At 44.1% G+C, this 144,179-nt stretch overlaps 1 protein-coding gene across 1 annotated transcript; it reads right to left on the minus strand.

Moving 5' to 3' along the window:
• Positions 1-15,836: 15,836 nt before the first annotated feature.
• Positions 15,837-113,526, minus strand: TNFRSF11B (TNF receptor superfamily member 11b). Its single transcript, XM_069621544.1, has 5 exons — positions 113,072-113,526; positions 62,557-62,926; positions 34,059-34,256; positions 27,449-27,673; positions 15,837-18,726 (listed from the first exon to the last, which is right to left on the minus strand). The coding sequence occupies exons 1-5, from the start codon at positions 113,099-113,101 to the stop codon at positions 18,347-18,349; spliced, it is 1,203 nt and encodes a 400-aa protein (XP_069477645.1). The 5' UTR covers positions 113,102-113,526; the 3' UTR covers positions 15,837-18,346.
• Positions 113,527-144,179: the final 30,653 nt, after the last annotated feature.

The raw sequence follows: 144,179 nt of genomic DNA on the forward strand, positions 1-144,179 counted from the left end.
AGCAAGGAGAAACAAAGAGACTGTGGGAAAGTCTGACGGTAGAATCAAGAGCCAGCAGACCCTGTAGAAGTTTGAATTGTGAGGACTTCCTATAGGAGATTTCCAAGGGAACCATGTTTACTAGACACAGGCTGGATATTGATAGAATAGGCGTTTGGATGATTTTGTTTTCCAGGATTTGTAAACATTTCTTTTGTAAACATAGGGCTAGCCACGAGGCTGAAGGATTTGGTAAGAGTAGGTTGAACCTTACTGTTGGTCATCAGCTGTGGACTTTGTTTGATAGAATTAGGTGTACTGATGGAACGGAGACTTGTTAAAATTAAGTTTGAGAGATTTATGTGTATTGAAATGATCATCCCATCATGGAATCTCTCATTTTGATGGACGATCTGGGTGAAAAGACTCCATCAAACCAATGTGATATGATATGATATGGCATTTATAACGTGCCTATAAACAAGTGTTTCAAGGCACGACGAGGCAAGGGAGGGGGAACAGAGGGAAGACAGATACAGCGATCTTACTAGGCCAGGTGACATTGAGATTGCGCAAGTGCTTGGGAGGGGGGAAGGGGAAAAGTGCGGGGGGAAAGGAGGAGGGGGCAGGGAAGTACATATGAAAACTAGTTAAAATAAATAAGATAGTAAATAAAAAGTGCGGCAAGCTGGTGGCAAGTGCAAGGGTAAGTGCAGACTTCAGGTGTCAAGTGCTGGTAGGGGCTGTAGGGATACAGAAACAGTTCCTGAGTGCAATGGTTGCCAGGGAGGCAGTGCAGGTGTGCAACTGGCAGGGAGGGGACTTGGGCCCGAGATCAGAGGGTAGCCAGGTAACCAGTGCAGTTTCAGTTTCGGACAGGAAATCAGCAGGGGAGAGGAGGAGAGAAAGCAGAAGCAAAGAGGAAGGTGTTGCGGTGCTTCCGGAACCAGAGATGGTTCTCTTCAAGTTTCAGGGAGGCAGAGAGGCTGTTCCAGAGGGAGGCCCAGCAGAAGAAAGAGATCTACCACCAACTTGTTGCTTGGAGAAGCGACTGTCCCAGAGAGAGTTGGAGGCGGATAAGTGAAGAGCTCGAGAAGGAAGATATGCAGGAAGAGAGACTTGAAGGTATTGAGGCCCCAGGCCCCAGAAGGCCTTGTGGACAATGCAGAGGGTTTTGAACTTAATCATCGCCTCCACCAGGAGCCAGTGCAGAGATTTCAGTCCTGGAGAGGTACAATCCCTGGGCTTGAGGCCAAGGACAAGTCTTGCAGTCCTGTTTTGGATGAATTGCAAAGGGCAGAGAGTAGAGGCAGGCAGAGTTAGAAAGAGGCTGTTGCAGTAGTCCAGCCCAGAGAGAACCAGAGCTCTGGACACAGTGAGCTTCTGAGGGAAGGAGAGGAAAGGAAGAATGCCTCTGAGGAGGTGCAACTGGTAGTGTGACTTCTTAGAGACGTCAGAGATGTGAGGAGAGAAGGAGAATGTGGAATTGAAGGTGACCCAAGGTTTTAGCCTCACAGGTGGGAGCAGGAAGAGGGGCAAGAGAGGCTGGCCAGAGAGTGACAGGAGAGGAGGGAGAAGGTGTGCCGATGAGGAGAATCTCGGTCTTACTGGCATTAAGGCAGAGATCATTGGTGGAACACTACTCCTGGATAGCAGACTGACAGTCAGAGATGACAGAAGGAGAAGAGGTGGCAGAGGGGATCCTGAAAATGAGTTGAGTGTTATCCGCATAGCACTGAAAGTTGGGGCAGATAGCGGAAATTCAGTGAGCAAGAAGTGCCAGGTATTGGTTGAACAGCCAGGGAGCGAGGTTAGACCCCTGTGGAACACCACAAGTAGAGATAGAGATAGAGGAAAGGAATGATCCAAGTTGGACCCGGGAGGGTCGATCAGAGAGCAAAGAAGTCAGCCAAGCCAGGGCCTGATCAGTGATACCCAGGTTATCACAGGGACGGTTGAGCAGGATGGCGTGCTTGACCGTGTCAAAGGCACAAGAGAGATCAAGTAAGATGAGTACTCAGGGGGTGTTGGAATCAAGGTTGGAGAGCAGGTCTTCACAGATGTTCAGGAAAGCAGTTTCCATGCTTCTGGCAGCTCTGAAGCCAGACTGATGCTTATGGAGACAACCAACAGATTCAGTGTGAAGATTAATCTGGGAGATGGCCAGTTTATCCAGGATAAACAACAGCATATTGGGTACCCATATGACTGTGAACCATTATCCTTCTTTCAATTATAGGATGAACATAGTTTGCGAATATACGTTTTTGGAAATTTGGTACCTAAGATAAATTTTGCTGGGAACTCCAGTATATATTGTCAGTTCCAACTGGTCTGCCTTAATTAGTTTTGTAAAGAGTGAATGTAGCCAACTGGTCAACAGTAGATGCTTCGAAAAAAACACAATTGGGCATTAAGATCAAAAAAAGGCTGGGTCTTTATCTGTTTTGTCTATTGAAAATAAAACCTTACCCACCCCATGGAATTAGTGGCTTCTCCTGAGGTTAAGACATTTTAGAAGAGGAAGATGATTCTGAGGATAAAAATATGAGACAATTTCTTCTCAAAATAATGATGAAAAACCATTGGAACCAGGGATCATATTGACAGGAAGTTGTTTAATCTCCTAGAGTACTACTTCTGCCGCGTTATGGAATTGAACAGTGGACATACCATCAGCGATAGAGAGGCTTAGTGGACCAGATTGTTGGGTAGCAAATAACAACCTCTACCTACCCCTCAGGCCAAGCCACCTCCATCACTGCCATCCACCTTCTTGGTCATCCGACCCATGAAACACGTGTCAGTTGAGGCTTTCGCCGCCACCTGCTCAACCTTTCCACCCACTTTGGCTGACTCTCACCCTGACACAGCCCTCTCCACACTCCACTCATCTATATCTGATACTCTTGATATCTTTGCCCCCGTCATGAGAATCTGCCTGAAGCCCAAAGCCAAGTGCAACTCCTAGTATGACTCAGACTTTGTCACCCTAAAATGCAAGTGCAGGGTGGCCGAGAGGAAGTGGTGTGCTTCATGTTCATCCTTTGACAAACTGGCATGCCGCTTGCTTCAAAGGCAATACCGGCTCTCCGTCCTCACCAAGAAGAGAGCTCATATCCAAGCCCGCATCTCTGCGGCATCTAACAACTTGGCTGAACTCTTTAAAATCTGCAAGGAATTGGCCAATCCTGCCACAGTTTCTATCTCTTCTGTCCCTTCCCAGGCCCTCTGCATAGCACTGGCCTCTCACTTCATTTAAAAAACTCAGGATATCCTGTCCTCACTCTCCTTCTATCGCCTCCCCCCCTCTATTCCCTGCTCTTTCTCTGGCCCTTCTGCAGCCACCCCTCCTGCCTTCTTCTCTGCCATTCCCCTCTTCTCTGCAGACAAGGTTTCTAGACAAGTCTGATCTATGAAAGTCTCATCAAAACAGGTTCACCCCTGTTCCTCCAAAACTATCAAGGACCACATTGACTCCCTGGCTCCTGGCTCCTGCCCTGGCTGACTTCTGTAATCACTCCTTTGCCACCAGAGTCTTCCCATCCTCCCTGAAGCACTCCCTTGTGCACCCTCTTCTTAAGAAACCCTCTGACGACCTCTCCTGCCCGGCTAACTATCGCCCAATCTCCATCACTCCCTTCCTGGGCAAGCTCCTGGAGAAACTGCCCATCTCCCAGCTTAATCTCCACACCAAATCTGTTTTTCGTCTTCATGACCATCAGTCTGGCTTCAGAGCTGCCAGAAGCACAGAAACTGCTCTCCTGAACATCCGTGAAGACCTGCTCTCCAACCTTGACTCTAACACCCCATGCGTCCTCATCTTGCTTGATCTCTCTTCTGCCTTCGACCCTGTCAACCATGCCATCCTGCTCAACCGTCTCCGTGATAACATGCGTACCACTGGGCAGGCTCTGGCATGGCTGACTTCTTTCCTCGCTGACTGAACCTCCCAGGTCCTACTTGGGTCCTTCCTCTCTGATATCTTTTTCTCTAACTGTGGTGTCCCCCAGGGGTCTAACCTCTCTCCCTGGCTGTTCAACCAATACCTGGCAATCCTTGCCCGGGGCATTGCCGCTCTCTGCCCCAATTTTCAGGGCTATGTGGATGATACCCAGCTCATGTTCAGGCTACCCTCGGCCTCCTCCTCTCCCTCCCTCATCTCTGACTGGCTGGCTGCCATCCAGGAGTGGTGTGCCGCCAATGACCTCTGCCTTAATGCCAGTAAGACTGAGATTCTACTCATCGGCACACCCGCCCCTCCTTCCCTGCTGCTCTCTGGCCCGCCTCTCTTGGCCCTCTTCCTGCTCTCACCTGCAAGGCTAAAAACCTTGGGGTCATCTTTGACTCCACACTCGCCTTCTCTCCTCACATCTCTGACGTCTATAAGTCACACTACCAGCTGCACCTCCTCAGAGGTATTCTTCCATTCCTCTCCTTCACCCAGAAGCTCACTGTCTCTAGAGCCCTGGTTCTCTCTAGGCTGGACTATTGTAACAGCCTCTTTCTAAATCTGCCTGCCTCTACCCTACACCCTCTGCAACTTATCCAGAACAGGACTGCAAGTCTTGTCCTTGGCCTCAAGCCCAGGGATCGTATGTCTCCAGGACTGAAATCTCTGCACTTGCTCCCAGTGGCTGCGAGGATTAAGTTCAAAACCTTCTGCATTGTCCACAAGGCCTTCTGGGGCCTGGGGCAGCAATACCTTCAACTCTCTCTTCCTAAATATCTTCCTTCTCGAGCTCTTCGCTCATCAGCCTCCAACTCCCTCAGGGTCAATCGCTTCTCCAAGCAACGAGTTGGTGGTAGATCTCTCTCTTTGGCAGGGGCCTCCCTCTGGAAAAGCCTCCCTAAAACTCGAGGAGTACCATCTCCAGTTCCGGAAGCACCTCAAAACCTTCCTCTTTGCTTCTGCCTTCTCTCCCCCTCTCCCCTGCTGAATTCCTGGCCAATACTGCACTGGTTACCGGTTCATAGACATAATTTCGAATACAAAATATTCGAAAGTCAAAAAGTCGAGAAAAAAACGTCGAAAAAAAAATGTCGAATTTTTTTTTAATGACGTTTTTTTTTCGAAATGGGGGGGTTGGGGGGGTTCCCCCCCCAACCCCCCTTTTTTTATTTTTACCTATTTTTTTCACAGAAACTAGAGCCCAAAAAAAATATCGAAAAAAAAAACAATTCGACATTTTTTTTTTCGACATTTTTGATTCGACTTTTTTGACTTTCGAAATTATGTTTTCGAAATTATGACTGGACACCCTGGTTACCTGGCCAGCCTTCTGATCTCGGGCCCAGGCCCCGCCAGTTGCACACCTGCACTGCCTCCATCGCAACCCCTGAACCTGGGGACTGTTTTCTGTATCCCTTACAGTCCCCCCACAAGCATTTATGTCTGCACTTACCTTGCACTTGCCACCTTTCTGGCTGTTTTCCTATCTTATTTATTCGATTATCCCATGAACTGCACTTTCCCCTCTCCCTTCCCCCTCGCACTTTTCCCTTTCCCCCTTCCCATGCACTTGCATGATCTGAATGACACCTGGCCTAGTAAAATTGTTGTCTGTCTTCCCTTGTTCTCCCTCCCTTGCCTCGTCGCGCCTTGAAACACTTGTGTATAGGCGCATTATACATGTCATATCATATCATATCATATAAAAGACTGGAAGTAATTTGTAATGATTTCAATTGAACTTCCCTCAAATAATGCTAAACCCCCTTGCCATCTTTCAACTTGGTAATTGGGTTTCGAGAGTTATGTTTCTTCAGTTTTTTACAGTAAGCTAAAAGGTGATTTGCATTTTAGCAGCACATGTACCATGACTCTGAGAAACTGTATGAATGTCTCCAGCCTATAGGTTTTCTAATTGTCCCTTAGCAGAACTCAGAGGTCTGTACATTCTATATAAAGTTGTGGCCTAAAATTGAGCTTCTAAGTCTTGAATTTTAATCTCAAGAGTCAAATGAGTTACCTTTACTCAGTTTCTGGTGGACGCTAAGCTTATGATAACACCATCCAGACCACTGTCATTCTCAGCTCCCAGGTAAGTGCCTAAATCAGATCAGGAGAGATGTCAGGAAAATATTGAGACAAGACTGAAGATTTATCTGTTTGAGGGAGAATGAAATTATCCTGTGTAGGTGTGGGGGAGGCCAGAGGACGTCCTCAGTACTAGAGAAATCAGAGAAAGGCCTGAGAGGGTTCTGCACTCAATAATGATAGATTCCATTTGTTGTGGTGGCGATCTGGAAATTAGAAAGTAATTAAGCCTACGATAACTCTTGTGTACAAAAGAGTAATAACAATAGTCCTTTGTTCATGGATTTATTTAGTACCATACAGTAACTAAGTCTTCATCAGTTAGTGCTCCCATAATTGCCAGAGATGTATTGGACAACATTGATGTTGGTTTAATCATAATCCACTTTGTGATCAAACACTACTTTGAAACCACCAACTAAACCTGCACGGTGAAATAGTGCAATCTTCAAAAACACGCCATTGTAAAATGCATCTGTACCATCCTTTAACCTATAGATTGAAACACATTTTTAATCTGAAATAAATTGCCCTCTCAAAAATCTACCTTGCAGATCTTTGCATTTTGCACCAAATGAGAGTTCTAATTTCTTTCTAATTAGAATTCTAATCAGCCTTTCGTCTGAGGTTGGAATGTATTTTTGGAGAGTATGCTTCTGATCACAGGCTGTGGGAGTCCTTACGCAGGAGGTGAGTCCCCTGAAGGAGAGCAGTGTCTGCACTCAGCTCTTCCTGTGTAGCAAGGATTCCTCTTCTCTTTGGAAATTCAGGCCTTGAACAATAAAGGATTAGGTTCATCTTCAATGAGAAAAGTTGTGTTTCAACTGAACACAAACACATGGAAGTAACGTAAGGAAGCTGTACTACTGGGGTGCACTCAGCCTGCTAAATGTGGGCAGCAAACAAACCCCAGTGAGGCTGCCCGATCCAGTCAAAGAAAAGGGCAAAAAGAAGCTTGAGGTAGCCCCGTTTTGTACCAATTGAAAAACTGACTAGAAAAAATCAAATGTCTTTCTCCATTTCCTTCATTGATAACCCCCAAAGTAATATGAACATATAGCTTACTAATTAGGATATATATATATATATATATATATATATATACATATATACACACACACTGAGGCACACTGGTGGACTATTAGGGATCATTTAATCCCAATGAGCCTAAATAATGCTCAGGCCTCCAGTAGGGACTGACTCCAGGTTTGACTGGAGCAACACTTCCTTAAGAGAATTGGTATTGGGAACCTGGACCTAGGAATTGCTCTAAAGATGAGAGAATGGGAACACTGACAAATGTAGTCAAAGATCCACTGCAGATTAGTCTCTATGATACACGTGCTGCTATCCACAGAGGGTCAGTGATGTCTTCTTTTTAGTCTCTCTGACTTCTATTTTCTTTGCATGACCAGTCTGTTGAGATGAATATTAGGAGGGCCCTTCTTCCATGTCTTGGCCATTTATTTATTTATTTCTTTCATTTTTTGTTAAGCGCTGCATGCCCATAGGACTCAGGGTGCACAGAAAAAAAAGGACAGAAGACAGAAACGAGAAACATACATTCAAGAGCAGGAGGGAGTTCAATGAGTTAGCCAATTATTTGACAGAACAGTTGCGTTTTAATTGCTTTCTTAAAGCCTGTCAAGGAGTTCATGGTTCTTATTGTGAGCGGAATTACATTGCATTCTCTGGGTTCCCGAACTGGGAAGCTGCAACCACCAAATTTGGTCAGCTTGAATCAGGGCTGCTTGAATTTATGGTAATCACTGGAGCGAAGGGGGTGAGCAGGGTGGTCAGGGAGCAGCTGTTTTGTCAGGTTAGTGGGGTGATGGAGGACTAGCATTTATAAGCCAATGATAGGATCTTAAGTGAAATCCTATGCGCAACGGATAGCAAGTGCAGCGCCTTTCTGCAGTCAGAAATGTGATCCCGTTTGCATAAGCCGAAAACTGCACGGACTGTGCTGTTCTGGATGAGCTGAAGGGATTGTATGTTAGACTTAGTGGTCCCAGACAAGAGGCTATTTCAGTAATCGAGCCTCAAATTCACATTAGCTGAGGCAAGTGTGGATCTATTTTCAATGGAGATGTACGCCCTGATTTGCTTCAGAAGTTTGATCACGTACTCACATGATGCTCGAATGTGGGAAACATGGGCTTTCATGTTCAAGTCTGCGGCCAGGTAGATACCAAGTGTTTTGACACTGGTAGATACTAGAATCTGACTATCAGCGATATTAAAGCTTTTGTAGCTAGCCTTGTGTTTGTTCAGTCGTTGGCCAGTGGCCACAATGAGGAGCTCTGTCTTGCTGTCATTAAGAGTAAGTGAGTTGGAAAAAATCCAGGACTGAATTGCTGAGTACACTACATTGAGAGCTTCAGATTCCTGTGTGGAGTTCCCTGATAGTTCAAAGATAACCTGGGTGTCATCAGCATAGTTGGTATACAAGACCAGGTGGTCAAGCAGGTCACAAAGCAGTCTTATGTAGTGAGGGAGAGATACAGGAGCCCTGTGGAACTCAGGCATTAATAGTATCGGGACAAGATTGAGCATACTCTACTGCCACTCTTGCGACCTAAGGGCCGAGAAATTATGCTATCCAGTCTGATGCCCTTTGAGAACAGCCCACCATGACCTTCAACCTGTCGACAAGAATGGAATGGTCGACAAGGTCAAAGGCCACTGAAAGGGCTAGAAGCATCAGTAGGGTTGGCTGGCCTTTGTCCACAGTACTTGCCATAGTGGGGTTTAAATCTAAAAGAGTTGTCCCGTATTGTGCCCGAAAACTGGACTGATACATGCCCAGAATGTTACTTTGCTCCAAGAAGTCCTGAAACTGGAGATAAGCTACTTTGTCCAGAATCTTCAACAAAAAAGGGGCATTCATAGTGGGCTGGTAGTTCTTCGCTAAGGAGGGATCGAGTGAGATGACAATGGTGGATTTGGGTTTTGTAATGCTATTAATGAGAGCCAAAAACTGCTCCTCAAATAAGGGCATGTCCTTCGGAGGTCTATAAACAATCAGAATCACAACAGAAGTGTCAGAGATAGTTTTTATTTTAGCAAGCAGGCTCTCCCTGCATTTTGTACCAGGGTGCATAACTATATGATCAGTGCGATCAGTCCGTAGGATGTTAAGTTTCTTAGGGGCAGAGATTGAGGCTGCCATATTGGTCATGTCATTCAGCCAAGTCTCTGTTGTACCCATTACATCAATATCAGTGCTGTTGAGGTAGTCCTCTAACTTGAACCCCATGTTTAACAAGGAAACTAGTGCTCAGAAGAGCCAACTTGAGAAGGGATGTGGTGGGTCAAAGGGGAGACACTGGGAGGGCTGGCTCTGGGTTCCTCGCCACAGTAATTTTGGTGGCAATGCAAGGTGATATCTGAGAAAGCTGTGGTATATCAATCACTGCCGAGGATGCCTGTGAAGGTGACCGAATATTTGAATGATAGTCATCAGCATTAAACCGATGCTTATTCGAGTTAACCGCGAGAGCAACGTGTGTGGGTTTGTGTGGGTTCATAATGCCATAATGCTTTCTCGCTTGTTATAGAAGCAATCAGCTTTATGGGGATTGTGAATGCGCGAGACACAGAGTGAGTCGAACAGGTCATTAAGATGAGTCATGGAGGGCAGAAGTAGTGTCAAAACAGAAACAACAAAAACAACAGAAGAGTAGTGGAGAACTCCTATACCTTGCCAAGCTGTAAGATACTGGCCCCTCACTCCCGGACACAAACCGGCACAAACCGGCACCTACTCGTAATTGCCGATGCTGACGCGCCGCCAGGTTAAGAACCCTAGGGAATGCTGGGAAATTAAGTTCTTGTGGACTACTGCACAGTCTACTTACTCAAAGAAAATGATATTAGTGCAAATAAATCTAGATATATTCACAGGCAGTTAATAAAATCAAATCTAGATGGTATCACAGAAGTTTACAAAATCAATCTAGTGTTTGTCCCAGCAAATTTGTTTTGGTTGTTCTAGCAAGGAAATGCAAACTTTTCTGCCAAAATCAGTTTCACAAATAATGGCGAGATGTCACGAGTATGCACGCAGAACACACACACAGACAAAACAGTAAGTCAGGTGTGACTCGGATCTGGTAGTAATGCAGCAAAAGAACAAAATGAAGGAGCAATACTTCTTTCATGCAATAACAAGCACTCATGCGTCAGACAAGCACGCACCCGCTAGGAGGGCAGCACGCAGGGTCCTATAGGCAGGCACAAACCGGCACCTACTTAAACGTGCCAGCACTGACATGCCACAGAGGGTCTTAAGAACCCTAGCGAATGCTGGCAAATGAAGTTCCTGAGGACTAATGCACAGTCTACTTACAGCGTAACTAAGTGCGCGTTGAGTGAAAACACTTGCTGTAATCTTAAAGGATAGATTGCAACTCAGAGAAAATTATATTAGAGCAAATAAATCTAGATAGATTCACAGGCATTTAATACAATAAAATCCAGGTGGTGTCACAGACGTTTTACAAAATCAAATCTAGAGTTTTTCACAGAAAATTTGTTTTGGTTGTTCTAGCAAGAAAATGCAAATCAGGTCTGACTCGGATCAAGCAGTAAGGCAGCAAAAGAACAATATTAAGGAGGAATACTTATTTCATGCAATAACAAGCACACACACGTCAGACAAGCAAGTACCAGGCTTACTAGAATACTCAAGAGTTTCTCTGCAGATTGTAAACATTTGATAAAGATGATCTTGTGTGGGTACCCCCAATATTTCTGCATTTCTTTCTACTGAAATCATGTGATCACAAGCCACATTCAATGTTGTTTCAAATGTGGGAGCTTGATCTTGGGAGAGGTGAATTTGGGATCCACGAAATTCAATGGTATCTTGGGGACGTACTTTCTCTAGAATGTGCTCTTTAACTCAAAAATATTGAAGCCTTGTTAGAATGTTGTATGTGGAAGTCGGAAGAAGTGGGTGAGTACAGTCAATGGTCGATGGCAAGGTCTGAAGTGTCATTTGGAACCAACATTTCTTTCAAAAGAGCCTGAAGATATTCCTCCAGGTTTGCACCGGCCATGTGTGCCTCAAATGCACAGAGTATTCCTTCTGTATCATTAGTCATAATCTTCAAGTATCCTTTGATATTCTACAAGTTGTCTGGCCCTTTGTTACAGTTGGAAAGGATGTTTGTAAGCCTTGCAAAGACACCCTCACCTCTCTTTTCTTTATCAATATGAGTTTTTTTTTATTAAAGCCTGCATGGGACCTGCTCAAGTCCTGCTTGCATGTGTCAATATCCGGCTTAATGGCTCTATAGACATCATGTAGCACATAGGCAATGTCACATTTTGTTGCTGGGGTATAGTGCGTCAGAACCCCTAACACATCAGAGGGCGGTTAGGGGATTCATTCAGAAACCAAATTGGTGGTGAGATGTTCCTTGATGTACCCCTTCCCCCCGCCTCCCGAGGGTTTTATGGAGGCAGATCTTGATTCACTATCTTTTACTTTTGGAAGACCCATCGTGGTAATGGTTGGTAAAGAAAATAGGGAAGTGTGCCTTTCCTTCTCCTGCAGTCACTTTTCCCTACATTCACTGCAACACTTTGGTTCTCCATTCCTATAATTCTCCTGTCTTTCACTTTTCCTATCATTCACTTAGCCATTACAGGGGGAGACCCCTTGCACCCTGTTCTTGTCTCCCCTATATTCCCCCCTCTCCCCCTGAATACAACCTTAACCACATATAATGCCAGCCTCCACAATGTGAAGGTACAGACAAAGTAAAGGCCTGGAGAAGTAAATGCATAACTAAGTAAATATCTGACAAAGTGAATGTAGATGAGGTAAGTGCAGAAAAAGTTTTTTGGATAAAGTAAAGGGGGGATACTCAATTGTACTATCTTTATTTTCTAGACTGGGTAGGTTATTGCCCCAAAGACCAGACCTGGGAGTAGCCGATGGGATCCACACTGTGCGATTAGTTAACAGTTCCTTTGTAGACATCCAAAAAAACTCGGACTGGGGTCATTTTCGTAGGGGTGTATTGTTACACAAGCTTTTAGATATCAAAATCGGTGAAAACAACACAACACAAAGAATTAAACTTAAAAGGCAGAACATTATAAACAGACAACATTTCCCAAGATCCCTCACGTTCTCATTTTATCTTGTGAGACTTCAGAGGCGACAGACATCTTGGACCAACTCTATAAATCGCCACACCTGAACTTGTAAAGATGCTTGGCGTCTTGTTTTCTTTAGCACTTGCCTGCATGAGCACTCAACAGCACTCCAGAATTCTCCTGATCTGCAGCTTTTCAGCACCTCTCCACCAGTGCATTTTCAAAGACATTTGAAGGAGCTGAAAGATAAGTCTTTTCCAGAGAGGCTTATAGAAAAGAGTGGTTGAAATAACATCAGGAATTGAAAGGAGGATGAGGTGAAAGAAGACGCAGATCATGGGGCGGAAAGCAGAGAGCATTCTGGGATAGGAGGAGGAGGTGACTGGAGGTGAACACCACAAGGAGATGGTATTAAGACCGTAGATGTTTGTGGTGGATGAAGTTATAGCGCAAGAGGGAAATAACCTACTAAGCAAGACAAAGACGTCATGAGAGTATATGTTTGGCCCAAGCTGTGGGTAAGAGTGAGATCCTGACCCAAAGAAGTTAAGCCTGTGGTGGGATGAATGAGCCTGTGGGCTGCTAGTGGGGAGATTGACCAGTGTACAGTGTAGGAAGACAGAGGGGATAAAAAGGGCAAGGGTCAGGACTGTAATACACAGTGGTGACTGAGGTGTTCTTACAGCCCAAGGGTTGGGTGCTGAAGCAGCGAGATCCAGAGAAGACCAAACAAAAAGGGTATGAGAATCATTTAAAACTAGAACTGGCAGCTAAAGGAAACAAGAGCCCAAGGCTCCCAAACAAGAATGGTGCATCCCAGGAAGAGACAGATCTGACCAGAACAGAGATGAAAGGTGTGGTAAACCCTAATGCCTGAATTGAGTCATAGTGAGAAAAAAACACTAAATGGGAGACTTGACTGCATTTTGGCCGTCCGAAAATTACATACGGACTAAAATTTCCAACAAATCCCCATTCGGTGGCATTACAGTGAACAAGGGCATCGGGGGCTGTGGGGATTTCCCCCACACACTTCTTCCCTGTAATGTCAGCGGAGGTTGCAGGAGTGTCCCCCGCACCCGTTGTAATAAAGTTTCAAAAAACTAAAACAAAAAAAAGTAAAGAGGACCCTGCTTCGCAAGTTCCCATCCATGCATCAACACAAGTGAAGGGAGCTGGTGTTGCAAAGGGAAGCAGGAGACGGCGGCACACAAGAAGGTGTGCCGCCTACAGGTAAGTAAGGGGGTGGGGCAAGGATGTTGTGCTTAATGTCCAGGGGAGAAAAAACCAGTAAATGAACTTTTGTTTTTTTCTTCTTCTGACATTTCAGATTCGACTAATTCACAGTAATCCAGATCCACTTGCACCCAGCTGCAAAGGTAAAGTGGCTGGAGGGATGCTTAAGTCACCCCTGCTTCAGTACCCAGAGTGCTGCATCTACTATCTTAGCTTATTCTGTGTTCTTTCCTTAGGTCTGGGCTTTGTGTAGTGTTTTTCTAGTTAGTTGTTATTATACATGGTGTATTTAATTAAAGAATTCATATTTTTATAAAACCTTGATTGGACATTCCTTTATTTTGGACTGGTATACTTCACTGTTTGGGTTACTGCCTGTTTTACCTTTATGATTGCGTTGGCTATTGGTTTGTAGAAGTATGAGGGCTGAGCAGGCATTTTAGCCTCTACTCATCATTATACTCCTGCAGGGCAGAAGTCAATTTGTTGTACTCTTATTGTACTCTTTTAAAATGCCCCTATTAGGAAGGGAAAGTGGAAAATAGCACCTGTGAGGAGTTCCGCCTGCTTTGTATAAAATTAAATGGAGTTCAGCCTGCTTTGTATAAAATTAAATGACATTTTGGAACATTATAATTACCCTAGATCTTCATATTGGACAAATATGTCTGTGATATAAGATTTGTATGCTTTAATCACTGAATTAGTGAAGTACACTGGGTTTGGAGTTCAAGTAATATTTTATCACACTACCCCGGCATTAAAAAGTGTGTAACATTGAAGAATAGTTACTGATTGGCATAGCCTCACGTTTTGGTTGTGAGGATTAAATAGCTCCAAATCAGTCACTCCATTAGGGTCCAAAATCCATCTGGAGCAAAACAAAAATAAAACTGAACAAAGCAGAGCTACGATTTGCTGTATTGCTTGCTGCTGTATAACCGATGTACTTTGTAGCCTGTGTCTTCAACAGTTTAGAGAAAATACCTTGTCACATATAACATATAGTTAGATTTTCCTACAATGTTTTTATTCAAAACAGCTGTGAACTGTTCTCTGTACCCACACACCGCCCCACCTAGGCTCATCACCAGCGCAATTCTTCTCCATTCCCACCTTTTCCTAGACACCTACCATACCCAGGAAGCGCCATGAATCAGCTTCTGATGACAAGTGTGCCTGTGTACAAATCATCAATAAACTGAAGACCCACCTCTTCAAGGAGTCTCTCCTCTCAACACCTATGCTATCTCATTGCCCCCTCGCCACCTGACTCCTGACTCGCTGGCTGCTCCTCTCTTCCTTGTACCCCTCCTCTGTGCCACTCTGTATGCTACCCACCCTCCCCTGCTGTGTATCTGTTCTGTTGTGATCTCTGAAAAGCTGTCCGTTGTGCATCTGTAAGGGTGCATTCCTCTGTAGAGTGCTCTGTTGCTTCTCGAAGCTAGGTCTGTGCTCAATAAATACAATAATAATAATAATAATAATAATAATAATAATAAATACAAAATATTCGTTCATTACCTGTGTACATACATTTGCGATTGCATTCACGTCAAACCTACCTTGAGCACATGGAATCACGGTGAGTACAGAGCACAAGGATGTCTGGAAGATGCGGTTTAGGTTACATTGGGCGGCATTATAAGTTTGCTGGCCCGGGAACTCCGGTAAGCTTTCCGGTACCATAGTTCACAGACCGGCAAACTATGAGTTGTGCTCACGGGTGCCTTTCAGAGCGGCGCCCGCGAGCACTGCATGTCGGATGCAGATGCACTGGCACCATTATAACCGATGCTGGTGCATCCGACCCCCCCTTTCCATGCGGCCCTATGGGGCCGAATGGGAATGGGGAGCATCTTTTTTCCCCTGCCCGCGAATGGGCAAATACCGCGTCCGTCGGGGCCGGAATGCCCCGGTAATTGCCCATTTGCGGCGCCATACATTTTCGGAAGTTTATAATTATAATGAGGCCCATTGTGCTGTTCACAATTATGCCTTAGACACAGGCTGTTCAACAACCAATGGCACTTCAGAATGACGGCGCTCTGCATTCCACGCATGGCTGCAGTGAGCTGCTTCAAGTCTTGTTTATGGGATCTGCACTGAATCTTGACTTTGAGCCTTCACAGACACCGGGAACCCTGACCCCCTCATTAAATCACTGCAAGCAAAGGAGACTCATTAGGGGAAGGGAAAACAAAGTCCTGGTGAATAAACATAACTGATAACTCCAAAGAAATGACACAGTATTTATTTTCGTGAAACGTTTAAGCAGGGGAGTTGCTAGATCTGGAAAAGATCCGGGGCTAAGCTGATGTCACAACTGTTGGGACTGGGGGCTAGCTAGTCTTTTGGCTGTAGCTCCTGAGATTCTTTCCGGGGCTACAACGAAAAGATCAGGGGCTATAGCCATCTTAGCCCCCCCCCTAGCAACGCCCCTGCGTTTAAGACAAATAATAATCCAGAATACCGTTCAAATAATTTATTCTCTATTTCTCAAATTGTAATTCCTTCAGGAAAATAAAACAATTCCTACTGAACAATATATAAATGAAACAATACATATAAAAATACAACCAGAGCACACATCTAGGAACAGAAGTAGCTTATGCAATTACAACATCAGTGCGTAGGCAACACTATTTAAATATTGGAAGCAACATATGTATATATAAATATATATAATATTATTTTTAACACACCTTTACAATGACCCTTTTCATTTTCAGTCACTCCAAGATTGTGCCATAAATAGTGACTTTTATGGCAAGTGATATGTACAATCGTTTGAAACAAGAAAAGTTGCAACAATAATTGATTGATTTCCTTCAAGCCATCAGGCACGAGTCTGAATATATTGATATAAAAGTAAATTGCCTTTGTCCAGAATAGGCCATCTAGCTTAAATTGTTTCTGAATGTGCCGGCGTTTGGGTTTCTGCCATGTCAACCCCTTAAGTGCCAGGCTATTATGCAATTCTATGCAGCAAGGACGAGCAAACTGTCCTTGGCACTTAGGACTCAGAACCCATTTTATGATCCAAACATTGCATCTGTGTGTATTTGTTCTCAAGGGCAATAAGGTCTAAATTGTAGCATCACTTGCAGGGGCAGAGCGTGACTCTATTTTGGGGGGACCAGGGTGTTGGATGACAGTTTTGAAAGTTGGTTGTGACTGGGGTTATGAATCCATTGGCCTATTGAGTCTCTTCCTTGGAGCTCAGGAGGCCAGGAGGCTGGCCCTTTCGATGCATCGTTCACCCCAATTCAATATCATATTTAGTTCCAGCAAGAGATGCAAATTATTGCAGGCGTGGGCTATCTAAAAGCGATTGCGAGTAGTTGTCTTTCTTAAGGGGTATATTAATATGGCTTTTGTCCTCTGCCATTGTACTCTTGCTGTTTCTGCTCCCTAAACATAAACACTCAGCTCTCCCAGGTGAGAAATCTGACATGCCCTTGCGTAAGCGCCCTTTTCCTATCACCATCCCTGGTCTTAGTGTTGAAGCAGAGTGCTGCCTTCCGCCTGCAACCTCCTCAAAGTGCTAGGGCTCAAACCCTCCCAAGCCAGGGTCTGGCATTGCCCCTGATCACTTGGCACATCCTTACAGTGTCTACAAGTGCGTTCTGTCACGCTACCTCTTTTCACAGCCGGTAGCTTCCATTCTTTAACTGATCGTCCCGAATGGCCAAGTGTAGAATTGTCATTAAGACTGTAAAAAGACTTACTCAGCATCACTACTGTGCAGTGTTTCATACATAGGGCCTCATTACGACCCAGGCGGTATGGGGTTAACTGCGCCGGTAGAGCTGCCGGCGCCGTTAACCCCATACTACCTCATTACGAGGTCCACTCGCGGGACCAGCTCTGGACGCCTGGTTTTACCAGACGTCCTTAGCGGCTCCCGCGAGCGGCCCAGCATGCTAACTACGGGCCCATCGTTAATGGGCCCGTTGTTACATCCCCAATCCCATTGGGAATGGGGAGGATGCTACCGGGTCCGGGTTCCCTGCACGGAGAGGAAATCCAGCAGGAAATGCACTCTGTAGATTTTCTGACTCTGTGATTGGATTTATAACGTGTCCCGCTGCATCAGTAATCTGATGCCTGCCCAGAGGCTGAACTCATACTCCACCATAAAGAAGCGTGCATAATCGATATGAATTCATTTTCATGCTGATGAAGTTTTTTTTTTCATCGCAGCCTCAATCAATGAACTCTGCTTACTGGTCTCTGCAGATATGGCGTTGGATAACCCGCATGGAGTGGATTTAGACAAAATACGGATTTCTATTCCTAAAACCGCTCCATTCATCGACTGCGGTGGAGTGAACACTGGCCACGGAGAAGCTTGCAGCAAAGAAAGTTCGGCTGATCTCTCGAGCAGGGTCAGGATGACCCTGATAGAAAATGGGGAAGGCAATATGCATGCCATCACCCCTAGCTCCTCCACCTTAGCTTTCTATTACATGAGAAACATAAGTATAGGCAATCTTTGTAACATACATGTGAAGGCTAAGCTTGAGAGTGTCATTGGAAATGTCAAATATTAGCCCTCATGCCCTTCAAACATACCAATTTTTCATATATTTCGGGATGCAATCATTTGGAATGGGCCATATTATTAGCAACTGATATGTGCTTGGCATATACATTGTTTTAACCCTTTCCTCTGTTCACGTATTTAAATTTGAATGTGCAATCTGGGCAAGAGTAATCATGTGAGGTTGAAATTGCCTTATTGTTTGATTATAGCACTGTATGTTAATTATGGTACGGTCACTACACGCAAACACACACACACACACACACACACACGCTTTAATAAATAATCAAGCACATCTTGGCAAAACAAATATTCTCATAACATGTTGTTCCTTTCAGGCTGGACAGATGTGTAGAGTACACTCTTCCCTTTAATGCCAGTGCCTCCATCACATACTAACACACATCGTCACTCCTACACTCACAACTTGTTCATGTTAAGCATCTGTTTTTCAATGATTGCATCTGATTGCCGACAATCTCCAAAAATAACTTCTGGTAAAGTCTGTACATCTGGATACCATTGAGGAATTTCACCAATTTTTTAAGTCTCTGTGCCAATTCTTTTGGAAGGTGCTTGAGTTTTAGGCTTCTTAGGGCCTGGACTGTATCAGCATTTCCATTGTGTATCCTCCACAAGCTGAGAAGCTTTAGGATTTGCATCGAAGAAGGGCAGATGTCCACAATGTTTTCGACAATATCTTGTCTTAATTTCTTCCCCGGTAAGGCGTACTTTAGCCTCATGAGATGATCAAGTGTGAGATTCAGGAGTCCAATGTGATTTATCACAGCGTTTTCACAAATATCTATATCTGCATTAAGAAAGAAGACACAAGATGGGAAATATCCATCAGCATTTGAAGATGTTTAACATAAGAAAATGTGTCAGTACATTAAGTCAGGAGATAGACTAAGTGATTGCTTAACTGAAAACAATTTGAGAATACATAAATCCATTTATGATGCACTGTGCAGGCAAGAAAATATCACACATTTAGACTGAAAGGATGTTGGACAAGCAGTACACTGCTAAATATCGCATGACAGCAAAGGTGCGAGATGTCCATGCTCAGATGGGATAGCAAGACATTCCACATGTTCTTGCAGATGGCAGAATTAAATTAAAATTGAAACCAGAAAATAATCTTGCAATTAATGTTTGCAGATGCAATGAATCCCTGAAACAGGACACACACCTCTTAAAATAGCTGTGCCCATCCCTCTTGCTTGGATCCACTCACCAGTGTGGCTCCTGCTGTCTTGATCCCTTTTCTCTATGTTTCACATTCCTCCCATGCCTTCCTAGACGTTGGAAAAGTGCTACCCCCGGTCCCTGACACATTCCTTGAATTCACTTTACCCTCTGTACCCCTCTGCAAATGCCCCTCTGTTAGCATTGCTACCTACTCAACCTCTATTTCTTGCACAATTGATAGGATTTTCTCCCTCTAAAGTATTTAACCGCACCCTAAAAAAAGTATGTTGAGAACTGTATGGTTTTTGCCGTTAGCTTTAACAAACAGAGTCCCATCTCAGAGCCATGACACATACTTGCCATTGTACATTGTACTTGTCATAATGTACATGGGCCAAGCTCAGCTGCCTCTCCCACATCCATGCCCACAAGAAATTCTTTCACTCTATAAAACAGGTCTACCATTCACTCCCTTTCCTGATATCCTCTGCAAGAGGCTGCTACCCATCAGTCACTTTCCTCACTTCCCCCTTCCTCTCTTTTTGTAAGAAGTTATCCATCTTATTTTCTGACAAGACTGATGCTATCTGTCAAAACATTGTCACCCCCTTTACTTCTCTCACCCTTCCTCTGACCTTTTCTACCAATGTCCTTCTCCTCCAAAACACTTCCCTGTCCTCTCCATGCTAAGCATCACAAAATACCAGGGCTCCCCATTGTCTCGTGTCCGGTGTCCCTCTAACTTCAAATGACAACTAGGCTACTACTCTCCTTCTTCATATCCTCAATATCTCACCAAACTTTAGATTCATCACTCCCCCACCTACGCAAGCTATTTTCACTTTTCTCTACAAAATATATTGTTACATTTTGGTACACCAAGAAGCACAGCCCTAGCACCAGCCTTCATTTTCGTGTTAAACTCCTGGCGTGTGGTCAACTCCCGGCTTCTCTTCTTTGAGATGTGTAATGTGCTTGATGAGTTCCAAGCATGGGTCCCATCTCCAAGTGGCATGGAATAGCTGATCTCCTCTGTTCTACCAGACATATGCCTGCTCTTGGAAAGGCTACAGAATGCTGCGTCTTGCATCCTCTAGATACTCTGTAAATCTAGCCGCATCTCCCCAACGCTTGTATTCCTCCATTTTGATACCACAGAAATCACATGTATGTTTTTCTCTGCATCATCCACTACCCTCTTGCCTCAAATTCAATTTGTGTTCCAATACCAGGCCACTTTCCTCATCATTCCACACAACTACAAGGATAAGACTGTCTGTAGTGCTTTCTCTGTTTAAGCTGGCTGCCTCTGGAACCCTCTTCCCCAGGCCCTAAGGAACATTGAAAGCCAAACTGTCCAGGAATCCCTTGATAAGGTTTGGCTCTACTCTGTCATCTGTCCGCCATCTGTCTATCCTCCTGCGGTCTAGTGCCAATTCACAGAGAACACTGTTCTGGTGTATGGCGACTGATATATGTAAATGTTCAAAATGAAAAGAAACACCAGACATGTACCCTTCAGTCATGGAGTCATGCACATCTGGAATATTATCATAAAGACTAAGAGCATTAACATTCTTACCATCTAAGATATAAACTTTTGTTTATTGCTCGGCTGCCTTATTACAGTCTGATGTTTTCAGTCATATGACTGATTTTTGACACTTGGGGGGTGTAACAAAATGAAAAATGCCCCGCAGCTGTACAGGGATGAGCAGGGCTTCCAAGCTCTTGCTCGCAATGCAGCACTACCAGAGCAGCAGGTATCTCAATCATAAAGGTAAACCATTCCCAGCATTAATGCAATACCTCCTTCCCCTCTTCTAGGTAGCACTGGAAGAGGGGAGGCTATACTCTTGAAGAGGGTGTAAACGACCATGGAAGTATCGGAAACAACAGTAGTACGTTAAGTACCTACATTAACGAAATATCCAACCAAGGATCTATAGAAATGAGAATTTTGTTCAATTGAAAGGACAGATAAGCGAACAATCCACCGCTGTATTGGGATACACAGAGATTTTAAAAATAGTGAGAAGTTAGCAGAAAAGGACACTTTGGGTATTGACAAACCGAGGTCTGCAGATAAGTAGGTTTGAAGAACAGTCAAACAAGTTCAAGAATATGCTGTTAAGGTATTAAATAGGGTTTTAATTTTTACTAGGCCCATAGAACATGGCCATGGACGGAACTACAGATATATACCGTTTTGTCTTCTTCCAGGTTCTTGTCAGTGTCCTGATGGGTTTCTGGGAGCTTTCTGGTGTGTCAAGTTAGGTTTAAATTGGCTTGACAGGATTCAACACAGTGAAACAGTTCTACAAGCGGCAATGGTTTGTGGCTGAAAGAAGCTTGGGACGGGCAGGTGATGTTAATTCTGTGTAGCTGGACGGTGTTCTCAATGCGGAGAAAGCAGAGCAGAGATGTTTGGCTCGTCAAAGCTCAAAGACACTTGAAGCAGCTTGAAGTTGCAAAAGTGTCAAAGGCAGCACCATTGGTTCTTTGCATTGGCTCAAAGGCATTTGGAGTACTTTCAGCAGCTGGAATGGTACCCAACAGTGAAGAGAGAAATAAAAGCAGTTTAGGGTGCTTTAAGGCCATTCACCAGGCCCCTTCGGAAAGGTAACTCCATCTCCTGCCCTTCCCAGCTAGGATGTTTGTCAGGGACATTAGCAAGGATGCCATTTCCGCAGTCAGGGTCCTGGGTACTAGTGTCAAGCTGCAGTCAGGATTTCCCCCAGTAAGTCACTTGAAATGTTCCCCTAGAGCAGTCATAGAGAGGGTCTACCCCTCCTTGGAAATCTTTGTCTTCCCTCAATGGATGGGAACTTTGGGCAGCCTTTACCCCAAGAAGACTCCAGTGAAATCTTCTTCAAGCTGGTTAAAAGATAATTCTGGAAGATGGTTCTCCCAGATGATGCACCAAGAGGAGTCTCAAAGATGATTTCATTAGGACAGGAGTCTCACCAACCTATGTAGTGACTTTACCACAGCAGAATCATCCATTTCAAGCCTTCTGTAAGGTTCAAATCTCTTCTGTTGTAACAAGGGTTATTGTTTTTGATGTCGGCTCCCAGAATGTCTTGTCTTCAGAACGTTCCTTAGGAAGGAAGTGGGGGCTGAGCACAAACAAAATAACAGGCCTTGTCTACTATGTGGAGGTTATCTCCCAACTACGTTGTTGTCAAGATTCATGGTCCTTACTGCAGGAGAGCACCAGGGTGCCTCTGGCAGTAATTGGAACTTTGATGTAAACTACGAGACTGCTGACACCAAAGGAACTATAATTCACAGAATCCCAAGCGCTGCTCCGATCATCACGCACAGAGGAAAGATGGACCATGGAATTGAAGGGTGGACAAATCTACAGCCACGTGCTGTGTTCTCATTGCAGGAAGCCTTCAAGCTTTTTCCATGTATCCAACTCAGTCTTCTTCGCCGTGACTGACCTTGGGTCTTCGCTGCACCTGCTGCACGCTTTAAACTAGGATTTGTTTAATCAGTATTACCTGGTGTGCTTCAACCACAGATTCTCGTTGCAACCCACTCCTTGGATTACCCTTTGGTTGGTTGTTTGGGTACCTTGTGCATCTGTATACCAAACTAGAATGTTTCTTGTGTTTCTTGGACCTGCTCTTTGGATATTCCTTGAAGAGTTCTGAAGTGGTGACTATGTTTCTGCGTGTTCTAGCACTTTGTATACTTTTCTGTGTCTCCCTGGATTTTGTTCTTGGGCCTGGCTACCCATTTTATTGCCTTCTGCTCCTTGCATTCCAGGCGTTCCTCCATCTCTGTGTTGCTCTGGCATAGGTACTCTTTATACCTGGCATGGAACCCCATATGTTTCCTGATTATTGCAACCTATCTTTACTGTATAACCTCAGAGAACAAGGTAAGGAAACAGAAGGGAGGATATGCTCTTGCAATTACTGTACTGAAACCAGTTCCTCTTTATCCTTCCCAGCTGGGAGAGAGCCTGATGGAATTCTTCCTGCCTTTTAAGCTTAGCCTGTCTATAGGGTGTCTTTTTTAGTCTCCCTAGGCACAGTTGTGAGGAAAGACAATACCCCTTTGTAGGTCTCTCTTGCTCAAAGCTAACAACTGTCCATCTACTTATCTCCGGCCTGCCTCAGATCAAAAGGACTTTGGTAATTATCTCCCTGACGTGAATTCCTCATTGTGTTGCAGAGGCCGCTTTGAAGATTTCAGCTCCCACTGTGTGCCTAGTTGGGGTATGGCCTGTGCTCCTAGGAGAAGTGGCAAAGCTTCCTAGCAGAGAACAAAGAGTGTCCTGGGCAAGACCCACCATATGTTGCGGTTGAAACTTCCAGGCCAGACTCAATATACAAATGGACCTGTAGCTGGCCCAGTGGAAGCCAAGTGGAAATAATAAATGGCATCATATTGGGTTTTAGCAGTCTTAGCTGGACCTACTCATCTATCTCTATATCAAACATCGATAGAGCTTTATATTTATCTTCAATCAAAACTCTGCCATCAGGCAAGTTGTGCAGTTAAAGGTATTTTGAACATGAGTTTCAGTACTTTTAAATGCAGCTAATGGATGCTGCAATGCATTTGGTTCCATCAGGCTGTTTTAGGAAGGCGCATGTTACTCGGTAGCTGCCACATTCTCAAATCACATTGAATCTGCTGGTGTGTCAGTAGACAGGGCCCTCTAAAGTACACCTGTGAACTTTACTTTTCAGCACACAGCATTCTGAAAGTGAGGCCTATTTAGCAGAGCTCACTTTCTGAGAGAGGAAACCATCTGCATAGCAAAAATCAAACATGTCATGGGATCAGACCCTTGCAGATGGCATTCTATCACAACATTCTTTCCTTCCAAGTGGTCTATTTTTCTTCACTGGTAGGATGAAGTGTTATCAACATCTTCGCTGCGATGGATTCAGTGGTGTTTTCAGTCATTTTACTTGGGTATTTAAACTTGTTTGTGTATGTTTGTGGGGGTAGTGGGAAGGCTAGCACCACTGATGTCTCTTTCACTATTTTGTACACATTCTTTCTGAGAAAGGAGAACCTTAGTTCTTTATCATTTGTATTGATGCGAGTGATCTTCTATTTTCAGACATTACTTTTTCTGCATCAGCTCTTTTCCAATTACTCAATGGCTTGTAATACAATCGGGTCACGCTATTACATGACCTAGAATGTCTTGCTCCGTCAGATACATATAGGAATTGCTCATTACCCTCAGCACAAAGCAATTGAGTGACGGTGATCATTTTAAAAAACTGTGCTTACCAATCACATGCATGTTATCCTTGCAAAGCTATCCCATTGCAAAGCGACTGATTGTGGCAGCTCCTTTCAGACTCAAAAACGCGGCGGGTAAATCCGTCCCTATAACCGCAGCAGGCCTTTGGAACAACCTCCCTGGCCAGATAAAGATGGAAGCCAACTACCAACGCTTTCGCAAACAACTGAAAACCCACATCTTCAAGTAACATACAAAACACAACCTGGCCAGTTAAATATGCAGCTCTAATGTCTTGTGCTACGTGTATTTTGTTTGTCATCTGTCTTTCGTGTTCTTGTCTCTGCGCCCTGAAACTTGAGAGCTACCGGCGCAATACAAATAAATAAAATAAAATAAAGAAAATCCCAGAGTGATTTTGGGAGTATGCACAGGTGGGCAAATACAGAAGAGCCAGTCCATGACAGGCCAATGTGCTTTTTATGACTGCAGGCCACTATGAAGTATGGAAGGCCCAGGTGGAGCCCAGATAAACCATGAGTCGGGACTGGAGGAGGGTGACACTCTAAAGAGGTTGTTTGGAGGTAGAATGGCTGTTGGGGGTAGAAGGAGGCATGGAGGGTGTATAGGAAAGCGGAGGCAGCAGGGTTAGTTTCTGGGCTCTATTAACAAACAGGGATGCCATAAAGGTGAGATCTAATTCATCAGAGAGGGCGGAGGGGATCTCATCTAAAGATGGGAAAGCATAGAATAGCTAGAGTTATGCATACCATTAAAGAGCTTGCAATGGACTAACATTTCTGACCAATGTGCGCATAACCGAGGCACACATAGGAGAGAAAGGAAGCCCTAAGGGGGGCTCAGAGAAGCTATTGCTTGGCATAATAGACAGGGTAGCAGGAGAGACCAGAACCAGACAAAGTAAACTATGTTTGTGGACAAAAAAGGCAGCTGCAGAGCCAAGTGAGAACGTTATATACATTTGGGGGAAGGAAAATGGTGTGATGCGTTCAGGTAGGTAGCACTTCATTTGTAGTGTTGGGGTTGGCATAATCTAAGGTATCTAAAATTGCCCATGGCACCTGTGGCAGAATTGGGATAGTGTGAAAACTATAATTTGTAATACAATGAGCCAGTGGAAAGCGAGAGAAGTATTCTTCACTCTTATTCCATGGAGAATTTTTCTTTGTTTATCTAGATGCACCAGTAAGTTCACTGAAAACAGCAACATTTCATATTTCCATAAGGATGGAACACATTGTTATTTCAACATCAGAAGCTTCAATTCTGGAGAAGAGGTGCAAGATGCAGATCCAAGATGGCAGTCTAAAATTGTAGTCAGCTTGTTCTATACTGATTTGAAGGTCGCAATCTAAGTATCTCTTGTGCAATTATACTTCATGTACGCCACCATTCCAAGATGGCTACCACCTATGCCTTTTCAGTTTTATTCCAATGGAACACTTGATGAATTCCATGCAACTGGCACTACAACAACACCCACTGGAACAATGAGTACTGACGGACTCGGTCTCAGCTTTGATCGTAGCATCCCCCGAGTGTGTCTTTGGTTAGGGTACATGTGTCATACCTTCCGCCACTCATGGATTTAATCTGAATGTCAGATCAGTAGCCACTTCACTTACCAGGAAGGAGTACAGTGAATAATCAGCAAATGGTACAGCTCATGCTTCTGTGAAATCCCGAGATCAGAAAGAACGGCAGTGCACAGTCTTCACTGATGAACTTGTGGAGCCATGCTATACTTCACTGACCACTACAAAAAGCCTCAAGAGGAGCCCAAATGTTAGCAAAGGTGACTATTCAGGAGTTAGGGCAGGCTCGCAAGTCTTCTATACCCCTAAACTTTTTCTACAATCCACGGTAAAAACAACAGTCGGGTAAGGCCTGGGTAAGGATCCAGAAATGTAATGTTTCTTGAATGCTATCCAGCCATTGTGGTACTTGGCTGGATCTCATTTGTGCTCTATAAATAAGCAACATCAATCAACATCAGGAGGGAGAGAGGCACAACACAAGTGAAATCTCATAACTGGGTTAGTGAGATGATGAGCGGATGCCCGTGCTGTCCAGGAGGTTTAAGATCTGTGAGGTTATCCAATGAGGGAAATATAGCTTTATTTTCAGAGAAACACAGAATGGTGGTGAACCACAAAGGAGTGGCTACACAACTTTCATTTCTGTCCATTGCGTTAGTGTATTGGGTGTCTGTCACTGATGTACTGCACCCGAGGCATGATCAGAGCTGTCCCACGAGGCGCCATTTTGGGCTGTAAAATCAATGCAATGTTTCCTTAGGTCAGTGATAACTACTCAAATCCGCACCTTATTCAGAAAATATATTAAATGTCTTCAGGAGTTTTCTGTACTAATTTCCTGACTCAAACACACCAAACCTTTCTATGAGAGCATTAATGTAAAGGAGTGTAACATATTTTGAGATAAACATTGTTAAATTAAACAGAAATCACTTATACGCCAGCCAAATTAATATAGAGGACAGATGGGTGCTGCATGTCCTGTTCTTGCCCTTACTATAATTTTGGTTTTTAGACAAGTACCTACATTCTTTTTATTTTCTCCTGCATATTCTGATGCATTCGGATATCACTTTTGGTATGACAATGCATTGGTTGTAATGTAAAAGTCAACGCTTTTACTGTAGGAAAGTGGTGTGTTAATTTGGATGTTGCCTGACACCATGAAAAAAGATACTCACAGAGCATGAGGGCCTGATTTAAAAACATGTTTTAACGTAGGAAAGTCCTATTGAAAACATGTTTGTAGATCAGGTCCTGAGTGTCTTATTAATAGGAATCTTCCTTGGAAATTGTATTGCCCTTTATTGAATGCCGGGAAATGCTGTTTGCTGTTTCGCGTCTGCTTCTGAAATCAGAAGGCTCTTAATGCAGTCACTATCATTCGCTTTTGACTGCATTCAGAGCTTTCTGATTGGCTCAGAGAAGGTCAATAATGTCTTCCACCTGCTTATAGTACCTCATATTACAATCTCTGTAAAAAAAAAGGTAATTAATACAGTTTCACAAGATACATGTTCCTCTGTTCTTTTGTAGCAGAAATGTTAATATTTTCAACATACCTTTAATGATTTTCCGAACTACATTTTGACCTTTGTTTTGGGATTTCCATAATTTCAGCAGCTGGAACATGCGCTCGTGAGAGTCATAGCGCTTATTAATGACTTCTATAGTTTCTGTGTGCATCTTCATGCCAGGCAAGGTCTGCATTAATATGCTCAGCCAGTTAGGAGACAGGTCAGTGGGAACAGCAAACCGGAACAATGCTTCCTCACACAGGGTTATATCTGTGAAGAAAACCCAAAAAACAGGACAATGAAGCTTGCCTGTAGGGGTCTGTGGGCTTTCCCTGGACCCATTGCCAGGCAAGACAAAACTTCATGTGCATCACATCCCAGTCAACTAAACCTTTATATGCAATGAGAAAACACACTCCAGAGCTCCCTTTTAGCAACAATCTCTAAACAAGCACAGTGCTAGACTGGCCCAGCCCACAGGGAACTTTGGAGACATCCCAGTGGGCCTTCACACCATTGGTCTCTTTGCGTGTGAGAATTATCCCAGTTCTGTTCTCCTCTTACCCTCAGTCCCAGTTGCCCCATCCCCTTCCTTCCATTTATCTGCTTACCCCACATCCATTTTAAGTAAAGAATCTGTCATACAGCTTCCACAATGCTATTCCTCACTTCTAATAAATGTAAATGTATCATGTTGTTTTTTGTAAATCCCTGCAAGGCCCACTCATCTTTTCATCCTTACGAGGTCGATAAATGAGTACCAATTTCGACATGTATGTAAATACGTCCTATGTAAAGCACTTTAGATTAAAGCGCTATTAAAAAATAATAATTTTTACTTTTCAATCTTTATATAGGAACAAATGTGCTTTAAAATACACTAGTTGTGAACATTCTCGCTAAATTCTTTTAGGCGGAGGACCACCCAAGTCCTACTTAAAGGGGTTTGGCTTGCCCGACATTCTCTCGTACGTTGTAATATGCGACCCCTATAAAAAACGTTTCATAGGTCAGTTTTGGTTCCCAGTTCATCCCTGAACATGCACCCCCAAATAATAGGGAGGATAAATGGCAAAGAGAAACGAAAAAAACAGACACTAAGGATAACGGTCTTGAAAAGAAAAGCGTATCTGCCTTTACATTGCTTTTCAATCTTTATTCAGAAGGCTTTTTTTACTTGATGATGTATGGCCAGTTGTGATATAATTGTTTTCCTGAATTAATATTATGTCTGTACAGAAAGATGGTACATCACGTGTCAAATGTGTAATTTGTGTGGATGAAGCAATGATCAGCAGAACATGAAACAAGCATCAGAGTCATTAAGCCTGTGAGCATAAAATAATTTGTTGTACTTGATTGTGTGACATTAAAAGCTCAAATCTGGAATTCATCTGTAAACGGGTGCTTAGAATGCAAGAGCGGGACATGTCCATCCAATGCAAGGGTGGGGCACTTCGATCCAATGCAAGGGTGGGGCATGTCCGTCCAATGCAAGGGCGGGGCACGTCGGTCCAATGCAAAGGTGGGGCATGTCGGTCCAATGCAAGGGCGGGGCATGTCCATCCAATGCAAGGGCGGGGCATGTCCATCCAATGCAAGGGTGGGCATGTCGATCCAATGCAAGGGCGAGGCGATGCATGTCGATCCAATGCAAAGGTGGGGCATGTCCATCCAATGCAAAGGTGGGGCATGTCCATCCAATGCAAGGGTGGGGCACGTCAATCCAATCCAAGGGCGGGGAATGTTGATCCAATGCAAGGGCGGGGCATGTCGATCCAATGCAAGGGCGGGGCATGTCGATCCAATGCAAGGGTGGGGCATGTCCATCCAATGCAAGGGTGGGGCATGTCCATCCAATGCAAGGGCGGGGCATGTCGATCCAATGCAAGGGCGGGCATGTCGATCCAATGCGAGGGCGGGTATGTCGATCCAATGCAAGGGCGGGGCATGTCGATCCGCTGAATAATGAAACCGAGTCTGGTTTCCGGAATGACCAACCCATATGCAAGTGATCTTCATTAAAACTCATTGCATGTGCATGAGTCTTATACAAACTGTGTACATTGTTGATAGTGGGAAACCGAGCTCACTTTTAGCATTCGCTGGGTCAGTGAGGTTAGACCTCGTTATACGATGCTCACCATCGTATGTATCAAAGCCAGCGGAGAACAGGGAAAACCAGATGCCGCCAGGCATCGTCTACAGTCCATCGGCTGTTGAGGAATGTATAGAGGAATCTAGCACGTTCTATAAGCCAAGCATGTGGGATCATGCATGCATGCATGGAGAATTGATTGGGAATTGCAACGGCAGAGAAACTGAAGGGAGCATTGTTCGGATTCTAGTGGTATTTCATCAGCGCTTGCATTAGAACGGGTGTTTGATGTAATGATTCACTGCAGCAGTGGCATTCAAACTTTTTATGCTTGGCTCCCCCCCTTGAGTACAAATATTGCTGCCGGGCCCCCCTAGATGGCATTTCTGCTTATTTTTTCTATTAAAATCAGTCACCATACTCCCTTTTGGAAGAGCTTTGCGCCACCCCTGGACACCCTTCAGGCCCCCCCAGGGGGGGCAGCGCCACAGTTTGAAGAGCAGTGCCCTACAGTTAGGGATTAACATGTGTCGTCATTTATAGTCATTGATGCAATCTTCATCATAAATGTGTGAAATGCATAAAATCTTCTACATGTGCAAGCATCACATAATGCTCATTAATAATGCATCAACCTTCTAGGAAAGATTTTCCACTTGCCTTATCTATCCTATCACCTGCACTCCAGTACACGACTATCTTCAAATTTATGAAGATAATGGATAACTAACATTATTCAAGAGGCATTATATGAGAATGCAATAATGACGGTGGGCGGGGGTAATATAATTAAGCTATTTAAAGTATTCTTTTGAAAAAAGGCAAATGAATGATGACCGCAACGCCCACCTATTTGCATTGGCTACATTTCCTATGACAAGCCACTCACTAAAGGAATACAAAATGGGAAGAGTGTGGGCGCTATTAACGGGGGCACAGAGTGAAACCCCCCTAATGCAAACATTTTAATAGAGTTGTTATAGTTGTCCTCTGGTTCATGAACCTCCCCTAATTCGTTTCATATTTGGAATGCAGGATTTTGATACATTTGGGGGAATAAAGCATTTTTTAAGGTTTTAAATGTGGCATATATAAAACAAGTCAATTATTCTGCTTTCTGCCATTTGTGATTACTATACATTGCCATGATACATCACAATGTTAAATGTACAGGGGATTGGGTCGGTCAACTTTGCCCATGGCGGCCATCGGGAGCAGACGCGCTGGGAACACAAGTGTTCCCAGCGCGTCCGCTCCTGACAAAAAAAGCAGCAGAAGGTAAGTGGGGAAGAAAAAAAAAATAAAACGTGTCTGCGTCCCCGCTGGGGGACGATGGAAGCCTCCAGCCGTGGGGAGGCACGGAGCGGGGATGGCCCGCTCCGAGTCTCCACACTGCTGGAGCCTGCTATCGTTCCCCAGCGGGGACGCAGGAGCAAAAAGGTAAGTGGGGTGGGAGGGAGGGAAGGGAAAAAAAATAAAATAAAAGAAAAAGCTTACCCGAGTCCCCGGCGGGGGGCGAAGGCAGCCTCTCAGCCGCGGGGAGGCTCGGAGTGGGGATGGCCCCGCTTCGAGCCTCCTCATTGGCTGATAGGCTGTCAGGCCCCCCGCCGGGGACAAGGCTGCTGGAATCTCGGCCGAGAATCGAACGATTCTCAGCCGGGTAATGACCCGGCGAGAGCCAATCAGAATGCTTGTTGAATTCTGATTGTCTCTCGCCGGGTACTAATGCTGAATAAATGTCGGGCACCCAGGTTCACAGCGGGCCTCTGCAGATAGTCAAGGTTATCCGTCACTATTACACCATGCCTAGATGTCTAATACATGTCCAAACATAAAGACCTACCAATCTGCAGGATCCCAGAAGGGGTACAACGCTGGTTTCAATTTCCGGATAGCTTCATTCCAAACTGGCATGAGGACACTCCATTTTTTAAAAGACACTGCGCCGGTGATCCCCTGTACCCTCACTTTGCCCTTTTCTTGGTTCCATTAACAAATGCAATCGCCCACCTTGAAGAGTTCTGCACACTATTGCCCCAATACATAGGCCCACCACACCAAGGACCAAAGCAGATTCCATGCCACAACTCGCACATTGAGGAAAGCTGGTCACATGAGGCAGCGTCAAGAAAAGATATTTTATTGTATAGCTCGCAGGGATAGGTGGCTGTCTCATTGGTCAGACACCCATTTGTAGCACAAACTCCAGAGCCATGCTAAACTTCTTTGTAGCCGTATTAGGAGTTTTCTAAAGCGGGAAGAAAGAGAAAAACATTAACTGGGATGGAAGGAGTGTAAGAAGGCTGGTACATGAAAAGGATCCACTGCTGAGATGGAGCGGACGAAATGCAGCTCCGAAGACAACAAAAGTGAAGCCTAACTTAGTATGGAGGGGTCTGTTACCAGCAAGCACTCCTTTCAGCACGCTTATCAGACTTCTGCAAAGCAGAAATCATGCTCTGATAATGATACAAAGGTGGCTTTCTCTATCACCTATTGAAGTAGGATGGTCAGGCCAACTCTGTAAAAGTCCAGATCAAAGATTTACCAAAGATGGACGGCAAGGCTTCCACGTGGCAGCTCTCCGGATGCACACAAGTGGAAGATAGACACGTGCACAGGGGGTGTCGTGCATGGCATCCTGTCAATCACCCTCAAATCCTTTCCCAAACACATTGCTTTGGTAGCCAGTTTTCGTTGTTTGCAAACCTTTTGTTTTGTAGTCGGGGACACGGGGGCTCATTGTGGCATTTTGAGGGATTTGCAGGTATGTTTTTCAATTAAGTGTGGCTCATTGAGTGCAATTGATCATGGTGCTTGCAATATGGCAAACGTTCTTCTGGTGCAGATGTGAATTCTTTCAGTGCATTTTTGAACCAGGGCGATGTTTCTCCTACTGCTAATTTGGAACAGCATTAGCACTTGACCAAACATTACCCTGCAGCACTGCTTTTAGTTTTGAACCATTTTCAAAGTGATTTAAACCTTACTCTGCCTGACTTCAACAAAAACACATTTTATACATGGTGAAATTGTGCTGTGCCATGCAAATTTCGTTTTGCACACGATATAAGGCATTCACCAAAAAGGGTAGGCCCAAGGTCTGGCTAATACATTTGCATGCATGTGTTGATGCAAAAATCAATGGACACAAATATGGCCCACCAATATCCTTCCCTGCTTCTGCTTTGACCAGTTGCAGGATAAGGTGTAAGCCACACAGGCAATCTATTCTTTCTCTGTGCGGAATGCTAGAGCCCGTGCGAAATACTTATGCAAAATATGACTGTTTGTATATGTGTATGCATTTCTACCCATTTGTTAGGGATGCTATGTTATGCTATGTGGTAGTTTTGTAAAGAGGAACAATCACGCGACGGTATCTGAGCTCTGTTAGAGAAGTGGGCTGTGAACTAGGATCGATAGTACATTGGACAACTAACAGGTCGTCAAGACATGAGCCACGCAGGAGTAGGGGGAGAGAGGTCTGCGGACAGCTTTCCTATCAATTAAAGAAGATGCCATCCCTCCTTTCTTGTCCATGAGCCAGGGTGATTCCCTTTGTACTTGGCCTTGTGCAGCGTCTTGTGTCTGGAAATCCCTGTAGGGAGCCAGGCAGGTGTCTTATCTGTGTTCATTGCCGGTGAATAGACAGTGTTCTTCAATTTTGAATCACATGTGATAGGACGGTGTTTGGAATTATTTCACCCTGCACCCTGCTAGTAGATTCTAAATTAAAAAGAAAGGTCTTCATTTTCTTCCGGAAGAACAGCACATTAGAGTCTCTTCACGGATCAGGAGCGAGAGTGTTCCAGACTCTGAGTGCCTAAACTAAGAAGCAGCATCGACTAATCATTCCTTCCTGTATCAAGGCGCTGTCAGCTTTCTATCCAATCTTGATCTTAAGCATGAAGGGGGTTTGTGGTAGAGTATTGGAAGCTTTCGAAAACCAGGCACCTACTTCTATAAAGTATCCGGTTCTTCGCTGTCAGCCATGCTAGTGAGCGTACGGCTGAGGTGATATGGTCATGTTTCCTGTATTTGGGCACAGTCTTCAAGAGGACATACCTTTGAAGAGCCATCCTCTAGAATGGACTTCCTGAACTCATGTGGATGGAGGAACGGACGCATGTGTACATCATTAGTACCGGGTGCAAGCCTGATGCTTCGTTATTCAGGGAGGATTGCCTAAGCAACACCCAAGCCCGATTGGTAAATATAGAACCTATGAGATGCTTGGTCTAGTGACACACTGTTATGCCCATGATCTGAATCACTTTATGCAAACAGACTCTCACCTGGATCAGACTCACAATGTCTTTCAACAAAAGAATTTGATACAAGAAATTCTGCTGAGGGTTACATTGGGTTGTCCAATTCCAGGCCTCGAGGGCCAGTTGCATGTTGAATTTTCTGGACACCCCTCCTTAATATTCATGAGATTAATTTGCATACATTTGTGCTCATGAATATTAATGAGGGATATCCAGAAAATCTGTCGGGTTTCCGGCCCTCGAGGCCTGGAGTTGGACAACCCCAACACTTTTCATACCATACCTATATCACATTTTGAGGACGAATGCTCGGCAGCATTGTGCTGGCATATGCTGTCGTGTGTTGAGTTTCCTTTAAAAACAATTGTGAGGCCCAACTTTCCGCAGTCTGTGTGCCTCTGGCATGTTTCCGTAGCTGAAGATGCATGTGAGAAGAATCCATGGGGGCAACGCTCACAAACAGTGTCACGCTCTGGAGTGCCTACAAAAGAGTGCAAAAGGGGATTCAGTTAAGATCTTTTAACAAAAAAGAGAAAAACGGAAGTCTCTGCAAACCATACAAATACAATTATCACAGTATATATGTTCTTTACAGCTTTGATTTACATTTTTTAACTTACATTTTGTAAAACTGCTCATACTGGATAAGTGCAGGGAGTACAAGAATCCACATGCAAACATACCAGGCCTGGCATGACAGGGCTGTGACCCAGCTAACTGCATATTCAACAATACTATGTAGCTATAACTTCACCCCCACCCTCTCTGCCAGGTGCCTAAACTAAGCCCTTTGAAAGGGAAATGCTTAAAAAAAAAAGTCCCAGGGGTGACTGGGGTTTCGTGCATCAGACAATGGGAACATACATATGTATCCTCAGGGCAAACAAATCCTACTGATTTAAGATGATCTAAACAGCCTAGTTCAGTGCCTAATAGAATGAATGTGCATGTGCGGCAAAGGCAGCCAAAGGTCAATGCTGCTTGATCCGACCCCAACACGTTATTCCAATGATGCCCACGGGGATCCCATCCTGAGGGGCTTCAGAAACCCTGCACTACTCTGCTAATTTTCAGTTTCATAATATGGTCTGGTAGTCTTCCAGTGCTCTTCAAGTTGCTTTGTTGCTTAGTGTTCACTAACAGAACATATGGCTTGCGAGACCATTACTGTCCTCGCCTCCCCTAATGGGTACACCTGCCATGGCGCATAAGCATGAGGCCATGTTAGTTTAAGCCACGAGCTGCTCTCCAACACATGTGTCCGCACACCCACATGTTGAGGAATGCGTTCCCCAACTAAATGAAGGGACTATTCTGTATGTCAAAACAGACCTCAGTTGGAGGAAACCTGCTGCATTGTTTTGTGTGCCATCAGGTCCTTCTACCTGCAGTCTTTTGTTATCTCTATGTCGTTCTTTTGTTGCGCATGTACACTAGATGCCTTTTAAATGGCTTAAGAACAGGAGAAGGATGAAGGGGCTTAGGGACCACCAGGTGATTCTGGGGGAGGAAAGGATAGGGGTCACCCACTTAGTGGTTGGGGTGCTTCCTATTCAAGGAGCGTGGTTTCGCGTAATGGAGCCTGCTAAGTAGGTGAGGTAGGGCTTGTGCAAACAAGCCATGGAGTCTACAGCAACCTGGTGGCTGTTCCTGTGGCTGTGTGGCAGCGCCATGGTTGCTCACCTGACTGATATTATCGACTCTTGGACAAGTGTATTTCCTTTATGCACTGCCCTAAGTGCCGCCTTGTCAATCGGGCCATCCCTATGCGATAGGATGCTTTATTATTCTAATACTTCTGTGATGGATGCCAAGCAAAAACTGCATAGGATGGGAAATTGCATCATGCTGGACATCTTGGCATCTAGACATGCCCAGGCAATATCAGCAACCAAGTCATGTTTATGTTGCATGAGACATAGGTTCACCCCTTTCCCTGGGTCACACTGAGTAGGTGGCTGGTCATTCCCCTGGAGAGGAGGCCACGTGTGTGAGAGGAGCTGTCCAGGCTGTGATGGTCTCTCCATTCTTGGGAATTTGGTTCCTGAGAAGGAAGAGCGTGTCCTGATTAATTTGCATGTATCTGCCTCCTGGAATGCCAGCCTGGGGGGTCCCCAGGAAGGCTACTTTGGTTGCTGCTCGCCCAAGGTGAGCTTACTTGCGTGTCGGGCGATCTTCTGATTGTATTGGTTCATGGGTAGCCTGGGTGGCCAAATTGTATATGTTTGATTAGGCCCTGCCCCTTCCTCTGTAATTTGGGGAATTGCAGGGATTCATTGACACGAATTGTAAGTTAGGCTGAGGAGTACTGGGCTCCTCGCAGCATGCCAGGAATGCAGGAATGCTGCCCACTGCCAAGGAACCATGGCTTGGGATGCCTAGTCATATTTTAGTCTTACATAAAAAATAAAAAAAGTAAAGTCATATCAGTTACACAAAAAAAGCATTAGAGCGATTTTCTGAGACCAATTTATAACTTACTATGTCAAATAGAAGTTATTACTTGAAGAATGTTTGATCAAAGGCAAGTTTCACATTGGCTGAAGACAGTTGGTGCATTCTGGGAGTGTTAGGATTTTGGGTCATGCTTCCTGGTAAATATATGGTGCAACTTGGAGCATATATTTTCGAGCAATCACGATTCGAAATCCGTGCCGTCTCACAATGTCATAGAAATCGATCTCAAAGTTAAGAGTGGGGGAAGGGTGTTGCCTCTTTGTGTCCTAATGAACGGCACCATTGACTTCATGGGAAGCATGGACCTGCAAACAAATCAGGTAATTGAGCACCTTGTGGGATTACTGCGAGATCTTAGCACCGGGTCGATCTAATGCAATGCAATGGTTTAAAGCCGGCACAGCCAATATAGAGTAAATGCGTTTATGCTGCTGCTGCGGCCAACACAACTATCCTTAGCATGAGTGCACAATGAGGACGCTCCACAACAACATGCACGAGGACACTGTACATTTCTGTGCTAAAGTAATGCAGGAAAATCTATCTACAATGCATGCGTATTATGTTGCGAGGCCAGAGTTAATCATTCCTTGGCAAATACTTGCGCTAAGGGCACTCTTTCGGCTGGCTTTGTATTGCATCGGATTCAGCGCTCTGCCTAACACCACCCCTGCTTTTCATCGTTGAGCCCTGCTGAACAAAAATAATTTCTGTGGAAAACAAACACTTTCTACCTAGTTTGTAAGAAACACTATGCATTCACACTGTTACAGGGCTATTACCCTTTAAGACTAGACTTCCCATTTGCACGTCAGTAGAACACGTGACGAAGGAAGTAGGAGGAGGGTGCAGGAAGGAGGCAGTATCCTGTTGTATCGAGAATAAAGACGACGTATTGATGATAAGCTGGTGTGCGTCCTTTATTATATGCCGCCAAGGTAACACCACAAGGAAAACGGGAGGACCACGCCCAGGGCTACGCTTCTCCTTGTGTGCTCGCCACTGAAAGGCCGTAACACGAAGGAAGGATCGCACGTGCCGTTCCCTGAGCAACACTGCAGCCTAACAACTGTAAGGGCTGGCAGAACACCAGTCCATAGGACTCCTCCCGTGACAGGGCAGTAAACCATCACAGACGACTACCAGGTGGGTGAATGAGCATGCCCACATTGCAGTGACTCAAGTCACAACCCATATTGCTGTGGCTCAGAACACTGGAACACGGGCCATATAAAAGCCACCCAAAGCACATGTGGCAGGTGACAACCACCCCAAAATACACCCCTCTCGTCCTGAGAAGGAGAGCACAAAGCATTATAGGGACACCCAGACACCAGGTGTTGCGTAGACCACCAAGAAGCGCCCATCACCCACGCAACCTTGAGTCCTCCCCTGATCAAGCAGGCCAGGCCCCGCCACCTCCAACACTGCCGTCAAGGTCCACGGCCAAAGCATGCCGCATACCTTCACCATTGTCGATGAACCCGCAGGCCGACAAAGGGCCCTGGTGGGTGGAATTACTTGAGGATTTCAATAACTTCATAGCAGCTGCAGGTAAGAGACATCCCCACGACTACGCAACACGTTCCTCAATACTGGCGGCACTGAAATTAAAACATTAATCAAAACCATCCTGGCAGCAGAACACCCTGATTTTGCCTCACTAATCACGGCCTTCAACAAGAGACTAGTAATAAAACCTAACAGGGACTATGAGAGGTATATGTTCAACCATGGCACTCAACGAATTAACAAAACCGTTGATGAGTTCATTACTAGACTACAAATTAAAGGGGCGCATTGCCAGTTCCATGCATTCTCCCTAGATGAGGCCATCCGCCTGAGAGTCATAGAGGGATGCCTCTCACCAACACTGAAGAAACAGCTTCTCAAGAAACCCCTTACCATTGAAGAAGTTAGTGAAATGGCCAGAATCCTCGAAAGGGTAGACAGGCAGGCAACGCAGATGACCAGCGCCACGACGCCCAAGCTAGACCGAGGAGAGATGATAGCGGAAATCCACACAAACACCACAAGAGGAGGGGAGAGAGCCACAGGACCCACCTACACGTCAAAGCTACAGATGCAACGTCAGTGCTACCAGTGTGGGATGGCCATTCCCCATGCAGGTTCTTGCCCTGCACTCACACAAAAGTGTGGAAATTATGGAAGGGAATGACACTTCCAATCTGTCTGTAGAGAGGGCAGACCTTTCCCTACACTACGGACACCCTCAACGTCACAATACAGATCATATTAAAAAACACCACAAAACCAACCTTATCAGGTACGCCCATATCAGCAAGGGACAAAAAGATACGTGAGGGTTGTGGAAGAGCTTATACCGGAAGATGAACCTCAAGAATATCAGTCAGTTGAACCCACGAATCCGTGACAAATATGACAGACCACCAACACCACATCCAAGCCACCATACCATGAACAATTCAGTCAAGAATACGAATGCGAGCAATATGACTTGTACTCATAAGATGAGTTTGTGAATCTCATCATGGACGACAGCGAATCACGTGAGGCACCACGAATACCAGTAGACATTTGCACAAACAATTTTGCTTCCTCATTGACTCAGGGGCCACAGTGAATATCATGAGGGAGAAGGAGTTTCGCCAAATCCAAAACAAACCAACCTTAATGCAAACGTCATCCAGAATCTTTCAATGGGGCACTAACGTACCTGTGCACAGTGTTGGATTGTTCAAGTGACGGCTCATTCATGGAGACAAGTCGACAACGACATTCATTCACGTAATACGGAGCCCAACCAAAGGCTGATGCCTATTGAGTTAGAAGACTGCCTCATGCTTAGGTCTAATCAACATCCAAATGCAGGAAGGTGACTCCATCTGCTTAACTGCACCTGCACCAGACACACAGGGATGCTTCTGCAACATAGAACTTAAACCACCATCAACCCCGGCCATCACAATGGACGACATCCTGAAAGAATTTCCACTACTGTGCCATGGCAAGATGAAGGGTCCGCCGGTCAAACTGCACATTGACTCGTCAGTCTGCCTGTCCCACAACACCCACGCAGGGCAGGCTTCCACCTCCAGGAGGCGGTGTCCAATGAACTCAATCAACTCCTAAAGGATGACATCATCAAGCCGGCCACTGGCCCCACACCCTGGGTCTCACCACTTATCATCGTCCCCAAGGAAGATGGTCACCTGAGACTATGTGTGGACATGAGGGTAGCCAACACGGCAATCCAAAGGGAACGGTATCTGGGTCCAAGGATAGAAGACATGATTGTCCAACTCAATAAAGCTGTAAACTTTTCGAAACGCGACCTCAACCAAGGCTACCATCAAATGGTCCTCCATCCTGACTTGAGAGTGATCACCACGTTTGCATCCCATGACGGCCTCTTCCGATACAAACGACTGAATTTCAGAATTTCATCAGCGGCTGAAATTTTCCACGAAGCCATTAGACAGGTTATCAGACCTGTGAAAGGGACACTCAATTATAGCAATGACACTCTTGTATTCGGAAAGAGGACTATGAAAAAGCCTTCTGTGCCGCCTGTGCTGCTGTTCAAGATGCAGGACTGACCTTCAATCTAGAAAAATGCAGATTTAGCAAGTCCAGACTCAAATTCTTCAGCCATATATTCTCAGCTGATGGAATGACCCCTGACCTGGACAAAGTTCCCACCATTTTCAATCTGCACGAACCCAGCCAAGTAGCTGATGTGAGGTTGTTCCTAGGGATGGCAGGATATTACGCTAGATACGTTCCCCATTTTGCACCATCACGGAACCACTGAGGCGCCTGCTACAGAAGGAAGACCCATTTGTATGGTCTGGCGAATGTCAAGGAGCTTTTGACACAATGAAGCACATGTTGGCTGAAGCCTGGAAGCTTGCCTATTTCGACCCGGACTGGCTCACCAAGATTGTTGTAGATGCCAGCCCAGTGGGTTTAGCGGCCATCCTAGCACAAACCAGTGGCCTGGACGCCAACCCACGACACATAGTAGCCTACACCAGCAGAGCACTAGCACCCCCTGAATCTGCGTACTCCCAGGCAGAGAAGGAAAGCTTGGCAGCTGTCTGGGCCTGCAAACTTTTCGACAATTACGTAATCGGATAAAGGTTCACCCTCATTAGAGACCACCAGCCTCTGCTGTCCCTCTTCGGGAACCCCAGAACCAAAATGCCCCCAAGAATTGAGTGCTTGGGCATTCGCCTACAGGAATACGACTTTGAGATCATCCACCGCCTGGGTTGTGAAAACAACCCGGTGGACTATCTGTCAAGACACCCAGCCGGAAAACCGATTCCCAGACCTAGTGACACTGACCACATCAACTACGTGTCGGCCAATGCTCTGCCTCCAGCCATCACGATTGAATCCATAGCCTCGGACTCTGTGGTGGATCCCTCCACGGCACTAGCCATAAGCTTAACAGAAAACCAATGGAAAGACGTCCACCGTACAATACTAAGACACCCGGGTGCAGGCAAAGATGAACTCGAAAGATTAGCCAAGGTGCATACACAATTGTCTGACCAAGACAAGTCGATCCTGCTAAGAGGATGCAGATTAGTCCTTCCTGCGACTCTCCATTCAGAAGTCATAAAGGCTGCCCATGAGGGTCACAGAGGCTCTGAGAATACCAAAAGACAGCTCAGATCCCATGTCCGGTTCCGGTTCTTGGATGACATGGTCAACCGGTGGGTTAAAAACTGTGTAGCATGTCAATGTACTGCCAGAGCTCAGACTCCAACTCCACTCAGCCTGAACAAGATGCCAGAACAGCCCTGGGAGCGAGTCGCGGTAGACTTCTACGGGCCTCTTGGAACGAGTGAATACTTGCTACTCTTCATCGATGAACACTCCAGATTCCCCATTGTAAACAAGGCAAAATCCATAGCATTCGCACATGTAGCTGCCATCTATGATGAAGTCATCAGTGAATGGGGGATCCCAGACACTATTAAATCTGACAACGGTCCACCATTTAGTGGACATGAATTTGAAGTATTCGCAAGACACATGGGGTTCAATCACCAAAAGATCATGCCACGCTGGCCCCAAGCTAACGGGATGGCCAAGAAGTTCATGTCCTCAATCAAGAAGACGCTGCAAAGGGCACGTATAGATGGCTCGGATCCACATCAAGCGCTTTGTCAGATGTTGAGAGACTAGATGTTGAGAGACTACCGCAACACGCCTCATGAGGTCACCAACAGAACCCCAGCAGAGCTCCTGATGAACTACCATGTTTGCACCCGAATAGTCAGAAACCCAGCAACCCAACCAGAACCAGATTGAGAGGTCATCAGAAGGGACGCTGAATGCAAGGAAAAGACCAGAGCTGAGACGGCCAAAGGAGTTCCACATAGGAGATGAAGTGTGGGTCCAACAAACCATGAACAAGAAAACCGACTCACAGTTTACCCCTAAGCCTCTCCAAGTGACGACCGTCAAAGGGACAATGATAACAGCAGCCAATAATACAAACGAGGTAACCAGGAATAGTTCCCTGTTCAAGCTTGTTTGTTTGTTTGTTTATTTATTTGGTAATGCGCACCAAACCCTTGGGTAGCCGGGTGCAGCAGTACACACAAATTCTTATAGCTTAGTTACAGTACTTAGCAAAAATATGTACAACAGGTACATGAATGCATAAGGATAGAGAGCATGGCCTTGCGGTTCAAGGAAACACTAGCAAGTATATCTATATATATACATAAACAGCCATGCACATATACAACAACATATATCTATATTACATATGTATATATAAAATTATAAATAACCATGCATGCGCAATTGCCTAGAATACAGAGTGATTCAACAGGTGCAAAGGTCGGATAATGGCCAGGAATGGTAGGATGGTCTAAATCAGGTTATGTGTCAGTGGTGCGCAACCATTTGAGTGCCTTGTGTCTACATTTAAGGTATGGTTGTTCTAGTCTGAGGTCAAGTGGTAGCTTGTTCCAGCATTGCGCAGTTTTAACGGGGAAGCTAGTTCCTCCCGCTGTTGCCCGTTTGACCCTAGGGAACTCCAACATGAACGTGTTAGCAGATTGCGTAGGGCGGGTGGCTGTTCTCCTGGTAATTTTTTCCATTAAGTAAGGAGGTGCTAGGTTGTTCAGGCATTTGGAATTGAGAGGAGCTGTTTTAAGGAGGATTTTATCTGTTATTTTCAGCCAGTTAACCTCTTTCTTGAATTTGGTAATGTGCTCTCTGTAGGGGATATCCAGTGCTGCTCTTAGGGCATTATTCTGCAGTCTTTGAATGCTATCGGTGATATATTTGTTGGATCCTGAGTACAAGGCATTGCAATAATCTAATCTCGACATGAAAAGAGCATTGGCTAGTGTGATACAGCTAGCATTAGAGAGGTGCGGTCTGGATGCTCAGATTAGTTTGCACGTGTAGGTTATAAAGGGGCAAGGGAGTTGACTTGCTTTTTAAGTGTGAGGGAGGAGTCCAAGTAGAATCCTAGAGTTTTAACCACGGACATCACCTTGATATGGTTGTTATCAATATTGAAGGCTGCGTAGTTGGGACTAAGTTTTTGGATGTCGGCTTCAGAGCCTAGGATTAGTATCTCCGTTTTATTGTCATTCAGGCAGAGGCCATGGGATGCCATTCATGCCTGAATGAGGGTGTAGATCTTGTTCACCAAGGCTGAGTCCGCCTCAAAGTTGCCGGAAAGGGGTATCATCTGCATAGTTAGTGTAAGTGACACCCAGTCTGTCCAACTTGTCAACCAGAGGCTTGGTGAAGATATTGTACATGGTGGGTGAGACACAGGATCCCTGTGGGACACCGCAAATTATTTTGATGGGGTCAGCGGAGGCAGAGGTGGAGAAGACTCTCATCATGCGATTAGCCATAAAGGATTGGACCCAGGCTATGGCATCTCCGGTGAAGTTGGCGGCAGATCGGAGGTGTTTGCATAAGACTACATGATCCACCAGATCGAAGGCTGCCGACAAATCCAGTAGGAGAAGCAAAGCTGTTTTTCCTTTATCCTTTAGCTCATCAATTTGCGTCTCAAGGTCTAGCAAAGCTGTTTCCGTGCCATGGAGGGAGCGGAAGCCAGATTGCCATGAGCCAAGTAGGTGGTTGGTTTCCAGGTAATCCTGGATTTGTATGTAGTCAGCTCTATCTAGGATTTTAAGTAGAAATGGCATGGTGGTGATCAGTCTGTAGTTGGTGGGGATGGTAGAGTCCAAGGTTTGTTTTTTAAGTAATGGGAGGACCCAAGATTCTTTGAGATTGGCAGGTACCGTGTTTGATTTAAAGGAGGAGTTTATAAGCTTGGAGATAAAGGGGGCTAGATCCCTAGTCGCGTCCTTTATTATTTGTGCTGGGCACATGTCGCCCTTGCAGTTTGAGGGTTTAAGGCAGAGTATTATTTTTTCTGTGTCAATTATGGAGATAGTCTTGATCTAAAGGGTGGAGTTGTCCTAGTCTCCTGGGGTTGAGATGTTTGTTGATTAGAAGGTGGCATTGTGGCCTTTTTTGTTGCAATTTTGCATCGGAGAGAGAAGGTTTTGTTTGAAAGAGCATTTTGTATGTTGGTACACCATGCTTTGTCTTTAGGCGCATTGTCAGTTGGTTGGATAGGGGATTCTAATTTGCGGAGGATGGAGAATAATTTGTTGGTATTAGAATTAGCTTTCGCAATCCTATCATTGAAGGTGTTCTTTTTAGTTTTGGTTATTTATTTTTGGTATAGTTTGGCAAATTCGGTTAGTTTTTTTTTGTTATTTTCAGAGGGGGAGTGACGCCAAATAGATTGAAGCTTTCTTTTTTGTAATCTTAGAGATTTGAGTTGTGGAGTGAAACATGCATTCAAGTGTGCTTCCTGTTTAGCTTTGCGCAGTTTGGCAGGTGCTATCGTGTCCAGTGCCTTGGTCATAGCATTATTGAAGGTATTTACTAGGATGTCAAGGTTATTATTTTCCAATCCAGAGATAGCAGGAAGGAGGAGAGGGAGAAGTTTTTCAGCAGTAATATCCTTCTTGCTTCTGGCCGGGAGAGGAGGTGCCATGTTGTTGGTCTTAGGGCTGAGAAGATCTAGTGTGGCGGAGAAGGTTATTAAGTAATGATCTGTCCATGGTTGTGGGACAATGTCAGTGATGTTAATGTTACAGTTTAGCTCAGATACCCAGTCGAGGGTCCTGCCTTTAATGTGGGTTGGGGAGAGGACTTTTTGAGTAAGACCGTGGTCTTTTAGCAAAGCTGCAATTGATTCAGCATGTTTGTTGTCAGTATCATTAAAGCCTAGATTAAAATCTCCCATCAGTAGAGTTTGCGAGTGGTCTTTTGTATTGTTGGCTATGAGACTAGTTAAGGCGTCTTCAAATGGGCCTACTGGCCCAGGGGGTCTATATATCAGGTGGATAGATAGAGTACGGTTGTTGGAAAGGGGCAATTTGGCTGTGAGTATTTCACAGGATGAGTAGGGAGCTGATGTGGCAAGTCTAATAGGAAGGGTCGTTTTGAAGATGATGGCTAGGCCACCACCTCTGGCATTCGGTCGGTCTGCTCTTAGGATTTGGTAGCTGTCAGGCACCGCTAGCATTAGGGTCGACCTTGCTGCCTCATGTAGCCAAGTCTCGGTTATGGTCAGTAGATCTAGGTTGTCATTATTTAGGATGTCTGCAATTTCAGTAGCATGGGCTACCATTGATCTAGAATTGATGAGGGACCCTATTAGCGTTAAAGTACTGTTGGGTTTGGCTGTTAGGGTGGTTTTATGTGAGAAGGTATTTTGGATGTATGAATCTTGGTCGGGTTTCGAGCGCAGGTATAGGTAGTCTGCGTAGATGTCACAGGAGAGTTTTTAGGTTGGGTAATGGTACGTCTATTAGCATTGTTGGGGAGGTTTCTTTTAGGTTCTTTGATGCTGGGCAGTCTAGACCTAAGTCTCAAGTTTCTATCCTTCGGAGGGCTTGTATTAATAGCAAGGGCCATAATAGTCTGGATAACAAGGCTAAGGAGCAAGGTCTGAGTTAATTTGATAGGGCAGGCAAGGGACATTTTTAGGCTATGGTAGGAGCATATTATGCACTAACATCGAAATATTGTTTCCGTTATGGATGGCAGGGGTATAATTCTGTTCTATACCTAGGGGTGCTGTGTATTAGTATCTGAAGTCAATTTTCATGCACAGGGCCAGAAACACACACTAGCAATTGCATATGTTATGTGCTAACATCAAGTACAGTTATGGTATAAAATGCAGAGAGAATTCTAAGATACTAAACCTGGATGTACTAACATCTAGATTCGATTTTAATGAGGGAAGCCACAAACACTTATGACTAGAATATGCTATGTGCTAAGTTCTAGTACAGTTGTAGTGCAGAATGCAGAGAAAAACATTCTAAGATACTAAACCTGGATATGCTAACATCTAGATTTGATTTTAGTGAGGGAAGCCAGAAACACTTATCACTATAATATGCTATGTGCTAACTTCTAGTACAGTTGTAGTGTAGAATGCAAAGAAAATTCTAACATACTAAACCTGGATATGCTAACATCTAGATTTGATTTTAGTGAGGGAAGCCAGAAACACGTATGACTAGAATATGCTATGTGCTAACTTCTAGTACATTTGTAGTGTAGAATGCAAAGAAAATTCTAACATACTAAACCTGGATATGCTAACATCTAGATTTGATTTTAGTGAGGGAAGCCAGAAACACTTATGACTATAATATGCTATGTGCTAACTTCTAGTACAGTTGTAGTGTAGAATGCAAAGAAAATTCTAACATACTAAACATGGATATGCTAACATCTAGATTCGATTTTAGTGCAGAGGTCCTGAGACCCTCGAGACTAAATTATGTTATGTGCTAGCATCTGGGTGCAGGGACCATTTAAAAGAGACAGAGTGACTTATAATACTGTATTCAGGGGGTGCTCTATGCTGAAATACAGGTACAGTTCTGATACAGGGGCCACAGATACTCTCATGCTATACCTGCATTGTGCTAACACCAGAGTAATGTTACAGTCTAGGAGGCAGGGAACACTCTTAGGTTATAACAGGGACATGCTGAATGCTTGTATCCATCTACAGTTTTAGTGTAGGCAGCACTAGTGAGGCAGTCAACTGCTGTAACTTTGAGTATCATCAGCATGCAAATAAATGACATTTTAGTTGTACATGTAAGGTATAGCGCATTAGGCAAAGTGCTGACAGGTATATGCATAGGAGGGCATGCTAATGCAAGGGGCCCGATTGTTTGCTACGTTGTGCTAATTAGCCACACTCTCTTAGAGAGTAACAGTTAAAAAGTACCTTGTGGTGAGTTCCGGCGAGCAGAGTAACCGGCTGACGGCTGGGAAGGCATGGACAGGCTGGGACAGGTAAGAGGCCTTAGTGCAAGCCTTGTTGCTGGAGGCTGGCTACGCCTACCGGCTTAGGGATTGGCTGGATAAGAAGGCAAATGGGCCAATCAGGCAGATCAGCAGCCTGGGGATGCCTATGCATGGAAGTAGGCAAGCTACGTAGGTCAGGGGGCCATCTTGGAATGGCGGACGCGGCTTCGCGTTGAATGCAGTGAATTCAGGGTATCAAAAGTAATGCTGAAGAGTGAGCGTTATGGCAGCTGTTGGGGATTTCTGTCAGCAGGATGGTCAGTGCGCATTAAAGTAGCGCTCGTAAATTTGATACTGCAAAGTTTCAGTGCAGGTGAAGGGGAGCCCAGGGGCCTACCTCAATAGTGTGGGGAGAAGCTCCTGCTTCTCTCCCACGCGGCGGTGTACTACTCCAGCAGTCTTCAGGGGCTCCTGCTCCCTCGGTGCCTGATGGTGCTTGCCAACAGAGGAGAGGATGAGATACTTCCGCCTCCCGATCCGGACCCTGATTGGGACAATGCCCAAGACGAGGAGTGGGTCCCCCTTGAACCCGAGGTTCTACATCAGTTGGACCCACCTGGCAATACTGATGGCGGCTCAACTCAAGAGCTACAAGGACGCCCATACAGAATCATCAAGAGGCCACCAAGACTAGTTGAAGATGTTAAACCCAAGTTGTTGAGTTCCCATGTTTAATCACTCTCAAGGACATTTGTCTGGGGGTGTTGTTACAGGGCTATGCCCCTTTAAGACTAGACTTCCCCTTTGCACGTCAGTAGAGGACGTGACGAAGGAAGTAGGAGGAGGGTGCAGGAAGGAGGCAGTAGTATCCTGTTGTATCGAGCATAAAGAAGACGTATTGATGATAAGGTGGTGTGCGCCCTTTATTATACATAGCCCCCGGGCTAACACACACTGAGCTAAATAAAGTTGTGTGTACATGATATGATAGGTTATTTATAACGTGCTTAATGCCCAGGAGTTTCTAAGCGCGGACCAGGGGATCGAATATGTGCTGCTCTGTGCCGTCTTGCTTCCAAGGCGAGCATGTGGTCCCTGAGCTGTCCTCCCGAGACATATAAAAATACTGAAGGAATGTATAGCCTTTTTCACAGTAACAGGATTTTCACACTATATACGTTTTTTGTTTATTTTTACCATCACCAAATAGATTAGGTTGTGTGGCCAGGAGTTACATTTTGCAACGTGGGCTAAAGTGTGCCATTACACAGTGTAAGGTCACCCGCAGAGAGCATACACAGAGCTGTGCATGCTCTTTCAGCATCAGCCATGCACCAGCCACAATTTGGGACTCTTCATCGGGAAAACCCTGACTTAGCTTTCCTGGCCTGGGTGTGTTTCCCACACCTGTGGGTCAGACCATTATGGTCCGTGAAACTCTCTTATGCCTCTTGAAAAGGCAAGCAGGTGGACATGCAAAATGCACGCAACCCAACAGGGGGCATAAATGAAGTTCCTCGATCTATGGGTGCTGTGCCCCAGCACATAGAATGCAGTGTGAGCATAGACCGTGGCGATTGGGATGCTCTCATCTGCCGGCGGGTCACCCAAAAAAAAAAGCAATGGTGTGAGTTGATAAACAAAATGCATTGTTTGACAGCAATATCTCAGATTGGAGAGAAGGCTAGCGGAGTAGAAAATGGGACCCTGTATGCTATAGATGTTTTCCAGATGCTACTTAGTAGACAGGACGACCTCTTGTTACAAAGGATACATTTGAAGGGGTTGCATTGCAGACTTAATGCCAAAGTAATCAGGATAATATTTAATCCTCTGCAAATATCCTATAAATTAATAAATACATAATCAGTAACCACTCCAGTGTTAAATGACACCAGTTTTTATGGGTTTGTGTTTAGGGAGCATTGTATTACCTCTCGGTAATTCCTTTTTTCGATCCGCTGTGATCATAGGGTTAATGAATGAATGCCTTTCCACCCTGCTCTTAGAGGTTGTGGGTAAACAAGGCAAGTTGCATTCAAACAAAGATACCATACATTGAAATATGGGGTGCTTTGACCCACTGAGAAGCCCGTATAGTGTTTGGAGGGTAGAATGCAAGTAATATGTGTAATCCACGCCCTGCAGGCCAGAGAAGATAGGGGAGCGAGCTAAAGTTCCTGGGAAAATAAGAAACTGTTGGGGGTTGCATCACTGGCACTCCCCAAAGTTGGTGATTACCCTTTGACTCACAATCTTGAAACGTTTCTTGATCACATGCATGGCAAGCTGCAGGATCCGGCTCTTGCACATTTCTTAAGATGTGCCTGAATGAGAAATCTTCCTGGTTTCGCTCGTGCTTCAGCTCCAGAACAACCTCGGAGCCGTAAAATGGAAGCTGGAGTCCAAGCAAGGACATCTTCCTCAGGTTTTCTAGTCAATTTCTCCCTTTGCCTCACACTTGGGTTCTCTTTCAGCTTTTCATCTCTCTGCTGGATCACTAAAAGTGCCTCCTTGTTTGGCAACCTTCTCTCAAACTCATGCTTGCATGTCGAGGTGATGTGCTCATTTCCTTTTCCACTGTCAGTTGAATGTTATTCATATTTAACACCCTGTAGAGTCCACTAAGAACCACATAATTGGACTAGACTTTAAGCATTGTATAAGTAATTTGCAATTAGCACAACAAAATCGTTATTGACTTCTAACCCAATCAGAAATATATGGAATTTAGTAAATAACTACTGGTATTAACTTCATTCTAAAGATTCTGTCTTCGAAAGCAGACAGAGATACAACAATGCGATTTCAAGACACTAATTTTATTAAACAAGACAATTCCTCACTGGTGTTGTGGCAGAGAGATTTATTTCCAAAAGGAAAGAAATATTTACAATACATGCACCAAATTAACATTAAAAATAGATGCAACATTATCACAATGTTACAGTTTGCATGTATTTAGAATAGCTAACAGAGGTTTGTTAAGGGTTACTTTTAGTGTTATTTTGGTGTCTAGTGTGATGCATTTTTAATTTGCATACATGTAGCAGCATAAAATAGTTTGAATGCAATGTGGAAACACATTGTCCAATGAGATTTAAAAACATAAATGTTTTTACATAAGGGAGTCTTGAACATACGAGGTTGGCAGGGTGACGGCTAAAACCACAGGGATGGCCCATGGTTTTTCTGCTCGGAAACTGTTAAGCAGTGGTCGAAAAGCGTCGGACACCTGGTACTGCCAATCTGGGGCAACTGGCTAAATTTGTAACAGGGTGACTGAGAACAGAAATGACCGTGGGCCTATTAGTAGGTTAACAAGATTATAATGGTAACAGAGGCCAAATGAAGTGAATTGAAATGGCTGTGCACGATGGAAAGGTGAGAGAAACGCCAAGAATAAATATCCGGAGTGTCAAAAGTGTGTGGAGAAATGAGTTAGTCACCACTTAAAGGAAATATTTGCTAAACTCTCTAGCCTCGTAAAACAGTTTCCATGCATAAACCATGCATGTCAGATTTAGCACTGCAGGTCTGTGACCAAGTAGAAAGCTGCTCTAAAATGCATTTTATACCATGTTAGGAATGTGTGTATTGCAGGGGGAAACTAAAGAAGAGGGTTGGGCTGGTATCTGCAATGTCATGAACATTGTATGTTCAAGGGAATGGTGCTACAGTGAAAGACAGCCAATGGGATGGTGGGGATTAGATTTCCTTGTATAGGGCCAACCCATCTGTATTTTGGGAAATTACTTGTAAGGCAACATGAGGGAAATGTAGGAGTGTGCTAAGTGTTCTGAAAATGTTTATATACTGTATCTGTTCTGTGGTTGAGGAGCGACTCAGGTTAGTTTCACTCCAAGGAGTTGTCTAGCCTCTCTCCCAATTTCTGTTGTGAAAATAAACGTGGCTTAATGACAACGTGCATTCACTTGTTTATAACAAGTAGGTTGTTTTAGAGTGCAGAGAGGTCACCCCTTACAGTGGAAGGAACTTGTTATGTTGTGTGACAAGTCCGTGGATCTTTTCCCTTTTGTTAAGAGAGGAAACACCACTCCCATAACCAAACCAAGGTGTTTCTTAAAGGTTGCCACAACTTTCCCTATTCCAAATCCTCATATAGTAAATAATCCTATGTATTTCTGCAAGAGGACCCCTATAAAATATATGGATAGTACTGCGGCGAGAAAGAGCGCCAAAGATCATGGAGGCTCGGGAGGATAGCTCATGGGCAGCAAGCTCATCTTGGAAGTAAGACGACTCGCAGCAACACATGTTCGGTCCCAGGTCCATGCTTAGAAACCTCTGGGTATTAAGTGCGTTATAAATAAACAATTATAATTATAATGATAAACAATGGTACAATAACTGGGACGAGGAGAGGGACAAGGAAGACATAAGAACACCAAGAAATGGTCTAGTATTTTTCCTATCATTGAAACCATGCGTCTCATAAGAATGGAAAAGGGACCACACCAGGGGTGAGACTCGGGGTGTAGAGGCAGTAGCAGCTGTGGTAGTTGTCTGGAGTGGAGAAATAGTGAAAGCAGACCAAAGCAGAGAGTCCACAGGAAAATGAATGCCGAAAAGAAAAGCAAGCTGGAAACCTTTTTGCCGGGGATGAGGATGGAGAGCTTTGAAGGAAGCAGACAGGCGAGTGTTAGGGGGACCCACAGGCAGGCAGAGCCGTGCTAGGAGCCCGCAGACACCCAGCTCACAGAGGGTCCTAACTCCTTTCCTTGTCCCAAAGAACTTGAGGTCCACACAAGTAGGAAGGTGTCACTGCAGTTTATTACAGCCAACAAACACACAGGGATAATATGTGTGGAGAGAAGTCCATTCACCTCTCAGCGAACTCTGGCTCTCAGGCCAATTTTCATACCTTGTGATGTCACATTTTGCATCACTCGCTAGGCCCTTTTCCAAAACTTATTATCACTTAGGATATGTCACTGAGTAGTAGTCCCCATATGGGAACCTATAGAAGAATAAGGTTATTGGACAATACTGTTTCAGGTGGTGTGCTTGGATCATCCCCGAAAGTTGATACTCTGAAAATGTTACAGTGAACAAGCCCTGTGGTTGGTCAGTAGCCCCCACTATCTGCCCATAGACCCAAGGGTTCTGATTGGTCAAGCCACGGGCCCCGCAAGCCTGGAACAAACTCTGTTCCCAGCCCGCGAGACACCTGATTGAAATACATGTATACTATGTATCAGCAAGGCGCAACTATGTGTCAGCGCTTACAATGGTGTGTAGAAGACTAATGCCATGAGAGCGTTCCATTCTCATTGTACAAGTGTAGCTGGAGAGTCGCGCTTTTGTTGCAGACCAATATCTGGTCGTGGGACGGCTGTTCCTTCCCAGCCTTGGCCCAGTATCACCTCGGCTGGGTCATGTGTTTGGAGACCACGCTTGTGAGCTAAATTGCTTCAAATTAATTTGTATGTGCATGGAATATCCTGTGCTGCAGCTGGTGTCACTTTGGTTCAGTGTGTGGAATGTCGCTTCCAACATTGTGGCCTTGGCAGTACCCTTGTCCCTGCCGCGGTAGTTCTGCTTGCACAGCATCATGTGAGGCTTGAGATTTATGTGAAATTATCATGGCCTGCTAGATTTCCTAAGCCATAGTCTAGCTTCTAATACGTGCCTTCCATAGGGTCCATAGGTTAGTGCGTCATGACTGCCAGGTCACTGGAGTGCTACTGCCATACCATGGGTTTATTTGCATGTGAGCGTCTGCAAGCATATACACAAGCTCTTGCGTTCCTACGTTGCTGCGATGAGCCTAATGGCAAAATAATAAATGTGCAGATAGTATGTATATGTGTCTGTCCTCTAACACATAGAGCTGTACGCATGTGTTCTTCATGTAGTTGGGTGTGTGAGTGTCCCGGATGTGCGGATTACACGTGTTCTTCATGTCTGACATAGCTATGTCGTTGTGATATCTCTAACGACTTGAGGCATGGCTTCTTAGTGCTTTAGTCGAGTCTGTCCATGTAGCTGTATCCAGCTCCATCTTGTGTATCTTCATCCACTCTAGGTAAGGGTTGTATTATTGCAGGGTTGTACGACCTGCTGACAAGGTACCTTTCATGGTAGTTATCCATCATGGGGGCAGTGGGAATTGATGTGAGCTCATGTGATCAGCAGCCATATTGTCGTTGGTGCTTCTTCCGATTGGGGCTGGGGGTCTTTCGGGACGGTAGGCATAGTCAGATTTTCCCGCTTCACGAGTGATGACAAGCGGGTCAGCAAAAGCTGTGCAGTGCGGTACTGTGCAGCCGAGCAGGAAGGCGGAGGAGGAGCTTATCAGAGTTTCGCTTCACTCACTGGTGCAATTGCCAAGTCCCTTTGCACCACTGTAGGCAGAATGCAGAAGTGTGCCAAATAGAAACAGGCAAGGCACATTCACTACTGGAAGTGAGTGAACCACAGCTGGCAGCTAAAGAAACCATGCCGCTGAAACAGACAGCACAATGAATTCGGAGTGAAGAAGATAGACTCTGAATACCAGCCAGAGCCCTAGAGGGAGCGCAAAAAGGTAGGAGCCTACCGGGGCTGGCTGGGAAGGAAGGGACAAATCCAGTGCTATTCACTTATACAAACCACATATGGTCCCATACATTTGACATCATCCAATTATTCCACCATACATACACATACTCACTGTCACACATCTAATGTAAACTCTACAGTCATATGGATTATTGAATACATAAAATCCTTTTCACACAACAACACAATGCTTCAATGCTTCACACCTATATAAATTACAAGTGTGTTGATCTGTTAAATAGCAAACAACAGCTTATTAACAATGTCTACATGTGTTTCGAACGGCATGGGGAGCTTCAGAAGTAGCCTAGCATTATTCCGACATTCTTCAGGATGATAGGCGGGGCATGATCGTCGCCTCACCCTTACAACATGATAAAATGGAAGATGTCTTTAGGCAAACTATCTCCAATATGTCTGAGTCTGAGAGGAGAAGGCAGGCTGTTCGAAAGGGAGGTGCCAGCCGAGGAGAGAGACCTATCTTACACTCTCTGCTTCGAGAAGTATTTGATCAACATAGAGTTTGAGCCCAAAGATTGGAGGGCTAGAGCAGGGGGTTATTTAGGGAGAGAGTGTTGGAGGAAGCAGGGTCCTAGGCACCAAAAAGCCTTGTGGATGATGGAGAGGGTCTTGAATATGATCCTTGCGGCTACCGGGAGCCAGTGGAGCGATTTTAGGGCTGGAGAGATGTGGTCCCTGGGCTTAAGGCCAAGTGTAAGTCTTGCAGCCCTATTCTGCATTAGTTGAAGGGGACGGAGGGAGGAAAGAGGCAGATTGGGGAAGAGGCTGTTGCAGTAGCCCAGCATGGAGAGGACGAGAGCTCTGGAGACACTGAGCTTCTGGGGAAAGGTTAGGAAAGGGAGAATGCCTCTAAGGAGGTAAAGATGAAAGTGGGCCTTCTTGGCAAGGCCCAAGATGTGAGGTGTGAAGGAGAGAGAGGAGTCGAAGATGACTCTGAGATTTTTGGACTCACTGGATGGTGAGCATAGAGGGCCCAAGGAGAGCGGCCAGAGGGCAGTAGGGAGACAGGACGCAAGTGTCCCGATAAGAAGGATCTCAATCTTACTGGCATTAAAACAGATATCATTAGCCGCACACCATGCCGGAATAGCAGTCAGACCATCGGGAATGAGAGAGGAGGAAGAGGAGGTAGTAGAGGGAAGTTTGTATGACAGCTGTGTGTCATCAGCATAACACTGTAAATTAGGATATCAGGTGGGCAAGAGGGGCGAGGTACATATTGAAGAGCCATGGCGATAAAATAGAGCCCTGGGGAACACTGCAGGTAGCGAGTGAGGTGGTGGAGGAAACTCCAAAATATGTATTGCTACTGCCACCATGTATATATAACCTTGTAGACATGGGGAGTGGTCCTTATTGCTTGGGGGTAATGACCCTTCTCCATTAACCCATGATAAGTACCCCTCCCTCAGTCTGTAAGACTATATTAGTTCCTTACCGGTTTCCTGTAATTTATGATAAAGGGGTGGAGGAGATATTGTGGTCGAGTTTCTGTACTCAAGTGTTTCTCTGAAATAATTGAAAGGTCCTCTGCAAGCATGGCAATTAGCAGATGGATGTGACTGAATTCTAGGCTCTCCTGGTGTACATACCCATATGTAAAGATTAGGTCAGGTGCAAACCTTTCCTTTAATATTTCCCAAATATTTGCAAAGGTCCTAAGCATGCATTTTAAAATGATGTTACGAAGGGTGAGGAGTGTTGCATTCAATCAGGGAGACTGCAACTTCAAAGTGATTATCTGATATTGGGTGTCACTGACTGGGGGTGTTATAGTCCTGTGTACATTAGGTTTTGCCCACATTAAAAGGCTTCAATCATTTCCCAAAGGGTTCTGATGCAACGAGCTATTGTGCTCCTATTGGAAGACTGTTCTTGGTGACCACCGCATACCATGAATGGGCTATTCAACAATTAATTGTATTAGGTCATGAATTAGAAACATAAAATACGACCTCTCGCAAAGTTTGGGAAGGATTCTAATCCCTTCATCCTACAACTACAATCAATCAATTGATCAAACAAACACCACGTTTGATCAACAAATGAGCTTTTGCTGTTCTACCGACACTTCCTTTTTTCCCCTCCCTGAATTTGATTTGCTCATCACTAACCTAGAAAGCATAGCTCATTAATAAAAAGGTATGTCAGGCTTTATATTATTTCCTCATATCTTACTTTCAATTGCCTGCCTGCGGAAATGTGAGAAATACTGGTCATCATGACAATGATATCTTTCAATCGAAGCATTCAGGATCGAAAGGAAACAAAGTTGTGGCTATAATCCTGCTCCCTTTTTACTACAAGGCCTCAAAGTGACGTCATGCTTTTGTACAGTAGACCTGTTGCCTGTTATCCAACAGTTATGAATTTCAATGTCGTCTGCATGAAATCTAGGTCAAGGCCCTACCAGACCTTCTAGTCCGCAGACGTTTAGCCAGCTTCTCCTTTGAAAGCTCCATTTCCTTGATGCAGAAATCTATGTGCCTTTGTCGCAAATATTTGAAATGAAGCAATTCAGGAGATGGCCATAAGTGTATCATATGTGCCTGCTTCGTATACCTGATTGTGCATGCATATGGGATTGTGAGTGGACATGCTAGTAACCCCTGTCAAGTCCATCCAATGGCATTAAAAGAAACCACAAGCAGGGGCATTTGCAAAAAACATGGTAGAGGAGAGAACTACAGGACAGAATCAAAGCCAAAATTACACCGCCAAAAAACAAGAAGGAGAATTGAAAGTCTCAGCTGTGTTATGGTATCTGTTTTCAATTGCCAGTTCATTTTAGGCCTTTGTCTGGTTGAGCTTTTATGAGAATCATGTCCCTCAAGAAGAAACTATACTCACATTCCAAAACCACATAGAGATCAAATCTCAGAAATGCTTCGAGGTCTTTGAACATGCTTCAATGTACACTTTTAAAAGGACTCATAATTGCTTAAGACAGAGATGCACAACTCTGGTCCTCGAGGGTCACAAAATGGTCGTGTCTTCAAGATATCCATCATGACTATTCATGAGATAAATTAGCATTCAATGGATACGAAAGGCAAATCAATTCCATCATCCTCATTGGTCACCTTGCTGCAACCCAATAGGTATGTAGGTGCCGTCAGGGCTTGAGATGTGCACGACTGGCCCAAGGGCTCTTTTATGCTTCTTCTGGCAAAGCTCTGATACACAGTCCCATCAAAATATTATATTACACATCCTACCACGTTCCCACGTTTAAGACATTTAAAACAGTCAACTGCAGAGGATGTGGCTGTCCATGGCGTCTAGAAACACTTGTGTACAGGCGCGTTATGAATATCATATCACATAACTTCCCAGCAACACCAGTTATAATTAGGAGACCACAGTACCGCAGATTTCTCTGCCACTGGCAAGTGGTGGAAATAGGTGCTTTTTTGTTGCCTAATGAAATGCCACTCAATTTGGTGAACTTGAAAAACTCAAACGTGTGACTGCCAGTTTCACACAATTCCTGGTAGCCAGTGTTTAACTTTAATGATCTCTCCTATTGGCCCAGCATCAAAGGTTATTAGGCGGAGATAAAGTTAATATTTGTGTATCTTAAAAAGCAGACTTTTAAAGTATCACTTTATGCAAAGTTGAGCTGCCCACCTTGGGAATCCCCAAAAATGTTGCTATGTGAGCTCTGTTCTCCAAATTCCCGATGAGGGATGTAAGATGACCACCCTCCGAGGACTTCATAATGATCATTCCTGAATGAGGGATGGGTTGCCCCTGATTAGGTTGATCGGGCACATAAACACTTTGTCCCTGATTCATAGAACGTTTTCCAATGGGGTTTTGCCATTATAAAACGCTTCTGTGAATTAGGCCCTTAGCTAAGTTGCCCCATTGTACTTGCCCTGAATCAGAGAGGTTGTTCCTTTCCAAGTATCGGGGCTGGTCAATATGTTCCTCACCTTTCTCCGTTGGAGAAGTTAATTTATGTCAGTGACATCTCCTATGGAAAAGGCTGTCAAACCTGTGAATGGAGATAAATGTCAGAATTCTGAATTGGAGAGAATGAACGTGAGACGCTTTTATGCACGGACGGGTGGGTGAGATTCTGCTCTTCATTGTGAGGGAAAATACTGTACTGAAGTCTCCTGTGATGTAGAGTCAGTGGCTTCCAAACAATATCGAGCTTTGATAGAATTTTCAGTGACATAACTTTCAAAATGCTGTAATGACGCGGACTGTGTTTTGGACGAACACCACAATCTTCCTGCCTGTCACATGATTGTTCACTGCCGAAGGATCCATTTGACATTGGAAGTTACTGTGGTTCTGGCACAGCAGCATTCCTGGGAATATCCTGCTGGATGTCTTTCTAGTTTCTTCTACGTGGGCTACCATATTTGATTGCTCTCTCTCTATAAAAGAAGGAAGGGCTTTGCATCCACCCAGCAATGCTTCTCGCAGTTCCTGGTCACTGGGAGGACAATCAGACTGAGTGGTTCTATGGCTCCACGGGCAGAATGAGTCATACTATTCCTGGTAACTGCAGAAGAGCTATGTAGACCCACTCTAGAAACTATGATTATCCATGTTTATTTAATGTGCTTTCATGTTATTAAGCGCCCATTCATCTCAAAGGGGCATCTTTATGCCGGCAGAGGAAGAGTTAACATCCCTCTAGAAGGTGTCACTGCCGAGGCACCAAGTTCTTGATTTCAAGATATTGGGCCTCATTATGAGTCCGCGGTAGCCGTGCCGGTAAAAACGGCACGGCTGCCGCCAGAGTCTTTTTTTTTTCGGCACCCGGCAATGGGGATTTACCAGGCATTAATGCCCCGGCGGTACAGGTAATTCCTCATTGCCGGGCCGCGAAATATTTTTCTCCCCATTGGACTCAATGGGAATGGGGAGGATGGATGCACCGGCACCATACATGAATGGTGCCGGTGTATCCATCAAGGCCTGCAAGCGGGTGCATTTCCACCTGCCAGGTCAGACCTGGCGGGCTGAAAGGCACCCGCTCACAGAACTCGTAGTTTGCCGGTCGGGAAACAATGGTACCGGCAAGCTTACCTGTACCATTGTTTCTGGACCGGCGACCTAGTAATGAGGCCCATTATTGTATTACAACAAACTGAAAGCTAAGGGATTAGGTTTACCTGGGGACACTTTGTGGAAAGTCAAGAAAAACCGATGCAAGGCAGGTTATTCTACAGGACCCTGGTCCTCAGTTGTTCCCTCTCCCCCTTGGGCTCTGCCTTTTTGGTGGTTAAAAGTCATTCATAGTCTTTGGGGTTTAAGTGCCCTACACTTCTTTCTTGGCTTTCTAGAAGTTGTCAGACAATGTCACGTCTTCCGTGAAAATACCCAGCAACATTATGCCACACTCCCTTCTTCCTTGCTAATTTCGTCCATTCCTTCCCTCTGTGGTGTTGTCTCTTCGTCTTTAAACTTACTTCCCCTTCCCACTCATTCCTACCTATATTCCAGTGTGCCTCCCCTTTCCCCTTCTCACTCTTTCTTCTCGAACCGTTTCCCTCCTCCTCTTTCTTATTGCTCTATTTTACCTCCTCCACTTCCACACCAGTTTTTTCACTCTGATGCACTCTCCTCCTTACTGCTCCTCTTCTACTCCTTCAGCCTTGCGCTTCCTTCTACCTCTGATGTGCTCTCCTCCTCATCCCTACAGCTCCTCCTCACCATCTTCACCTGCACTTCCCCTTCTATCACAGATGTCCTTCCTTACAGCTCCTCTTCTCCTCCTCTGCCTCTACTCTTCCCTTCTGAACCTTTCTGTCATGCTACTGCACCATGCATGTTCCTTCTCCTGACTCCAACAGCTCAGTCACTCCCCCCTTCACACTCTGGTGGTAATACCTGTGTGGGTCTTGAAGGTTGGAGTAATATGCACTCTCTTTGGTATTTGAAGCAGGATATGATCTGAAGAGATTTGAATTCTCTTCAAGCACACCACTGAATATTTTGGTAAGTTGGAACAGGCTTAAAGGAACTCTATGGCAAGAGAATCATTTATCTTGAAAATGGGACTCAATACATCGACATTTTTTAAGGTTTGTGGTTCGCGTCATTCTCCGAATTCTGGCAATATGATTTGCTTAGCTTTTAAAACCTTAACAGATAAACCAAAGGGATTGAATAATTCATGCAACTCAGGGCACAAGGAAGCTGAATAAATATATCTACTCAGAGGAGGATTAGAGTAAAAAGTACCAAGAGTGGTAAATTAGAACCTTTCTGAGATTTGGGCTCTTGCTAGTGGTACACCTGGCAGTATTGCAATTACGGAGTAACACTGGCAGTATGGTATTACCGTCATAGGTAATTACATGTCAATATAAATATTTCCCTACATTTCCATCAGTTAAACTAATAAACACAAAGGGGTAAATATGTACCTCAAGTGGTAAACAATACTCCAAGCAGAAGCTTGCAGGGTAAGGCTACATAGTAGCTCCAGCCACACGCAGGAGTGAACATCAGTCCATATTTAGGAAGCCTAGTAGTGGATCACAGTACCCTCTTATGACATAGATGTCATCCCTCCTTTCAGGCCACCAGATGTCCTGATCTGTTGTTGCATGTACCTTCCCTGTATATTAGAGTGGACCAAAACATTAATCTGCAATGACATGAACATTGGACTGGAAGCTGCCATTAATCTGCTTCTTAGTGCCTGCACAAGTCTTTAAATCAGAAACAGTAACGACAGTTCAATGATCAGACACATTACTTATGATTTCCCCCAAGTACAACATTGCCTACAAAGGTGCTCAGAAATTAGAACATCAAAAATCAGTTTGCCAGATCATGCCGAAATCAAAATGTGATAATGGAGAAGAGAGTTGCAGAAGGTCTGGCCACGGCTCACCCGCTCCCAAACATGAACAAAAGTACAAGCTGAGAAACGTTCAGTAAAACACTAATGGTCTTACAGCCATCATAAAGAGTAGAATAGTTTGTGTGAAACAAGTAGGGCGGGAAGTAGTTTGCATTCCTAGAAGCGGGGAAAGGTTGCAGAATACCCAGATAGGATTACACAAGTAGTACAGAGATGGGTGGGTAGGGAAAGGTTGCAGCATACACGGGCAGGGAATAATGAATGGTGGCATGCAAGACACAAAGAACACTAACATGGTGCAGAAAGAACCTGTAAGTCTAGAAACTACCCTACCAAAGCATAGAAGCATAGAAGGTATATTATGTTGGCCGAAAACCAATCTCATCATATGTTCTACATCGCCAATAGGGAATCGTCAGCATAACCAGAGGGCATCCATTTTTGCTGTAACATCCGCCATTTTCTTTCCCTTCCTTTCTGTTCAACGCTTTGCGAAATTTATTTTATTTTGAAAGCCCATGCACGGAGCAAGGCCACAGTTTTACATGTTGAGAGACCGGCCCAGACAGAAATACCAAACAGTACAGAAATACATTGTTTTCCACCCTCACAAGTCCTTGAAGGCGAGCAGCGAGGCACTTACTCAGTGGCCCAGGTGCCAGCCGGTCTCGCCGAAGCTGTAGAAACAGGCCGGTAAAGCATGAATTATACTTTCCCAGCGGCCCCCCTTTGGGGCTCTCCTCAGATCAGGCTGACCCTTGGTTCACAAATAGAAACCAGTAGATAGCATGCTTTGGAATGTGTCTCTCCTACGAACACAGTATCCTCGCTGAACAAGTGCCTTGTGTTCTTCTTAACAAAGAACTATGACTGCTTACTGCAAAATTGCAACTGTTACTAAAATGAGTACTACAGATTGGGTAAGAAGTGTGTCATAATTGTCATGATTGTCAATCACCGAACTCTAGCTCAAGAAGATACATTATGGGCGGTTTGATGTGTCACAAAGAGATTGCATGATTGTTTTTTCTTATGTATGGGACTGTTGTAAAATGTTCACTCTCTTGCGTCTCACGAGGTCTGGGTGACACACGTTTCGAGACGTTAGACGCAGTCGGCCGACTGAGAAAATATATTTGCTTTGCATTAAACCCTAGTACTTGGAAATCGAACCTTGTGTCTGTCGTATCAATAGCATGTGGTGATTATGCTTTGTTTCCATATGCGGAGGGTCTTCAGGGCCTAGCAAACCGGTGTACCACCCTTACTCAGACCGAAATCTGCAGGCCTCCATTCTGAAATACTGCATCCTGACATAAAATTGCTTAACACAAAGTTCCAGGCCTCACGATGCTCCAACAAGAGCCCAAACACCAAAGTCAGTGCACTAAGGGGAGTTCTGCTTAGAAGCTGAAACTGCACCAGATAACATTTCCCAGAGCACACAACATCCAATTATTAAAGTTAATTAGTTTCAATTGGTAGTAGTGAGAAATAGCTATATCCTTGAATGTCAGGTGCAAGTAGCTTCCATATCAATTGATCCCATAATGAACGGATACACAGCACCCTGAGTGACTGCCGAAAGAAAGCACACACCCGTTAAGACAGCAGAATATTCAATACATAGATGAAATTGTGCTCTGAACAGTGGTATTCTACCACATGATCGAAAAATTGTCATCTATTCCAGGCCCAATTAGATAGGGCACGTGCCACTTCCTTCGCACATCCAGACACAGAGACTGTATGCCAAGTTCACAAACAGACTGGCAGATAAGGCCTCAAGCCTGGGAACTTCTTTAAACTGAATCATAGCGACTCACCCATTTCTCATTCCCCACCACATACCTTGGCACTGCATCAAAGTGCCCAAGGCTGGATGAGCAAATAGCTGACCAATCACACCATGTTCTTCTTATCGACTATTGTAGTAGAGTGACAACCAATAGCATGTTAGATTGAAATGTATAATTTGTAGAAGGATGTACCTCGGAGGATTTATTAGTTGTAAAAGAACCAATAATAAAAGGTTCACCTATAGGTATATATGTTATATATTCAACTAACCAATTGAGTGAGTTAGCAGAGGTTTTTATGATTACTATGACAACAGCTATGACACTTTCCTTGCATAGCACCTGGTTGTTCCTATCGCCATTTTGAGATTGTCCTCTGTACGCTCTCCCAGCAGAGGCCTGTATCTTAATACATCTGGGTTTTCTTGTGCACTTGGAACTACTCTGTTATTAAGTTTTTTCTCTTTATTGTTGTATTTGGGCCCATCCTAACAAAACAGATCTGATTACATCCATCCAGCCATGAATTATTATCACTGTCTGTTAGCTTTCAAGACCACGTGGGTCTCGTCCACAGGCAGACATGATTCCAGACTGAGAAAGAGACCCAAGTGGTTTTGGAAGGTAAGAGACATAAATATGGAGTTAGCCTAATAAATGTATCATTGCTGCAATCAGTGTTTTCTTAAGAAGACACCCTGCATTGTTGTAGTTGCTTTGCAGGGTAACTCTTGGTATATTAAGTAATGCCATTGCTAAATTAAACTGAGACATACCTGGCAGCAAAACACCAAATCCAGAAGGACATTTCCTGTGTTGCAAGCAGAATTCTAAGTCCAGATACCACCCATTCATGCACTCACAGACCTGACTGTGAGTGCCGTTGCAGTCCTGTTTCACATACTGCATCTCCTTGCAGACATTGCCACAGTAGAGGCATTCCTCACCGAAGTGCCAGTGCTCAGAGTAATAGTGGGCAGGGCAAGGGGCACATTCAGTCCTCCTCCTGGCTGTGCAGTGGTTCAGCACGTAGGTTCCAGGTGGGCACTGGTCACAGTGCAGTTGTATTGCTGTCTCTGGGTCCTGGTGGAGATACTTTGGTGGGGGAATTTCCTGTGTGGTCCATGTAACAGCAAAGTTGAAGAGCTGCAAAGAAGACAAGTGAAATCATGAACTGCAGTGTGCACACATTCAAACAAACTTCTGTAAATGTCAGAGACAACGACCTCATTAAAATTGTGTTTCATACAGGTTAGTGTTTTCTTACATAATTACCTTCCCCAAATGTACCTTCATTCAGATGAAAAGCATCTGGTTAATTTGTTTAATTAAAGAATTGTTTGAAAAAATGCTCACCACTGGAACTTTTGCCTATGGGATTGCACCATTATAAAACGCTTCTGTGAATCAGGCCCTGTATATCTTTCTTGCATTAATTGTCGTGCGCGGTCATCTCCTAGGCCTTTCCCTGTACCCTTTGAGTTTCTTTGTATCACACATCATGACATACTGGCACATGCGGCAGCAAGGATGCTGAGGCTGATCTGCCACAGTGTCCTAACATAGACTTCTCATGCAATCAGCATTTCAACACACGAGGCCTCTGAAGCATGTTCACTCTTCAAGGTGTCTTCTTCCAGTCATCGCCTTGTGGCATTGGTTAAAGAATAACATATATGCTGGCCTTCTGATCAAAACACTTCATAAACAGCTGAGCGTCAGAACTGTGACACCTGCCTTATTTTTGGCCTGAAGAAAAACATCATATAAACTGAGATTATAAGTCACTACATTGGTTGCCAAAAAAATAATCCATTTACCTTAAGATGCTTTTTTCTGAGCCACAGGACCATGCATGGCAAGGTGCCCCACTACAAAACGAAAGTGCTGCTGCTCTTCCAGCTGGCCCAAAGCCTAAGATCGGCATGCCAGAACCAGCTGGACTCATGCCCACTGAGATATGCACGTGATGGTGGTAGATCTCCCTGTCATCAAGGCTCCACCCTGTGGCGGTGGTAACCTGTGCATATGTTGCCACTAACTGGCATGTGGTATTGAAGCTGGAGGACCTAACACCGCCACATGTTTGAAATTAAATGTGGTAGATAAGGGGTCATCTGGGCATACGATGGCAATACCGAATGTGATGGTGGATGTGGTGTTGGTAACCTGGGCATATGATGTCACGAAATGGCAGATGGTAGGGGCGGGGTTATCCATGTCATATGTTGACACCCTCTGCAAGGTAATGGTGGGGTGAAACCTAGTCGTATAATGGCAAAAATGAGCATGTGGGGGTGGGCTACACTGCTTACGTGTTAGCCATAACTGACATGTGGTTCTGGGAGGGTAACCTGAATTCATGATGGCATTAACTGGTCTATTATGGTTGTGGGGCAGAGGGGGTTAACTTGATGTAGGATGAATGATTGTTCTGGAATGGGGTTTAAGGTGGTGAGGTAACCTTTCCAAATGATGGCACTAAATTACACCTGTTTGTGGGAAGCTTAGCCATGTGATGGCACTAACTGGCATGTGAGTACAGGTCAGTTTCAGGTATCATTGAGAAATAGGAATATGTAGATTGGCATGGCCATTTTTAATGGGCTTATGTAAAGCTTCCATCGTAATGTTTAAACTGGCATGGCAATGTGGAACAGGCATGGAAAATGTATGGGGACGATGAATCTGACAATATAATTGTAAAATGAAATACCAAGGAGAAAACGGAAACAAAAAGATTTCTGGAGGACCAATAAGAACGTGGCAGGGGGAATGTCTTGGGGCAATGTAGAAAGTGGCATGACAATATGCACGTAAACACAATGCAAAATGGGCATATTGAAACAGGTATGCCAGTTTATTGGAGGCAGTGTAAAACTGGCATAGTAAGAATAAAACTGGCCCAGCAATGCTATGGTATGCTATGGTAATGTTTATTAATATAGCGCCTATACACAGGCAAGTGTTTCAAAGTGCTCAAGGAGGGAAGAAACATGGGGAAAAACAACAGTCGCTTAGAGTCCTTGAATTTCTGAGACGATAACGGTCTGCACAGGCAGATTAAGTGAATATGATACATTTAACAGTTTAAATACAGTAAATAGGCCTGTCGGCGATTCTGCGTTTTTTTCAAGTGCACATTAAGGGGTGAAGACAAGGGAGAACAGACAAAACGATCATCAAGCAGGGCTGTATACAGACCGTGCAAGTGCGGGAGGGAAATGGAGGGGCAGCGAACCAAGTGCACCAGTCAGTAGAGACAGGTGAACTGTGGAGAGAAGCTCTCCAGGTTTATTTCAAGTGCAGTGGGGTGCAGGGCATTGCAGCAAGTGCAGAAGGACTGGCAGGAGTGCCTGGGACCTGTAAGACACTGAGGTACACCAGGGGAATGAGGGAGAGAAAGAAGAGCATGGAGCTAGGTTAGCAGGGTATGGTGGGCGAGAAGGAAGAGGAGAAGAGGAAGGTTTTGAGGAGGTTCCGGAACTTGAGAATTTCGGGCTCAAGACGGAGGGGTGCAGGGAGGTTATTTCAGAGGGAGGCCCCTACTGAGGAAAGAAATCTCCCTCCAAATCTCTGCTTGGCGAACCGTCTCACTCGCAGAAGGTTGGAGGAAGATGAGCGGAGGGGTCGAGAGGTACAGTATTTAGGAAGGCAATGTTGAAGCTAAGTAGGTACCATGCCCCAGAAAGCCTTGTGGACAATGCAGAGAGTCTTAAATTTGATCCTTGCAGCCACGGGGAGCCAGTGTAGGGATTTCAGCACCGGAGAGATGCGGTCCTTGGGCTTGAGGCCAAGGTTAAGTTTTGCGGTTCTGTTCTGTATGAGTTGCAGAGGGCACATGGTGGAAGCAGGGAAGTTGAGGAAGAGGCTGTTGCAGTAGTCCAGCCTGGAGAGAACTAGGGCTCTGGAGACAGTGAGCCACTGAGGGAAAGTGAGAAAAGGTAGAGTACCTCTAAAGAGGTGTAGTTGATAGTTAAATTTTTTTGAAATGTGAGAGGAGAAGGAGAGAGTGGAGTCCAAAATAACCCCAAGGTTTTTGGCCTCACAAGTGGGGGTAGGCGCAGGGCCAAGGGAGGCTGGCCAGAGTGAGAGGGGGAAAGCAGGAGCCGGTGTCCCAATGCGAGCAAACTCAGTTTTACTGGCATTGAGACAAATGTCGTTTGCAGCACCCCATAACTGAATAGCGGACAGACAGTCAGGTATGAGTGAGGAGGAGGTGGCTGAGGGGAGTCTGAAGGATAGTTGCTTGTCATCCGCATAACACTGGCAATGAGAGGTGAAAGTGGCAATCACACGTGCCAGGGGAGCCATATAGATGTTGAAGAACCTGGGCAATAGGTTAGAACCCTGGGGAACGCCGCAGGTTGAGAGCATGATAGTCAAGGCACCAAGTACAACCGGGGATGGGCGGTCAGAGAGAAAAGAGGTTAACCAATCCAGAGCCTGACCTGTAATTCCAAAGGTGTCACAAAGCCGTGAGATCAGGATGCTGTGGTTATCTGTATCAAAGGAGGATATTGAATATTGAAACTGGCATGGCCATTTTCTAGAGGCAATGTAATACTGGCATTCAAATATGTTTTTAGACAGGGGCAATGTGAAACTAGCATGGCAATGTGGAAACTGACATGACCTCTGTCTGGCTCTGTTTATCCTGCGAACAGGGTGGAAACTGGTATAGAATGTATGCTAAAACGAATAATGTGAAACTTTTTCCAATGTGGAAATTGACATATCAGTATTGATCCTCACCAAGTGCAGGCTTGCACAATATGCATACGAGTATTAACAGTACCCCGAGATTTTTGAGCAGCACTCATATGAATTGGAACTACATATGGTGCAGCACTCTGGCATATAAAAGCAATTCTAGTTGCATGGTATTTTCTGTCAATTCATATTTCAGTGACACTGTAACCATTATCTGCGTTATATCTTCTGATACAACAGATCAAACTGGCATCATTTCATCTCCGTACAAAACATCAAAAAGAGGAGTACTTTCCACTGGCATACAATTCATAATTGGCATTTATTTTTTATTGGTGAAGTGGCACACTGTCTGAGGGATTGGTTCATTAATGTGGCACAATCATGTATCTGTCTGCTGTGCATGCATTGTTTAAATCGGGCACCCTTTATTCTCATGAGTATATAAATGAGTTGTGCTCTGGAGAAATGCTCTTGTGAACTGTGGCAGACCTGAAATATGTCGGCAATAATGGCAGTATCAGCTGGTCGTACCGCCTGGCAATGGCCTGCAAGGATGGGATAATATGCGATGCAGCACAATTGTAGCAATTGGTACCAGGGGCATTCGTACGGCGTGCTGATGGCATTGATGTAAGTAATTTTTGCTAAACAACGCGATAGCAGCATGAATACTTTTTCAAAAAAGATCCCTACCAAGACAAAAATAATGGGATCATCTTGAAAAAAAAAAAAGAGTTCTCTTTGATCTTTTTTTATTTTTTATTTTGGTTGGCTGATAAAATCAACCAAAAGTTTTACAAACATAGCAAAAAACAGTAAAAGAACAATAAAAGAAAAATAAACATTCGAAGTTCATTTTACAAGGGACAGAGATTAAAACATTAGAAAGCACTTACTATTCACAAAAAGCAGCACATTTGCTGATTAGTTCACAACATATGCATGAGTCAAGTTTCACTGAGATGGAATGATAACCTTAACAAATTGCACTGGTGCGATTTGAATGGAAGTTTTGGTGTTAGTGAGCAAGTAACTCCATATTTCTTCACTGGTGCGTAAAGAGAGGAAATTACAACATTTGTTAAAAGGTTTCTACTGAGTAAAACTCAAGGCCGGACAATCGACCACCAGGTGACATAGAGTTTCAATTAGCTGCTGATCATTACAATAACGGCAAAATATTTGATCTTTAGGAACCAAAAGTCTCCTTCCCAAAATCTACCTCATCAAACATAAATTTAGTCGGATGCGTAGCATGTGTTCTTACAAAATTGGAGGGACATTTGACCAAATACGGTTCCATGCAACGTAATTTTTGTGAGATGACATCATAGCACCACAATCCACATATTCCAAACATTGTTTACGAGTACAAATCCAATCAAAGCGAAACAATTTTAATTTAGCCCTTGTGGGGTTCATCAGCAAAATTTCGAGAGTGATGTCAGCATTTGTTAAAGTATCTAAGACACAATCGACACATTTCTTGGGGAGTTTCACTCTAGAAGTAAGCAAGTAGTTTGCAAGAACACCCAAAACATTGGGGGACGTTGCACTAATTAGGCATTTCCTGTATAGTAAACAAAATTTCCACAAGACTTGACTACAGATTGAGATGGTACCCAATTTGTGACGCTTCAGTGGTAGTGGAGTACATTTCGGGAGACCCAAGACAGCTTTCCAAAAATTTGACTCATATATATCCCAAAATCATCTTGTTTTGGGTATCCCCGTCTCCACACCATAGGTAATTATTGGCACAACCTTTTGTTGAAAAACGTGGTTATGTGGGCGGACGTGAATTTACCATATCTGTACAGCAAGATTTTTGCTTGTGATGTTAGTGATTGATTTTTCGCATCCAAGGTTGCTGTATATATGGTATTGTTCAATGACTCAGTAAACAGAAGGCCCAAGTATTTGTACTGTTGGGCAATAGTTAACTCTTGGTTTTGAAGGGACCAGTTAAGTTTAGATGTTTTTTTCTTGGCAAATTTGTGGCAGGTTACTGTTTGTCTTTTTTCAAGATTGATAGTCAAGTTGTTTTCGTTGACATACTCTTGAAGTTTATTCAAGAGATTTTGGAGCCCACAGGGGGTACACGATAATAACACTGGATCATCGGCATATAAAAGCCAAATGATCTTCTGGTTGCCCAATTTCGGCGCGTCAGCGATTGCATCTTTAAATTTGATGCCTATGTCCAGCAAAAATAGGTTAAATAGGGTTGAGGCTAGAATACACCCCTGCTTTAAACCTCATTCTGTTGGAATCGTGGCAGACAATAGGCCATCTAAAGCGAGTCTTACTTGCAACGAGGTGTTAGAATGCAATATTGATTAAAGTGAAAATTGATGAAGGACAGCCATATTGTTGGAGTTTCGAGAAAAGGAGTTGTCCGTCAACTGAATCAAAAGCTATGTTGAAATCAACAAAGGCTATGTATACGATTTGATTTTGTTCGACATATTTGTGCTTGATTAAATTGAGAATGAGCATATTCGGAGCCGTACCCATCCCACTGACAAAGCCAGATTGAAACAGATCTCTTTTGGCATCTCGCTTTGTCCAATCATTCAGCTCCTGGAGTATGATGGGACTATACAATTTGCCAGGAGCATCTAGTATAGCAATTGGTCTATAGCTTTGTGGAAGGTGACGATCACCTTTTTTAAACAGTGGAATGATAATTGCATGTTTCCATGAAGATGGAATGCTTTGAGTGAAATTAATATTTTGGTAGATTTGAAATAAAATTTCTGTCCACAGTGCTGGGTTAAATTTTGAAGATCTTGTTCGATAACCCATCAGGCCCCGGGGCTTTCAACTGCTTTATTAACGAAATGTAGTACATTATGTCAGCTCTTGTGAAGTTAAGGTGGAAATACTTCACAATCCTGGGCTGCTATGGATGTTACAGGGTTTGCATAGATTTTTGTGAAATGGTCAATCCAAGCCCTTTCAGATACGTTATGGGTCTGTACCAGTGTTTGGGAGTTGGACGTTACTCAAATTAATGTTGACCAGATTTGTGCAGTGTTTTGATTGCGTGTAAGAGACAGCATGAGTTCGCCATCCCTTTGGCATAGAGTTGCACGATGGGAGTGCACCCAGTTTCTATATGCTGTTTTGATTTTGATCAAAGCTGCTGTTCTTTGATTTACTGGGAGGAGTAGAACTTTGCGTCTCTGAGCGCGAAATTCTGATTTTTTATTCTTAACTTGTATGTCAAAACCGTGCGTTCTCGGAACTCTTTGTTCTAATATAGTGGCAAAGAAGCAGAGACATATGCGAGGCTAGGAAGAGAGCATTAAGCACCAATGAGGACGCAGGGCTTGCATCTGCAGATAAAGGCTGCATTCAAAATACTCTGATTGTCTGATGAACTTCATGAAATAGTGACAGCTCATGTGTTCCCTACAGAATTCCCAGTAATTCCTGGCTTTTACCCATAATCTTTAGAACATCATGCTGTAAAATTAACCCTTCTAGGGCTCCAGCTCTAGAGAAATAGTGACGAGCTCGGACCTGCGGTGAGGGTGCGTTTTTAATTTGTATGTGGTTGATATTGGGGAGTTTTTGCAAAGAGTGGCATCTGTTACCCCGATAGTGGGGGGGATCAAGTTATCGCGGTTTGCTTATGCTGATTGTATTCTTTTAGATAAGAGCCCCCATGATAAGGTAATTTGAACAGTGCCTGTGTGCCAAAAAGCTAAACATTAATCCTTTGAAGACAAGAGTAATACAACTCTCTCGTAAGGGAAAGAGTTGTACATTTTCTGGATGTATTAATGGTGTGCGTTTAGAAACCATTGATAACCATAACCTTGTGTACTTGGGACTTCCAATTTTGGCACATCCATGTAAGACATTCTATTGAGATCTTCTAAAAAAGAAAGCTTTTATTTTAGCTGCACAGAGGAGGATATCAATAGGAAATATGGGACATTTTCTATAGCACCAGTTATCACATTTTACAACGGTAAAGTGCTGTCCAACCGCTCTATGGTTATGGAAGTACTTCCAATCTGGATGACGAACGAACTGGATCAGTGTGAAGTCAATGGCCTCATTACAAGTTTGGCGGTAGCCTTGCCGGTAAAACTGGCAGGCTGCTGGCAAACTTGCAACATTTTGTTGCGCCTGCGAATGGCAACTACCGGGGCATTCCGGCCCCGCCGGACCCGGAAATTGCCCATTCGCGGGCGCTGGAAAAAAGATGCTGCCCATTCCCATTAGGCCCCACAGGGCTGAATGGGAATGGGGAGGTTGGATGCATCGGCACTGTTTAAAACGGTGCCGGTGCATCCAACATGCTGTGCTCGCGGTGCCTTTCTACCCGCCAAGTCCAACCTGATTCAAGGTGAAACCTTGATTCTAAACCCTGGGAAAGTTAAAGTAGCAGTGCGAATGAGGGACTGGATAATTACAGGAGAAGAATTGGGGAGACATATTTTGTACAGTCACTTGAGCCCGCTCCAGAAGAGAGACGGGTTTGCTGAACCCTACGTGGTAAGGTTCCCTGATGAGGTACAACAGAATGGTTTTCCGTGGTTTCGTTTTAACGTGCTGAAAACTAATGAAATTGTATGCCTACACAGTGGATTACCAAAGGAGCTGGCTTTCTGTAAGAATTTGGATACAAAGGAAAATGTGTCCATATTTTGGCTTCGATTGACGTGGAGTATTTATGGTTAACTATGTTGGCAGGAGGATCTGTAGAAATGACACTTGCCATTATCAGATTTCCAAAAATATGTGATTTATGCTAGGGTAGAGTACGGTGTTGTTGATGAAATTTGATTACTCGTGAAATTGCTCTTTTTAATATTATTGATTGTTTGTGCGGGGTAATGAAATTGCACTGTGTGTTGTATTTTATCAGTTTATTTTAAACCGTATACAACAAAGATTGAATTGAAAATTAAATTGACCCTTGCACCCAACTTTAGGCAAGGAGGATAGCTCCAGGGCAACATTTTTATCTTGGAAGCAAAACAACGAAGAGCAACACTGGTCTCCGGTATTAGGCCCATTATAAAAAGGTTCATTAATTTCAAAATGACCCTTTTCCAGAATTGGAGGGGCACATTTTCAGCATATGATGCGATAAGCACGGTAGGAGCAGTAGCAGCTACCCGGAAGTAATGGCAGCAGTGGCAGAGGGCAAGCGTGGGATGGGGAAAGTCAGTGCAGGGGATAGGGAGGGGTGCACATTTGGAAGTCAAAGAGGGGTGTGAGAGGTACAGCATTTAGGGCAATGGGAGGGAGTTGCAGACGTCGCTCCCCACATGTGAGAAGGGCAGTGGAGGCCATTGTAAGTGATTTTAATCCAGCACACACCCAAGTCAAAGCCCAGCATGTAGTGCACAACTGAAATCCTTATTTATTTGTGTCTATAAATTCAATATTCTGAACGATATACCACTCATATCACACCCTTCTCCTGGAACCTCCCCACCCCCAGTCACACTGAACCAGGAATCAGGCTAGTTTGCAAAGGTAAATATTGATTTATGTATTTAAAATGTAATCACAATATGTTTCAATAGATAAACAATAATCACCAATGGGGTGACAAAACACAGAATAAGATCTTTAATACACTAGGAATAAGTAAGGAACAAAACAGATGCAGCACAGAAAATAATATTTTTGTGTTGGTTTCGATCAGGTAGCACTATGGTTAGAGGTTCCCCCTGCAACACCCCGCAACCACCCCCCAATAGGCAGTTAAGTAGATGTGAGCAGAGAGCAGGTTTTCAGGAATAGCGCAAATCAAACAGAATATCAGTCCCACCTTCCGCCTTCAAACAAAAAAGAAAAACGGAATTGAATTTTCAGCTGTCAGATGGCTTTAAAATTGTCACTTAATTAATGTCTTTAGAAATTACTGGGCAAAAACACTGAATATGGTCAAAAATACTTAAATTGTTATACATTCTTATGGGTCGCCACTTTGAACAGTTGCACCCAAGCACAAGCAATGATTTAGTCAGCCGAAAACATTTGCAATCTTAAGGTCCAAGTCGGAAGCAGTTTAGAGCTATTTCCCATGTGTAAACATTTCTCAGCCTGGAAAATCGCAGCAAACTTTTCTGTGTGTGATATTCGCGATAATGGGAGAATCGCACTGTTTTGAATAGCTATGGGTGTTAGGTACAAGTAGGAGATGAAATTCCGTTTCTATCACAAAAACTGAGGGAGTTATAGAGGTTTTAGTAAAGGTTGTTGTTGCGAGATAGGCGAGAGAATGGAAAACAGAAATGCACTTTTGAAGATGACAAATGGGTTGCTTACACTAGAGGATGACTATGAAAAAGCGAATACCACACAGGGATCTTACAGTCATGTGATCAGTGCGAACCGCCTGCTAAGGAAGCTAAGGAAACTCGTCTTCTTCAGATGAGAAAAGGGTCAGCGCAAAGATAGTTCTAACAATACTGGTTCTGAAGGAAAGATAGGTTGGGTTTGAGATAGGGATAAGACAGTACAAAGATACTGCTAACAATACTGGTTCTGAATTAAAGATAGGATGGGTTTGAGATAGGGATGAGACAATGCAAAGATACTCCTAACAATACTGGTTCTGAATGAAAGATAGGATGGGTTTGAGATAGGGATGAGACAATGCAAATATACTATGGGCCACAGTTCTTCCTATTAATACTCACAGGATAAATTTTTAAAAGAGACCATCAGCTCTGGTCATTGGATTGAGTCTGGTCTAGGAAAGACAGCACATCATGCACAGTACTGGATCATCTAGGCCAGTAGCCGGGTTTGCACAAGATCCGCCCTCTGAGTTTGTGGGTATTTGAATCAGCTGGATGGCGAATTCCTCAGGCAAGCTTAGTGGTGGCAAGCCAGAGGATTTCAGGATACTGGTTCAAAAGGCCTTCTCACACCACACAGCGCTTTACTGGGTGGAGAGAATAAATTTGAGGATTTGGGCCTTGCTGGAAATCAATGGATCTCTATTGCTGGCAAGAGATTTGGCATCTGGATCTGGAATAAAATTAAAGCTGGTTGTAGGATGCTGGATCAGAGTGCTTCGCCGGAATCAGGAAAGTGAGTGGATCTGTGAGTCTCTATGTGTTGTCAGCTGTCTCTATTTATGCTTTAAAATGACATCACAAAAGAGGTGTATGAGCTGGCTTAACTAAGCTTGCCCCTGTGAGCGGGAATAGGACCACACTTCATCCCCGCCTTGCAATTTGAGTGATTGGATCAAGGCTGCATGATGTCACATTTTATGATTTGTTTTACAATCCTCAGAGACCTCCCTTTAGCTACTGGTCGCAAAATCGGGTTTGATACTAAATGGACATTTCTACATTGGTCACCTTTATACAAATCACCCACAAAGATGCCATATTTTATGTAGCCACCATTCCTCAAAACCCTGTAGTGGTGGGATCTTGTCTCAACTTTCTACAGAATTTTGTCCTTTTCGCTATGAACACAATTTCCAAATTGTATGCAAATTTCCACAAATGTGCGTGTTTAACATAGGGGTGTGCGTGTAAACTTTCACAATTCTAACATTAATCCATTTTGCATGAGACCACATATACTGCCATTCCTGTACGGGACATTTTACACGGTTTTGCCGCCTCTTAAAACGTGCAGCTGAAAATTAGATTCACAACTCTGTCCTTGGCATATTTTTCCCCCTTTTGGATGACAAGTTATGAGTCTTTTAAGAACTGTTCTTTGTTCATGTTTAGCAACGGATGGCCCGCTTCGCTCCACCCCTTTGTCTCTACTGGGAGTCCAGTGCATCCCCCTCCATGAGGAAGTTCCTTCCAGGAGTTTACGGCCGCCTTCACACCTCCAGCTTCCTGGGCTGAAGCTTGTCATTGTTCCTTCCCTTTCCATAGACAAAATTCTGTTCTAACCCGCAGTTAGAACATCCAAGTGATTTCCTGCTGAGAGGAAGGCCTCCTTCTGGGAGAAACCTGCTTTTCCAGTTCTTGTGACTCAGCTATGCTAATTAACTTCTTAAATCCTGCAAAAACCAACTTTGTTGCATCAAACATAAATACATTTCTTTCTTAGCCTTAAAATCTGTGGGATCAAAAACACGACTTAAATCTGTATTGCTTTTTGGCAACAATCCTTTTTATGTTTGCCAATCCAGCAGACTTTTTAGTTTTAGGTCACTTTAAAGTTTCCTCAGTACTTCTCTGACAGCTGTCATTCAGGTGGCCCCGGGTACTGCACCCAGATTTTGGCATAGGCTGTCAGTTTTCAGACTTTGTATGTTTCACAATGTTTCATTTGATACATGAATTTTAGCACCAGGCAAGATTTTGAATATTGAAGAGTGTTGCGTTATAGGCATTTAAGAGTTTTTAGCAACAAAGCAAATATTATGTGCGGGCACATTTTGGGGTTTCACTTGCAAAGTGCTGCTTCTCTCTCTGCACTCTATTTGCTGGTCATGGAGCCCATTGGCACATTTCTACAGGGTGTGCTGTATTACACTGCAAATGCACCATGGGTGGCTGGTTGTGCATCCCTCTTTTTGTGTGCTGAAGCCACGGTTGTTGTAGGTTTTTGGTGCGCACAAGGGTTTTGCCACCGTTGTTGCTGTTTATTTCACCATAACTGCAGGGTGATGCCGCATAGCATAGCGGAGTGGGTCAATACATCCCACAATAATGCCAAACCCTGCATTGCTGAAGAAGCTTTATGAACAAAGGTTATGCAATTCGAACATGGATCCAAATCAACAGCTTTTTTGTTGGTGGGTGCCTTGCTGGGATTTACAGAGGTAGGGAGATCCCAAACAAGTTCTGACCAGTGTGCCTGGGGTGTCTGGAAACTTGTTTGAATTTACATCCTGTTAATTTGCCTGGGGGAACCCTGCACACAATGACTGTCGTAAACCTACTGCTTAGGTGGTCATCAGTATTTTTGAAATGATGCAACCCTGTGACTTGGATTTCAGACTGCCCCTGATTCATTATACATATGGAGGGCCTCCGCCAGTTACTTGTTGATGTACAGAAGATGCTTGACATTAAAAGAGAATGCTTGTGCCTTGGTAAAGGAACACCAAGACCATCCAAGACATCCTGACTATGAAAGTTTCCCCAGTGTCTTGGGTAGCCGGCTATCCTTCAATTTAGTGGGCAACCAGGATCAGTCTGCATCTCACTTTTCTCTGCTGAACTAGCAAATGCTGACACTCAAAAACCACCTCTTGTCTTACTTTCCAGCCCCACTCCTTTAGAGATGATATATCTAGACGTTTTTCATTGTTATACTGCTCCCCTCTTCTTTGATTCAAAAGCCTCCAAAATGGAGGTATTGCAGTAAATATCCGGTGGCAATTCGCAAGGTGTCGTCATTTCGCCCCAAGGGGGCGCCCTTTCCAATGAGACTAGGGAGGTGCGGTTGCTACCCAATTGTCCCCCTAGGTGTGGTTTAATGCAGGAGGATCTCATGGGAATTGACTCCCCCTCTGGGGACAAGGATGATCACCTGGTGTACATCCCATTCAATGTTGTCACTCCCCAACATTCCCAAGCCCTTCCCACTGTTTAGAACTACTTTAAGGAAAGTCAACCAATGTACTGTTGCCATACCCAAGGTAATCCTAAAGCCAAAAGTACTAGGATGACGAAGAACACAGGAGACATGAAGGTCATTGACTGTGCTTGTACTGGTACAAGGTGGCCCAGAGGATGCATAAGGAGTAAGTTGTTAGCATAGACAAATGACTTTTAGAAGCTGCATGGGAGGAACTCGATAGAATGTATAAATAAGAACAAAGGGCTATCAAATGTGTCAAGCCCCACCATGTCAAGCGTGACCGTGAGAAACCCTGCCGAGCTGGCGGGTGGTATGGAAGCAAACCAACACAATATCCAAGTGCTGCCGAAGGACAGGAGATAAAAGGACACCAATGAAATGCCGTCAGAGACGGGTTCTGCAGGAGCAAACCTGGACAGAAGACCAAGCCGGAGAGCAGTGCCATGAAACTGATGAGCGAGGTACTGTGCAGCCGATGGTGCAACAGCAGTAAACCAGCAGAGCCAGAGAGAAGACCTGCGGTCCCAGTATGTCCCAGGTGACTACCACGATCCCACACAAGGTAACGGGAGGTATAGGATACCCAGAGGGGACAAAGGGGTCGAAGGGAGGCTAGTTCATGAAGCTCCCTCTCGGATCAGTAGTGGGGAAGCTGCTACTGAATTTAACCAGAGAAGGGTCTGGGACCCAAAGGCATACTGAGAGCATTAGAGGAAATCTTCCTCGTCACAGTGGGAAGGAAAAAACTACTGACCAACAGAGGAGGGTCTGGGATTTGAAAAGGAAATACTGAGAAGAAATTGAGCAAGGAAGGAAATGTGTTAAAGATGCCAGGGCAAGGGAGTCATTCCCCCTAGCCTTGTTGTGAACTGTGCCAAGCAATACCAGGAGAAGGGAGTCATTCTCCTGGTCCCAAGCTAAGAGCTCTATTAACGAGAGCAGGGGACGGGAGTCATTCCCCGGGCTTTGCTGTGAACTGCACCAAGCAATACCATGAGAACGGAGGCATTCTCCTGGTTCCAAACTAAGAGCTCTAATAAGGACACCAGGGGAAGGGAGTAATTTCCCTGGCTTTGTTGTGAACTGTACCAAGCAATACCAGGACAAAGGAGACATCACAACAAACTCAAGTTCCATTTTTTAGGATCTCGATTGTTCTCTTTGGTTACAAAATTAACTTTGACAATTGAGTATATTAGAAGCAAATTGATAATATACGCCAGATATATTAGAACATTGATGCATTGACAGATAACAAATACCAAGCTGCATCATAGGTCTATTTGTTGGACCTCTCAGTTGTTAGACATTGTTATTATTGTGGGTTTTTGCACAGGTATGATTGGGTTTTGAATGGGTACGTATGCAATTGATATGGTATGTGTGATTGCAATATGGTGCTAGGGCAATAGCATGAAATTGCTCTAGGGTTTATGGCATGTCTTTCATTAATGTTTTAATGATTGTCGTTTTTGTACACTATTTTTACATATGATGATTTTTTAAAAAAAAGAAAGCAATGAGAATAAAATAAGAAGCAATTGCAAAAATTAATTTTTGAATTCATTCTTAAGAGAAGGTATTGTAACGAATATACATTTTTTGTATACCTGTACTTGTTGTGATTCTCCTGGTCCCGAACAGGTAGTTGTGCTAGATACGTCAGGGGAGGGGAGTCATTCCCCCTGGTTGTATTGGAAACTGTCTAAAGCTACATCGGGAAAAGGGAGTCATTCTGCTGGAGGTAAACCTTGGATAAGAGAAACTTTTTTGGGATGCTATCTAGCCAACCAGAAAATGGAGCCATTCTCCTGAAGAAAGAACTTTATGTTAGTTTATCCTTTACTTACAATGTGAGGGATAGAGGTAGGTTTTGACACAGAACGGTGGAGTTTATTTTGACCGACATTCTGTCAGACCCTTTAGTACTAGTTTTGAGACATGGAAACCCCTCACATATAGGGATAGATAGTTCTTTGGTACTGAAAAACAAGTCTGTAACCACCACCATTCCACCTTTGTGTCATCCTACTTCTTCAACACCTTTGCAATCCCCATTGGCCTCTTGAACAGGCCCACTTGGTAGGGCTCCCATCTATCAAGCCAAATGTAGGTACCTATCTGCACTTCTGAATTATTTCCTCTCTGATTTTTATTTTGCTATTTTGTTGAATCTGTACTTGTACATTCCATTGAATGTTTAATCACACTGCCTCCCTCAAGAGCTTAGTTGTAAATTGGAGCTTCAAAGAAGACCAAAACGTAAAATGTTTATTTTAAAATTCCTAAAAATGCATCATAATCACAAATGGATGGATTAGTTGGGTATTAACAGTGCCTTAATTTATTGTAATCATATACCGAGTTTACTGAGACAGGTGATAGTTCCCCTTTATTTTCATGAAAGAGAGTCTTAGTCACCTTGGCAAATTAAGTAAATAACCTTCAATGTTGATAAAAGGCCTAGATATGATTAAACTAAATGCAATCTGATTATATGCCTACTTTGTCAGTTCCGTAAACTATTAGAGAAGCACCACAACTACAAAAATGAATATAGGTTGCCTTTATCAAGTAACCGAGAGGCAATGCTACCACAGCCTTCTTCAACATAAAATGAGATGTAGGTCTACACTGTACTGTTTAATGTTTATGTGTGTCGGTCATAGATGTGAACCGACATGGTTTTATGGTATAATTGTGAGGTTCAAGGCAGTATCTAAGTGTTCTGTGGCATTCAGCATCCTTAATAAAGTCATGCTCTTGAGGCAACATTTGGTCCTGATGAATAACCTATCACTATGATGAAACCGGTTGGCCTAGATCAGAGCTGTCCAACTTCAGGCCTCGAGGGCAGAGATCATGACAGGTTTTCAGGATATCCCTCATTAATAATCATGAGGGAAAATGTGCACACATTTAGAATCATTGCATGCAAATCTGTCTCATGAATATTAATGAGGGGTATCCTGAAAACCCGACATGGATAAGGCCCTCAAGGCCTGGAGTTGGATAACCCTGGCCTGGATAATCTTTAAGTGTCTATTATCGAGTGACACTGTACCTCAATCTGTTTAACTTTTAATGTTTGGTATCTTTGGCCTGCTACCAAATGAAGTATTTAGGCAATGGCGGTACCATTAACATGGTTTTTGAGATTGCAACACAAACAATAAGGCTCATAGGAGTTGGAGTGCTAGTGGTTGGTGCACCTAAACACTGAGACCATGTGAGCTTTGGTCTCCCTTACTTCACCTTTAGATAGCATGGACATCAACTGGTGACTGAGTAATATAGGCCAGTAAGCAGAGAGCGTACACTTAAGAAACAGCCAATGCCATCTTTTCAGTGTCCATTTCACCAGCATGTTCATGTTTAAGAATCTAATCCCAATTCCTAAACAATTCCCATGGTAACAGCATTTAGCTAGACAATTAAAAAAAAAAGTGTTCCACATTGTTCACAGTCCTGTTTTAAAAATGTTTGCAGTTTGTTTGGCTAGTTTTGGACCTGAATTCAACCTTGTTTCGTTTTGTTGTTATGGGGGTCCCCCATACCCTTCCTCCATACTATGCACTCACCACGCCCACTGCCCCACTTCCCTACCCCCCACATAGATATGCATATATATTGTATCTAATTAATCCAAAAGTGGACAACCAAAATGCAGACTTTCCAAAGAGCGGAATACCAAGTAAAAGAACAATTCTGAAACGTGAGCCCTAAAATATGCCACTCAAAATAACCTTTGACCTTCTTTTCTCCATTCTGGTCTCTGCTTTGTGAAACGCTCCTCCACTCTGAGACTCTTATTCACAGGGCGTTTTCCAATAGGGTTTTGCCACTATAAAACGCTTCTGTGAATCAGGCCCTTAGAGAGGTCAAGGCTTTGCTCTTGGGAAGGGGTAGCAAAAAATGCAGAACAGCCTTTTTTTCTACTCTCACCTTTCCTTTATTGACTTCGCCTGCTGGAAAAATGCAGATCATGGCCACTGTATGAGAACGGTAGTAATGGGACCAGTGGGATCTGGCGCATTATAAATGCAAATCAAATCAAATGTTGCATTTTAAATACCTCCTATTTTTAAAATACCACCTTATTATGAGTTTAGAATGTATGGTGTATGTAGAGACTCTGGTACACAGATTGCACTGCATAAAGTCAGTAATCAATTGTTCACCCATGTAGTATTCTCTGCGATCCCATGCTGTAACTATCCCATGCAAGCCCTATTTATGGTACTTTAAAAACAAATGTCATTTCAAATATAACAGGTTTACCCTTACCACCATGATCATAATGGGGCCTTTGGCGTTGTTTTCCCTTTCTCCAGTAATGGAGACTAAGCTCACACAACAACACCACTGAACACATCAGCTTAACTTTATGATTTGAAAATTATCTGTAGAGCAATGGTATTACTACAAATATTAAAAAATCACTAATATCTACATGAAAACATGAATATTTGAATATGATAATTTTAAATAGAGCATTGGTCAAAACAGTGAATCGTTAATGGCTGTCTAGTACTGAAAAAGAAAGAATAACAAATTATATGCCAGGCAAGTAAAAAACATGATGTGGAAAAAGGCAAAGGTTAAAGGGGTAGTTCACTCAAAAATGGTATTGTTTCAAAAGATTGCCATAATGAAAAATATATAAACAAATATTTTTTTTTAAAGTTCATATGTAAAACATTTGGGAAATCAGCCTCAAAGTCAGGATTTGTATTCACTATGAGGCATCCATTTTGTACATTTAAGCAGCCTCCTCTGTTAATGTTTAGCTCTACTCTTGTGGCACTAATCAAGCTAAAGCCCCCCACTGGGAGCATTTGCTTATTACTACCGAAGGGCAGAGAATACTGGCAGGCTGCAGCTGGAGGCCTGTTTCCTGTGCTCCGGGTGAGTGCTGCCCCTGCCCCTATTTGCATTAACTCTGGCCGTAGCAACCCTATATCCTTGAACTCGGGTCTCCAAGTTCATGGATATAGGATTGTGGCATGCAGCAGAGTCTTCAAGGTTTCTTGAGAACATTAAAACGAATGTCACTGCAATTATGAAGACTCTGCCGCCCGGTGGAGTCTCCATAATTGCTGTGACATTTGTTTTAAGTTTCCTGTGCTTACCCGAACACTTAAAATGAAAGTACCGGTAATTATGAAGACGTTGCCGCTAGGTGGGCAGCAGACTCTTCATAATTACTGTGGCTTTTGTTTTAAGTTTCCCGGGCTTACCCAACAACTTAAAACGAAAGTACTGTCTATCATGAAGACTCCGCTGCCCAGGGGGCCCAGGGGGCAGCAAAGTCTTCAGAATTTCTGTGGCTTTTGTTTCCAGTCTCACCCGGACACTTAAAACTTAGTACTGGTAATTATGAAGACTCTGCTGCCCACTGGCGGGCATAAAAGCTCCCAGTAAGGGACTTTTGCTTGATTAGTGCCGCGGCAGCAGAGCTTAACATTAAGACAGGAGGCTGCTTAAATGTACAAAATGGATGCCTCCTAGTGCAAACATTGAGGCTGATTTTCCAAAAAGTTTACATGTGAACTTTTTGTAAAAATATGTTTTATATATATTTTTCCTTATGGCCAATCTTTTTAAACAATAACATTTTTGAGTGAACTATCCCTTTAAGTTAATGAGAGAAGCAAATGAATGTATGAGGGGGAGGGGTTTCATTCCTAGCTGTCATTTAAACTGGTATTCAATATTGTGTCTAACATGTACCGTGAGATCCAACAGCAAGCTTGTGTCCCTGCTCTTTACTTCCCTCACTGCGTAAAAGGCTCATTGTTCCTCAGTTCTCCTTTTTTAATCACACCATGTTCATAAAATGGCATCTAAAATGTGTTTCTACTTGCCAGTTTTGGCCTGGAGCCGGGGCTGCTGATCACCTGTTTACTGCGCCTGACCAGCGATAGAGGAAACAGGGAGCCACTGAGAGAACACAAGGGAAACCAAAATGAAACTTCATGATCGCAAGATCCTCTTTAATGCTATTTCAAGATAATAAACTTGAAAATAAAGGATACTCAAAAGGCATGTTGGCTTTATTGGACTGGGCCAAAATGTAAGAGGGAGTTGGTGTGTCGAATGCTGTTAGTGGTCCTTGCCACAAGCCTTTACATCTCTGCCAAGTCACAGCTCGGTCGATGATAATTAGTCCTCAGAAACCTGGAATCTTTTAGAAACCTAAAACCCCCAAAACACTGAAATTCGCCTAGTTAGAGGTTGCTATGTAACAATAGCTCCTCCTTGCGAAGAAACGCTCATGACCTCACATATACAACAAAGACTATCATCATGTATTTCCATAGTTGCCAACATGAACCATTCCAATCTGTAGGTGCTTTGCAAGACCTGTCTTTTTCTTTGCATTCTGGCACTTGTAGTCTGAGTTTTATAATGGGAAACGCAGAACTACAAGTCCCAAAATGCAAAAAAAAACTGAGGACTGGATAAGCACCTACAGAGTGGAATGGATCATGTTGCAACTATGTATTTCACTGATTAAATCAGATATGACATCACCAATTAAATCGTTAATGTAGGTTGGCAGGCAATCCTTTTGTAGAGTGCACTGCTTGCCTCGAAGTATGCATCGAGGCACTGCCACATCAGAAAAGCCCCTGCCCTTAAGGCTGATTTAACATTTCACTCGCATGACTTTAGGTAACGCTCACAAGGAAGGCCCGGAAATTGTGTCCCATGCACAGTACTTAAGCCCACAGTGCCCAATGACCAGCATGCTTTTCCCGTTGGAAAAGCATGCTGGTCAAAATGCATGACCTTTGCGCGGCACCCCTGCAATCAATACTGACAGCTCATGACCTTTTGCTTTGTGAGTACTGTGCATGGGGCACAGACCACAACCATTACTCAAGTGCAGTCCTCTCCATCCAAACAGTACTGGTGGGCACTCACTGCAGTTGAAAGCCTAAAGTGCCACTACTGTATGCCCTGACCAAAGTATTCATGTCCACGGGCAAGGCCCGCTGCCCTTATTTCCTGCTGGGCATGCTAACCCAGACACAGGTTTGCAAGTCACCACAATACTTTTATGATCCTAAATTAGAGGGGCTAAACATCACACAAGTCCACGCTCCTTTGGACAACATTTCGTAAACAAATGGGGCCATCTTCTACACATGTAAGCCATACCCTGACCATAGATACCCCTGGGTCCACAGATTCAAGATGGTGGTGCGACTGTACATTTTCTGCCTGGCCTCCATCAGCTATGTGTCAGGTTTACATTGACATTTTTATCTAGGAAATCTCTCTGGTCCTACCTGGCAATATTTCTAAACATCATATTGCTCTTATTTTGTTTTTAGACCATAGGATTGGTTTTTAACAGACACACAATATTTCACATTAGCGTAGTTTCTTGGGGGTCTGCAAACTGCAGCTCTCCAGATGTTTTGGACTACTACTCCCATTACCCCACCCCCCCATTGACTAGCTGTCCAGGGCTGATGGGAATTGTAGTGCAAACCACCTGGCGTGCCAAAGGTTGCAAACCCTATAATCTACATGTTATTCTGATCCGCATAGAACTTTCATTTCTTTTTCAGTGAACAACAATGCAACTCTTACGACCACATATCCGTATTAATGTTCCCCTTCTTGACCCCTAACCTATAGAATAAAATGTCAAAAGTGGATCTACAATTTATTGAGGAATGGTTTGTGCCAATCAGAGAAAGTGGGCAATAATCATACGTGCTCCTGAAATGGCAGTGCCAGTGCAGAACAGGATTGAAGCATAACTGCAAAAAAAAGAGGCTCAATCGCCATACATAGCAACATGTTCGCTACTGTTTATTTTCCTTTGCAGTCTGTGACTTGTAGATTTGAGGGTATAATGCAAACTGCAAAACACAAAGTGCCTGAATGCAAAACAATTAAAAAGAATGTACGCACTTCTCCTGAATGACATAGAGCATGTCTGCGCATTATGCTATCACAGCTCCTGAAAACGATATCAGTGATGTATGGGGAAACATACTATCCTGAGACATTGCTAACTCTTGTAGTCTCGTAGACATAAACCATGAGTGGTTTATTTTTATGGTGAATCATGACAGTGAAAAAGATTAGAGCTTATTTTTATTTTTTTATTTTATTTTATTGTCATTTGGTTTTTTTCAAACCATTTACAAAACAAAAAGAAAACGACATATACAAATTTCCAAATATAAAAGCAATTCATCCAAATCAAAAAACAAAAACGGCATTCAATAGTTACATTAAAATCTGCAAATATAAAACCATTCATATAAATTCATTCAGGTTTTAATACATTTAAGAAGCCTACAATCGCTAAAACAATTGAATTGACCCGACCTGCTAAACTCATATGCCAAAAGAAAGAACATCTGTCCTCACTGTCACACATAGACACAAAGTTCATGAAATACACCTCCCACTTTCCATTGAGCTCCAGACAATGTACGATCAGATGTTCCCACGTTTCAACACTGCAAGGGTTATAACAGAAATGACAGTGTTAACAGTTGCGAGCAACAATTAAAACGTGCCAGTATCTCCCTTGTCAGAATCAGATTCCATCTAAAACGAATAAAAAGACGCCTCACACTTGCATGAGGAAAAATTGTTAAAAAAGGAGTAGTGATCTTGTCCTTTTTATAATGAAATCTGAGATGATTCAAATGTGGATACGAGTGCATAATATAGACAGTCTGTGCCCAATCCTGCATATACAAAAGTTTCTTAACTCGTTCAGGAGTCTCCACTAATTCCACAACAGTTAAATTCAAATCTATAAGAATTGAGCAACAAACTGCTAATAGAGCAACAAAGAATGTGTCCCTGGCATTCCCCATTATCTTTTTTAGGTCAGTATATAAACAGGGCTCCAATTCTAAAGTGATGATTTTATAGTAGAGAGCCAAAAACTGTGCTCTACCTTTCAGAGAGATGAGCCCAAGATCATATCGAATAACAGAGATAGGAACACAGAGGACACGTCTTCCTATAGTTCCTTCAACTTGTGTCAAGATGTTCAAAGACCAACCAGGAAGAATCTCAATGCCATACAACAGTTTCAGGATTAACTTTCCCTCATAAAACTTACTGGCCGGGAGAGTGAAAAATGTACCATACTTTTCTATCCACATGCAGGACCAGATTAGCCATGGTGACTCCACGAGAGAGTAACCGTTCCCTCAAAACCAATTTAGATTCCTGAGCATGAATCAAAAATGTGAAGTGGTCCACTCTCTCCAGCCAAACATGATCAACATACAATTTGTACCCAAAGGCAAATGTTTTCCTTTTAATAGCACAAGTGGGCACTTTTTTTCTTCAAAGAAATAGGTGCAAATTATGGGCAGTCACAAAGGCAAAGAACGCATCTAGAAGACGTTGAAGACCTCTAGATGTCAAATCAAATAATAAAAAAACTGTCTGCATAAGCGAGCCATGGAACCTTCAAAATATCCACGCAAGAGAAAGCCAGGCCAGCCTCGATAAAAGAGTCCCCAATGTCGGAGAGATAAAGATTAAATAGCAGGCAGCCAATACACATTCCTGCCTAAAACGTTTCAAACTCCTTGATAGAGAACCTGCTGAATCTAACTGCATATTAATATTTGTATTTCTATGGAGGGCAACCGGCAAGAGAAGAAGCCCACCCGGAATACCCCAACCCTTCAACTTTGACCACAGTAAGTTACAGTCTACTGCATCAAAAGCCGCAGAAAGATCTATTGTGGACAAATGGACAACATCCGTCTTTCCGTACCAGACTTGGCTCAAATTTGCCTTTAGGATCAACCTATTAAGAACTCTGTTATGATTCTTACAGAAGCCCATTTGCCATTTCGGAATCTTGCCATCAGATTTTTGCCAGATTTTGCAAGTGTGCAAGGAGTATAACTGAAAAGACTTTGCTGTCCACATCTAAGATTACGATAGGGCGGTAATTCACAGGATCAGAAACGGAAACCCTTTTTGTATATCGGAACAATATGTGCTATTGACCAAGACGAAGGCAATCATTCGGTTTCGACAATGCTTTTAAACAAAGTTGTTAAGATCGTGGCCCATACAACTGGATAACATTTGAAAGCCTATTTGGCTGCGAGGCTCTGGAAAAACAAATGTGTCCAATAATCCGGAGGACTGCATCATAGTCAAATTTCAACGACCAACTATTCAAGCAATTTACAGCTAGCTCTGGGCATGTCGACCCCAAGAGAGTGGACACTCCAAATGCCCCTTTAAAGTGGGTAACCCACTGTTCCTCAGTAATCAATACCATTGGATGGTGATATTGAGTCCCATTCACGTCATTCATAAATGACCAGAAGGCATGCATGTCTTTATTACACGAGGAAAGTAGCATTGCTTCCGCATCACGCTGCAGCCTTCTATAGGTTAATACAGTTAGTCTTATTGCCGATTGCCTTTGCTCAATAGAACAATGAGCTCTGCATTTAATTGCCCTGATCTGGGCATGCATAATTTTTTCTTCTGTACTAATTCAGCATTATATAAGTGAGCATACTTCCGGGATGGCGTTCCCCATGGATTACACTGCGAGAAACAGTTGTCCAACAAATCTGTGATAAATCCTTCAAATTTCAGAACCCTGAACGTATCAAATTGCCACTGCAAAGAAGAAGTGTTAAGAAAGGTTGAAGCCATCATATTCACTTTCTTAACCCTCTTTGGCTTCCAACTTAACCGGTTATCCGCCAGGTTGATATTCATAGCTCGAGGAAAGAGCTCTGGCAAAATGCAGTTCAAAGTCTCAAACAAAACCAAAGTTGATAAAAGCTGTGGTCACTAAAAGGATTCTCATATATTAACAACTGTTGGCATCTTTTAAACAGTGTAGTTGTCACAAAGATATAATCAAGAGTAGAACAAGCAGAGCCATTAGTCCAGGTGGGCTTGCTCGGCTCCCCCCCATTTACAGAGCCTATTTTAGCTTTTCCATTGTTAACATCAGTTCACTATATTCATCCAGATAAATTAGCACCCTCAGAATGTGTGTCAACCAATCAGATTGTTCCAAACCCAGGCTGAATCATATGATCCAAGCCCAGGTTCGGATCTACTCAAGATCTTAAGCACTTTGACAAATGCACAAGCCCAGGGGATTCTGAGAGAGACTACTGTGGTGGTGAATCACTCCAGTATAACATCTTTGTGGTGACCATGGCATAAACGAGGAAACCCAAATAAATTATAGTTTTCTCACTTTTCAGGGATTTGAAAACATGGCAAATTCACATTTCTGATATACAACCCCTCCAAAATGTTATTAAAATATTTAAAGAATTTCCAGGTGAACAAGGTCCTGGGTCACAATTTCTGTTGCTTTGAGTACATTGTGGGTCCCATTCAATCCTGTTTCACACTCATTCATCCTCTGGACTGTGGCTGACTGTATGGCGGACTGGATGAAGGGCCCTCAATGCTGATCTCTGGGTGCACTGGTGTTTAGCTTTGTTGGTTTGGGTTCTGAAAGCTTCCCTCTCTGCTTCCCTCTCTTCTCCTCAGTCCCGTGAGGTGCTTTACTGTGAAATAAATTGCCATACACAGCCTGGTATAGCCTCATGCTAACAGTCAAAGCATAGTAATCATGAAAGAAGGGGGCCAGTTTGGCAAGGTCTTCTTACTGGTGTCCAGTCATACTTTCGAAAAAAAGATTTCAACATACAAAAGTTCCTAATAGAAAGTTTCGAATAAAAAAGTTTTGAATGCATTTTTTTTCATGTTATTTTTTTTTTTAGTTTGGTGCAGGAATAAAAGTTTGTTTTAAAAAGAAAACGGGGGGTTGGGAGAGGGGAACCCCCACATTAAAATAAATGAATAAAAAATAAATGCATTCGAAACTTTTTTTTTGGATGCTTTTGTGTCCGAACTGGTATGTCGAAACTTTGACTGTCGAAATGATCACTCTGAACCCTTCTTACTCATTAAGCTTTCCTTATACATCCACTGTGCCATAGGACCATGGCACAGAGCAGTGTCCTTTAAATTCTTTTTGTTTGATGTAGCTTTATTTATTTATATATTTTCTTTCCTAGTGTTTGTAAGTCACTGCAATGCCGGGAATCTAAAGCAAGGCTGTTAGCACTGTATATAACATAAAACAAATAGGAAAATAGGAAATAAGACAAAACTTCTGCCTATCAAGCTACTTAATGCTGTAACGACCCACAGGTTGTTGCTTGTATCACTGCATATCACCATATTATGTCCGAGGCAGGATACAGCTGTTAGAGACTAATTCAAGGGATGCTCATTTCATTTCATTTTTTCCATTTCCACTTCTTCAACCTGTGCCTCATGTTTCTCAATGCACACTTCTTGACATGTCCAAATCTTGCTGCTGGTGCATCTTGTCAGCTGGCTTGGCAAAACTCAACCTTCTCTGTTTACAGGAGTGGTTTAATATACATTATAGAGCAAATAGCCTCCATGCTACAAGGGCCCGCTTAAGCACATCGGAAGCCCATCATGCAACTGCACAATACCTATAGGCCCATACCACTCCAGCACTAGGTATCACTTCTCACTTAAGATCTATATTTCACGAGGCAGTGGAAGCTGTAAACCTGGGTGGTGGGAGTCAGTGGGTTCCCATTAAGCAGCTTGATGGAAGAGTAATTAAGGAACACATGTAGTGACTTAAAACAAAAAAGAATCTATATTTTACTACAGGCTACACATTCATTGTAGTTGCTTTATCACTGTTTTATAAGCAAGTGCAGACTAAGGACCTGTTTCCATACAACCATGTAGTAAGACCACCATAGTGGTGATGGCTGCATTATGAATATATGTTAATATAACATCTATATATATAAGATGCTTAGGTATGTTTCCATACTCAGCTGATGCAATTCATCAGTGTTAGGTTGCTCTCTGTTGCCCAAATTGCAAAGTGCACCTCAATGTGCCCTTCCACTTCAACAACAGCTATCATTTTAACAAACAGAATGAGCACGGTTCTACGCGGTAAAATTATCGTAAATATTTGGAATAATTTTAAGTTACTTTTTTCCACCCCCACGTCTCTTCACACAGGGCATGGTGGTTCCAGTGTCAATGAACAGTTAATTACCAGTTCAACATTGCAGTCTCTAAAGAACAAAACGCTGTTGGACGAATGCCTCTTCACAAGCTAGACAATTATGCGTCTACAAAGATACATAATAGAGGCCCTTGTAATCGATGGAACCTAGATACATACCTATCATTTCATATGATTCTAATGTGCCATTCAAATTCAGAAGAAGACAATTACCTTTTCAATGTCCATTAATAAGTCACAGGGACCTACGCCCCCTTCCTGGAAGTGATCAGTGATAATTCTGATACCTAACAAGGGGGACAGAAGTGACCCAAAAAAATTACCGACTGATATTGACCTTTAAGATATTCTAGAACGCTGTATGCAACGCCGGGAATGGCTAGTAACAATTATATTGCTCTTAGAACCCTGTGGGTTGGACTCAGGGTAATAGTCCTGGGGCCCGAAGTCTAGCAATTTGACCGCTGACCTCCAGAATGGGTCTTTATTGTTCAAATGATATCATTAATGTTGTGCTGAACTTTGAGTTAAGATCTGACTGGCTGGAGTATGGACATACAGGTAGGTGATCCTATTCTTTTACTTCTATTAGCATAAGAATGAACTATGAGTTTCAGTTTCTTTCCGGATAGGCAATGCATTCCCACTGCTGCCTCTGAGGTCCATAATTTTATGTTTACAAAGTGAAGAAGTGAGGCCAGCAAATGGGCCACTTGTATTCACATGCAACAGTTGTCCACTTGTTGCTTCTTAGTTGGGGCTTGTGCCAAATAACCACTAACACATACAGTTGTAGGTTTGCTCACCGGGTTTTGCTGCTGCATGGGGAGTGGGTCTATTACTCAACCAAAAACTGCTCTAATTTATTTTGTTCCTTTTTTCTCGAATTGTACCTAAGAAATGTAGAAAATGGGTTGCTGTCAGGCAATATTGATGGGAGGACGGTTGGAGGTGGAAGGGTGTGTGGGGGTCTGCAGGGGTCTCTCGTCTGCATTCTGTGTTAAAAGATTCGAGCAAAAAACGCGAGCAAAACAATTCGAGCAGTTTTTTCGAGCAATAAACATACACCTGCTGTATGTAGGTAATTTGACTCAACGCTTCACATTGTTGTTATTTCCTAGATGGTGGACTCTTGTCCGCTGTCTAGGAACCTGTGTGTGCCAATAATATACCCCCAGATAGGAAAGATGGGCTCAGTGAAAACGCACCTATTTCTTCTGCCAATGTGAGCAAAGGAATGGAAGCACAGTGTCTCTGCCATCACATCCCCACTGGTCTTCCTGGCCCCTGGATAGGGAGCGGAAGGCTGTGGGAGAGCAAGGGCACTCTGCTCCTCTTCCATACTTAAAGTAGAAGAATGGGACAGCATTCTATGGGCCGTACTCCCCCATTGCCTGACCTGCCTCCCATGCTCCAATGAGTGCCTATGGAAGCAAGCAGGTCAGGGTTGTGCAGGGGCACTGCTTTACTCTTGCGCAGCCGACACCTTCAACAGTGCAGATGTGCTGGAAAGGAGTGCAGCATTCCTGCCCACTACACTGTGCAATCCAACATGCTATAGTTGCCCCTGAGCAATGGCAAGAGAGAAGGCAGGTTGGCTGCTAAAGCTGGGCAGGCAAGAAGCAGGGAAGCAATGTGCCTCTCCTGCACACCAGAAGTGATAATGTGCACTTGGGCATATGACGTATGACGTCATACGTATTGATCCAGTAGCTGGACAAAGCAAAAGAAATCCCCTCGTGTGAGTGGCCAAAACATGGCATATTGTGTGTTAGCATATGACGTCAGTGCCTGACGTACTGTTTAACTAAATGGGCTTTTGTAATCCTTGCCAATACGCCAGTACCTTACAAATGGTGGCAAACGGTCGTAAGTGGTGGCAGTATGTGGCATATTATATGTGTACCTTGGCATGCAATTGCAATATCTGATACATGCTATCAGGCAATATCTGGTACATGCTAGCAATACCTGGAATATGATGTGAGCATCTGGGCACATCACAGCAATCCCAGGCAAAAAATTATTTCACCTTGAGATAAAATGGCAATATTGGCATAAAATGGCATTTCTGGTATATAGTGTGAATACCTGGGAATGTAAAGGCAAATCGTGGCATATGGCGTGAGTACCTCTGTGTATGATGTCGAAACCTAGCATATTTTGTAAGTACGGAGTGAGCCTTTCTTGGCATTTGATGGCAAAACCAGGCATATTGTGCTATTAAATGGCATATGACAGCAATAGTTCTGCTAACTGTCTACCATGGTATATGATGGAAATGGTCATTGCACAGGAGAACCATCTCCCATTTTAAGTCAGTTCCTTGGCATATGATAGCAACATCCAGTCTATGATGGGAGTGCCATCACTCCCTACCTCACCAAGAAGGTAAGTGCCTGGCATATGATGGCAATGGATGGAACTGAAAGGGGTGCCTGGTTATCGGATGTGAAATCCTGGTACATGATGCAATTACCTACAAGTAAGATGGGGGAATTAGCATATGGTGGGTGTATGGCTGTGTCTGGCAAATGGTGTCACTAGTTGGATGCAGTGGCAGTGCATGCCAATATAATCACAACATCTGTTGTATGTGGGGTGCATTTAAAGGCCCCAAACAGAAGTCCCTTTCACATGAATGGCAGGATTTTAAACACTCAAACAAAAGTGGCCTGGGTTTTGTTTTTCAAGTAAAATGAAAATGCCTTGTGGAAAGGGGCCCACCTGTCATTACCAATTGATAAGCAGCATTTTAATTTACAAAATACGGAGGAATCAAAGATCCTTATCACATGGAAAACAGGATTTTTAAACATTGGAAACAAAAACAGCCCATTCAGTTAAATGGGGGCGGAGGGACTAGTGCTCGCCAGAGTATGCCTGAATAATGGAAGGAGCTTCATCAGCAAAGAATTGTTCAGGAAACTCCCAAAAGATCAGACCATTCCTACATTTAAATTGATTGACAAATGTGAAGTAGGTCTGGAGCCCCAAATTCCAAACGTCTCCTGCCTAGCAGGTATATGCTAAAAATGTCCATTTGCAACAAAAGCATAGACCATAATGGTTGGCTCATGAGAGATGTCCCTTCCACCTTTTAGCTTGGAAGGGACATTCTCAACCGATTTGCAATCAATTTAGACCTAATTAATAATAAAGCCTGGTCCTGACTGGGGAGTAACCCCATGGACTTTGACAACATTGAAAAAGCATTCCAGTCAGCTCAATTGCTGCCTTATATGGTTGAAGTTCAAGTGCGAGAGGAGGTTACCATCCCAGGACAGGTGCGACAATGTACTCTTCTCCTCAAAATTAAGCGAGGACAGAACCTCAATTATCAGAATGCAAATGTAAATCTAAATTCCCATCTCTAACAACAAGGTTCATATTTAAATCCGACACCTCTAGTAGACCTAGAACACAACACCATTTGAAAATTGGTGGATAAAAGCAACCCTCGAAGTATCACTTTGGGCGAGGACACCTCTATTGGAATGACGGTTGATGCCCAACATTATCCTATTGATTTAGGTAATGAAATCATGGGACCAATCCCAAACGACTGTTTTGACATCAGCGACGGTATAACTCCAGAAAAGATTTTTACTAGGCATGGGGGTAATTTCCTGGTACAATTTGAATTTTCTGCCCCTACAGTGCTGAAGAGGTGACCTGGGATATTAGGAGGGATGAGGTAGTGATCAGAGTCAAGGACCACTACCTCGACTCCCCTATCCAGGTCAACACCATCAAAAGAGATCTCACCACCCAACTGGAGGATACCACTGAAATTGCCAAGCCTGAGGTCTTTCCGGGTTTCAAGCAGGTGGGCGAGGAAAGGATCAATCTGGCTGATGCCTTTGAGACCGAGGATCAAAGACAAAAGCTAAAACAGGTCTTCCTGGAATTCCAAGATATCTTTTCAGTGCACTCATATGACTGTGGACGCACAACCATTCATTCAACCACCATTACCACGGACCACGTGATGACTCCACTATCTGTGAAACAATACCAGTTACCTCTCCCATCCATGGAGTCACTCACAGAGATTATTAAGAATTTAGAATCCTGTGGGATAATTCGTCCGATACACAGTACCTTCAAAAACCCAGTACTGGGGATCCTTAAATCAAACGGCTATTGGAGACTATGTGCAGACCTGAGGGAGTTGAACAAACGGGTCCACATGTCAAGATGGCCACTTCCCTACATTGATCAGAAACTGGCCCAGATCCAAGGGTCAAAGGTGTACACCACCATTGACCTGACCAACGGTTACTGGACAGTAACCGTGAGTAGGGAAGACCAGTACAAGCTTGCCTTTACCTTTGGGGGCCAGCAGTACACGTGGACCCGAACCCCCTTTAGATACATAAACTCCAGCAATGAGTTCAACATCTTCCTACGTAAGGCCATGCCCGATTTGGGCAAAAAGGGAAACATGGCCTATGTGGGTGATGTTTTGATCAAAAGCTCAACTGTGGAGGAACGTATGGAAGAAATCTGTTATGTTCTAACCCAGTTGCAGAAGGCCAGAGCAAAACTGTCCTTTTAGAAGGCACATTGGTGTATGACCTGGGTATACTTCTTAGAGCACGAGATCACAACGCAGGGTCTTAATCGCCAGGCGAAGAAGGTGAAAGCCTAATTGAAAGTAAAAGACCCTACCACTCTGCGAGAATTAAGAAGCCTTCTTGGACTTACTAATTGAAGTTGAAATTCATTGAAGACTACACAGAGTTCACTCAACTCTTGGTCCATTTATTAAAGGCTGGAGTCAAGTGGGAGTGGGGTCCAGAACAATCTGAGGCAGTTAAACAACTGAAAAAAAGCCTTTCCCATGCTCCTTGTTTGGCTTACCCCAGGAAGAACAGGGAGTTCTTCTTGGAGACAGGGTTTTCAGATACTTGCCTAACAGCAGTATTGTACCAAAACCATGAAAATTCACACAGTCATTGTCGAGACACCTCACCAACCCTTGCAGTATCTACAAAGTGAGAGCATCCGGACGGGGAACGTTAGTAATTCCAGAATTACGTCCTGTATTCTGTCCATGCAAGGCTTTCCTGTGGAGGTCGGGCGTACTTAACTTCCCCACATAAGGTCTATGAAGAAGACACGTGTCGGGGATACCCACAGTTTATGTGGATGGGTGCTCCTACCATGTTGATAACAATGGGGAAAAATAACTGGTGGCTGGCATTGGGAATGCCTGGGTGAATGATACCCCAGAACCCTCTGCTGGCTATAAAATAGGACCCCAAAGTAGTCAGGTTGCAGAGTTGATGGCTGTTTATCAAGCCATCCTCACTGCAGTGCACCACCAACTCAATGAACTGGTCATAATCATTGACTCTGATTGTGTCAGGAATATGATTGCGGAGCACCTGATTAACTGGAAGAATCGAGACATGCTTTGTGCCAACAACAAACCCCTAAAGCATGCCACACTGATCCAGTCAATTGACGATCTGGTGACTTCCAATGAGATAACCATCTATTGGAAGAAGGTAAGAGGTCATTCAAAGATAGAGGGCCAGATAAGACTGGGAATGATCTGGCTGATCAGCTGGCTAAAATTGTAGCTCTGCAGGTAGATTTCATAGAAACAGAATCCCTGCTGCATGAAATCCAAATGGCAGCTGTCACCAGGTCACAAACTCGGGCTGACAGTGAACTCTTAACAGCCCAGTGGAGTAAAGATACCCCAGATGCAGATTTGATCACTGCACAGAAAGAGGACCCGATCATTGGGAAATGTTATCAACACATTGAAGACCCAGTAAGTTTTCCTCTATCAGAGTCGGATTTTGACAGTAAAGAGGATCTCTGGGTGTTGATGAAGTTTTCAAATATGTTCTGGATCCAAGATGGTTTGTTGGTAAGGAGAGCCCTATTTGACAGTGACCTGTGGGTGGTACCTATCTCATTACGAAGCCTGATGTTGTACAATACCCATGACGCAGCCACTTACGGTCAAAGGGGGTTTCATACGACATTGGAAATCTTGCGTGAGGTTTCCTAATGGCCACACATGGGCCAGGACCTCAACGCTTACCTAAAGGGGTGTCTTGTGTGTGCTCAATTCCAACCCAGTTCACTCACACACAGAGCTCCCCTACAAAACAGGGGAATGACATTGCCTTGGTCAGATTTGCAAGTCAATTTCATGGGGCCAATGATTCGCTCCTCTAGAAGAAACAAGTGCATGTTGCCTGTGACATGCTTGTTCACAAAGTGGGTAGAATGTCCTCCAGCCCTGAATTGTAAGGCGGAGATAGCATCTACACTAATGATCAACCACATCTTCTCTTATTTCGGCCTCCCACAAAGGATTGAGTCAGCCCAAGGAAGCCATTTTACCAGTGAGCTGATGGCAAAGATGTGGGAGATTCTAGGGGTAAAAGGAAAACTCCACATTGCGTACCACCGGCCTCAAGTGGGGGGGGTAGAGAGATACAACAAAAAAAGTGTGAGTATTTTAAAGGAGTTGGTGGCAGAATCTTCACCCAGTTGGAACATTCGATTGCTGCTTGTCATGATGCCTATTAGGTCTACACCATCTTCTGCAACAAAGATGTCTCCTTTTCAGCTCATGACCAGATGAAAAATAGTGTTACCACAGCATCTGCTCAATAGGACTCAGGAGCAGACACTAATAAATGCGTCCACTACTCATGAGCACATTGAACTCATAAAACAGCACCTCCAGCATGCTTTTGCTTGTGCTCAGTGCAATTTAGAAAAAGTTGGCAGAAGGAATGAAGATCTACTATGATCTAAAGACCACCAAAAAAAAAAGTATGAAGTAGGTCACATGTTTTACTTGTACAATTTTCCTCCCATCTGGTGCCTTTGAAATTGTAGATAAAATATCACTTGTTGCTTACAAGATCTGCATCTCAAAAGGAGAACTGACAGAAGAAAAATGGGTCCACATCTACCAGTTGAAAAGCTATCATCCCAGACATGCTTTATGACTGATTGATGAGCCAAATGAAAGTCGAGCATAGGAACCATCTGAATAATGAAAAGGAAGGATGAAAAATCAGATGGAAATATATGGAGTAAAGTACTTAGTATTATTGTACAGATGAAGAAAATAAATTAAATGTGTTTTGTGAAATGGAAATAACTGTATGTTGTTATTGTTGTAAATGATATGTAAATCAACCAGGGGGAAAATGTGTGTAAAAAGTACTGAAACTCTTTTTCTATCTTTTATAAGAGAACTAACCTTCTTACCTTCCAGCCTGGCGGTGAGAGTCAAGTCTAGTGAGAACCCCAGGGACCTGGTAAGGAAGGAAGAAAGGGGGTGCCGTGCACGCATTCCAACCCAAAGATGGAAGTGGATGCTCGAGTACCCACTCCCAAAAGAAGGAAGAAAAGGGGGTGCCATGTCATATCCCCTAATCCAGAGATGAAAGGGAATAAAGGGGTGCCCACTCCCAGATGAAGGAAATTACACCTAATGAAACCCCACTCTGGCCTGCTCTTCCCCAACAAGGAGTCATGGAAGAACAGGGTCTGGGGTGCATTTAAATGCACCAAACAGAAGTCCCTTCCACATGAATGGCAGGATTTTAAACACTGAATCAAAAACAGCCTGGCCTTTGTTTTTGTTTTTCAAGTAAAATAAATAGTCATGTGGAAAGGGGCTTACCTGTCACTACCAATGGATGAGCAGCATTTTAATTTACAAAAAAAGTAGGAATCAATGATCTGAAGACAGGATGTTTAAACATTGTTTAAACATTGAAAACGGCCTGCACATGTGTGTGCAAATACAAACGGTTTTAAACAGTAAACATGAAAAAAATATCACTGCTCACAGAAAAATTTCAGGAAAACAAAACATGATGTGCGGGTTAAACAAAAGCAATGTATATTATGTTTCACCTGCCAAATCTCCAGTGTCATTTGAAGAGCCACTTTGTCTTCATGGGAAATGTCAGCCCAAGGCAAACCCTTATGCTGGCTGTGGCAAAACCTCACAAGGAAAACTCAGTCTCTCAGCCTGTTGGTCACATCTCTCATCTAATGACCAACCCCAATAACATTTCCTCCTGAAGGTGTCAACATTCAATGCTCTCTCCAGACCTGCTGGCTCTGAAAGCATTGACTTCAAGGAAAGTCACCCTTGGCTGGAGCATGACTAAAATGGGTTAAAATGGGGGCATCCACTTCAAATAGCAAGCTTCCAACACAAAGAAGATTGATAAAAAAAGAACTGTGGGCACAGGCTGTCCCAGTGAAAACAAATGGCCGGAAGGCAGGAGTCGGGGCCATTTGTCACACATGAAGATTCACAATTAAGTTAAAAGGACTACTATCATTTAGCACTTTCTCTCAGCCATAATCAGGCGGATGGATTTCAACTATGTACCATGTTTAATGTAATTTCCAGGCTATTTTGTGGCTATAGAATCCATCTTCCTGTGACTCTGGGAACCAGTATGGCCAGTTAAACTAGGTTTCTGGTTGACCTGAACATGTTCCAAATGTGAGAGTTGGTGAGCGGGCGGAAAATGAAATTAGGGATATGCTTAATAACTTACATATTCATAAATGTTGTGCTTTTTATGGAAACGGCAGAAAGGTGCCACATGGCTGTGCTACATGATACAGATTTGGTCGACTTATCTAGACTTCTCTAATTCCCCTTGATTAGCTGAAACAGAAAATATGTTTAGTCTGGCAGTTGCTAGTAAAATTATGAAGTTGTGATACATAACCAGTTTTTTGCCAACTAGTTGAAAGGAGAACAAAGGATGGTGATACATGGGAATTGCCATATGTTGCTCCAGACCCCTAAACCAATCCTGACTTGGAAGCTGTGTTTGGGAGGAGAGAGAAGGGTAACTTTCCAATCCTAGTAGCAGGGATTATTGCAGGGTTCTTTCCCAAGATTGTAAAATTGGTGATGTCATCACATTTATATAAGGGGGACACACAGACAGAAAAAGGAGAAACACAGGAACAGACAGACAAGAGACAGACCATCATCAAGGCTGCTGAAACATGCCATCTGACAGCTGTAGGGAGACACCAGATGAGATTTCTGAAAGTGCATCTTGGTGGAGCCGTCTATTTCTAGTAAGGCCTCAAAGCTGACTGGATCGTTTGGTGGAGAGCGGGAGGGTAGCTTTGAGAGTGGAGTGACCAGACACCTGCCCTATGTTTCCAGAGTGTGCTGAGATGCAGCTGGCTTTCCTGAACCTTAAACCAAGGCTTGCTATGTAAGTAGAACTGAGCGCTGGGAAACCAAAAGGTGGGGTTGTCTGCTTGCATTGAATCCTTTCCCTTTATAGTAGGTGGATGGGGGGACTGTGTAGATCCTTAACCTATTTAACCAAAAATATTAATTTAATTAATTCCCCATTTGGCAGAATACTACAGGGTGAATTTTGTTAAAATTCCAAATTAACAACGCTCACTGCCCAGTGCATGCTGAGAACTATATCCTATAAATTAAATAGGTAATCCTTGTTGTCCAGCTGACCTTGACTTCTTTAAGGAAGAGGGGCATCTATGTCCTTAAATGAATCCAACCTTTTGATGCAGCTTCCCCAACACAGGCCTTTCAGAAGGGGGGGTCTGAAATCCACAATTCCCCAAAGCATTCCAATTTTTGTGCCTGACTTCCCAACATAGACCAAAGCAGGGGGGTCTGAAAAACAAACCGATACATCACCATGTGTTTAAATTAAACCAAAGGTTTGGGTGAAAGCATTGTTGCCAATCTTGAACTCTTGAAATCCTACCGCTAGCCTTTTAAACCTGCAGGAAAATCAAAATCACACAACATTACATATGTGCCTTCAATATTGATCAGTTTAATTATTTTGTGAAGTGAAATTTACATAAAGTGCAGAATTGTGATTCTGTTTTTTAGCTCACTTTTGTGATTTGTTTATGCTGAGAGAAGTTGATTGTGTTGTGCCATGGATAAATTGTTTTTTGACATTTTCGTGCTAATTTCTATTGCTGTTAATTTAAATAAACCAATATATTTCCAATACACCGGCCTGGTTCTTGGCTCTTTGTTATCTCAGGGGAGAGGGATCCAAGGAGCATGGTATGTGTCTGGGATAGGGCTAAAAAAAAAAATCTGTTAAACAGTTTGTTGCATAACTACGTGAGTGGGGAAGGAAGGAACTCCCTGTGTTGATAGTGGCTTCTCAATAAACCGTTACATGTATGATGGAAACATCTGGCATCAAATGTGAGTACAGTATCCAAGCCTATCCGTGAACAACCTGGCACATGATGGTAGTACATTTGCATAGGATGGGCATAGCTGGCAAATGGCATTTGTACCTTGACATATGATGCCAGCACTTGGCAAGTGGAAACACTTATACTATTTTTCCCCAAAAATCATAAAAAGCTATTGTTTTTTTAGTGATGGTCTATTTAGGTGGAATAAACTCTGCACCTGATTATTGCCAGTACAGAAAGTCAACCCTTGTCTCTCAGCCAATCATTGGATTCACGATTATTACAACAACAAATTTAAGAAGACCAACATGGTGGACACTGTTATCACTGTAAGTGTTACCAAATGCTATGTTACACTGCGTAACACACACCTGCATAAGTTATGTATGCTTATTGTTCTTTCTCGTTAATATGCAAAGCTGAAGCTGGCCAGCTTCAAACTTACACTTTAAAAGAAAAATCCAAATGCAGGTTCAAAATATATGGCAGCTTTTAAGGCATCTACCTTCTCAGATACAATAGGTATGCCATTGTCATTCAATTCCAGCTTTTATAACATTAGGGCACTTGCAGGCACCGGCAAATCAAAGGCAGTTTAGAGCACTTCTAGAGCTGAATGCAAGCAGACTGTGTCTCTCCCTCAAACCAACTAAAACTCCTATTGGTAGGCCACATAGATCCCACTTCCCTTTCTTCCAACAGGCCAATACCATTGAGAACTTCCCCAACACCCACACACACACACACACACACACAGGAGATGCACAAGCTAGTGATTAAAACACTGGGGGAGAGCGATGAACTGTGAAATCGCCTGCGCTGGGTCTGAAATGATGATGAATGGTGGTGCGCTCCCTGCAGCATGTGCCTAGGTGAGGACTTACATCCTGAAGGACCAGACAATACCAGGAGCATTACCCAAATACCGGAGACAACTATGCGTGTGGGTGGGTCCGATAAGCAAAACGTAGACACCGCCACGTTGTTGGGTCTACTCCCCTCATGCGGCCTCTGCTCATTTTACAACAGCACAGAGGCTCTCATGTATGTATTTGCAACATATACTTTGTAAATAGTCCTTTTCCCGCATGCAATTCAGTTCCCAGCTTGACGCATAAGGGAAAAGAGTTTATTTCCAGGTGGATTCTCAAGGTGAATATTTAACCCTATTGTTTCGTGTAAGAAATGTATGGCTGATGATGCTCATTGATGTTGGATACACTGAGTTACCAATCAGAAACTTGTTTTGAATTTGCACTATTCATGGATTAGGTCTGATTTTACCACTCTTATGAGTAATCGTGGGTACTTTAATTCTCTTTCGGGACTCCCTCTTCTGGTGATTGTTACTTTTGAATACTGGTCAATTGTAGTATCTTTGCCACAGACTTCGAAAAGGCCTGTTATTTGGTTCCTTCCAATGGTTTAATGTGGTTACTCTTTGCAATGCTTCAATTTACATATGCAGGCTACACCAGCCTTGATGTTTTTCACCTTCTGGATTACTTCAGCTTGATGCTAATGAACCTTATTTTTTGCTTATCACACACACGCATAGTTGGCTTTGGTATTTGGTTACAAACGAAGGATTCGTTTAGATGGTGAACCATCTTTGCTCCAGCTATCAGCAAATTCTGCATTGTATGCGTTCTGTGCGGTAGCCTCCTCAGCTACTCCTACTGCAAAGTATCTCACTGATTACATCCAGTTTGGTTACTGCGAAGATATCTATGAGGGGTTCTCCAAAAACGTAATCACCAAACTATAGAGATCTAAAAACCATCCTATACATCACAGATTTGGAAATATGTGTTCTAACCACAACTGTGTAACCGGAAATAACTACACTGCCTACTTATCAAACACTACTACGCAGCCTCGTTGTTCATTACCTTTCATGTTACTAATCTACTGGCGGGCCAGATCCTAGGGTTCCCCTTCCAAAATACAGGGCCAGTGCAAGGATGTTTATGGCTCTAGACCAGGGCTGGGCTGGCCTATAAGGAACTCTGGAGATTTCCCGGTAGACCTCTGCACCCTGGCCTCTTTTGTGTGGTATTTCCCCATTTTCCCATAGGAAAAAGTTGGGGCTGGCTGAAAATGCATAATATGCGGGGACTTTAAACATTAGTTTCAGAGCCTCTTTTAGTTCCCAGTCCAGCCCTTCCCTAGACCAAGGTTATATTGCACCCTCCAGTACAATGACAATTGCATGCCCTAAAACCATGGTTATGCAACTGTTGACACTGCAAATGTTTTGGACTACAACTCCCATCAGTCCTAGCCTGCATAGACAATGGCGAAGGACTATAGCAGCTGCATCACGAAACATCCGGAGAACCCTAGGCTGCAGACCACTGCGCTAAACCCAAGTGTGCCCTGCCTCTTCCCCCGCATGCAGTGCCCCTCACTCATCACACGGTGCTGCGAGCGAACTCCTGGAAACGCCATTACCTGGAATGAAGAATGTCGTAGGCGCCAGAGCACGTGTGTTCTTCTTAAATAGATGGTGTGGCATGTCCTGCTTGCTGCTTCGCAACATTCCGCATTGAGGGCAGGGACAGGATTGGCAGAAGTACTAGTCGTTTCACTCGCCCACACAGACAGTGGTGGGGGGGTTACATTATTTTACCGAATTAACAGAAGAAAACACACCAAGTGAGCCAAACCCAACTCGCCCCCATCACCCAGAAATGTATTCGGTAATGAATACAACATTTTGTGTTTTACCCACACATTTTTAAAAATGTGGATCAAATGCCATAACATTTGCAATCGCTTCTTCTAGGGGACCTGTGACTTTGGATTACTACTCTTGCTTGTGAAACATTCTCATTGTGTAGACGGTCTTGGTTGATCTGTGCGCATGCTCGTGAATATTTCCTAGTGCCCCCTATGACACCTGGGAGTGGAACATGCAAGGAGGCGTTTCAGGGGTCATACGATGGCGAGAAGCAGAGCCATTCAAGATATTATGACTAGGGCCCAGGATAGGAATTTCCTATCCACAGAACTCAGCAAGAGTGCATTGATTTCGCCTTCTTTTTTGTGGTAAGGAAAGTCACTGCCGTTGGCAGAGATACTACTATCAAAGCACTTTAATCAAACCCACTTTTATGAAACCTGCGTCCAGCCTTTCCTGTGTATGTGCATATTCGACACCCGTTTTCATGATAATATTGATTTTGGTCCATGCAATCGACACAGCGAACACACTTTGCCTTGTGCAGAGACATTTCTTAGCAGGACACGTTCTAAGATCCTGGAATGAAGCAAGGGCTGGCATGAACTGTTACTCTGTGAAGCGAAAGCGGCGGGTGGGCCGAGTGGCTCCTGTCTGGTTTCGTGGTCTTGGACAGGAGGTGGAAAGGGCCTGGTTGCAACAGTGTGAGCAGCGTGTATGTTTGGTCTGGGACTCCAGTTCGGTCAGGGCAGAGTTTACTTCTGAGTGACCTCACTATGTACTTTTCCTTTGCCTCATGGCTCTCCTCTGCCGGTGTTTGGAAGCTAAGCGTCACAGGGGGGGCTTGTTTTCTCCGTGCGAGTGTCACAACAAGAGGCCTAGTATGGTAGGAGAGTGCAAAAAATAGCCCCCTTGGAATTCAGAGTTGTTCCGAATCAATATTTAAAAAGAAAATTGAAAATGTTCTGAGGAGTGTCATCGGGTGATTTTTGTAGTTGGAGCGACATGCATGCTTCCCATGACTATGAGTGGGTACATAGTGATGGAGTGGGGACCAAGCAAGCAGAGTTGGGGGTGGGGAGTTCTCCCCTGGGGAAAACCTAAAAGTAATTAGTTAAAATGGTGCATTTTACAGTACACTTTCAGTGAAAAATTGGGTAAAACGCCACACAGTTTGCAATCGGTTTTGTAATGTAACACATGACAAAATCCATGAAATGCCAAGTCACCAACAGTGCACCCGGCCATTTTCCAAGCCATTTTCATGATGTACATGCCCAGAATATATGCCAGCATGAATAACACATTTTCATTCTTGTTGTGCCCATACATGTCCATTCTGGCCAGCAAAATGTGTCAGTATTGCCATCATTTTATCTGTCACAAGGGAAACACCCTGAGACTCTTAGTGAGAAAGGGGCCAAAAAGACTGTAAACTTGAGACTGCAGACTTATTGTCAAGTTCATCATATCCCCCAGCCTCTTAAACCCTGTCTGTCACTGTAAACAAAGGGGCCGATTCATGGAATTTCACACAGAAATCACGCAAGCAGCGTGCGCTGGGAAGGACACTGTGCCATGCGTATTCATGGAATTGACAGAGCATCATTGCGGAACGCATCCTACATAGCCACATGCAAAGCAGAAAACAGTCAGATCAGCTGCCTGTGCGCGCTCCCCCAGAGCGAATACACATACCCTTCAAACAGTGTGTGGGGTCCCCCATAAGCAGGCCCGCGACTCGGGGACCATGCGCAGGGTCATCCGTAACTATATCCGGCACCCAGACAACATGCGTATAAACAAATCGTAACTCAGCAATAACTCGGGACAACTGCGCACAAACCCATGTAAAATGTTCCTGCACCCTGCTACACTGCTTACGCGCACCCCATAGTTACATCAGAACCCTGGTTGAGTACACGACCCGAAACCCAACATGCAAGCTCACCTGTGTGCTGTAAATCCTACGTGCAAGTGCACTTACGCTTGTCTTTGGATGGCAGATCTTTTGAAGGACATGCGTTGCCATTTCCCAGCTGAGAGGCTGCGAGATCGAATCCATGAATGCGTCTGGTGCCATGCAATTGTGGGCGTGCAAGGGTCTTCCTGCAGGTCGTCCCTCAGTATGCTGACTTTTTCGCAAGTTCTTTCCCTTTTTTGGTGTTCCGCCTCTTTCCCAGTTCTCTATGCATGCCACGCCCATGCTCTGCTTGGAGTCTCGAGCAAGGCCCTTGATGGCTCGCACAGACGTGCTACGCCAGCACAAACTTCATGCAAGTCCAAGAAAAGTACTGAGTATTCGATTCCATGAATCGACTAAGGGGTATTTGCGTGTAGTTGCATGCGCAAGTACCCTATTTACTCTGCCGAATATTCAATGAATCGGCCCCCCACTGCTCTTCACCATCCTGCGGGTGCCGCACCTCTCCATCTCATGTTTTACATCAGTGTGCAGCACATTCTTGAGGAATCCCCACCTTCCATCTTTTGTTCTCTGTTTTCATTTATTTTATTATTGGGTATTTATAATACACCTATACAGCGAAAGGTGTTTCAAGGCGCAACAAGACAAAAGAGGGGGGGCAAGGATTTCATCAGGAAGTGTTGCAACATCACTGATAACGAAGGCCTGGTGCCACGTCCAGATCTGTTGAGTTTGTGTCTGTTCGTGGTGGTGGAGGAGGGATATTCACTGTGGACTGTGCTTAGAGAGGCACAGCTTCACCTTACTGATGCGCCCTGACTATGCCGAAACACGTGTCTGGGGTTGCTGTTGGTACTTTGGTTCAGAGTAGAATTGTCTAGCATTTCGGTGCTGTACTGCCCTTGTGGGTGGGACAAAGACTGATATGCCTCCCTTGCACTTGCACTGCCTCCCTGGCAACTCCTGCACTGTGGGACTGTCTCTGTATCCCTACAGCCACCCCCTTCCCAGCACTTGTCTGCACTTACCTTGCACTTGCCACCAGCTGGCCCTATTTATTTATTTATCTATTTATTTCTATTCTACTTACCTTGTACTGCACTTTTCCCTTCCCCCTACCCCTGCACTTGCGCGGTCTGAATGACACCTGGCCTAGTAGGATCGTTGTCTGTTTTCCCCCTGTTCCCCCCTCCCATCCTCGTCGCGCCTTGAAACACTTGTGTATAGGCGCGTTACAAATGCCATATCATATCATATCATATCATATCACGCAAATGGTTATTTCTCCTCTGTAAAAAGTACAGTGAGCTAAAACGTGGTTGTAGGCCCTGCCGAGTGGGCACCTTCCCATAGAACAGGTTATTTGGCTGTGTTCATTCTCGGTAGAGGGGCACCCAGACCTTTTTCTGTGTGAGAAGAGATTGGTGCTTGGGGGAGACAGCATGGTAAACCTCTGGGCACAATAAGTGGGGATTCTAGCCCCTACCCAGACCAATGCCTAAACGCCTTCTTGCCATGTCAATGACAGGGCCTGCCGTAATGGCAGAATTCTAGGTCACTGAGCCAGGCAGAATGAGCTTGAGGCATCTCTCAGCCTGCCAACAAGCACGCTAAGCAAGGCAAAACAGGTGACTGTAGCCCCAAATGTCAAGTTGCCCTTTCTCTGAACCAAAGATTCTTGCCTCCCATAACCCTTAGCTGTTGCTTACGGTAACTGACTTAAGTTTGCAGACTACCTGATCCTTTCCCTTCATCTGCCAATTCACGGTTGCTTGCTTTGCTGCACATGGGATTCAATGTATCAATGTGTGGAAGAGAGAGAGAGAGAGGGAGGGAGTGATTGGCAGGTGCAGTATGAGCTAGTGACATGGGACCTGTATGCAATAGACCAGTGGTGGGCGTGCAGGGTTGCCGTTTTTTTTTGTCTTGACTGCATGTTATTCAGGGTGCATGACTTCTGCATGTAATGTATAGCAGAGCCCTCAACTGTAAACAGTTGCCCTATAGGTTGATAAACTATTTATAATACCCATTCCCCTTTTGCAATCCATAGAGTACAGATCCACAAAAATGTGGTTCAACTGTCACATAGTCACTGACAAAGCAGCCACCTCTGAACACACAATACTCTGCATGATTTTCAGTTATCTCTGCTAGTAACTGAATAGTCACCTAATTCAATGCACTAATCACATGCAATGCAATGCTCTTTCTACTTCCATGCTTGCACAGACCACAGCTTTCTGAAGGGCCTTTCATCACACAGTACTTCAAAGCCATGGGTATGGCAGTAAGCGCTTTACAAATATCCAATCACATAACAATTAAGAACATACCCATGTTTGCTTTGACCCTCATGCCAATAATGATACAATAATAAAATGATGTACATGCTGGCTATGCCAACATATGTCAGCATCCACAAGTAAATATATATTCATGTTGGTCTTGCCAGTAGAAAAGACCATGGCCCTAAAAGAAAACATATCCAGACTGGCTGTACACATTTAAGCCAGAATAGCTATCTAAGAACACTTATCATGTTGCGTTGGCCTATCCTTATAGTCAGTATAAAATGCTGCTGCACCACTGTACGCCACCCCACCCAATCAGGGACCAGCTCCCCGCATGCACACACAAGCACAAATATTCATTAAGCACATTTACTCTCTCATTCACATGCTCATGCAAACAGCATATACTCTCTCAATCACAGGTTCATCCAAACAGCACACACACTTATTCATATGCACACATACACCCATGCGCTCTTACATACATGATTTTTTTTTCTTACCTGCAGCCCCAGGAAGGTCGCTAAATGCTGCCTCACGCCACCTGCTATGATGTCCCTTGGCCTCCCGAGTAGCACACAACAGGAATCAGGAAAAGCTTACTGGTTCTTGTACGAGTGCGATATTGCTGTAGAGCCTCCATCTAACCGCACCTGGGCCTCTGAAAGTATGGGGCCGTGCGGGAGGCCCCCCTTCAAACATTCAACCCTGCAGTAACCCAGCCTGAAACACCAATGGGCCATGCAAGGCAGGGGAAGCAACATGCCCCTGCCCCGCGAGGCCCATTGGGGATGCACTCTGGGGTACTGACCTGACAAAGGGAAACCATGTTTACCTGTACAGTATAAAGCAGCCTGGGAGTGCTCTTTTATCTGCTTGCTGCAGCTGGGAGAGCGCTCAGTGTCTTCAGTGGCTGGCGTGTCTCCTCCATAATGGATGGCGAGTAAGCCCTCCATCGGCCATTATGGATGAGTCGCCCCTGTTGCTGAGTGAGTTCTTTGTACACAGTGTGCTCAAACCCTGTAATATGTGAGTGATAGCAATAGCTTGAAAACACCTTCAGAAGTGTATTGACTGAGTACCATTGCATTGAGTAATACTACAGCTCTTAGAAGCATTTGTAATCTGGTATGAAGCACCATATGCAACCAAGATGTCATCATTGTCATTATTATTTTTATTATTATTATCATTTTAGCCTTCAGCTAGTTTACTCCGCGGATAGCTATAGCGTTTCAGGTTTGTTTCTAGTCATGGACCTTAACCTCTCTAATAAGTCTGAGTTCCGATGCTCTAAGCTAGAGGGATGCACCTCAGCGGGGCACTGTTTCCCATCCCTGGACTTCTGGGAGTTGTAGTGTTGGTGACAGTCACCCGGACTCAAGCACCTGATGTCAACGATTTTTAAAAGGAAGGCTAGAGCTTGAAACCCGATACCTTGGTGTCATGGCGCCAGCTAGCTCTACCCCAGAAGATACATCATCATTGGTGAACACACGGCTCGCCACTGCCCCCCCACCCCCTTATGGGGTGCAATGGAATGTCCTGCAGTCTTGCAAGCCATACCATGCATTAGGTTGACATCAGGCAACTACGTCTAAGGACAGTAAAAACAGTCATTTGTGTGGGAAAAAAATTACGTTTTCCACTTCTGGGCAAACATGAAAGATGAACCTGACCTTGAAGTGGGCATTATTCTAGCCACATCAGAAGCCCGAGTGGCTGCAGCCAATGGCAGAGCTCAAGATCGACCGATATTGGGTGTGAAAACATTATATTTCCTGCTTAGTTATTGCCACTCTGGGATTTATAATCGTGCACTTATATTATGAAAAGCGAAACCACAAGTACCGAAATGCAACGCATAAAAGTAAGACACGATGTGGTAAGCTCATCTGACACGTGAGCAGTGCTAGCGGGAGGAAACATCGACAGGGGTCCTAACATATCACAGTATTTATTTCAGAGTGACATAAGTAACGCGTCAACATTCATAGGAAGTCTGTAATATATAACAGGAGCGGCCTAACAGACACATCTACTAACTGGTGAAGCATCGATAAACCAACGTTCCGTTCAATATAGTTCAATTAATTAGTAGTGAAAAGATGACCTAACATAAATATATGTACATAAGAACAAGAAATCAAATCAAAATAGGTCAATTCGTGTTATTATCCAGGTAAAGTAGTGCAGGGTGCTAAACTGCCAGCTACAGAGTTACTTGCTCCACACAGATGAGACATTCCCATTCCAGGAATATAGCTCAGTGGATTAATGCACCTGCTGCTTCAGTCTGTTTGTAACATCCAGAACACAAAACCCTCCACCAAAAGGTGTGAAGAGCCGTGATCCTACACTCGCAACTATAGCCTACCACCCCAAAACTGAACAATCTACACAGTATTTGCTGATAAAAAAAGCCATTCAAAAAATGTTCTTGTCTTAGGATAAAAGTGTGCCAGGCATATTATAACAAAAGCAACATTGTCCTTTTAAGGGCACTTTGCAGTGATTTCTGACAAAAGGTTGTTATTTTATGTAATGCTAAGATGTGTACTGTACACTGTTGCCATGTGCACGGTCTACAGGTGTTCTGGTGCTTCTGAAAGACAGTGGGCGGGGTTTGGTTAGTCAGGATGAGAGGGAACGTGAAAGACTGAAGTGCCGCTGTGTTGATGCGCGCAGACCAAAAGTGCCCTGATCTCTGTGTGAGTTTATAGGTGTTTTTTTTTAGATCTTTGAGGCACTTGTAAGGAAACTTTGGACCTCGTTCCATATTTGACAGTGCGGTATTAACGTGCCGGTAATATCGTTTACCGACATGTTACCGCACAGGTAAAATACAAGTTTGGTAGTGGGGTGGCTGGGTTTACCTGCAGTTCAGAGCTGACGCTAATTCCGGCACCCCAACACTAAATAATTCAGAAATGCACCAAAATTTCGACCTCAGTCAGAACTGCGACTACGCAGTGATGGCGACTTTGGTGCATTTCATTTTACCGACTCCCATTACTGCGCCCAAGCAGAGCAGGGGTTGCGAGCAGGGGTGGAATGGCCTAAAGGGAACTCTGGAGATTTTCTGGTAGGCCTCTGCACCCTGGGCCTCTTTTGTGTGGTCTTTTCAAATGTTCCCGTAGGCCACTTTGATTTTTTTTCCATGGCCTCTTTTGGTTCCCAGTCCACTCCTGGTTGCGGGGGTGTCACCCGCTCTCTTTGGGCGCAGTAATGGGAGTTGGGAGTTGCGGGGGTGTCCCCCGCTTAACATTGTGGTAAACATTGGAAAAGAAAGTAAAATAAAATATATATGTATTTTTTTCAAGCACCCTGCAGCGTCAGCTCCGTCCCATTTAAGTGAGAGGAACAGATGCCACAGGAATAGCGGTGAGTCGGCAGCACACACAGAAGTTTGCCAGTGTAAAGATAAGTGTGGTGAGGGATCGGGTAGGGAAATGCAGGCCGGGGGGCGCGGGTAGAGTGCTCTATCTGATCACTGCACCGCGCCTTAATTGGCATCGACATTTTTGTCAGCGCAGTTACAGGTAATGCAGTGATCACATAGATTAAAACATTCTAGTATTATCGACACCAGTATTAACGGTGCTGGTAATACCGGCAATTCCCACCATGGAGTCCAATGGGACTCCATGGAATGGGGAATTCCAGTACTTACCGGCACTTGTAATCTTCCAGTAATTCTGGCAGACCAAGGGCCAGTAAGTGCAATACTGCCTGGTATCCCACTGGATTTACCGGCGGGATACCACCAGACTACTTATGACGTCCTTTGTGTACCCATTGTGCTAGGATGCATTGCCCTGGGGGTCGGGGAGTGGGGTATGAACATTGGTTGTAGAGGTGTACTGTACCGTTGTTTTCCATCGGGTGAGAGGAATATTTAGAAGCCATGTGCGAGTGGCTTTCTTGCTTTTCATGTGTCGAGTTCGTGCATGGAAATTTGCAGAGGCTGATATAGGATGCAAGCAAGCGCAAGCGGCTTCTTTGCCAGTATTCTGTGGGAGCTACGGCACTAGTGATGCCTTGGAGGAGTTTATGGTGTGGCACTTGGGTGGCTCTTGCCTGTGAGATCGTGCAGAAATAGGTCTACACCTGTTGCGCTGTGGCTGACGTCTGCATTGCATTGGGAAGCCAAGATCGAAAGTCCCATTGTCAGCCAAGTAGTGCTGTGGGTAGCTGGTGGGACAGTCTCCCGAATTGGTGGGGTCAGGGTGGAGGTGGGCTGTATGACCGTCCCATGAAAAATAGCCACGGGTTCAGGGTGGGTAACTTGGTCTTGGCCTGGGTTGTTGGTTGCTGTAAAATGCCAGTGGACTTTCTGTTGCTGAGCAGCATCTTTGTTGAGTAAGTACTGGAAAGCCAGGTCTTCAGTGTCCTTCTGCACCTACGGTGGTCGTGGATAGTGCAGATTTCTTAAGGCAGCGTGTTCCAGAGTTTGCTCACCATGGTGGAGAAAGCCCATCCCATGTGACTCTCTCTGAAGTAGCACGTGGACTATCGGCGTACTTTGTCGTCGGATCCTAGTGTCCTTCTTTTTTGCTGTTGGGCAACCTTTGCAAGTCGTCCAACACGCCATCATTCCTGCAGACCTGCAATGATATGTGTTGGAATTGTCCTCTTGAATCTTTCTACCAGAAGAAATGTGTTGAATTTATTTTAAAAAGTCCAAAGTCGTCCTTTCGCTTCCCTCCCATTCTCCCACTGTTAATGGTCTGACTTGGCTCCTTCGGTATTGCGACTTGTCCGTGTATTGGCGGTACGGTCTCACGGCAGTAGAGGTGGCACGTCAGGTGGGAAGGTGTATTCTGCTGCTGCGGCCCTGACTTGTGGCACAAGGGGGCCTGGTCTACTCACAGAGCTGGAACTCGGCTACTCTGGCTTACTTTTTTGAGATCTACTTTGGATGTCATCTCAAGGGGCGTTACTTCCCAGTCCCAATCTTTAATTCAGCAACTTCATGCATTCTTGGAGCTGTAGTTTTGTCATATCAATCCAACCCATTTGTGTAAAGTCAGACATTTCAGTGTTTTGTTTTGCAAAATGTAATCCCAGGCATGGCACAGAAGGACCCTGGTGGCTGTTATCAATCATTGAACTACTTAGTTATGTATCCTGACCAGGAGGGGCCACTTGTGTTTCTAATGTTTTAGCTGATGCACTTGTGCAGGTATTACAGAAAATAGTTACCTGGGCATCATGATGAGTGGTGTGCCAAGACCACAAAAGCTTTCCACTTTCAACACATTCACACACTATGATTAAGTTCCTCTAACTGGAACACTGAAAGCGGAAGCCCTCTTAATGCCAGCTATTGCTGATCCATAACATTGAAGTGGTGCAAAACAGCATGCAGGGATCTAAATGAAGCCAAAATGGCAAATGTATTCATAACAATGAAATCCAAAACAATGAAAATAACACATTTCTGCGTAAAAGTATATATGGGGTGGGACTAAAGGGTTAAAACAGGTGGGGAGGAGTTTTAGGGGTAGGCTTTCAAAAATAGGGGTGGCTTGGGGGGGCCCCCAAAATTAAAAACGTTTTGACATTTTTTTGTTATAGGTTCGTTATTAAATCATTCTGTTATTTGATTGCTTTAAATCACATGGAACCTTGCAAAACAGGGCAATGCAGGTTTTCAGGTGTTGCCATCGGCTCTGTGGCCTGTTAGGCGATGCTGGGGGTTCTCCATGCCCCTTCATTTATATATTATCCATAAAGTTATGCTTCGGAGGCTCACAGAGGACCGCACGTGTTTTATATATTATCCGGTTTGGTTGACATGCAACAGTACATTTTATTCACAATAGCGATTCATTAGGCACAATATTCTATAGGAACATGTTAAGAGCAATTAAAAAAAAACCTCTTGGCTAAATATGACACCTTTTAAACCATTTTACTGATTACTCTACATCTGAATTCTTTGAAAAAGGACTTTTAAGATAATAGAATGCAATCAAACATTATGCAGATAAACTTTGTGGATCAGGTCATTTGCTGCGCTTGGAGCCGGATTCTAATCCCGGCTCATGCATTTGACTGAAAATCATGTGATTCTGAGCAAATCACTTTGCCCAACTGTGCCACAATTTGTAAATATGCACATAGTAGGAGCATCTTTTCCAATTGGCTGTGTAGCACCATCACATGTTCGTTGTTGTAACACCTTATGAAATGGACACCACACCCTAAACTGTTCTATATAATGTGTCACTTCGTTGTACTTAAGATCCTTTTGCAAATGTAAAGTTCTCTACAAAATGCACCAGGGCTCCTTGGAGTTCCCTCTCTCGCGCACACTCTCGTTCATAGTCCTGTATTGCGCCCTTCTTCGTATCTAACATTTGCACCAGTAGTAACCATGTAGCAAATGCATAGATAATGCAGAATGAGGCAAACAGGTTTTGTCTCAACCGGTTCTATATAAAAACGTTTGCACTAGGGAACATTTGAATCGTATTACTGTTGGCTGCATAGCATACATGGCATATGTTTACTACATGTATTTTCATGTTATGCAATACACATAATCAATATAAGAGTCTGTTTTAGCTGTTCCATAGTGAGAACATTTTTAGGTCATAGCAGCAAATGTGTCACATTCATTTGCCCCTGGGCAACGTTTTGATAATCAGGCCGGCTGCAGCTGCTCTCTGTTGCGCCTCCGCTTGCCCGCTGGAGCTGCTCTCTGTTGCGCCTCCGCTTTCCCTCCGAAGTGGCGCACTGCTTATCTGAGCGCGTGCAGCGCCCGGGAAGCGTTCCAGCAGCTGCCTCTGGGAGGAACGCCGAGAGCACTTACCGCGAGCGTGTAGCCGAGCAGCCTGCCCATTGCGGTCTGAAGGGAAACCTCGGGAGCTGCGAAGGAATCGCTGGCTGCTGGCTGCTGCTGCTGCTCCTGCTCCTCGCTAGCCGACTGGCAGAGTCCTTCGAATCAAACAGCGCCCATTATATATAGCCCCAGAACAGGAAGTCCTGGCGCACTTCACTCACTCACTCTTTCCAAACCTTGCTGCTGAAACCTTTGAGGAATCTGTCAAATGAGTATGTGACGCATTCGCCGCTTTCGCCGCTGGCCATATCGAGCCGCCGTTCATGTCACGAGAGCGCTGGATGCAACCTTTCCACGCTCGCATCGCTTCAGCCCACCCCACTTTTGGGAATAATGCGGGTGTCTTAGAGCGAAATTTGACAGACCGTAGTTAAAAGAAAGGACGCGGGTTCCGTGCAGGGACACTCTGCCTTTGCCGGGGGCTGTCTCCGCGTTGCAATTAAAGCGGGTGCAGTCGGTGCCACCTTGGCACGGTGCCGCAGCCGTGACAAAGTGCACACACACACAGAGCTCTGTACTGTCAAGCATTTCAGGGGTCTTCCTTACCTGTTTAAGCAATTTTAGCAGACGCATTGTGAAAGAAAGACGTTCCCAGGAGAAAAAAAAAATGTAAATCCATCGTCACATGCATCAAAAACTAGAGAACCGATTTTTATGTGTATTGAGTAAAGCGCTGAAAAATGCGGCGCAGATTTAACATATCATTCCCAGGAAAGAACATGACTGGTTCAAATGATCCTTCAAAGCAAACATTCCTGCTGAATTACAATAAGAATCGACTTGTATAATCCCGAACGCTCACTTTACAGATTAATCAAAATGTACCTTGTCAAAATTATTTTGCATACCATATATATGTATAAACTCACTGAAAAAACCTTTAGTTAACCCCTTAACTGCCAAGGTCCCCCCCCCCCAGTGCCAAGGTCTTTTTTGGTGATTTCGGTATATCGCCATTCAATCCCTTGTCGCTTTTTTGTTACACGAGATATCTCGGGCAAATTTGGCCCCTTTTGTTCCCACATGTAGACAGGGCCTTAACGCCACCGAGGAATCATAGTTTGCTGTAGGGGGGTGAGAGAAAATAACCAAAAAGGGAGCACATTTTTTTTTCTTCAGAAAATGCCAATAAAATGATGTACAAAGAAGCCTGTCGTTTTTTCCTTGAAAGAGCTAGGGACAAATGGTTTGCTGTGCTGAATTCACAGTTTTCCAGGCTTTCAAGAAAAGGTTGAGTGGAAACCAAAAAAACATATTTTAATATAGTTACCAGCCGTTTTGTGAGGGGTAGGCGATTTTGGCCTTTTTTTCCATTAGGACATGCGTGGACGGAATGGAAGAGGAGGGTAGCAAAGATGAATGGGAAGACAGAAAGGCATACATTTCTGAAAAGTAGACAAAATTCCAAGTTTAGGAAGGGGTGATTTGCACAGGTCAGGCAACAACTACATATGGAAAAATTCCATAGTTTGGTGAAAAACTGGGAAAATGACAGAAAAAAAGGTATGTGGTGGATATGTTTGGCCCCAATGACTTCTGTGAATTTTGAGAAAAACAATGCCCCGCTACATTCCCCCGACTCTTCCAGTTAGGAAGATAGTGTGTCCTGGGTCTAGAAAGTTACAAATGTAAATAAAGTCAATTTCACTTTACTACTCTGGGAAACAGTAGTTTATCCCAGCGAAGGTATTTAAACCTTTGGGAAACGTGGAAGACTTCCCTGTGTCACTGCGTTGAAGGTGCTGTGTGACACAATGTAAAAAATAATGCCTATGGAGTTTGCCAGACTCCAAAACCAAAACAAACACAGAGTACAAAATCACATTAAAATACATGAGAGAGTGGGAAAAAAGGCCTCACTCTCTCCAGGTTAAAAAAATCAAGTCCTCAAAATCCAGCAAAGTTGCTGGGGGTCTTTAAGGTAGCGGGTATTAGCACATTTCTGAGAATTCTCCCCAACCCTCATCTCCCCCCACCTCCCAGACTAAGGGACAGGAGGATTTAATCCACCCCTCAATGAATCACCTTACCCCAGTCGGTCATACTTTCTGGATTGACCATCAGCATTTTGGTGGTTACACCCTTACCTGTGTTCTATGGTAAAATGAAACCCCTGTAGGGTGATTGACCATCTTAACAATTTAGGATTACCCCCCTTCATCTGCATTAACCATCTCAAGGGTTGGTGGTCTGTTTGAATTACAAAAGTAGATCCATACAAGTATGGTCTAAACATCTTCAAAGACCACACAATGGCAAAACACTCACGTTCCATGTTTGTCCACCTTGTTTCAGGGTCCTTCAGTTTCCTACTGATGAAGCACATTGGGTGTTCCCTGCCTTTCTGATCCAGCTGACTCAGAACTGCACCTATACCTGTATTGGAAGCATCAGTTTGTACAATAAAGGATTGGTTGTTGTCAGGAGCTCTCAAGACTGGAGCTTGACAAAGGGCGTACTTAAGTACTTGAAATGCCTTAGTGCACTCCTCATTCCACCTGACTTTCCTGGGGCTTTGGGTGAGGAGATCACATTCAAAGGAGAAGCTATAGTCCCATAGTTCAGTTCCTATATTAACCTGTGAGACCTACAAAGGCTCTCACTTGGGTTTGAGTATTAGGGGTGGCCCAGTCCTGTACAGCATTTACCTTGCTAGGCAATGGCCTTATTTCACCTCTTCCTACCTCATGTCCAAGGTAGACCACTTTACTCTGACCAATTTGACATTTACTTACCTTTATGGTCAGATTGGCCTGCTCAAGAGCCTGCAATACATATCCTAAGTGGTCAATATGTTCCTTCAAAGTAGGGTTGACCACTGCAATATCATCCACGGATGCCATGTAGAAGTCCTCCATCCCATTCAGAACATGATTTACCATCCTTTGGAATGTAGCAGGTGCATTCTTTAGTCCAAAAGGCATAACCTTAAACTGGTAGAAGCCTCCTGGGGTTGAAAATGCAGTTTTTTGCTTGGCATGGTCTGTCAGAGCTATTTGCCAATAGCCTGAGGTTAGGTCAAATGTACTGAGGTACTTGGTTGTACCAGGTGTGTACACCAGCTCATCTGTCCTAGGTAAAGGATGGGCATCAGTCATGGTGACTGCATTAAGAGCTCTATAGTACACTCAGAATCTCAATTCCTTGGATCCTGCCTTTGGTACTAGTACAACTGGTACAACTAGTACAACTAGTACAACTGGACTAGCCCATGGACTGGTAGAGGGCTCTATTACCCCAAGATCAAGATTAACCTCTTCCTTTATATGGGTTCTCACATGGTCTGACATCTTGCAACCCCTGCCTTTGACAGGTAAACAGTCACCAGTGAGAATGTCATGCAGATGGGGAGCAGGTGCAAGTGGATCTAGGTCACCTGGCCTAAGCCCCGCCCACCTGGTGCCTTCCTGCCTGCCGCTCTTTTTCACCACTTAGCAAGCCTCGCCCAATTGGTGCCTTCCTGCTTGCCGCTCTTTTTCACCACTTAGCAAGCCATGCCCACCTTTTGCCTTCCTGCTTGCTGCTCTGTTTCCCTACTTAAGGAGCCCTCCACCTTATTTTCCTTTGCAGATGGGGAGCAGGTGCAAGTGGATCTAGGTCACCTGGCCTAAGCCCTGCCCACCTGGTACCTTCCTGCCTGCTGCTCTTTTTCACCACTTAGCAAGCCCCGCCCACCTGGTGCCTTCCTTTACCATCACTGTCTTGTGGCCAATGCTGGATTTGACTTTTATGGACTTCATTCATTCACGGTGCGTCACTCTTTCTCAACTCTCATTCTGGACTTCCTTTGCATCTTGTACTCATGGTGGCCCTGAATCATGCTGTTCCCATCTTCATCTTGTATCCTGGCTTGCAACATTATGTGTTACTAATGACTTCTGCAATTGTATTCGCTCTCCACTCTTGCTTCTCCACTCTTTTTGACAGCTTACTCTCTTTTCTCTCCTGCTTTCCTTTCTCCCTTTTCCTATCTCCTCCCCTTACTTTCTTCTATGCACTTACTCTATCAGAATTGTCCCTGGACCTAATATGATAGCAACCTCGTCTGTTTCCTCCACCCACCCATTACTGTTTTTTTCCTCCCCACCACGCCTCCAGCACTATCTGAAATGTCGTCAGGCCTAGTATTATAGTCGCTTGTTTTGTTCCTCCCCTCCCTTTCTGCACCCCTCTCCCTCACCTTTTGTTTTTCTCCGGCTCTACCAGAAATGTCGTCAGGCCTAGTACGGTAGTCGCCTGTCTGTTTCCATTTCCTTCCCACTCTTCCCCCTCCCTTCCTTATCTATGTCTTAGCTCTTGCACTATCTGAAATGTTGTCAGGCCGAGTACGATAGTTAATTTCACATCCTTACTGTTCATGGCCTGTAAGAATGTGGTTGTATTTTCCCTTGTTCCCTCCCTTGCCTTGAAGCGCTTTGAAACACATTGTGTATAGGCGCTATATAAATAAACGATCATATCATATGATATCATAAACTATCAAATCATATCATATCATATCATGCCGGCCCAAGGGGTCAAGCCTGGTGTTAGTGAAAACAGAGGGACAAACTGATTTAACAGAGCTTTGCACTCCTCCTGTTGTTCCAGTGTCAGATCAGAAGAGAGATTAACTACTTCTATCTTTCCATCTAAAGGTTGTCCCCTGAGGAGGTCAGGTAGAGTCTCACTCTCCTCCTCCTCCTGAGCAGAGGCTAGAAGCAAAGCTCTCAGTTCTGGTCTAGAAACATAGGCATTTAGGGGGTTGGTGTGAAAGACCCTGGAGGCCTCCTTAGGATTGTTATGTTATGTTATGTTATGGAAACTTAGTAAAGCGCACGTACACCCACAGGCATCTTGGCGCTGGCTACTGGGAGGAGAACAATGGCAAAACCAACATCAGAAAAAGAGAAAGCTAACTAAAAAAGAGTAGTTTTCAACAGCCCGTGGAAGGTGAGGTGATCTTCAGTGGCCCGAAGAGCAGTAGGAAGATCATTCCAGGCTCTGGCAGCAACTACAGAGAAGGCACAACCTCCCTTGCCCAACAAACGATAGTGGGGAACTACGACAAGAGACGCAGACTGAGATCTCACCAGACGAGTAGGAGCGTAGTGAACAAACTTGGCTTGAAGGTACTCGGCGCCCATGCCTTAAAAGGCATGGTGTACCAAGCACAGGGATTTAAACAGGATCCAGCTGGCCACAGGAAGCCAGTGAAATATCTTAAGCAGGGGGGGAGAGGTGAGAACCAAAGGGAGGGCGAAGTATGGAGAGAGCGGCAGCATTCTGCAGCAATTGAAGCCTATTGATCAGATAGCGTGGTTGGGCCAAATAAAGGGACTTACAGTAATCAGGGGTGCTGAGAACCAGAGCTGCCACTACTGGTTCTTGACATTCAATGGGAATGAAGGGCAGGACTTTCTGCATAATGCAAAGTTTGAAATGCCCGGCCCTGCATACACTGGCCACCTGGTCATCCAGGACCGGAGAGGCAGAGATTTTTACACCCAGGTTCTGGACCGATTGGGCCGGAAGTGGAAGAGTGCCAAGACTTGATGGCCAGAATTGTGAGGTCCAAAATAGTTGGGAAGATGAAGGGCCCACAACCAGGACCTCGGTCTTACTGCCATTAAGCTTTAACCAGTTGCTCATCATCCAGTGCCCCAGATCCTCCAGGCAGCTCCTGAGCCGCGCTGCAGTCTCGGCTTGAGTGAGGTCAAGGGGAATGAGGATCTGTGTATCGTCCGCGTAAGAATAGTAGTGAAACCCTTGCAACTGGATGAGAAGCAAAGGAGATCTGATATAAATGTTAAATAGAATAGGGGACAGTGCAGAACCCTGAGGAACACCACAAAGAAGTGTAACCAAGTCTGAACGGAAAGGAGGAAGAGAGAAAGACAGGGAACGATCAGACAGAAAAGAAGTGAACCAGTGGAAGACCCAGCCGGAGAGGCCAGCGTCGCAGAGACGAGAGAGCAGGATGGAGTGATCAACAGTGTCTAAAGCAGCCGACAGGTCTAAGAGCAGGACTGCTCCAACACCACCCTTGTCCACCAGACACACCAGATCATCAAGTACCGAGTTCAGAACAGATTCGGTGCCCCTACCAGCCGGAAATCAGAGTGAAATGGGTCAAAGAAGTGGGAAGATTCGAGAAAATTGGACAGAAGGAGGGACACCAGTGCTTCCATCAGCTTCATGAGGAAGGGGAGGAGTGAGATAGGGTGGTAATTAGATAATACATCAGGGTCAAGAGAGGGCTTCTTAAGAAGAGGAACTACCAGCGTGTGTTTAAGAGATGAGGGAATGATCCCACTAGAGAAGGAGATATTAACAGCAGTGGTAATATGCTTGATCAGATCAACAGATACCTCCTTTAGTTGAACAAGGGGTATAGCATCATTAGGAGATGCAGATTTCAGTTTCGAAATAGCCAGAAGTACATCAGAGTTGGAGAACCGCGGGAACGAGGACCAGGAGATGTTAGAAGGGGGACAGACAGTAGCAATTGTAGGGGCTGTGAGCAGTGGCAGGCGATCCTTTATGTGGTCACGAATGGTGGAGATTTTTTCCATAAAGAAAACCGAGAGAGAGTCGCATAGATGCTGCGACAGAGGGACCAGGGCCCTGCTGTTCTCAGAAGAAGAGAGGGATTGAACAAGGTCAAAGAAGGCCTTAGGTTTATTGAGGGCTAATTGTACTTTCTGACTATAGTAGGACATCTTAGCACTGGTAAGAGCCTTATGATAGGCCGAGAGGGAGCAACAAAAGGAATCTTTAGCTGTGGGGGAGTAATCCAGATGCCACTTTCTCTCCACCTGACGGCAATGCAGTTTCAGTGCTCTAAGATCATCAGAGAATCAAGGTTCAGGAGTGCAAGTTTTAAGTTTACACAGTTTGACTGGGGCCAACAGGTCAGCAGTAGCTAAGAAGGCGGCTTCAAGGTTAGGTAAGGAACAGTTCACAGGGTTGCCAGAGTTAGCTAACAAGGTGGAAATCAAGTTGGGACTGGATACTCTGAGCCAGTTGTGTTTAAGGACAGAGGGTTTAACAGGGCAGGGGGGAAGGGCCTGGACAGGTTAAGTGAATGATACCAAAAAGTGGTCGGACCACAGCATAGGACTAAGAGAGAAAGAAGAGAGGGCATCTTTAGGGGCGAAGAACCGGTCAAGGATACCATCACGAATGTGGGTAGGTTCAATAACCCATTGAGGGAGACCCAAGTCCTGCATAGAGCATTGCCTAAGTCCACCAAATAATTGACCTCTCCCAGTTCTCCCACAACCTTGAAGGGTCATAATCGATTTGTCCCTTAAGACCCTCTGCCTTGTAGGTACCATAACTAGAACTAGCTGGTCTTGAGTACACTCAACCATGTTGGCCTTCTGGTCATGCCAATGCTTCACCAGAGCCTGACCTGCTTTCAAGTTATCAGAAGCTTCTGTCATCATGTGTGTCATTCTACTTCAGAGACCTAACACATGGTCAGTGACTCTCACTGGCTTGGGGGAAGGAGCACTCTCCAGCGACTCCTTAATTAGGGCCAAAGGACCTCTAACCGGATGACCATAGAGAAGCTCAAAGGAGCTGAAGCCAACCCCTTCTTGAGGGACTTCTCTATTAGCAAAGAGAAGGCATGCCGGTAGAAGGTCCCACTTTCTTCTAAGGGGTTCCTCTAAAGCACCTATCATGATCTTTATAGTTTGATTAAACCTCTCCACCAACCCATTGGTATGGGGATGGTAGGCTGTTGAGCACTCGTAGGTCAGTCCACAGTTTCTCCACATGGCTTGCATGTAGTGGGAAATAAAATTGGCCCCCCTGTCTGAGATAACCTCCTTAGGAAAACCTACTCTGGTAAAAATACCAAGTAGGGCCTTAGCCACGGCCTGATCAGTAAAAGTCATCATAGGTAAGGCTTCAGAATATTTGGTAGCATGGTCTACCACAACCAATATAAATCAGTTGCCTGAAGATGTGGAAGGGTCTAAGGGACCAACCATGTCGATTCCTACCCTCTCAAAAGGGACTCCCACCACTGGGAGAGGCACCAAAGGTGCCATGTTCTTGGCTCCACTCTAGCCGGATGTCTGACAAGTGTGACAGCTGATACAGAATGTATCTACATCAGACCCCATCTTGGGCCAGTAGAAATACAGAGAAATTGTTTCCTTGGTCTTCTTAAAACTTAAGTGACCAGCTAAAGGAATCTCGTGGGCTAACTGTAGAAACTGTGGTCTCACCTCCTGAGGAACTACAAGTCTTCTGTAGTCCCCTGGGTTAGACTCAATAGGTTCACTGTAGAGGTGGCCATCCTCCCAGTACATCCTGTGCTTCCCTGGCTCTTGCTCTTCCAGCTGGAAAGATGCCTGTTGGGGAAGTCCTTCAAGTGTAGGACACTCTATTTGACCTCTGCTGAAGTCTGTCCTACAAGAGCCACCTTCTGCAAGCAAAGTCTGCATCTCAGGATGGTCTTTAGGATCCAGATCTCCATGAGGGGGAAGGTCTTCTTCCAGCTCTGTGGCACCAGTAGCTGATTCACCATCTTCTGGTTGAACCTTACACTCAGCCTCAGCTGCTGGAGGACTCACAGGTGTGACTTGGGACTGTTCTCTCTGGGATGTCCTGGTTTTGTGCACAGGAGTGCTACTCTTCTAGTTTCCTGAGACCTAGGTCTTCCCTTTGTCTCTTATTTCCTAGAAGTAGAAGTTTGTCCTTGCTGTGGACTGCGTGTTTCAGGTTCCTCTGTAACAACTCACTGAGAGTCATCCAAGGTGAGCTCTCTGGCCTTCTTTGTCTGGTCCTGCTTTCTTTTACTGGGAGGACTGGGGGTGCTTGATACAACTCCAAGAGTCTTTAAGTCATTCCCCAGCAGGAGTCTCCCAGGTGCATCACTTTGTACCCTGACAGGTATTCTTACAGTCATATTGTTGCACTGGATGAGAGCTGGTAGTATTGGAACCATCTGGATAGGGCCTCCAGCAATCTTAGTGGGGCCTTTGGGTGCCTTAGTAATATCCTCAGGGTTGAAAAAGTTTTCATTCACCACTGTGATGCTGGGCCCGGTGTCTCTAATGGCAGGAGTTTCCTAACCATTCACAAGTACACTCTCCTTGTAATATTCTTTGGTGTTATCTGGAATAGAGTTATACACATCTAAGTTCTGCTGTTCCCACAGACCCAGGGATTCTAAATAAACACTGGCTGAGACACCAATGGGATCTTCAGCCAATAGATGATTGTTTCCACTTGCCATATGAACATCTCCCTCACAGAGAAAGGCTAAGGAGGCACTGTGGACCCCTGAATGTTTACCCTTGAATCTGGGATCCCCTTTCACATGGTCAGTAGACCCACAGCATAACACTTACCAAATGTTTTCTGGAATGGGGGTTTCTGCTGACCCCCCTCTGGATTGGTACCAGAGGTTTCACTATACTGACCTGGTTTCCCATAGTATTTACCCTTCTTATGTTTGTGGCCCTCTATTGATGGGAGGTTTTAGAATTCTCTTTGTCATATTTCTTGTGCTGCTTCCCCTCATCCTTTTTGTGAGTGGCCCCAGAATCCTTTTGAGTGGCCCTGTTGTCAACCCACAAGTCAGCAGCGTTTGTTAGCTTCTTGGGGTCAACCTCTTTTGAGTCAGCCAAGTGCTGTCCCAGTTTAGGAGAGCAGGCATCAAAAATAGATTCCAACAAAACAGATTTCTCATTCCTTCACAAGTAGTTACTCTGTACCCTTAAAGCTAAAATCTAAGTTTCACACACCCAGGTAGCCCAAGGGGTACCATCAGTCTTTTTGAGGGTCCTAAACCCCATAAGGTACTGGGAAGGATTTTTCCCAAATCTAGCTATCAAAGCTAGCTCCACATTTTCATACTCCAATCTTTCAAGTTCCCCCACCACCATTATTTATTTATTTATTTATTTGGATATATAAAGCGCCCAGCGGCCCTGAGGCATTGTGGCGCTGTTAACAGAATATTCAACTTAGTACAGGTTAGCAGACATTGGTTCCATGGTTACAAGGGAACCGTTGGGAGGAGAGGCAAGCAAGGCAATCGAGAGTTAGTTGAACAACTTTGTTTTCAGTGATTTCCTGAAGGTAGAGAGGGATTGTTCGCTTCTCAGATTGGGCGGTAGCGAGTTTCATGCTTTGGGGGCTAGAAATTCAAAGCTGGATCCACCAGCTTTCACTCTGTTAAATGCTGGGACTGAGAGTTGGTGTGAGTATTTGTTGTGTTTTGGCCTGTCGGTTGGTGCTTGGTGTATTCTTTCTACTAGGTATGCTGGTGTGGTTTGGGTGATGCATCTGTGTGTGATTGTAAGAGCTTTAAATGTTATGCATTCTTTGACTGGGAGCCAATGGGCATCCCTTCTTGCCTGGGTGATGTGCTCTCTCTTGGCAATGCTGAGAGCCGCTCTGTGGGCATTGTTTTGTGCTACTTGCAAGCGATTGATGTTATGTGAAGAGGTGCCGAGGAGCAGGATGTTGCAGTAATCTAGTTTTTAACATATTGTGGCTCTGGCAATATTGAGTCGGTTCTTTTGTGATAGATAGGGTTTTACTGCATTTATGACTTTCGAGAACTGCTGCTGATGAGATGGCACTGACTTGTCTGTCCATGGAAAGTGTGGAATCTCGGTAAACACCTAAAGTTTTCAGAGGCTGCAGTTGTAATGATTGTGTCCTCGATGATGAGTGAGCTATATGTGTTGTCAAGTCTTTTTAGGGCTTCTTTGGGGCCTACTAGTAGTGTTTCGTTTTTTTTCCCATTTAGACATAGTCCTTTTACTGCCATCCAAGCCTGGATGCGGGCGTATATGTCTTGGTGGGTTTTTAGGTCTTGGTCATAGTTGCCTGTTAGGGGAATGAGAACTTGTGTGTCGTCGGCATAGTTAGTGAAGGCTATGCCAAAGTCTTCCAGGTCGCTGAATAGTGGGAGGGTAAAGAGGTTGTGGAGCGTGGGGAAGGTGCATGAGCCTTGTGGGACACCACATTCGATGTGTGATGGTAGGGCAGATGCTTGGTCAGAGAAAACTCTCATGGCTCGACCATCCAGGAAGGAGGTGATCCATGCAGTGGCTTCATTAGAGAAGTGGGCTGTGTCGGTGAGATGTTTGCATAGGATCTTGCGGTCAACCAGGTCGAAGGCTGCCGAGAGGTCTAGGAGTAGGAGGAGTGAGGTTTTTGCCTTTGTCCATGTTTTTGAGTATTTGGTTCTTGAGGTGAAGTAAGGCAGATTTTGTGCCGTGGCGTCGGCGGAAACCTGATTGTCTTTTTCCGAGGATGTTGTGCGCTTCCAGGTAAGCTTGAATCTGTAGATAGGCAGCTTTATCTAGAATTTCAGTAGAAATGGCACTGTGGTGATGGGGCGGTAGTTGTTGGGAGAGTCTGGGTCGAGAGAGTTTTTTTTTAGTAGGGGCCATACCCAAGCCTCCTTGAGGGTGGTTGGGACAGTGTTGGCAGCAAAGGATGCGTTGATGAAGGAGGTGATGAAAGGGGAAAGTGTTGTAGCACAGTCTTTGATTAAGTTAGCTGGGCATATGTCACCTTTACATATTGATGGTTTGATGTGCTTCCTGATGTGGAGGACTTCGGGGGTGGTTACTTCTCTGAAGGTGAAGGAGTTGGGAGGTTTATTACAGTTGTGTCCATCTAGCTTGTCTGTGGCTGGTTTAGGTATAGGGTTGGGTTTGGGAAGTTTGTCGAATTGGATTTTGATTTTGTTTTTGAGTGTATTAATTTTGTTTAGCATGGCGTGTTTGCCATCAGCATGTACAGCATCAGTTGCAACCTGTGGGAGCCTAGACAAAAGCCAAGGAATCAACTGATTCCCTGTGTAACCCTGAATTCCATAGTTATATTCAAAAGCACCCAACCAATCCAAAATATCAAGTTTCAGATCATACATACGCACTGCTTCTTTAGGCATGCAAGGTCTCTTTGGACTGGAAGACCTAGAAGACTTGGGGATAGAAACATTTTCAAGAGAAAATTTCTTCATTTCAAGAGCATGCTGCATTTCCATTTCCCTTAGTTTGATGTCCTGATGTTTGGTTTCAGCTTGGATTTGTAACCTTTTGAATTCTAACTCAAGTCTCATTTTCTCAAGAGACACACATTCTGGACTCAGTGATGGACCTTGTGGGGTCCCAGTGGCTAAAGGTTGAGGCAAAAGGGCCTGTTGAGGCAAAGAGGGGCTCTCTCCCTGAGACTCCTCTTCCTCCTGTGAGACCTGTACGACATTAGAGTTAGACTCTGAATTATCATCCCCAATATCATTTTCCATATTTCCTGGGTTACTAGGTGTGACAGGCCTACTACCCAGATTTTGATGATTCAACAATCTTGCAATTAATTAATGTTTCTTTCCTTTAACAGGGAGACCCCTGGCCTTACACATTTCTTTCTGTTGCTGTACTGTTAGAATGACCAGGACTTCCTGACTGAAGTTATCCATATTTGGCATGTTACAATTGCTTTTCTACTAGAGCTTAGCCTTGTGAAGGTTTTTAGTTGACAAAAGCATAGCAAATTCTTAGTGTAGAAACTCTGCAATAGATCCTCACCGCTTGCCACCAGTGTTAGGCAAGATTGTATGCAGAATCCTTTGGGTGCACTACAACAACCCTGACCTCCTGGCAATAGGAACCCAACCTTTGTTATGAGTCTGTACTACTAAGGTTGGTAGTGTGTTGAACAGCCAGGCTGATCGCAAGAGGGGTCAATGTGAGGTGCAGGGGAGTTACACAGAGATTCACAGTGACAAGTATTCAAATAAACTCTTGCACACAAGGTTTCTTGACTAAACAATTATTAATGTATTTACCAGTCAGTTAGAATAAGCCTTTTTCAGAAGGGTGCAATATAAAACAACACACTCCAAAAGTACACACTCTTAGTTGTCCTAATCAGTAGACACCCATTTGGGATGACTCACAGACACTACCTACACTCTCAGGTGACATCAATTGCTAGGGTGCTGTGGGCATTAATACCACTGTCTGCATTCAGACTTTCTTAGGAGAGGTTCAAAGAAAAGAGGGATCAGAATAAAACAAGTATTCACACAAGGATCCTTAAGCAGGTAAGTACTTTCAATAGCCCCCCAATGCAAAGTTAGTTAACCCTTTCCTGGAAGGAAGACAAACACATAGGCAGAAGAGAGAAGAGTCATTCAGGGAGCCAGGCCAGCCAATGGCAAGTTAGCAAAAGTCAAGGTAAACCGAAGCTCTTCTTGCAGGTAAGCAGAAAGACTTTCACAATATTTTAAAAATCTTGGTAGAATAGAAGCAATCAAAGTAGGGTGACAAGCTGATTAGGCTTGTGAAGTAAAGAAGCTGATAGCAACTCTACAGATGCAACCAAGCAAGTCTCCAACAAGGACAAGTGGTTGCACAACAAGATGTACGTTCTCTTAGACTTTACAGTACCTTTTGGTTGAAGAAAAAGTGCAGCAGATGACTTCTGTTCCTGTGCAGCTTTGCAGATCTCGCTGTTCCTGGGCCTCAGTCATGAGGACAAGAGGGAGAACTTCTGAGTACTGCTGCACTGCAATGGGACAATCACCGCTCGCAACTGGCAAATTTCAAATAAGTTGCACATCAGTGTTTCAGCTACTCGCGTCTAGCGCAAATAGCAACACCGTGTTCCTGGCTGTCGAGATGGGCTTTCCTTGCGTCTGGGGTCCTGCACTCTGTTGAGTGGGCTCAGACTCGATCAGTCCTGCTTCTTGGGAGTCTGGAGGATTTTCTTGGAGCTCTTGGCCAGCTTAAAAGCAACACACACAAACTGGTGTTCCTCTCCCTGGCTATCCGGTTCCAGCAGTGACTGCAGTGGATACTCGTCCAGCTTTGAGAGGATGTCAAGGTGGCTTATTTTGGAGTTGATTGGTCCCACCAACTCAATGGGAGAAGTCGTCCTTTCAGGAAAGGGTAACATAAAAATGTTACATGAGAAGCTAGACAAAGGGGATACTGAGTAACCCCTACAGTACCCTATTGTAAGATAGTGTGCGCTGGGTCTGGAAAGTTACAATGTAAGTAAAGTCAATTTCACTTTACTGGTCTGGGAAACAGTAGTTTATCCCAGAGAAGGTATTTAAACCTTTGGGAAATCTGAAAGACTTCCCTGTGTCACTACACTGAAGGTGCTGTGTGACACAATGTAAAAGATGATGACTATGGAGTTTGTCAGACTCCACAACCAAAAGAAACACAGAGTACAAAATCACATTAAAATATACGATAGAGTGTGGAAAAAAGCACTCACTCTCTCCAGGTTAAAACAATCAAGTCCGCAAAATCCAGAAAAGGTGCTGGGGGTCTTTAAGGAAGAGGGAATTAGCACATTTCTGATAATTCTCCCTAACAGGCTTAATCAGGTTTCTCCATCTAAAAAGTACATTGGGAGAAATCTGAAGCCATGCCACTGAACAGGGGAACGCACAAACATTGCAAATGGGTTGAGGCTGGGCCTAAGTATCTGGGATTTTCATGCATATTGATCTAGAGGATTTAGTAAGGGTCAATGTGAATGGGGCATGGGACATGGTTCAAGCAGATTTTGTTAAGTGTTCGGCTCTCAAAGTTTCCATATGGGGTAGGATGCAAATGATCCAAATGGTAGTGATAGCGAAGCTAAACAACATCTTCGGCATGCTCCCTTTGAAGAAGCTTCCCACATTCATTAAGAAAATGATGAATGGCATAAAGTCCTTTGTGTGGGGCAACATGAAGCCAAAGGAGTGGGAGACCCGGTGTTACTGAATGAAGAACTAGCAGTATTTTTCCAGGAGCCTGAGACATGGCTCCTCTGGTTACGCTGGGAACAGGCTTTGTCTGGGTGAAAGGGGATTTCGCTAATGTTTGATCTGACTGCTCAGATGGGGAGGCGCCCCATTCTAGTAGTTACCATGGCAACCTGGAGGGGAGCACATGTGGTGGTCAAGGTGGGTGCTCACTGGCACCTAGAAGCACCCATATGGAACAAAAGAGGTGATCCACTGGGCGAACTGGAGGGACAAGTGCATACCATTGGTAAATAATATCTGGCAGGGGCAGAGATCCAAGAGATTTTAAGTGGTGTCGGGAACCTTTGGACAGAGGGCCGAAGATGTATGGAGATTTGGTCAGTTGGGGCACTGTCTAATAGTGAAAAAGATGGCACTGGCCAGAGTGCCAGAGAGATCACCTATTGCAAATATGTGTCAGCCAAGACGGGGGTAAGGGACGGCCTGGGGAATTCTATGCTATCCTCCTGGGTTTGTCATGTAGCATCCAGAGCAAAGCAGGGATAGTGAAGCACTGGCAGGGATTGCTAGCGGAGTGCCTGTCATAGGAGTGATGGTGGCATATCCTAAGAAGCTGTGAGAGAGGAGATAGGGAAGCCAGGCTATGCTTTCTACATTTTAAGATCTTACAAAATTGGTAATGGTCGCTTCACAAGTTACTCAAGGCAGGATTGGCTGGGGGACATGACCGTTTCAGATGCAGGTGGTGACCTCCCACACGTATTGTGGTCCTGCCCCAAACGAAGGAGTTATTGGGAGGAGATCCCCTCAAGAGTTCAGAACACCCTGAAGTGGTTGGTAGAAGGAGAGCTGACTTTGAGCATATTACATGACTTCTCATCAATAGGTACGTGTACTGGGGTAGACGAGAGGTGGATGACTATGGCTTTGTTAATTGCTAAATAGCTGACACTGTGATCGTTGAAGTCCCAGTATGCCCTACAGGGGGCATGTGGGAAGCAAAAATGATTAAAGCAGTCTCATATGAAAGGGTCATTTATAGAGCCATGGACACAGACCATGATTTTGGAAAGGGGTGGGGCCAGTTTCTGTGGCTTTTCAGTGGTTGAGGGCAGGCAGGTGGCATAAGTAAATAGGACCCTCAGTTACAAGCATTGTCCCCTCATGTTCACAGTAGTTGGGAGCATGACAGCAGGAATATTCACGGGCAGGCCAGAGGTAAAGGGCACAGGAGGAAGTAGACTGTTGGAAATTCAGGAAGAGATGGACCTGATGTAACTAAAGATGGCAATACTAAGCAAACTCACTGTTAACTGACACATGCACATGAAATAGAGATGAAGCAAATATACACTCACCATGAAGAAACATAGACACTAGGTCAACGTGCATTTACACACAAATAATATTGCTTGCAACAATAAATTCATGACGAACATAACACATGGAATTTATAAACTGAAATGCAATACGAACAATATACGTATATAGTTTACTAACAGAGAAACGCAACAGGAAAAGGCAGCCATCTTTGTCAAAATGGAAGTCACAGCATGCATTAAAATTAATAAAGGCCTTGTGCCTTCATGAAAACTCAAACTGCTGAATTCACTGAAATACAGTTTTGTGCAGAGCACAGCCAATAGCTGTGCTGACCCTATCAAGGTTACAAAGATATTAGGGAGTGCAGGGATGATTTGGAAGGAATATAGATAATAATTCCCATGGCACAAGACATATTTCTCTCAGATAAGTAAAGATCAACCAGCCTTTGAATGCTACGTGCTGACTAATTATAAGCTAAAACTTCATAAAGAATGGACCAGCCAAGTCCCCAGTGGTTAGAAAAGTAATAACACTCACGTTCATATTAGCTAAGATCTCACTAAATGCAGGGTGAAATAATACAGTACATGGTCCTCTCACATGTGGCCCATAATTCAAGAATAGTGTCATTCATTAGGGCCAGACACAGACAAGGACCTGCTTCGACTCCCCACATATTCTCAGTACCAAGACACTGAGCAAGGTCGACTACAAAGGGGTTACTTCGGTTCCTGGCCTACAAATAAGGGATGTAATCTTATTTAATTGGAAGGAAACAGTTCCTGGGCCTCTCTCCCCCACTCCCATTTTGGTTCATTTGTTGATGACCTGTTCATTGCTCAAGGTTGGTAAGTAAGGTGCCAACATATAGAAACTCTCAATAATGTGCCACCCACTACATGCTACATTAACCAATCAAGTAATAAATAAATGACATGCATTCACCATTATCAATTCAGAGGTGTTCTCAGGTAGATCCATCAGATAGATCATAACCAATGAAAAGACTAACCCCTATATCTTCCATATGTATACAATTCCCTTAACCAATCCCCATACCCCATAGGATTTTGTAACCAAGATTGTTGTATGCTGTCAGTTATGACATATTGTTGACTTATAACTCATTGTTGTGCTTGAGAAAGGCTGAGAGCTTCGAATTTGTATTGCTAGTATGCTTCCCCGCTTTATATGGATTTTTAATAAAGCAGGTTTTGTCATTTACTTTGTTTATTTCTGTTATTGAGTTCAGAATTTCCCTGCCTACCATTTGCGCTTAAACTGGGGTTTTTTAGACCATCATTACAAGAGTTTATACTTATCCCAGTTTAATGCCAGCCAATGAAGTTTATTAATGGTGATGTAGCACATGTGTTATCTGAAGTTGGTGGCCACCAGGGTGGATCTACCATATAGGGGCCAACAAACCATGACTGGTATACATATATTAAATATACTTAGTGTAGGTGGGTGAACTAATGCATGTTAGAGGTTTTGCAACTTGTTTGTCATCATGACATCAACAGTGACAAATCAGCACTTCATCAATTGTTGCAATCTAATGAAAATGTGGATGACTTGAGTAAGAGCTTGGCTGTTAATCCTGGTACCCTCTAGCTTTTGTGTACTGGGAATAAAAGATGGGATTACCTTGCAACCAGCATACTCCATCCACCTTTGCCGCTTTTGCTGGCAAATACCAGATCAAGGGCTGTGTCACTTTTGGGCCTTGGTGAGCATCTTGGTAGCAGAGCGAGGATGGTTCTTTAGGTTTTTTTTTAATGACGGATTGTTGGGACCCCAGTCATCCTTCACTTTGGACACGGACTGGTCTAGAGAGTGGAGTTTTGTGCACAACTGAACAGAAGGTCAGCAGGAGCCCACTTTGGAGTGAATTTCAGCACCAGTCTTGGGCTGCCGCTGGACACAAAGGAGGAGCAGGCAAATTGTTGGGGACCCCGATGCCAAGAACCCTCAAAGATCTGTGGATGTGAGTATTTCATGTGCTTGTTAACATTGGGAGGAGGGTGGGGGAGTCATTTTGTTTATGTATGAAATACAGAAGTTAAAAGAAGAATAAGAGAAAACTTCCAGCAAGGCCTGGGAAAGGCTGCAGAGCAAGGGCCCAACGGGTCCAACCTCCATCGGGATGCAGAGAATAGAGAAGATAGTAAAATATTTTATTTAAACTGTCTAAATTGTTGATTGTCGGCATTGTGTTGTGTTGTGAGACAGGTCCTGTAGAGGTGTTTTTCCTTGTGTATTGTTAGAGTAGCAGGTGATATTGCTTGGTAGATGTTGAAGAGGTAGGAATGAATATTTAGATTGTGAGCGGTTTCTGTAGTTGTGACATAGAAGTAGGATTGGAGCATTAAGACATGGCTTCAGACAATGACCACGATTGGTTGAACTATGATGGGAATTGGATAAGGGGAGGGGTGTGAGTAAGGGGAAAGTGTGAGAGAATTGTGAAGAACATTTTTGTCCTGTTTATTGATAAGCTGAATATTATTTGCATTGTTTATTTGTGTAGTACTAAGCCACACATTGCCTATAGTGCCACTATGGCTGATACACCTATCACACACCTAGACAACAATTATAGCGCAACAATTACCAAATATCATGCTGAGTGGGTGATAGGTCCTGCTGGTAAAATGTTTATGCCATGGCCACAAAAGGGCACTCACTCGAAGGCTGTACTGCAGAATATGTGCACACACTTACATGCCAGGTAATAATCTTCAAAACAGGTTAGTCATACAATGTACAATAAAGTAAAAAAGTACAAACAATATATACATGGTACGTATAACAGACCCAAACACAAAACAAAGCAGTTAGGTGGTCAACTCTGACCAATACAAATGATCATTCAATTCATAGGTTGTCAACAAGGTAGTGCAGATAAGTGCATTTTCACAAGTGAAACAAATTTTGGAAACAAAAGCTATACGACCCATATGGTGTGAGTTAATCCAATTCGGACATTGCCAGAAGTTGGGGGGAAAAAGGTGGAAAAAACAGAAATGAAAACTACATTAGCATTTTGCGGCAATGTTGGCCATGCAGTTAGTCAACGTGAGTAGAGTAGCATTGTAAAGTACCTGGAAACTGGAATTTCCTTTTTAATCACTAAAGAGACGTTGTGATTAAAAAACACCTATTAGGAAAAAATCCTCATGGCAAAGAAAAGCAAGTGGAGTACTTAAATCTAGGTAAAGTGTGAACAGCAAAATTGAGCACACTTACCCATTAATTGGTATGAGATTTATTTAATTATAACGTGGGCTCCACTGCAATAAAAAATGGGGTACATTAGCGGTGTAACCAGATATGTAAGTCAGCTCAATGCAACCAATTGGTACTTAATTTTGTTATAGGTTATGCAAGTTCATAAGCTACATACCTGTATTGTGCAGTTGCAAGGTAGCCATTACATTAGACGTATAGACGGACCCGCTAAGGGTGAAAGTTGAATGTAAGTATCGATAGGCGGTCAGCCGATCCAGGCAGGAAGGGAAAAGAAAACAGACACGCCAATTAGCTAATCTGAAGACCGCCTAGACGGTCAGGTGAATACGGGTAGACCCTCAGATCACTATAGGGGTCAACGCGAAAGTGTTGAACTTACCAGCATCTCCGCTGCATGTGAGGAGCAGGAGCCAGCCGTCCGCGGCTCCTGCTGTGCATTATAAGAACGGGAACGCGTTGACGCATAGCTGTATGCGGCCGTGCATGCAACCATGGCTGCCATCTTGAGTGTGTTAACTTGGAACTGAAATGAATTAAGCTACAGGATTGAGGTATCAATGGTGCCCGGTTCGAATATGCTAAAAAACGGGCGCCAATGTAAAAAGTGTTGGAATTAACAGGCCGAATTGACAGAATTGGAAACCAATTTGTGGTTCGAAAAAATATAATTGTATGAGTGGTTGCTTGCAACCAGACATATAATTCTGTGCAGTGTGTTTGCAAAACAACCCTTCTTTGTATCACTTACCTGGTGGATAACTTGGTAAGTTTTCACTACCGCAGCCCTTCCAAACCATCCATATTTGCTTGGTCCTTGCACTGAGCCCCGCTGTCCTTCTCTGCCAACCTTCTGCTGACTCCTCACAGACTCCCAGCCTAAAGTCTCCTCTCATGTGGCCAGTACCTGACCCTGACCCTGGGGGTGGCATTAGCCCGGTGGATCACATGGGAGGAGAAGGCAACCAGGGGAATGTGAGGACTCGGTCAGGGAAACCATGATATACATAATTTCCCGAGGGTAAGGGTTCCCAGGTGCCTGACTATTTGATGGCTTGTTGTTATTGTGCAATTTTCCCTCCCAAATTTACTTTAACCTTGAAGTGTGAAAACACTCATGATAAACATGGAGGTAGTAATCAAGGAACTAATACCACTTCTAATGACCATAGTTCTGTATTATATTCGAATTGTGAGGTTTAGAAGCAATTATTTGTTTCCTTTACACCTTTCCCTCAGTATACAGCCGATAAAACATTAAAGCAGAGTAAAGTAAATGAATTTAAACAAACTAAAAACATTAGGGACTTCAAGTCCCATAATACCCTAAGCACTGGGATGAGGAAAAGGGGCTCAGAGGTACACAACTGCAGTATGAGGTCTACTTGTTCTGATGACCCACACCTGAGCAGGACTTTCACATGTTTTAAGCCTCTTCAGGCACAGGCCATCAGAAGAAAGAGAAAGAGAAGCAGGAGTCAGGAGAAGCAGCATGCGTATGACTCTGGTGTGTGGCGTTCACTGGAGCGTACTTGAAGAAAAAGCAGCTCCATCTGTGGAAGTCGCAAGAGAAGGAAACCTGACCGCAGCTGTCAAGAGCAAGGGTTTCCCCGCCGAAAGCAAGAGTACAGGCAGTGTGTCACGGGGCGCTTCTAACCTGACCGCTGATACAGCATAATGATTTTGAATACTGAACTGATGTCAAGAGAGAGTCTGAATTCCGAGTTACTAAATTAAGGCAATTTGGGTGCAAATCTCCCTTCAAGAGAACCATGGTAATCACCATTGTCCAAGCTAAGAGAGGGCAATATTTTGTGACCGTCATTGTTCAAGTCAAGAGGGGACAATATTTTGTAACCACCCCGTTGTCCAAGCCAAGAGGGGGCCGTATTTTGTAACCACTGTCCAAACCAAGAGGGAACAATATTTAACTAACACTGTAACCACCATTGTCAAGACAAGAGGGGACAATACTTAACACAGGTGAAAAGAAAAATTGTTCTAAACAAAGTGAAACAGGATATTTTAACCACCAATTCCAAAGCTAAATGGGAACAGTATTCCAGAGAGGTGAAGGTTATGTACAGAACGGAAAAGTATTATTAGAAGGAGATTGTACCAAGTATTGACTAAGCCAAAAAAAAGGCAAGCAAAGGAAAACAAAGTTGGAAGGAACAGAATCCCTCCTTGTGATAAATATCAAGGGGGAGAGAAATATAATCTGTATTGCCGGGGGCAAGCGAACCCGTGTGAAATACAATGTAAATGTATTAAACAATTCCGGATGTAACTTGCCCCACTGAGGATTAAAGTTGGGAAGTTTTGGAGCAAGCCTCGCTACAAGGTACTGATAGTAGTTGTAGGAGTTTTGTCCTGGCAGGCTAGTAGACCAGGAAAGGGAATCTTCGGGGTTAGTCCTGGCAGGCGCGTGGGCCAGGTAGAAGTTGAAGTACTGCAGTGTGGTCGGAGGTTGTGGCCGAATGAAAGAGTACATCAGATGCTGTGCTTTGTGGAACTGTTATGAAACTATCCTGACCACACTGTGTTTGCATGTGAAGAAGTATTTTTGGTTTATCAAACAGCATCTGTGAACATTCTAAACATTGCCATGACAAGCGAGAATCAGTAGAATAAATACAGTACATCTGGTGGTGTGCTTTGTTGAATTATTGTACAATCAGCAGACAAGATTGTGTTACCTAAGAAGAAGTCATTTTAGTTTATCAAGCAACAGTTTTTAGCATTTGGAAAATTGCATCGGAGAATGAGAAAACCTCTTGGGCAGTAATACAAATGCGTTGCCAATTGAGGAACTTGCAGAAGGAACAAAACTTAGTACCATACTTTGAGTGGAACTACTGTAAGAACTATTTTGACTTTTAGTTGGAAATATTCTAAACTGATTCTGGAAAGGGGACTCAACCCTGGATACAAGTATTTATGATGTTTGTAATTTATCTATGTGCACTTAAATGTTATGTTGTCAAGTCTGAACAGCCAGATAACCCCTTTATGAGTTTGTTGTATGTATGAGTGTGATGGACAGAGATGTTTGGACATTAGTTCCGTTTTTTTAGCATTTAGGTTTGTTACTTTAGGGAGAGTTAGGCATTTGTCCCCCCTTACTGTTGATTAAATTGCTAATTGTGAGAAAACTCTATCTACCTGTCTGTGTCACCTTTCTGACCACTCACACCTCCCTCTGAGGAGTGCACTCGAGTGCAGCTCACAGCCACATCCCACAGCCCGAGGCAAGCATTTGAACACAGCCCACAGCACCACCTCATCCAGAGGAGAGCATCTTCACCCCGATGATCCCAGGAATATGCCCATTAAAAGATGCAGCAGCAGGATACAGCAATCTCAGATATGAATTCCCTAATGATGACATCGACAATTGTAGGAGTTGGATGAAAGTAGTGAACAAGAAGGTGCCATTATTGCCAATGGGGAGTAGAGCACAACATAGCTTAGAGGCGCAGCTAAGAGATGAGGCGGAGAATAAAACACTATGCAGCTTAGAACAACAACTAAAAGAAGCTAAGGAGGAGCTCCTGAGAGTAAGGAACACAAAGACAGGTGGTGGGGAGAAATCAAGGATGAGAAGCTTACCAACGGGTAGTGGAGGTAGTGGAGAGAAAAGGATTGAATGAGGGAAGTGAGTAGGAGGAAAGATCATACTGAAACTAAATGTGAAGGACCCACAAAAAAATATTTAAAGGTAGTAGAGTATGAAGAAAGAAAGAAAGAAAGAAAGAAAGAAAGAAAGAAAGAAAGAAAGAAAGAAAGAAAGAAAGAAAGAAAGAAAGAAAGAAAGAAAGAAAGAAAGAAAGAAAGAAAGAAAGAAAGAAAAGTTTAGAAGAGAGATAAATGAGGCCATAGAGCCAAATGCAGGGAGAGAGAAAAAGAGTAAATGGAGAGAAGAGACAGAGAAAGTGCAAAGAGAGGAACAGGAAAGGCAAAGAAGTCAAAGGGAATTACTATGTAAGTAGATTCATTGAGAAAAATAGGATAATAACAAGAGAAAAGGAAGAAATTGAACAGAGGAGGAATGAGGTGAGCCCAAGCCTAAGCAGAAATATAATGCCATAAATATTTTGAGAAGGACATTGGACAATAACCCCAGAGAACAGGGGCAGTGACGTGTTGCCAGAGGTAAGGAGTGGAACATAAATGAGGATGACAGGAGTGGAGAAAGTGACAAAGACTGATTGGGTGAATGATAATGATGAAGACGGTGAAGAAGAGGCGGCGCAAGCCTCACCAACGGGTACCACAGTACCAACAGTAGGGAAAATAGCAGATTTGTTGGGGCCAAATGTAAGCATATATTCACCCCTCACATCAGAACTCCCAATAAACAAAGACCATAGATCAACATATTTATAACAAGACTTGCCAGAATGTCAGAAAAGCCGTGTAGCTGAGACATGGCGAAGGAGGACTTCTGCAGCTTCACCCTCGTGCAAGAAATGGATATCACAATTCCCGCTGCTCCATTAGGGATCAGGGCTGACACATTATATGCCATGGCACCAGACAGATGCAAATAATGTAATGGATAAATTGCCATCACTTTCTGAAAGAAAAGGCAAACTGATCTACCAGCTAGAGTTAGAAACGGATGGAATTGCATTAGCTATAGGTGACATGAAAAACCTATTTGCGGCTATATTAGTTAACAGGCAGAGGACGTTTGGAACTTAGCAAGCTAATCAGTAGTGACAGAACAAAACACTAAATATGACGTGTCACCATTTAATAATTGCAGAGCAAATGTATGTAAAGCATTGATGATGCTATTTCCAGACCAGTCAGACATGAGCGCCATTACGGCTAGAAAGATGGGTCCTAGTGAGGACCCTACTGCATAAATTCAGGACAATAAGGAATGGTGGTGTTTAGAAACCAAAGATCATTGTCTATCCAATATTGTGTCAGAGTCTTGTAAAGTGGCACAAAGTTGTAATGTTTTCAACATCAGTCATTTTATTAAAATAAAAAGGTTGGATAAAGGCCTTTTTTGTCCCCTTTACTAAAGAAAGTTTCCCTGCCAAGAGCAAGCTGACCTTGTTTCCAAAATGTAGTTGACCCTCACACTAAACATTAACAATAAAAGATGCAAGGTGAATCTCTCTACTTTAAATTCAGCAAAAAGTGTGCAAAAAAACAAATACGCAAATCCAACAAAACAATCCTTGTATTCAGGGGTTGATTTCCTTCCCCTGAACTGTCCCAGGTAGAATATTGAAAGTGTTCGGCTCAAACCATGTTCCTTTAAGATTAGTAGAAATGTCAGATCCACACAACACCCTCCCAAGGATGAAGAAAACATGTCTTTTCCAAGCACTGGTGTTTGAAAGGCTGGAAAAGATTGTCTTTTTTACATTGCAACTTCCAAAAGACTTTTTCCTGGTATACTGTCCTGCCAGGAACCCTTTCACAGTGTCTTTTTCTTTTATATACTCTAGGTGGATTATTTGGTGTACTCTTCTGCCAGGAATCCCCCTCTGGGTTTGCTGATCCCCTGGTATACTTCCCTGCCAGGTATCTTTCCCCCAGAGGGTCACCGCCTGATGCACTTCTGTCACCAGGTCTTCTTGTAACTTTCTTTTTATCTTTGACTTCTTTTGAAGTATAACACAGTTGCACTCCTTCACTGTTGACACTTTATTGACTCCAGGTATCACTTTTTTCAACTTCCCCCATACTGACATTTCAGATAGGGAGACGTGTTCAAGCTTTGTTTGTTGACTTCATTTCTAATGTTTATTGGCTTGTGGCAATACATTGTCATGATCTCTGCTTCCAAAAGATCAGGACTTGCCCGACTCCCTTGGAAGCAGACCCATAACCCCGGTTCCGAGTGCCAGCCAGTCCCAATTGGGACCTTTTGGACCCTGTCCTGGCGCCAGTGGCACCAGGCTCATAAAGATGCCCAGTCCCAGCGCCTGAAGCGCCGGGCTCATAATGCTTGGGTGGACCTACCTGCAGCAGACCATGCTGCTTACTTACCTGCCAGTTGAACCCCTGATCCTCTTCTGTTTGGGACTACTTTTCCTGTTGGGTGGGGCAGGAGCCACTCCCTAGGTTCAGAACACTGGAACTCTTATGGAAAGCAGGAACTCTTTTCTTACCTAGGCGTGGCTGTGGAAGGAGACACCTAAGCACTAGAGGAGGCTATTTAAACCACACCCGATGGATGAATCTTGCTTTGCGTTATTCTGCATTCTCTGCAGCAGAACGCTCATCGTGTCTTCTGCTTCTGATCCTGGGCCTAAGGGAACAAAGGCTTACCATCCTGGAATCCAGTCTTCAGCAGCACCTGCAAAGACAAAGAAAGAACAGGTTAGCACTACGGTCTTCAGTGGCAGCGCATCTCTTACCTGGTCCATCGGCTGTCACCAACGCCTCGCGCTGCATTCCGGCATCTGAAAGACAAAGGCTTACCTACTCTTCGCATGCTCCGGAGGTCTTCACACTGCATTCCGGCATCTGAAAGACAAAAGCTTACCAGCTCTTCGCACGCTCCGGAGGCCTTCGGAGCTGCATCCCGCATCTGAAAGACAAAAGAAGGTGCGTTTAAAGACATTGGGCAACTTTATTACTCACGTGCCATTACTCCTTCCCACGCCGAATCCAGTGGGTATTCCAGCACCCTTCAGCTTCTCTAAAGCTCCGAACTTGTACCTGCAAGATAAAAGGGACAGTTAGTGCGCATCGTGAAGCAGGCTACAAGCGCTTACTTACATGCTTCCAGGCGCTTCTATTCCTCACGCGGGTTCGATCCTCAACTCTCATCAGCCCGCCATCCGCCATCGCCGGAACCCTGCAAAACAAGAGATAGCATTACAAAAGACTTTTAAGACATTTGAAGTGCCCAGAACTTACCGTTCGTGCAGTTAACGACGGACAGCAGTCCTCTGAGGTCAAGAGGCCTGCACCCTTATCCAGTGAAGAAACTGGTTACGGCACCCTGCCCGAGGCAGATGGAGAGCTAGGCGTTCACTTACCTAAGGTGAGGGCGTTAACCTTTGGGGTTCTACAGGAGAAGAGAAAGGGAAGAGGAGAGAGGCACCCAATAACCCCAGTTCATTAATCCCATATTTTCTATCTGCAGACATCTTACTCTTCGAGTCAGACATACAGTGCACAGAGGTCCAGCCCAAAGAGCCAACCGTGTGTTACACATCACCTTTGAAGATACGGCATTCACCCAGTCAAGACCGGCGCCTCTGCGGGAATCAGGTGAGCGTTACATACATGTACTGTTTCACACACTTTTAGGACTCCCCTTGCAAGAAACAGCACCAGCATGGTTGCTGCTACAAAATACCTATGAAGCACAGACGTCTCCACGCACCACCTCCACTGTGCCCTCGAAAACCAAATCCTCAGAAGCAACGTATCCCAACTAGAATAAGGTGGATATAAAACGGCAAAGTCATGACTGTGTTACACACCCTTCACACATTGTAAATGAAAGTTCGCCGATATTATACAGTAGAATTTTAACCATGTTGCTATATTGCTACAAAGCAGTGAAAGATGCCTGTGACCGTAACCAATGAACTTTCATTTGCACTTGGAAAGTTTTCAATGTGACAATATCTTGTAAAGTTTTATCTTGAATACTTTTCATATATACTGGTGCTTGTGGGAAAAATAATGTGTGTTTTGCAACAAAAATAGTGAGTACATAAATATATGAAGTGACATCAAAACATATGATAGTAATGGCCAGGGGTGGACTGGCATGTAGGGACCTCTGGAGATTCCCCTGTAGGCCTCTGCACCCTGGTCCTCTTTTGTGTGGTAATCTATTTTATTTCCAAATTTTCTCATTAGAAAAGGGTTGGGCTTGCTGAACATGTTTAATATGGGGTCACATTGAACATTATTTCCAGGTTCTCCTTTGATTCCCAGCCCAGTATTGGCTGATGCACATTTTATGCGAAACCTGGAAAATCATTCTTGATTAAGAATCATTTTAGGAGGAGGGCATTATTTTAATTCTTATAAAGTGCTGCATGCCCATGGGCCTCAGAGCGCACATTTCAAGTGAAACACGCAGTAATCATTCTATTGTCCCCCAATTACACTATCACATTTATGGGTTCTGAGACAGTGCTTAAGGATTAGGTTAAAGATGTAGAATCCAAGATTAGCTGAACAATTGCCTTCACTACTCCAGGCAAAGAATCACAATTCTAGCATCAGGTGATACATACGTGATACAAAAGCTGGGAAATAATGCTTGAGTAAGTGCCATTTCAGGTGGAGAGCCTTCCAAAGTAAACACACCAATAATTTTAGCGTTAGCCCTGTTTTTCTGCTAGATACCATTTCTGGATTTAGGCACAGTGTTTAACGATTAGTTTAATTACGTGCAATCCAAGCAAAGCCAAATGAAGACATAAGCATTTAGCATCCGAGGCAAAGAATCACAGCTCTCTATCAAACATGATGAAAACCTGGAAATATATGGATCCAAAAGTGATGACCTTTCCCTGCCCACCGGGGGGAGGATACTGGGAGGAAAGAAGTGAGGACGTCCTCATATTCCTCACATAACCTACCTCTACGCCAGGTGGATCTGGCTGCTTCACAGGGAAATCGAGACAGGAAGTCAGCATTTCGCTGATCTCGACCCTTCCTGTGTTCCACTGTGAAAAAGTAGGGTTGGAGATCTAGAAACCAATGCAAAACACATGGATTGGATTGCTTTCTCTGGCTAATCCATACCAAGGGCGAATGGTCAGTGACCAGCCTGAATTTCCTTCCAAGCAGATAGTACTTTGAATGTATGATAGCCCATTTTATGGCAAGGGCCTCCAACTCGATGACAGAATAGTGTTTTTCCTGGAGAAAAAGAGTTCCCTGCTTATGTTAAGTATGGGATGTTCCAGGCCGCCATAATCTTGTTCTTGTTGTAGACGTACCATGCCATTTCCAACAAAAAAGTCCAAGTAACTCTAATGATGGTGTATACATGTTAGGCATGATCCTCCCAGGTTTTACTGTGGCTCACAATGTTGTCTATGTAAGCGCCACAAAAGTTAGAATAAGGTTGCAAGATTGTATCCATCTACCGTTGGAGTGGGGAGGACTTTGAAGTGGAACAAACCTAAAGCTATAGCAATTTGCTATTTACCAGGGCCGTACAATGGAACCTGTCAATAGCCTTTTGTAAGGTCTATGGCGGAGAGGTAGACATTGTCAGGGGTCAAATCCTAAAAAAAGAAGTGGGGGGACTCATTAGCATAACTAACGGGAAGTGACCTCTTGGGAAGTGACATCCATTGCACTTTGTGCTTGTTACGGGCTACTGCACACATCTGGCCACAGTAGACTACATTTCTTGTGGTACATCCAAGCCAGAGAAAACATCAGCTGACTCAGACTCTGTTTTGTTTTACCCAAACCAAAAAAAGGCTTTATGCAGGAATTGGGACTATAGCATTTATTACATTTCAGCAGACAAAAAACAATCACGCAAGATAAAAAAATACCTTTCGCATTATTTCTTCTTGTGTAGTTTTATTGAACCTCTATTGTGCTTAATGCCCAAGCGCTGTACAGAGTAACCAATGGTACAATGTACGTGAACAGATAAAGAGAAAAACAAAGATCAACAAGGAGAAATAAAATAAAATAAAAAATAAGTGATTTTGAAAGGAAAGCCAATGCAAGTAGTCGAGAGCAAAAGTCATTGAATGTCGAGGAGCAAGAGTAGAAAGAACTTGAATAGAAGAATGATAAATGGAGTGAAGAGGAGCAAGATGAGATGCAGGAAGATCAAAAAGAAGACAAAAGCAGTAGAAAAGACCAGAATCTGCTGACGAGGAGATGAGAAGCTTAGCACATGGTAGCGAAAGGAACGAGAAGCAGTGGACATGAGTAGAGAAAGATAGTGAAGAATCAAAAAGAACATCAATATTATGAGCTGTATTACTCACTATTAAAAGAGTTACATATGTTCCTGCTGAGAGGGCATTTACAGATTTTGGGCGGGCCAGAGGTGGTATTGGGCAATCTGTAGGGGGTACCATGTCCACATCAGCGGGGTGCCTCCATCCCAAAGTAACCCCATATTTTTGAAAAAAACAATAAGAAAGGCATCCCATCAGAACCCATTTCAAAAAGCGTGACTGCTTGTAGAGATGAAACGAATAAACTGCTTGGTTATAAAACGGTTGGATCCCTAGTTGGAGTATCTAAACGTATCCAGCATCATTGTACAGGCTGCAGTAGATCCTCTCAGCTGCCAAGCCCGGAGGCTAATTGCATAAGCTTCAACCCCCAGGTGGTCTCTTTTGCTTTTTTGTTTTTTACTTCTCTTATTTAAAGAGCCATACAATCTGCTAAACAAAAACACTCACTGGTTAGTTATCAATGGGTTCTAACAAAAGAAAAGAAGAAATAATGAGGTCAATAAAAAAAAAATCAATGAGGAAAATGGGATTCGAAATTCCCCAGAAGGTTCTCACTGACAAAAGGGATCTTGTATCAGGGCAACGAGTGCAATGCAAAAATGCCACTAATGGGAGCCATACTGTGGCATCAGGTAATCAAAAGCAGCATTGGTTGTCAAGAGGTTTCCAAACCTGGGCACTTGGATGCCATATACGGTCTACCTCCAGTTCTCGAGTAAGTTCATAGGCAGTGCTACATCACCTCGATTACCAAGCTGTGAGGATAATTGCTGCCCTAACCGCACACACACTTCAACGCCATATGGTCTGTATATGTTTTAATACTATTTGTCAACGGAAAATAAAACTAAAAAACAAGAGCAATTAAAAAATGCATTGGAGGCAGTGATATCCTAACTCAGCTCCCATGGTTGCTCTCTTTTTGGAGGTGAAAGTCCAAGCCTCTTCTGTCATTATGTAACTATGAGGTCTATGGAAGCAGTGATGGAAGTGAGCGGGAACGGTTAGGAGCGGTGTTCCACCACTTTTGTTTATTTCTGTTTACCATTGCTCTACTTTGTACGACCATATCCACCATTCTAAACAGAAGATTTCTCCATTCATGTCCTTGTGCAAGTGTGGAGTTGCAGTAGGAGACTTAGTAACTAGTCACTTAGACTATTGCAATGCCCCGGCTGCAACACCTTGTCACATGTTGCGCTATGCTACCGCCTACCCTCTCCCTTGCCGAGACCACAGTTCCACTACTGTTTTTGGTACACGTCTACCACTGTGTAGAATCATAGCACAACACGCATTGCCAACGCGAGAAACCTGCTTACATACTTCAGAGGAGGGATCGGATCCTGTGACTTGTTAATTTCGAGTGTGCCATCCAATACGAGGGAATTTAGCTCCATTGGTTTCATGGCATAATACTGATTTGCCCTGATTTGAGAAAGGCAGCGCCTTGTGCCGAAACATGTGTTATCCAAAGGGCATCACCATAACAAACAACGGTCTTTTGATTTGTGTGCCAAGTGGCACTTTAAAGATAAAATACACTAAACAATTACATTTGTGTGGCACATTTTTTTTGTGTGGGAAAACTATATTCTTTTAGAATCATATATACTCTTGAACACAGGAAGGAAATCTTCATACGTTTCCATGCACTCCACTCGGCCAAAACCATGAGCATGGCCAGTGCTCTTTCCATCTAGCGCCACACAATCGGGAGGGAGTGACAATGTGCTGTTTGTTTCTGTTTAGCCAATCATCAAGGGGCAAAAAGAAATAATTTCAAAAAAGGCCACTCATTGAGATCAATGGGCTCGTATTGGGACAAAGG

The sequence above is a fragment of the Ambystoma mexicanum genome, chromosome 5q, assembly GCF_040938575.1.
Source record: "Ambystoma mexicanum isolate Mex_15411 chromosome 5q, UKY_AmexF1_1, whole genome shotgun sequence".
Classification (NCBI taxonomy): Eukaryota; Metazoa; Chordata; class Amphibia; order Caudata; family Ambystomatidae; genus Ambystoma; species Ambystoma mexicanum.

Bases quoted from the DNA above. Each gene is read 5' to 3' on its own strand.
- TNFRSF11B (XM_069621544.1), bottom strand. From the start codon at position 113,101: ATGGGCAGGCTGCTCGGCTACACGCTCGCG. The intron at 34,257-62,556 runs GTATGTCTCAGT...ACTCTTTTGTAG, and splicing joins ATTTGGTGTTTTGCTGCCAG to GCACTCCAGAGCGTGACACT. The intron at 27,674-34,058 runs GTATGGTATGAA...TTTTCTTCACAG, and splicing joins GTCCTCAAAATGTGATATAG to ATATAACCCTGTGTGAGGAA.